Source organism: Lates calcarifer, linkage group LG19 (genome assembly GCF_001640805.2).
Source record: "Lates calcarifer isolate ASB-BC8 linkage group LG19, TLL_Latcal_v3, whole genome shotgun sequence".
In the NCBI taxonomy this organism is placed as follows: domain Eukaryota; kingdom Metazoa; phylum Chordata; class Actinopteri; family Centropomidae; genus Lates; species Lates calcarifer.
In genome coordinates this window covers 12,486,815-12,597,961 of record NC_066851.1, presented here as the reverse complement: position 1 = coordinate 12,597,961, position 111,147 = coordinate 12,486,815, and the positions used below count along the sequence as shown (strand labels likewise).

The 111,147-nt window shown below is 41.5% G+C and overlaps 7 protein-coding genes across 11 annotated transcripts; 3 read left to right on the top strand and 4 right to left on the bottom strand.

Annotated features, from left to right (window-relative positions):
• Positions 1-11,266: 11,266 nt before the first annotated feature.
• asap2a (ArfGAP with SH3 domain, ankyrin repeat and PH domain 2a) lies at positions 11,267-67,278 on the top strand. The gene is given in 29 exon segments (XM_018683971.2): positions 11,267-11,861; positions 29,418-29,490; positions 36,956-37,101; positions 38,075-38,149; positions 45,144-45,193; positions 48,029-48,158; positions 48,607-48,692; positions 48,781-48,856; positions 48,989-49,075; positions 50,482-50,585; positions 51,361-51,430; positions 51,865-51,952; positions 52,892-52,940; positions 53,359-53,525; positions 55,153-55,286; positions 55,892-55,986; positions 56,835-57,024; positions 57,160-57,245; positions 57,836-57,951; positions 59,035-59,102; positions 59,200-59,280; positions 59,282-59,308; positions 59,404-59,626; positions 60,518-60,670; positions 61,733-61,835; positions 62,335-62,393; positions 62,570-62,649; positions 63,350-63,469; positions 65,185-67,278. Coding segments are annotated over 29 exon segments (2,937 nt in total). The 5' UTR covers positions 11,267-11,735; the 3' UTR covers positions 65,260-67,278.
• Positions 67,279-67,640: 362 nt separating this feature from the next.
• On the bottom strand, positions 67,641-71,850 carry itgb1bp1 (integrin beta 1 binding protein 1). 2 transcript variants are annotated; one of them, XM_018683973.2, is made up of 7 exons: positions 71,704-71,850; positions 70,091-70,206; positions 69,909-69,987; positions 69,695-69,825; positions 69,515-69,607; positions 68,989-69,138; positions 67,641-68,860 (listed from the first exon to the last, which is right to left on the bottom strand). In XM_018683973.2, exons 2-7 carry the CDS (start codon positions 70,160-70,162, stop codon positions 68,789-68,791), a joined length of 597 nt encoding a protein of 198 aa, XP_018539489.1. In that variant the 5' UTR covers positions 70,163-70,206; positions 71,704-71,850; the 3' UTR covers positions 67,641-68,788. The 2 variants fall into 2 exon arrangements, with proteins under 2 accessions (XP_018539489.1, XP_018539490.1); XM_018683974.2 differs by having other exon boundaries at positions 71,782-71,832.
• A 229-nt stretch (positions 71,851-72,079) lies between these two features.
• LOC108888139 (cleavage and polyadenylation specificity factor subunit 3) lies at positions 72,080-77,722 on the top strand. The gene is made up of 18 exons (XM_018683972.2): positions 72,080-72,269; positions 72,360-72,423; positions 72,909-73,006; positions 73,170-73,298; positions 73,385-73,562; positions 73,655-73,744; positions 73,858-74,008; positions 74,087-74,262; positions 74,351-74,509; positions 74,615-74,761; positions 74,861-75,013; positions 75,140-75,248; positions 75,478-75,576; positions 75,728-75,822; positions 76,138-76,225; positions 76,407-76,473; positions 76,623-76,719; positions 76,829-77,722. The coding sequence occupies exons 1-18, from the start codon at positions 72,199-72,201 to the stop codon at positions 76,928-76,930; spliced, it is 2,073 nt and encodes a 690-aa protein (XP_018539488.1). The 5' UTR covers positions 72,080-72,198; the 3' UTR covers positions 76,931-77,722.
• Positions 77,723-78,510: 788 nt separating this feature from the next.
• Positions 78,511-79,858, bottom strand: LOC127143571 (uncharacterized). Its single transcript, XM_051077943.1, has one exon. It carries the CDS (start codon positions 79,703-79,705, stop codon positions 78,674-78,676), a length of 1,032 nt encoding a protein of 343 aa, XP_050933900.1. The 5' UTR covers positions 79,706-79,858; the 3' UTR covers positions 78,511-78,673.
• Positions 79,859-80,132: 274 nt separating this feature from the next.
• iah1 (isoamyl acetate hydrolyzing esterase 1 (putative)) lies at positions 80,133-84,155 on the top strand. Of its 2 annotated transcripts, XR_001961769.2 has the most exons (7): positions 80,133-80,289; positions 80,428-80,480; positions 80,629-80,780; positions 81,653-81,814; positions 81,924-82,045; positions 82,137-82,437; positions 84,006-84,155. XR_001961769.2 is itself a non-coding variant. In XM_018683970.2 (6 exons), the coding sequence occupies exons 1-6, from the start codon at positions 80,227-80,229 to the stop codon at positions 82,311-82,313; spliced, it is 729 nt and encodes a 242-aa protein (XP_018539486.1). In that variant the 5' UTR covers positions 80,133-80,226; the 3' UTR covers positions 82,314-82,499. The 2 variants fall into 2 exon arrangements, 1 of the variants encoding a protein (XP_018539486.1); XM_018683970.2 differs by lacking the exon at positions 84,006-84,155 and having other exon boundaries at positions 82,137-82,499.
• On the bottom strand, positions 82,468-96,068 carry adam17a (ADAM metallopeptidase domain 17a). 2 transcript variants are annotated; one of them, XM_018683969.2, is made up of 19 exons: positions 95,840-96,068; positions 95,390-95,522; positions 94,714-94,847; positions 94,384-94,472; positions 93,609-93,795; positions 91,794-91,924; positions 91,551-91,637; positions 90,709-90,834; positions 90,065-90,209; positions 89,680-89,771; positions 89,012-89,164; positions 88,269-88,468; positions 88,023-88,126; positions 87,745-87,879; positions 87,468-87,598; positions 87,209-87,287; positions 86,926-87,014; positions 86,697-86,756; positions 82,468-84,400 (listed from the first exon to the last, which is right to left on the bottom strand). In XM_018683969.2, the coding sequence occupies exons 1-19, from the start codon at positions 95,943-95,945 to the stop codon at positions 83,975-83,977; spliced, it is 2,607 nt and encodes an 868-aa protein (XP_018539485.1). In that variant the 5' UTR covers positions 95,946-96,068; the 3' UTR covers positions 82,468-83,974. The 2 variants fall into 2 exon arrangements, with proteins under 2 accessions (XP_018539485.1, XP_050934289.1); XM_051078332.1 differs by lacking the exon at positions 82,468-84,400 and adding an exon at positions 84,407-85,480.
• A 1,043-nt stretch (positions 96,069-97,111) lies between these two features.
• LOC108888135 (14-3-3 protein beta/alpha-1) lies at positions 97,112-105,080 on the bottom strand. Of its 2 annotated transcripts, none has more exons than XM_018683965.2 (6): positions 104,925-105,080; positions 103,934-104,367; positions 100,688-100,811; positions 99,306-99,469; positions 99,120-99,215; positions 97,112-98,203 (listed from the first exon to the last, which is right to left on the bottom strand). In XM_018683965.2, the coding sequence occupies exons 2-6, from the start codon at positions 104,237-104,239 to the stop codon at positions 98,120-98,122; spliced, it is 774 nt and encodes a 257-aa protein (XP_018539481.1). In that variant the 5' UTR covers positions 104,240-104,367; positions 104,925-105,080; the 3' UTR covers positions 97,112-98,119. The 2 variants fall into 2 exon arrangements, with proteins under 2 accessions (XP_018539481.1, XP_018539482.1); XM_018683966.2 differs by lacking the exon at positions 104,925-105,080 and adding an exon at positions 104,584-104,740.
• Positions 105,081-111,147: the final 6,067 nt, after the last annotated feature.

Here is a 111,147-nt window from a genome sequence, read left to right as displayed (position 1 = left end):
CACTGCTTATCTTGAAGAGCATAAACTCAGTTTTGTGGATGCACAGTGAAAAAAGTATATATATTACATGACACATAACCTCCCACAAATGACTGCAGAGACAGGGAGCAGTGGACAAGCAAGAAAAAAAAGGGAGCATGACGAATTAAGATCTGAGGTGGTGGAGCAATAAACGGTAAAGACCTTCAGGTGCCCTAGTGGACAGGTATGTCAGAGCTCCTCTTACATCTGAGCAGGAGGAGGATGAGGAGGAGGGAAGAAGAGGAGGAAGTCAAACTCCACCATAATAAATGAGAGAAAATATTTGAATCATCAAAAGAGGTGCAGCAGGGCAGGACACTGAGCAGCTCGATAATTATTCATTAGTAATAAATGACATTAAATTACAATCTTTAATTATTTTGGTTACTATTTAAATGTTTAAATGAGCATGAGTGGACATGGATAGGTACTGACCATGTCTTTGATAAAATGTTTTATCCTCACACTAAAACTACAACTGTTAGTCCCAACATTTTGCTGTGCAGAGAAGCATCAGTAAATGTGTCATTAATGTGACGTTCGTTACAGAAATATGATAATAGCAGTTAATTGAGGAATAAGACTCCTAGTATATTTGAGTGTGTATAACTGGGTAGGTTTGAAAGCATCGCATTGAATCAGAGGTTTTTGCTGCAGAGAGGTGGAGTTACATTGGCCTTGTTTTGTGTTTGTGTTATTTTTGCTGCTGGTTGAGGCGTTGTGAAGTAAAGTTGTGTATAAAGTCTATGATGCATAGGAACAGTATATGGGTCTAATACAAAAGGTGTCCATTTTCAAGGAGAGAGAAAGCTTGTGTTGCTCTCAGGAATGCTCATTTGTGTAGCCTTTATGTTTTCTCTTTAACAGACTGTGCTTTTGCAACAGTAGCCCACCTTTTTTTGTTTTTACATTTTTTGTGCTTGCTGTCCCAGTGGTAACGAAACCTGTAATTGTGCATCACACCAACACTCTGCTTTTACTGCAGTTTTTTTTTCTGGGCTGCAAAACCTGCAGTAACCCCGGCTTTCCCACCTTTCATCCACCTGTCTCTTCCCCGCCCACCTGCTTACCTGTTCCCTAATCAGCTCTCAGTATTTATACTGGCTCACCTCCACTCATTCCCTGCCAGTTTGCCTATTGCACCATAGCTTTCCAGCCAGCCTGTTTTGGGGGTTTGCCTTCACCTGCTCCTTTTGCCTGGTTTATCTGCCTGTTACCGACCACTGTCCACACCCTGACCTCGCCTACTGTTTGCTCCTGCCTGCCTCTGCCTGCTGAAGCCTTAATAAAGGTGGACTGTTTTGAATGTTTACAGTTTGAGTCCTCCTAAACTTGAGCTGTGACACATTTTACTGAACCTGAATCCCAGTCATTTGACTGTATGCGGAAGAATGACTCAGCTCATATTGTGTGTGTGTGTGTGTATCTGCCTGTGAGGGTTTGGCATATTAAATTATTTAACAATAACTAGTGTATCACAAGGGTTTTTGAGGCTGCACATCATATTGAATGCAAAAGGATTTCATCAATTGTTAAAGAGAAGCTTTAACATTTGATGAAAACAGCAAAGAAACATCAAAAGCACATTGCCGGCCAAAGCAACTTACATAAGATTACGATTGAGAGCAGAGAACAAAAGTATAATGATGGATTATGTCTTAACAAATGAATTGTCAATGATCAGATAAAACATATCATTCAGTTGAAAGCGTGTCAGATGACATAAATGCTCCCATTATTATAAATTGTCACTCTCTTCCTCAGTGGGCTACACCACTACATGCACTTCACACACTACAACTCTTATATAATCACCATTAATCATTCATAACTACACAAAGAGGGGGGAGAGTATGACATTAAGATGGGCAGACAGCTAGACAGAGATTCATTGCACTCCTGCTCAGCTGCGTTTTTGTTCTTCCTCAATGATATCCAATTAAAGCCCGCAATAACGAAGAGAGAGACAGTTCGTTAAGTTGGCATCGTCATGGCAACCCCATCCCCTTCCACACCACCCCTCTCTCAACACAGACCGTTACTCCACCTATAGAGACAGTGAGAAAGAGCAGGGCAGAGAGACAAAGCCTTTTTAAATGCTGTAGCAGCATGTGAATGGTGGATGAGTTGCTGGAGGTTCCCACTCATTCATAATAAAGGCCAGGCAGCTCACAAGCGTGTGCGATAATCTTTGCTTTCAGCCTTCCCTTTCCTCTCCTAGTTTCTTTTTCCTCCTCCAAAAGTATTCCCCATCACGTTTGTTTACAAGCTCGGCTGTATGGCTGACCTGTTTTGTGGTGACAAAGTCCATAAGCTCCTTATATAGTCAGTAGTTCATGTTTTGCACTAAGGCCTGCTCCTGTGGGGGAATGCAGATCAGACAGGAAGTGTCTTTGTATTGTGGGTCAGTCTCCCCCCCCCCCACTGGACAAGGCTTCTTGAAATAGAACATCTCCTCAGAGATGGACATGTACTGTTTATTTATCACTGCAATCCTCATGACTCTTGTTGCACTGTACCACCCCCCACCCCACCCCACCCGTCTCTTCATGTGCCTGCAGACACAAAAAGCTCACTTGTGTTGGCCGTTTTAATGGTTCTGTGATCCCGGTGGGAATTTTCTGGGAGCATATTATCATCATAACTGGTCTAGCAGTACGACCTGCAGGGGAATCACTGAGATGTTGCTTAAGACCAGTGTGGCCATATTTTCCAGTCAATACACAGTGTTACCCAATCAATATGCTCTTCTTCCCAGCTTTGGGATACCATGAATATCAGTGTAAAGACTTCCTGGCTGTAAAAGAGAAAATATCCTGTGAACGAGTGTGGTGAAATATCCAAGATACCAAGAAAAATATTTGCATTACTCTACGTTAATAATAAATAGTGAAAAGAAGGCCGGTGTTCTCTGTGTGGTTTACAACACTGTACAGCAAAAGAGGACAGGAGAGGAGAAAGTGAGAGGCGCTTGTAACACCCAAAATCAGTTATATACCCCCCCCCCAGCTAGACTGCTGAGTGTAAAATCACACACCCATCCTTTCCCCACATCAACCAAGGTGTGGAGTCAAATCCACCATAACCACCATCTGTTTCAGTGGCAGAAACGTTTCACTCTCATGCCCACAGTGTGCTGTACATCCTAATGTCTGCTGCCTCCTCTCTTGTGTTTTTTTTTTTTTTGTTGTTGTTGTTGGTTTTTTTGCTGTGCTGGGGACACTGCCTTGGCATGGTCTTGTGATATGGAGTGATGTACCATTTGTAGCTCACGAGATGTTTGTACTACCTTATGGGCGTGTTTCCCTGTGAGAGTTAAAGACAAAAAAGAACCACAGGTAGCCTGTGTTCATTTACCTACCTTTTTCTGAGCAGCAGAGGTTTCTTTGAGGCTGTGAGGAGGATTTTTCTGCCTTTTTTGGCTAGTCACTTCTCATTAAACTAATTTCTTCTCTCTTCATTTGACTGGAGCATCCCAATGGATTGTCAATACAATGGGTATCCTAGTCCACATTTTATCCGACATAACGTTTTCTAAAAATCCTTTAACATGCACCTAAACCAGATGCAAGCTTTGTACCAAATTGGTATAGTCTATATGTATTCACTGATATTTTGTTTTAAGTGTGTATTGACATATTTTTTCCCCTGCTTTTTATGTAACAGGTCTGTGAAGAATGAGCATCTTAGAGACATTAATCTTGATAATGCTGAGCAGGTACCCATTAGAGTCAGAGATAGGCTGTATGGTGTAACTGAGTTCTAAATTACTATCTGAGTAATTGGCAGATGGAGGACTGTGATTTTAGCACCGTCTTAGACAACACACTTGCAGCACAGGGAGGGCAAGTGTAATTTCCAGTCAGCCATTCCTTGTAAACATTGTCTTTGAAATATGGAATTATACACAGCTTTGGAGAATCAGTTTCTTTGTTTTTCCCAGATCTCTATTAAGATGGTAGTCGCTCCACAGCCAGTGCACCAAAGTTTGGCAGCACTGCACAAACCAGTGCAGCCTGCAAAGTGGATACACAATAGATGCTGCAGAGGAGGGGAGGAAGGGAAGTGTAATCAGGAGGGGGTGCAGCAGAATTTAAGGAGGCCTGTTACATTTGACACATTTACACATGATTCTCAGATATTATTGTCAAAATTGATTTCCATTGTTAGATATACAGAACTGGACCTAGTGCCATGAGAAACATTGACTCTGTACTATGAACATTACAAACTGATTGGTTCTAAATTAAAGCAATAGTTCAACATTTTGGGAAATATGTTTATTCACTTTCTTGCATCGAGCAAGGTAAAAAGATTGACACACATCTCATGTCTGTACAGTAAATATGAAACTATACCACCAGCTTATCTTAGCACAGAAAAAATGGAAGAATGTAAATGGGGGAAAACAGCTATTTTGGTTCTGTCTGAGGATAACAATATCTGCCTATCAGCAGCTCTAAAGCTCACTAATTAACATATTATATCTTGTTTGTTTAATCTTAGGAGAAAAAAAGGAAGTGATGAAATGACATGTTGTTGTGTGCATAAGCATATTTCCCAAGAGTATTTGCACTGTTGCTTCTTCCCAAGTTAACAGACTAAGATTAATGATAGATGATAGATATCAGTTTTTCTTCAAGGTGACTTTTAGCAATAAAATCAATAGGCCAATAAGGCAGTGACTTATCATAGAGACTCACCTGATGTCAGTCACGTAGCTTAATCTTCCGGCTAAACTGATAAAAGAAATTAAGTGATCCATCATGGCTATTTCTTAATAACTAAATTGTGGTAGACACAAAATGTCCCTATTGGCTGGAGTATTGATCTGACACAGAAAAAAGGGTTTCTCATTTCCTCTTTACATTCATGCAGTACTCTCTGTGTTTTCACTGACTTCTATACAACATACTATAGGACAGATTTTCCATGAGGAGCCTTCCCATGTTCTCATAACTCTGTCTTGTCAGGCAGACAGATGAACATGATGGATGTGAAGCCTCCACTCTACATACTGTCTGCCTGAACCACTCACTCTGGGTGGGACAGATGCAATCACTGAGTTACATGGACTGAACTCACTGCCCCCTCCATTAGCATTCCCAGGAGGATACCAGCACATTCACTGCAAGCTCGCTTCATGTTATTCCCTCCCGCAGTACACACCATATTGTGGCCTTGACTCCTCATATCACACAATTTGGACACAAGATTGTGAAGTTAATGGCGTAACTAAGGCAATACAGAGCAATAAAAAGCACCCCATCACTCTGGATCTTTAATACCACTACTTCAAATGCCTGAGAGGCTTTCAACTCATCTGTTGTGGTGTCAGAAGAGATGTGGCACAGCCTGGGAATTTGCACCGTGACAGTACTCGCTCGGGGAGTGTGCGGGACTCGTCAATGAGGCTGATTTGGATTCACGGTGCCGCAGAAATGCTGATTCAGTCAGAGCACACAGTCTGGTTTAATGTTTACTCCGGGTTAAATTAAATTAGTGTGGATGAACCGGAGAGATACGGCTCAAGAGCCTGACAGTTTTCCCCCGAGCGGTGATCTCACTTGTGTCAACTGGTCTCCTCTCTGAGCTTCTGAGTACACGATGAAGGTTTTATCCCTCTGGAGTAAATGGAGTACTGCTGAATCAAGTGTTCTTATGTAGAGGGGGGAAGAAAATCCAGTGCACTGTAGGTGTATTTCACTGTTTGTCATGATGGTCGTTACCCAAAGCTTAACACACTTTGCCCTCCATCAATCTGTAAATAAACAGATTCACAAGGACCACTGAACCAACTGTACTGTGAAATTAATGTGAGGAATGAATATTTAATTGTGGACATAAAAAAAGATGACTCCCTGATAAAGGAGATGTTTTGAATGGTCAGCATACATCCAAATGTCTGCACTGACCTTGTGACATTTGAACAGTATATCCTGTAAAGTATCCTATGCAGTGCCTTTCATACTTTTGTTGATTTGGCACTCCCATTTTTTGATGGCATCTGCTCCTATTGAGTTGCAGTACATGTTGTTTTGGACAGAAGCATCTGCCAAATGAATGTAATGTAACATCATTTTTAATCTGTAACCTGCAGTGTTGTGTCCAGTTGTATATTGCCAACACTGCAAATGAACCATTAAAATTTCTGAGATCATAATCATGTTTGTGTTTTTGTCCCGTGGTTTAACAATTAATATCCTGTGGTCTATATTGCTTGGGGACCAGAGGAGATGATCAGCAGTATACACACAGAGGGAGAATTCACAGCCACTGACTTTTTATTAGTTCAGGAGACGGTGAGCGCGCACACCAGAGGCGTCCTCATACTTACACTGTATCAGGAGACCCTGAATAAAATGGGACTGGAAGTGTTTTTTTCTGCAATGTAGAGAAATGGGGGGGGGGGGGGGTATGGAAGCGGAAATGCTCGATTAAGCATCTCAAGTTATGGTAACTAGGGAAACCAAGAAAGGATGAGGGCAGGTTGACAAGCTGCCTGTCAGGATATAATGGAGTACGGCGACACCTGATATGCTCAGGCTCATGGGGCCAAATCCAAAGAGGGGCAATAATTACTGTAAAAGCCACTTGCCCCTAATGATGATAGTGAAGCAGCTGCAAACCCCAGGCTCTCAGTGATCATCACTCTTATGGGTGTGTGTCTGTATGTGTGTGTGTGGTGGTGGGGACTGGCTAAAAATGTCACACAATTATTTTACAGAACGTTATTTCTTGGGTGTCCTTCAAGGGTGGCAAGGTTAGGTGAAAAACCATGAGGCAGAGCATTCCTCTGGTTAATGTGTGCTCAGATATTAATGGAAAACTCTGATGCTTTAGGCTGGTGGTATAAATAGCTAATGGTTTTGTTAGATTCAACAATGAAAATCTTACATTACTCTTATGATTTTAATATAAAAATGACCTTATTTGTGTGTCATTCAGCAAAGAAAAATGAACACAATCAATTATACACTGCAGTGTACAGGTCATATATTATTATCAGGAGAATTTTTAATCTCCTCCACTTAATTGAATTTCCTTTGTTAATTGATCAATGTATAATTGCCTCCAGGGCTGACCTTTGACCCTATTGACATTTCCCCCTGAGCTGAAGATAATGTATGAGTCTGCGTGACTGATGAAAAAAATAGCACCACTGTTAAAATACTACAGTATAGTACTACATCATGAGGACTTTTTTATGAATAGGCACATCTCTGTGCAGAGCTTCCATTCATATAGAAGCTCTTGGCCCAAAATCAGCATTGAGCTCCATCTCTGGGGCTTTGTGAGAAAAAAAAAACTTGGTTCGTTACAGTTCGCTGCCCTCCCTTCAGTGCTCCTTTCCCTCCCCTTTGCTCCTTTGCCCCTTCCCCTCTCCTCCTCTCCTCATCCCTCTCCCATTAGGAGTCCCAGCGTGTGCAAGCTGCCGCTCAGGTTCACCGGGCACCGCTTGTTCAGTTCATGCCAACGCGCACCTCATTTGTGTAACAAGCTCTTCTTTAACGTACTCCTCAATCAGTAATGTGGTCTGCGGTCTGTGCAGAAGTTGAGAAAAGTTCCCCACATCACAGTGTTTCGGCAGCGGACCTGAGCTCGGCCCATTTCATCCACTTACACGTTGGAAAATTTCAGCTGCAGGATGGTTAGAATTAGTTGCTAATTATTCTAAACAAAGAAGTCATTCATTCCACTTATTTGAAAGCTAAGGAGCTGGATTGTGAGGTTATCCCACCTGTTACACAATCATGATGTCATGGTGGAGTAATTAGGAAAAAGTGACTCCTACTCAAACCCCAGTTTGCTTTATTGCTATGACATGTTGTCTGTTCCTGCTTACATTCAAATGCCAGATCAGTAAAACTATATTGGATGTTTGTGGCTCATTTTGACCAGAGAATGGGTGGACTGACACACCCTGTGCTTTCCTCTTCTAGTGAAATTCACAATTACGAATTACAAACAGCTTTTCTATGAGGGTCTCAGTATGACATCTACTTTGGCTATTGTTCTGCCTGCAGCTGTCCAGTTGCATTTGGTTTCAGGTTGTCGTTACCAGATCAGCTTTGCTTTTACAAGAAAGTGAAACCAACACATCCTGCATCTAAGCAATATGGACATTTACAGTTTTGTGGCTCTGTAAATCACTCAAAGATGCTCAAATACAGCCACCAAACCGAAGCAGATCCAGCAACTGCCGCTCTGACTCGTTACTCCAAGTTGTTTGCATGCAAACAAGGTCTATATTGAGGATGAGGCTCTGCTGCTGAATGAGGCCTCTGTTCAGTTTAATAAAGCAGCTGACAGCTTCTGCTTTGGCACCTTTTTTTCAGAGGGTGAAGCGAATACATCTTGCTTGTAAAATAAAATAAAATAAAAACTTTGATGATTATATGATACAATAAAAATGGATTATAGATTATTTATTCAACGGCTGCATTCATGACACAATATAATGTACAGTAAGAGTGTTTCCTTGGCCCGCATTTTTATGACCCTCATTGATATGCCTGGTTGTGCTTTTCCAAGTCCTATAAACTATAAAACAATGTGCTTTTCATATTATGTTCTCAGTCTGTATCTGCTGGATGACCCTGTTCACCTTGGTTTCCAGTGCAGCTCTTTCAACAAGGGGAAGAAAACTGATGCAGCACTCACACTTTAGGTATTTTTAGTTTGGTTTGGACTTGATTTAAAGTTTAAAACCTGCATTTAGAAAGGCAGATGGTAGTGAAAATATAAAGCCGTGTCAGTGGTGAAGAGGAGGGCTGGTGTTGTTTGGTTCTGCTGACCTCACTGACTGAGATGCTGTGTCTCTGGATGGCAGATGTTCGCTGGGAGTGTGTGGATTCATTTCATAAGGGAGTTGAAGGCCTGAGTAGCCAGTCAGGGTCAGCCTGGGTCCCAGGCTCTTCATTTAGCAGCTTGCCAGGAGACGCTGCAGAGCTGAAAGAATGTGTGAACACTGCCCAGATTGTGATTTAAAGGCTGCCCAGGGTTTTTGCCTCGGCCGCTGCGATACTATTTATACCGGTAGCTGTCCTGCCGGGGCTGAATGAGCTGGGAAACATCGGCAGATTTTTCATCCCAGAGCCCAGGAAATAACACAAGAGCTCTGGGAGCAGAGAGCTGTTGTTCTTTAAACTCCTGTTGACAAAAATTCAGGCATGGGAGAGAGTCTTCACAAGTTTCAGACAGTGTCCAATGATAGACTGTTTTCTTTCTCCTCCGCCTTTTTTCCCAACAAGATTTTGGGAGATAAAGTCTTTTTTTTTTTCATTTTTATTCTTGGCTGTGGCCTATAAAAAACAGCTGAACATATTCTCATGTAGCTACTTTGATGTGAAGTCTGGTGCACACAAATTGATAGTTCTCTGTTCATTACTGGTCAAATTAGGCTTTTTATCCAGTACGTTGTGATAGCACACTACTGGGTCTCATTACCAACATCAGTGCTGATCTTTCTTATCGCAAAAGTCTGGACCTGTGCACCTGTTTTTGCATCTTGATGAGGCAGTAGGTTTCTACTGTTGAAGTCTCTTAATTGATAGATGTAATTTCTGTCAAATGAATCCAGGAAATGCAGATAATGAGCTCCCTGAACATCTGACAATGTCAGAGGACCAGAAGAATAAATAATAGAGTATTTTCCATCGCACAGCTACCAGCTGCCCTTCTGAAGATAAAGTATCTTGAAAACTCATATTCAAAGGTTTGTTTGATATTACAGTCAAAGGAAGGCTGCCTTTAAAAAAAAAAAAAGTCTGACAATATTTTATTCTTACCCCCTCTTCCACATTGAGGTGTGCTGTTACCAATCCTCAACTGAATGATTAGACTTCACAGTTACATGGTATTTTGAACTCTATTGTCACAATCAACATCTGATTAAACTGAGAACTGAGAAACCTAGTGTTACAAAAACTGAAACATTAATGCGCTCCTATTGATAATTAGTCATACAATTACACTGGATTTACAACTTGTCTTCACAGCTAGTCACCTAAGTGTGCAAATAAATAAAATTGTATCACAGCCATATCCACCTTAAGAAGGAAACTACTAGTGTTGCTGTAATCAAGATGCTGCTTTTAAGTGCTGTGGGAAATATTTGTATTACACACAGCCTGCACTGCACTGGATCAATCAAGTGCCCAACTGAGTGGAAAATATATTTGGTAAATCTGTATGGTGTCTGAGTCACCAAATTGCAATTCTTAGAGTACAGAGGGTGTGGGAATTGTGCCATAAATTGATGAAGTTTTATTTAAATTGCTGACCGGCAGGATTTGGAAAATAAGTAGATTAAACCTAAGATGAATTTCACTGATTGTGTTCTTCTCAATACTATATCAGAAAGTCAGTGTGCTTGTTGATGTATATTGTAACAACAACAATCCACAAGTTACCATTACTATTGGATCTATTTGGTTCTTATTTCCTACCATGCTTTAAATGCACATATTCATTTATGCCAATTAACACTATCTATGGACAAAGGACTTTACTTTTAGAATATGCAATCTACCGCCACAAACAAGTTAGCAGTAGCCAGTCATTTAAATCTCAACAAACCTCAGTTGCTGACACTTTCACAGATATCCATAACTCCACCAAAGGTCTATTTATACTAAACACAGATGTTTCCCCATCTGTCTCTGTATATTTTCATGGGCACAAAAGCCACTGAGAAAGGAGAATTCTACATGAAGGTGGTTAATCCTGTAGGCCACAAACATAAGCACTAAACTGTACATAATGTTGACTTACCTTATGCCTAACCACAGGGGTTACATTAATAATGCCAACACATATTGCCATACCTGTTTTTATACTACTTGAAACATCCTGCTAACTAGCATTCAAGCTAATCATATGAACCACCCATATGGTCCCACCTTAATGGCAGCGTTTGTTTGGGTAACTGGGAAACAAAAGAGTATTAGCCAGTGTCAGTCCTATTTTCCAATTTAATAGAAATTAAGTAATTTAGTGTATTTTGCTAATTCATTTAACTGGTGAAAAACATTTTACTGTTACTGTTAAAACGGTGTTGATAGTCTAAATGCCTCATTAAATACTGCTACTACTACGATGATATGGTTGTTTACGGGGAGCAATTGAAGGCAACATGAGTTCACGCCTTCCATGAATTCTGATTGGCTCCCAATTACCAGCCGGCGTTTCCCATTGGCTAGTCCGCGTCCATTGAATCCCCTCCTCTACCTTTGTCAATTTCTTGCGCTCCCGTTGAAACGTCTGGGTTGTTATTTCCCCGGGCTCGGAGGAAGAAGTTGACCGCACCACTCTGTCGGATGTTAGGGAAAACCGAGAGTGGCTAAAGAGGAAGTTTCACTTTCTTCTGCGACCAGAGGACGACCCTGTGGAACTGAATGGACAGGGATTAGCGGGACTACAAGGCAGGAGGGATATAACCTATCCATCACCTTGTAAAAGCACAGCGCGGTGTGAGCGGCAACGCTACAACTCCTCGAGCCAGCGTGCAACACTGGACTGCGCTGGGAGCAAACAAGGGAATGACATAAACATACCTAGAGATGGTTTACTACCCGCGGGGACCTTCAGAGGCACTACTACTACTACTACCACGGCAGCTGTGAACTTTCCTGTCCTCAAACCGTACAGACGAGAGGGAGAGGATTAAAAAAAAAAGTGCTTCTTCTTCTTATCAGCAAAAGGGATTAATTATGCCGGACCAAATCACAGTTTCAGAGTTTGTGGCAGAGACGAATGAAGACTATAAATCGCCGACTGCCTCTAACTTCACCACCAGGATGTCCCACTGCAGGAATACAGTGGCTGCTCTGGAGGAGGTGAGTGGCTCTGCTGGGACTGGGATTGTAGACCCCCTTTCCCATAAACACGTTTTAATAAGGCACCAAGGACACTTATATTCTCTCCCATAACATGATATTGACATAGAATATTTTTGGTCTGAAAGTAAAACCCGTTCAAAATAAAATAAACTTAGTCCAAAATAGGCTGTAAGGTAAGAAAATGCATCTTAAACCCAATTTTAGAAGAGCTGTTATAAATCTACTCAGTAGTAGTAGGTCACCTCTAGTCAAATTGAAAATAAATTGCCCTCCACTACAATGTTACCCATCCCTCATGCTCCATACTCCCATCAGCTCAGCCATTGTTCACCAAGGCCTTTATTACTGTGTGCCATTATACAGTAGTTCTGAATATGGTCTGTCCTCTCAAGGATGGAGCCAGCAGGAGCACTTATAGTCAAGTTAGTTATACTTACAGCATATGGCTCAAAATCATGGATCCAAATTTGGCTCAAAGGGCTTCAACCCCTGACTTGAATCAGGGATGGGGGGAAAAAAAGGAAGGATCCTTCTTCTTCTATGGTGTTAGGTGTGCCATAGATGTCATTTGTACAGTGGGCAGAAACAGGAGAAACATTGAGAAACAAGAGTTTAATGTAAATAGAATGCAAACATACTTCTGCAGTGGGCAGTCATCTACATGTACACCACTTTCTAGTAGCAGCCATTGCAAGTGTTTTGGCTTAATGATTATTCCCACAGTTAAAGGGGGAGAGATAATGTGCATTTGCCCCAGTTTACAGCTGCATTGCACTGTATGTGCACAGAGGGCACTTTGTGTTCCTCCTTTAACTCGCAGGTCATCAGGAGGAAGGACACTTCCGCTTTGTTCCCTGACTGCCCCTCCGCCGCCTCCCTCCCTCCGTTGTTATAGTTTCCCTACTTTGTGTGCTGTATGGCAGAGCCTCGCCCTGCCTGATGGTAAAAATAGAATTTCCCACATGAGCCGCTCGGTGTGTAATGTGTGTTAGTGTGTCTCTGCTCTCTAACGCTTGTAGATATTGACGTGTGAGGAAGGGGGTGTGGTGGTGGTGGTGGTGTGTGTGTGTGGGGGGTGATAATTTTTTCCTGGTTTCATTGAAGAGAAGTTTTTAGTCATCATCCTAATGGAATCACGACAGACAATTTTGTGCCTTACACCTTTCCTTTATTGTGAAAACAGATGTGTGAATGCATGACACATGCAGAGACGAGATAAGTCGTCCGCCGTCTGATGTCAGTTTGACTCAGCTAATCCACATCTGGGCTCAGTGTCAACTTCACCTCTAAGCCCCCTGATCCTCCACACCTTGGCGAGGGTTGTGGCTTTATTTTTAACCTGTGTTTGTGGAGGACTGAGCCAGGCAGTCAGACATACACCTGCTCTGGCAGACAGGTGCTTCACTTGGGGCGTCAGACACCTCGCCACGCACTGTTTCATACCGACCTCTGCTGCTGCTGCTGCTGCTTGTTTTAAAATAGCAATTAATCTGCTGTTGGGAATGAGTTCAGTGCACCACTTAAGAGTGGAATGTGCTTTTCTGTAGAAGTAAGCAGATAAGTGTGTGGATTTTACTCCTTTTTAAATAGTAGCTCGGCAGTAATAAATTGCTGGCTTGTGGGGGTCGAATTGTTGGGTTGAGGATCCAATTCAGCAGCTTTGTTTTTAGTGTTGAACTGTTGGCTGCAGGGACGTGGAGTAGTGTGTTGTTGTTACACATTGACCTCCCTGCGCTCAGGCTCAGGGAACACAAGCCCTTATTGTTTCAATAACAAGACCTCGCTCACTTTAGTCTGTTTGACCAATTAAATGCTGCAGTGGACGGGGGAACACTTCCACTTATTGTCTGCCGGCCTGCCTGAAATCTCAAACACACTCACGCAAAGAGAAATGCATTCACATATGTACATCCATGGGCATCCACAGGAAGCCTGCGTCTTTTTAAAGCTTAAAAAATCAGCTCTTTTTTCATATTCTGTCTGCTTTTCTTTAAACGATTCTGACTAACCGCCAAGGGGATGACTCTTTCACCCTTGACTATTATGATAATACATCTCCCTGCTGTACATTCAGACTACATGAAAAATAAAAATATGAGACTTTGCTGTTTTCAGCATTGTGCTGAGTTTCCAACTTTGTGCTGATTGTGTTCTTCTGTAGAAGAGCAGTGTGTTAAATAAGCGCTCACCTTTTAGTTTTTACCCTTCAGCTGACAGTGGAGGACAGGCTGATTGGAGCAGCATAGTGTTCTGTGATGCTACACTGGGCTGGTATATCATCTCAGAGGACGCCTTGTCTTTTGTGAATTGGCACCTCTGAGCTCTGATAATGGGCTGTCTGTTGACTTGAAGATTTCTGCACACGGTCTCCTGTTGTTTCCTGTACATATATATTTTAGGAGTATTACGGTACATCCTGTTCTTTAAGGGAGGCTTTATATTTGGTCACTCTCTAAATCACTTATACATCTGTTCTGACAGGACACAAGTTTACTTTGTGTTATCCTGTTGATAAGGGTTCTCCCTTAACAACAAGATCTTCTCACATTCATGTGACATTTCTACACCTGTCTACCGAGTGTGCATACAGACCACAAGTCTCATAAAACTCACCATCTTTGCAATGAAAACAGACACACACAAATACTGCAGTCTGTGGAACAGTTTAAATCTTGCAAAACAGTTATTTGTTGTGTTGTTTATTGTGCAAAAAACTTTAATTTCCTGTCACATTTTTGCCTGGTGTTAAGATGACTTCAGATCTTTGGCTCCCGCTGTTCTAGGGTGCAGCTTCTGTCAATAATTAATGACTTAATTAATAGTCTTGACCTATCCAGCAGAACCCGAATGTATGAAATAAACTGCATCTAATTATCTGTATTTCCAGTAGGAGCTCTTTTAAATAGCTGATGCGCTTACAGCCTCACCTACTAAACTAGACCTTTAAAACTGACCTCTGGGTCTGGTTGTTTATAGGGAGCCTTTAAACACATTAACAGGAGAGGGGACTCAAGCACTCAGGGGTTTTACGTAAAGGGTGCACAATGTTGTGTAATTATTTCTCTTTAAACTTAATTGCATCTGACATAATCTCACTTAGACTAGTAGTTTTAAACTGTTGCCTATTAAGAGGCCATCAGAGAACATCTCTGCATGTGGGCGCATGTATGTGTGTGTGTGTGCTGGTAAAACCACAGCAATAAAAACCTGTTTATCCAGTAAGAGGATGTTGGGCTTTGTGTCATCATGACCCCCCTCCTCTCTCTTCCCCCTATGTGCTCCTGTAAAACACAGCTTTTCTTCCTCCACACTTGTGTTGACTTTCCTTTGGCAAAAGAAGAGTCCACACTTTTTGGAAACAAGAGCTGTAGGTATCTGGTTTCTCTTCAAAGTTTCATTCAAAATCATCTGAATGGCAAATAGTGAACACGGTAGTTCACTGGGAATGCATTGGTGTGGTATTCAGAACTTTTTAAATTGAGATTTTCTGATTGCTCATACTTTAGGAGTTTATGACACATGTTGTTTTTGAAATTGCAGCAGCTTGTAAAAGCTATTGGCTTTTGTGTTTCTCTTTTCTAGTTTATAAGCTTAACATTGACATGGTGAAAAATTCAGTGCAGGATTCTCCATATTTGAAGAGGAACCATCCATTTTTCTTGTCAGTTGCTCAACAGACGTGTTTTCGTGAAGTAAACCACTTAAACACAAAGCCAACTGTGTGCTCAACTTTCTGTGTTGAACAGCTCACCTCAGTGACCCCATGAGTTCCAGTTAAAATGGGGCATTAGCCCTGAGGGCATGGCTGACCTCTGTGTTAAGTATCAGTTTTGGTGCTTTTGTCTCACCCAAAAAAAACTCAGAAGGATGTCTGTCTGAGGCTAGAAACTGGCACACGTTGTAGCCGTCTCAGGTCTATTTTTGCGTCTTTGACTGTTTTTTTGCCCCAGTTACTGAATCCTTCCAGACGGACAGAAACTCCTAAAATGATGCAATCAATAACGTTGTCTCCTTGAACAAAATCTCAAGTGCATCCACTTCTAGCTCAGGTATGAGGACAGACACATTTGTGTAATATCACGGTGTTGCACTTAGAGCTCACTGAGCGGTTGTGGCAGACGTTTAAAGCTTTAATGGTATATTAATTCTCTGCCAGAGTGGGTAAGTTATTGGGATCACGGTGTATCACATCAAAAGCCCTCTCAAAGTGTCAGCTAACTGAACACAATGGGTATGAAAACGGATCTGACTCATACAGTCGACTGCAGAAGATTGCTGAGTATTAGGGCTTGTGGCTGCAAAACAACCATCAGTGCTTGACATTCAAGACAAGCTTTTGTGTTGTCAGCAGTGTAGCCCTTTGATCAGTCTGTCAGCTCCATATTGTTGCACAGACAGAGACACAATAAGTTTCATGACATTACAGCTGCTTTGTAATTTAGTGTTGTTTGACAGGTAGAGGTCTTGCTTGTAATGCGATCTTGAACATTTCTTCTTGTTTGAAGTATCCCAAAGTTCTTCCGGACCCTAATGGCCCATATTTCTTATCAGCGTGTCTGTCCCTTTAGCCCTGTATATTTACTTAATGTTTATTTTTACAAGGACAAGTACATAGCATCAACCAGTGCCATACAGCACAGCATTTATAACCTTCGCTAGTTTGCAACATCCATCCCCAGATGGGCCTTTGTACAAATACACACAGCTGAATTAAAAGCATACAGAACAGCACAAAACAAAATAGTAACACAATGCAAAATACCATAAAATCTTCACAACAGACAACAGATCATCCATGTTTCAGCTTGAGTTTCATGTGGTCCTGTTCAGAGTTCCCCTAACCTCTTGAGGTCAAACAGAGAAAGACATCTCTCCCAAGGGTGTTTCACAGTGGCCTGTAGATGCACCCCATGTTATTGAGTTAGAAACTCTAATTCAGGCCTGAATCCCTGAAGAGAAAAAAAACAGACCAGCTGCTGGTCTATATCCTCCCTTACATAGTGCTAGAAACCCATGCGCCCGCTATGCCGCTCCCTCTGTCCCATATCCCCTTGTCCAGTTTATTCATTTTTCTGCTGATGAATAATGGTTATTTATAGCCAAGTCAGCTTTTCATGGGTCATTACTGGTGTGTGTGGGGGGGGTGCCTCAGTCCTGAAGGCTAGCGTCATTAGTCTCCCATCTGGCTATTATTTAATCCAACAGAGGTCCACCACACCGGTATGCCAGCTATGCACTGCTCGATTTTGTTGAGAGGTTATGGGGGAAATACCTCTGGGAATGGCAGCGGTATCCACATCACACACAGGTAACTGGCGCTCACAGGCTGTTTCTAGCTTTCCTGATGTAGGTAACACAGCCTGTGGAACATTAAGTAGATTCTTAGAGAACTCATGAGTGGTTAAAAAGCGGCTGATGGCTGCCTGCTGTGAGCAGCTTTAGCCTCTCATCTCTTTATAGCACCTCCAACCTTAATCTCAGGGTACACGCTTAAACTTGACACAAACCCTTATCTTCTGTTAACATAAGATGATATCTTGTTTAATTTCCAACTGCCCCGGTGGCTACGCTACTCTGACTTTGCATAACTGGTTGTTGCAGAACAAAACACTGCTACAGCTTTCAGTTGAAATGTCTCATTTAAAGTGCAGCGATTTATGGTGGATGCGTTGCGAACATCTGAGGGCAAGCGCTGCTCTCGTAATTCTTCTCCAAGTGTCAGTCTGTCGGCTTGTGTGTTGACGCTGGAGTTGTTCCCGGGCCAAGGGAAGGCCTGGCCTTTTTCTGCCCTGACCCCCCACCCCACCCTTCTCCCCTCCCATTCCATGCACGGTTGGCAGGAACGGCTGTGGGCCTGGCTGGGAACAACAGCTGCCCCTCGTAGAACAGGTGGCCTGGAGGAAAGTTTTAACAAGGCTTCAGACAGTGGGATTATCGATGCAGGGACAATCCACAACTAATAGCTTTAGAGGCACACAGATAGATCTACGAGCTCCCATGCACACACATGGCCTAAATGTGCAGTCTGGCCCAAGTGAGCAGCCCAAACCCCCACTGGCCACTCTGGCCAGTCTTCAGTATACCACCTAAGAAGCTTAATACTTCCTATAATTAAAATGGGGATTTCTGGCAGCATGACGGAGGGCCTGTCTCCCTCCTTCACCCTCACTCTGCATCTGCTGTCCCCACTGTCCCTTGACTTTGCCTTACTGTAGTTAATGCACCAGAGTAGGCCAAGTACACTGAAGCAAAGCCAACTACATTCATTCTTCCAAATCCTGAATGAGATCACTTTGGTTTTATGTGAGGACTCTTGATGAGTTTCCTTATTTGACTGTTCCAAATGCATTTGTGTTTGAAAATGATAATCGAGTTCTTCATAGTGTGTGTCGTTACTTTTTTTTTTCTTGGGTGCATGTTCAGCAAAAGCACTTTCAGCTTATGTTTGAATGTGCTCTTGGCAAGAGTGTATTTTGGGTAACTGTAATGATCCCAAACAAATGATATGGGCTCTCAAGCACTTTCTTCTCATTTGCACTAATGATGCTCGTTGTATTAGCTAAGCCAGTGTGAGATTCAGGGGCGTGTCATTGCTAACTTTGGTGAAAGAAAATATCCTTTTCTTCCTTTTTGTGCAACTGCTGCCTCAAGTGTTCCCACGGGATCTTTGTTTTGAAATGAGAGGTGTCTCTCCAGGCCTTTAGGGCCCGGTAATGCTGTGTTTGTGTTATCATTCGGGGCCAGGCTCTGACCAGGCTCTCATTATGATGCAGCAGCCCTCCCAATGGATCTGCCATGGGGCGAAGGTCACGGTCCAGTCCCGATCGATTCCAAGCCATGATCTCTCTTATCCCCCGATGGGCTTTGACTGCCACGATGTGATATGGTTTCACTCAGTTTTGTTCTCTGTTTATCCTCGCGTGTGTGCACATATTGGGACATGGTAGTGAATTTATTACCGTTGGGCAGAGCCTGTTGGCCCTTGTCAGGTCTGGTGAGTCTGATGAAGGGATGTCAGGGTGAAAATCATGAAAACTCAGTCCAGCATGGTGAAGGAGATTGAGGTGAAAGGTGAGACTGGCTGCTCTCAGTCCTACACAGAGGTTAGGGGGTTGGTTACCAGGGGCACTAGGGGTAAATGGGGAACTTAAAGCTCATCTCATCCATCAGAGTGTCCTAGGCCCAGATTGCCTCAGATGGCTCCTGTTGACGGCTATTGTTCCCCGACAGACCCTGCCTCTTCATTAATGAACTCCACCATTGAGTTGTAGCCCTGTCCACTCGGCTCTGCTTGGGGCCGGGGTGGGGTGGAAGGGGTGAATCCTCACAGTTGTGTTGTCCTGCTGTCACTTTCAGTCAGAGAGCGGAGCCAGACTTCTTCTCTGCTGGGTAAATGTTTGAACGTGAGCTCCCTGGAGGCTCTGAAGGCAGTTTTAGTATGATTGCTTCTAACTCTGCTGAGACCAAAAACGATCTGTTGGAATTAAACACGGAATTTTGCTCATTAACATTTGAATTTAGTGTGCTTTTTGCTACATGTGGAGACCTATTTAGCGTTCCCAAATTTCCTGATAATCCCCAAAACTCCCTCTTCATATTGCACAACAGGACAGACGAAGATATCCGCTCTTATTTTCCCCATGCAGCAAGTTTTATCTGCAGAGACTGTTGGTGTCTGAGACCCTGCAGATTGTCTTGGTTTCTTGGAGGGGCTGGGTTTATGTCAAGCGAACTCCTTTTCATGTCCTAAGTACCCAGCCGAGTTCAAAAGGACTTCTTTTTTTGAAATGAAGGCCTTTTTATGCAACTGAAGAGTGCTCTCAAGCTCACAATAGTACACACACACACACACACACACACACACACAGTCATGCTCTCTGTAGTGTTTTACTGCAGTGTTTTCCAGGAGAAAGCAGGTCATTTTTTTCTCTGTCTTTCTCAGGCATCATCAGACTCCTTTTTAGAAATCTGTGGTAACTGTTGGGCGCTTTGCCTCCGGCACTGCTGCTTTGACACCCGGAGGTTGACGCATATGTCTGTGTGAAAAGAGCCAAAGAGAAACTCCAAGGTGAAGTCAGAGGCGATTTTTTTTTTTTCCCCTTCAAAGCACATTTGGTCCTCATTTCCCAGCCCCTCCTTCAAACTCAGTTTTTATCAGCCTCCTGCTAGTTTATAAACTTCATTAAATACTCCCCTCATAGTCAGGGCGACCAATTTAACAGGTTTTTAAACTTGGTGCCGTTAGGTCTCTTTCTGAAATTTCTATCCAGCGTGTCTCAGGGTTTGACATGTGTTAGATGGACATCTGCTCATGTGCGTTTTCCTCATTTATCGCTCCTTTTTTTTTTCAAGTTTTTATTTCAAGGGTGGGTGAAGAAATGCACACAGTGAAAAAATGCTAATCCTCAGCTGAGCACAATGACAAACAATGCATTAACTTTTAAAGTCATGTTGGGATTCTTCAGGCAAGACACCAAAAAACCTAATGTTACTTAAGTATGCAAGTAAGTGCAAGCGGTCTGGGAAAACAAAACGGAAACAAAAGTTCTACCCGGGTCTCTCACCTTGTAAAACGTACTGGAAAAAATGCCTCTGCAGTTAACATGAAAGTTTGTTTTCTCTAACACTTAAATTACTGCCGTTGATGTTGTCATCCCAGTGTGATTTCTGGCATCTGGCTGGTGGTTAAGGCTCTGATCCAGCAGTGGTCTTTGTAGTGCTCACTGAGGAGCTGTAAAGCACCAAGTGTCCCGGTGCTAAAATACCAGAAGGCTTGTAGGTAGATGAGATGTCTGAATAACTGGCAGTCAGGCAGAAAAACATGCACAGAAACTGAATTCAAAGGTCTAATCCTGCTGGTTGTTAGCAGCCATAATTAGAGTTCAAAGGTCCAAGAGGAGAAGTTTTTAGCTTCCCTTGAGTTTATGAAATGTCTCTGATTGATATTAACTCACAGTGTAAGTTTTCATTACTTGTAGAGCTTTTTCAGCTCTGTGGTGCAGTGTACATCAGCTTTGTCTCCAAAGTGCACTAATGAGCTCGTGTCAAACAGTCTCATGACACAGTAGAAAAGCACACTCCCTCTCTCTCTCTCTCTCTCTCTCTCTCTCTCTCTCTCTCTCTCTCTTTCTCTCTTTCTTTCTCTTTCTCTCTGTGTCTCACACTTCCACTGAACTTGCAGGCTGGAGTTTTCCATGCTGCCCCCGGGGCAGACTGACTATACACATCTCAGCTGTCTGAGAGCACAGAGAAACCCTGCAACCGTGGCCTGTTAGCGGTCGCCTGGATGGAACCCACTTCTGTCTAAATATTGACTTTACTCACTCAGCAGGGAGGGAAGTTGTGAATGAAACACTTGAAAAGACGATTTTAAATTGATTCTTTCTTATAGTGGATTTGTAGTTTTGGTTCCATTGAGTGGATTCGAAATAGAGACTGTAGTTAAGAGTCGGTCTTACACGGGCGTTACCATAAGCAGACGTCTCTAAATTGCAACTGTTTTAACAGTTTTTTGTGAACAGCTTGACTTGAGCACAGCTTCCTCAGGGATCGTCCTTCTCTTTAACGTCTGCAGGGCTGAACCGTACTGTATATTTGACATATGTTTTGAATGAGTCACAGCTTTTTCCTCTGTGGATGCTGAGGTAGGGAGAGTGCCCCTCCTGTGTTTACCGTGAGTGAGCCGCATGTAGAGTTGTAGACAGCAGCTCTGTGTCTGGCTGAGAGCTGGCCAGCAGAAAAATACACAGGACCAGGCGGCTGCTTTTGCGCCACACCTGCAGAAAAGCTGACGTGTCTCGTTCTGTCATATAGCGGACAAGACTACCTACTAATGATGTGATGTTTTATTTATTTTTCTACAGGGAAACTCCACAGATTGCTTTCAGGTGACCTAACATAGCTGTTGGCAGCTTTTTAGGAGAACAGAATTGCACCGCATTGCATCAACATTTCACACCAGTATGTCATTACACCATTTAATGATGGTGTATTATGTGTCCTCCCCGTTAACACCTTAGAATGATGCCACGTGCTGCGGAGTTGGAAAAGGGCAGGAGGCAGCAGGCGTAGGAGGGAACGGGACTGTGCAGTGAAAAGAAACTGGTCTCTGACGTTAGAAAGATGTTTGTGGATGGGATTTCAGTTGCTGTTTGACGATCCCATAAACACATTGTTTGAAGTGTACTGACACCTTTACAGCCAAACCATTGTAGATAGAAACTGCCCCCATAATTCCTCATCATATCATGATATACTGCTGCTCAGTTTCTGATCTGTAAACTAATCAAAGAGGAAAATGGATTACATCTGTCTCACTTAGAGATCTAGTTCCCCATGTCGCTGCTTATCCAAACAGAGTGTGGGCTGACCGCAGCACAGTGGTGAAATGAATATGATTAACATGATGTCAAGTCTTACCAAGTCTTTCTTTTCTTTTATTTATCAGCTGTGTGAACTGTGCCCTTTTAACACATGCTCAGAAGTTTTAGTAGTTTTCTCTGAGGAGTAGACTTTGTTTGTTTTCGGCATGTAACATCTGGTACCTCAATGAAACATGGATTACAGCGTGCTGCCGCCATCACAGATACTGCTCCCGCACATGCACCAAATAAATTGGATAATTACATCCCAGACTAGTGGCTTCTTATTGCTTCATTTCCATCGTATGTGGCAGACAGTTTCCTCGCATGACTGTCGCAGTGGGACGGCTTAAAGGGTTAGGCAGGGTTAGTAGACAAGTTATAAAGAGACACCAGACAGAACCCAGATGTGTGTGAGCTTTAAAGAAGTGTGTGATGATGACAATAGTAATGTTGCAGACAGGGAAGATTTCTTGGATTGTCTTCTTAAATTTTTTTGTTGTGTGTGTGTGTGTGTGTGTGTGTGTGTGTGTGTGTGTGTGTGTGTGTTGTATGGCGAGGGGGCCTCTGAGAAAAGCGGGAAAGCATCTTGCTAAGCAGACATGCTGTCATCAGCAGAGTTCATTCGTTGGCAGGAACAATGGGGCTGGGTCTCTGTCTTGTCTGTCAGTCACTCCGGCATGCAATCATCCAGGAATGTCTTTCTTCTTCAGACAGCGGAGAAACGGAGGGGAGAGAGCGCTACGATAAAACAGGCTTGTTAGCTGGACTCACTTCTGTTGTTGTCGGCGGCGTCTTGCCCTCCTCCCTGTCCCACTGGCTTCATGTGAAGTCTGCTCTTTGTGTTCACACAAGTTTAAATATTACTGCTTAAAACAGCCTGTTTAGGCTGATTAGGAATTTAAAATATAGATACATATTTTTGACTATAGCTTAATAATTTTTTGCATTTTTTTAAGGACAAATATTTGCTGGTTCTTTCTTCTCCTCTTTACCTTGTGTTATAGTATGTTGACATACTTCTACATCTTCTCCTTCATAGTGGCAGCCTTATCCATCTCCCCTGCATTTTGGTAGCCTTGTTCTCAACAGGTAACAAAGAAGTGCTACATTCAGTGACTATGGGATTGTTAGGCCAGAGTATCACAATCCAAAAATAGTCCACTTTTCTGTTTTTAGAAAAGCAATCCAAAACAAATTTGCCCCTACCTTGTTTGGTATCCAGAATTAGCTTCGCATTTTTCTTTGGTTGCAGCTGTATAAAGTAGTGTTTGACTCCGAGAGTGGACAGTGGCTGTGTTGTTGTTGTGAACCTCCTTTGCTGATTTCCCCTCCCTTGTTTTGGTTTTGGATTTATTAGTTCTGGTTTAGATCCTTGTAGTTGAACTTTGTGTGCTTGAGGTTTGCCTCATGACAGCAGTCAAAAATGCCAGTTTAGTTTCCTGTTTTATGCTGGCCTTTTTTTTTCCCACCTCCAAAGTTAGTTGTGGTAACTACCAGGCCAACAGGAAGTGGTTGTGAAGGGAAACGTCTTCAGGATTGACTCACATTTTACTTCTAAACTTCTAATTCTACTTCTAAATTCCTCTTTTTGTCGACATTGTATTAATCTCTGATCCACTCAGTTGTATATTCTTTTTCAGAAAGACCAAACCGGATGAGACCATTACCCACTTGCCTCTGAACTTAAATTCTCACTGTAATCTATCTGAACATCCTCAACATTAGTCAGGCTTTAAAGTATCTTCTTTCCCTCTCTGTCTGTCTCTGCACACACATTAGATATTATCTATGTGCACTGTGCTCACAGAGATCAGTAACCTGACACACGTTACTCTACAATTCAGAACCATAAGTGCATGGATCACCGTAGCAACGACCTCCATGACCCAGCAGTGTTGTGAAAGTCTCTGTAGACTGGCTGCAGCAGATGGTGCCCGATTGTAATCACAATGATGATGATGATGATGATGGCGGTGATGATGTCATGTATTAAAGGGAGGATTAATTCGCTTCAGTTTGGGTTTTTCCTCCTGTTCAGGCCGCCATGGTCAGCAGGAGAGGGAGAAAAGAGCCACTGTGGTTAGTTTACTGTGAGCCGCTGTCAGGAGGAGAAAAATGCTGACATCGCAGTAATGTGTCATATGAAGTGTGCTTGTGAAGCAGCTCCAGGCTCAGACGCTCGGCCTATTGTGTTGAGGATTCAGCTCTGATCCTGCGCTGTAGAAACGCTACAAGCCAGTGGAATTCCCCTCTCGCTGGGAAATAGTTTTTTGGGTTAAAAGTGTCTAATTTTAGAGCGGCCTGTGCTGCTCAACCATGGAGAGCACATCAGAGTGGAAATGCGTGAAAGTGATTGAAGAGTCCTCTTGTGTTTGTGTGTTGTGTGCATGTGAGAGTGATTTAGTGTTTGTTGTGTTCAGCTGGTTTATTACCCCTCCTGGCTGTCGTCCCCCCCCCCCATCTCCCCTGTCTACCCCCTTGTCTTCCCTCTTTTCCTCGTCAGACCAATCTATGCATATTGAAAGGGTCTGCTGGAGCGTGATACTCCCTGATTGTGTGTGTGTGCGTGTGTGTGTGAGAGACCTTGGGTCGATGGGAGCTGTAATGTCCATGTCAATGCGCGTGTAAGGCTTCAAGGCTTAGATCTACCAGCGTGCAAGCACAATGTTACAGTCACTATATCAAAGTGTTGATAGTTTTACCATTTTATACTCGCTGGAAATGAGGCAGTGGGTGTGACAACAGACATCAGGCAAACTGCACCTTTGAACATCTACTAGCGTATGAAGTAGTTGCAGATATATGTGGTATTTGTCAACTGATAAATTATAGCAAATTAAAGTGCCGAAATGCTAAAGATGCTACTGCTACATAGCCAATGTTAGCATTAACAGCTGCTTACTTACCAGTCTAGAAGAAATGTTTTGAGTTCAGCATCAAACTTCATTCCTTTCCTCATTAAGAGCGGTCTCCAGTGATAGAAAGCAACACCACTGTTTTTCTTCTATTTCTATCACTTCTTTTATTATGCTAAAGCTAGCATGCTAACTAGCTAGCCCTGGCCCGTCCCATGTCCTAATACCACTTTGTGATAGTGAGTCACTGTCGTGTCCAGTCTGTCCTCAGTCCAGTGCTTCCGGTCTTTTGAACAGTGTTAAAATTTGTCCACCACAGAGTAGTGACAAGTTTATTTTTCAATTTAAGATGTCCTGTTCACTACATAGTCTTAGTTATTAAAGACAATTTAAGGAAACCTTATCAGTTTATTTGTTTATGTCTTTGTTCGAACACATATCTGCTCCATGTTAACATCCTTCGACGCACTTTGAGTCACGAGGCTGCCTCTGATTATGATATTATGAGGTTAACTTAACACTGAGCTTATCTGCATATAAACAGTTGAAGTGTCATAGCGTTTGCTGCAGGGTCTGAACACAGAGCTCCTGATATCAAAGTTGTTACTTGATACTGGAGCAGAACACGTAGCTGCCATCTGACTGTGTTTATGCAGCATATGCACAAAAAGCTTTAGTCACAAAGTGAACAGATTGCTATGAATCTCTTGTCCACTTGGCTTGTCTTCCTCTACAGAAAAATCCATGCTACTGCCAGGGAGCCCAGCTGACTTGTTCAGAGCTCTGCTTTTCCACTTTTGTCATGTTATTGTCATTTTGTGTGCATAGTGATAAAGTTACTGAACTCAGCAGCGATAGTTTACCGATTTACAGAAAGGCACGTTACATTACAGTTGATTTATTGTGTCAAACGTGTTGACAAGATTTTGCGTTTCGCTTTGAGAATTAAACACACAAACAGTCTGGTGTCTAATTGATTCTGTGCACCAATGAGCTGTTAAACACTGTTACATATTTTTTTTTATGTCTGTAGCTCACCCTTGTTTGACCTCACATCATCTGTGTCCAAACAGAGTCACACCACCAAATAATCAATAAATAAATGAATGGCAGCAGTTTCAAGTGCATTTTATCGGCTCGTTTCGAAATTCCTCCCTTCAGTCCTTCAGAAAAAATTGTATTTATTTTTTTTGTTACTTCAAATTGGATATCAAGACTTTCGAAACCACCTGGGGTTGTGAAAATTATCAGGGGCCCCACTATCTCCTGACATTTTATGGAGCAAGCGATAAATGAATTAATTGACAAAGTAATCGGCAGATTAATCAATTATTACAGTCATAATCATTAGTTGCCCTAGCCCAGCCTTGGACTGTACAGTCATACACCAAAGCTCTTGTTGAACAGGAAATGAATGCAGCGCTCCTTTCAGACCTTGTACGCTCTCAGAGGCTCAGATACCAGCAGAAATGCTTTCCGTGCTCTCAAGTCTTTCGCTCTCAGTTCTGAGAGTAGATTTAATGTACAAAGCGAAGGTGATATCAGCTTTGCTAAGAAAACACTCTCAGTGGTCGTCTCTAGTTACCTGTAAAAGTCTGTGTGGTTGGATTGGTTTGGTGGTGTAGACAGAGATATACTGAATATGAGTGCTGCTTTGCAGAGCAGCTGCACTTTTCTCAGTCTTTGTCTCTTGTTTTGAAAATACCTGGTTAAAAGTATGCATACTCTATGTGTGTGGCTGTGTGATGTCTGTCTGAGCCAGACAGAGCTAATGTATAAATATGTAGCAGATGAGTCATTTAACAAGAGCTGAAGGAACTAAAACCACAGCACTGAAAGTCTTACTTTTACTCCGAGGAACAAGGAGCGTCTAGGCTGTTTCTTTGAATTTCCACAGTTTCCCTGGTAAATAACATCAGATTTTATTTTTAGCATGTTCTGCTGGAAGTTTATTTGTGTAAACACAATGTTGAGAAGAGGCTATAATTTTTTTTTTTTTTTAAAGCTGCCCTACACAAATTTTTAGTCATTTGAATTCACTTTTGTTTGTCCATTTGTTGTCAGGCATTATTAGTATACAAAGCACTTGTGCTATAGGAACTACATAAGATGAAAATGACCTCATACATCGCACCAAAAACATTGACAGTGGCCATGATGCTGCTTTTCTGCTGGCCTCTGACCTCTGAGAGATCAGAGGTCAGCCTGAGGTCAGACCAAGGTGGTCACAGCTCTGTTTGCATGACTACAGCTTACTTTGCTTTAAAACAATCCAGTAGTGTGTTACAGGCACTTAACTGTTTAAAAATTGATTTTAACTGCAGCATTTGTTGGCATCCAAGTTTGTTTTTGATCTTTCTTAGGGCAGGTCATGGAGTAACACAACTCTCTATGATAAACACTCATTGAAATGTAATTAATTTTCACTGCATGCGTCTGGTCAGTGTAACTGTATGTGTTATGTTCTATGTATTACAGTGCCTTGAGATAACTTCTGTTGTGATTTGGCGCTATATAATGCCCCAACAGGCTGAGTGCCGCCAACCCCCCCCCCCCTTACAGTTCATAGGTGGTCCCTGTGAGCCGCCACTGGTAGAGGAGTGAAAGAGCACATTGTGACTGTTCTTGTCCTTTCTCTGAGCTCTGCGTTCTGCTTTTAATTTATCTGTCATTCTTCCCTCAAAGTCACTTCTGTCCTCTCCCTCTTGTGTGTGTGTGTGTGTGTGTGCTGTGTCTGTGAAATATGACCCTGGGGAAAACTGAGTACTGAGCGCTTCTTCCATTTTGCAATAGCAAACCACTCCTAGCTTGGATATTAACACAGCACTAATTTATGGATTTAATAACTTTTGTCATCACATTTAGTAGTGTTGAAGAGAGAGTGTGTATATGTGTAGATGTGTGAGAGGGTGTGTGTGTGTGTATGTTGAGTATTGGTGTGTATATTGCAACTGAATGGGAGCCATTGTGTGTTTTTGTTTTCAGCGGGTACAGGGGATCAGATATGTGTCAGTCAGATGGAGAGCAGGGCAGGGAGAAGTGGCGCCGACTTTGGCCTGGTTGGGCGGACATACTTAATAAAGTCCCTAAAAACTCATTTCCCAAAATCCCCCTCATCCAAAGAGACTCCCTCACTCATCACTGTTAACAGTGGTGCATTGTCTCTGCCGGACACTCAGTGTTTGCTCTGGTTACTGTGTGAGTTTGAGCTTAACACAAGAGCGTGTATATGCGTATTGTTATTCACAGGTTTGTGTGTGAGTGTATATACAACTCAGGAAAATTGTCCTTCATGTAAGGGACCTCACTGCTCTTGTCCTACAAGTTATTATACTGATAAATGCACACACACACGCACACGCATGCACACACACACTAAACACTAACACAATAACTGGTGAGGGAGCTCTGGTCTATTCTTAGCTTTGCCTTGAATAATGCATTACTTGCAGCCAGAGTGGAGATGGCATAGAGACACACACACAAACTGTACCCTTTACATGCAGGCACATATTCAGGATGTGGACAAAATAACAGGAACACCAAACAATATATATAACTTCAAATATTACAAAAGAGTGGAATCAACATCGTACTGACAGTCTATGGGCAGTTTACAAAGACATGGTATATGACTGCTGGCTGTCGTATCAGAATGCATTGTATTGTCAGGTGTTTTGCGTGCACCTTTTTTATAAAGAGCTCAGTCCGAATCTCCACGTATAAAGAATAATAGGACAAATACCACATAAACTGAGAATTAAATTGCATTAGCAACCCACTGATAACATGTTAAAATGAAAACACTTGCTTCCAACAAAGGCTAAATAGAAACTTGAACAACAGAAACTTAAAACCAAAAAATAAATCAGCTTTAACAGAATCAAAAATAAATGGACCTAAGTACAACAAAAACAAACTGACAATACAAATAGAATTTCATTAATAAAATGTCCCATCACTTCATAAAAGGCTTAATGACAGGCTGTTCCTCCGCACAACACCAGTGTAAAGTAAAGGAAGTTCTGTATTATTTACCTGAGGCACTTAACATGAACACACACTGGCTCTGGTGTTCTAGCCATGAATATGGGACCTCGCTGTATGAACACAATATTCAGGAGCATGCCCACTGATTATATTGTACATTATGATGCAGCTTTTATTGCTCTACCCTGAGCTGTGCCGGCAGCAGTCCTACACTTCTAAATTCATCACCGCCAATAAAATATATTTACATTTTACCAGCAGTAATTTGACTGAGTGGTACTTGAATGATTTCCCCCTTTTATCCAACTCTGCATCTCACTGTCTCCCTCTTCTCGTCTGTCCAGGCTCTGGATGTGGACCGCAGTGTCCTGTACAAGATGAAGAAGTCAGTCAAGGCCATCTACACGTCTGGTCTGGGTGAGTCGTCCCTTCTGTCAGGATTTTCATTTCCTTATCTGAACGCCCTCAGAAACCTTCAAAGATGTTTTCAGGCTCAATTTAATGACGAGCAGCCAGCCCATTTGGCGTTTTGAATCAGCCAGTTAATCAATTATTACATATCTTATATAATTTCTTTTATTTTAATAATGAATCTTCGATGTTAAAAAATTAAAGAATTTGGGGTTTTGTGGCTGCTGGACAGACTTGGCAAGCAATTTCAAGGCATCCCATTGAGATGTGGTATCTCTGATGAATGTTGAATGAGGATTTTTTGTTCAATCCACAATTAATACACAATAGATTGAAAATGAAAATAAATTATTAATTGCATCCCTAATCCCTTTGTTTCACAGTTTTTGAGGCAGGGGTAGGGACGGTAGTTTTTTTTTTTTTTTTCATCTCTGTGTGTGTTATTACCATTCTCATTGTGGCTGGCTGTGCCAGTGTTGGGTGTTTCCAGTGTCTTTTGTTTGGCCTGCCTGACAGAACCCTGCTGAGAGAGAGAAAGAGAAAGAGAGAGGGAGAGGAGAGAGAGACCTCCAAACAATGTGCTGAGCATGTCTTTTTCAGAACAGTGTGAGCTCTGTTCAGACCAGAGGGACAGCTGTCTGATCCAGACCCCCAGAGGAACAGCTGGGGAGGGGCACGCACTGTGTTTGTGTGTGGGTGCTGAGGCATGGATACACACTCATGTTCTCACTTCACCTCACTGTTAAAAACATGCATTTACACACATACTGTACATGTTGCCTCTGGCCAGACCAGACTCCCAGGACACGAACAGTCTGATATCGTCTGTATGCAGGTGTACGTGTAGAAGATTAACCCGCCTGGTTTTCTCACACGGTTCAGAGCCAAAGTGAATGCCCTCATTGTCGATAAATTAGCTTCATGTGAATCCTGCCGCTTAGTGCAGCAGGTTACACATGTTCATGCAGTTGAAATTTGTTTTCATTTTGAACAAGATAAGCTGCTGTAGGGAAAACCAGGGGGAAGAAAAACAACCTTTTTGCCTTGAAGCTTGAAGCTCGTCCAGATTTCTGTCAGTGTTTACAGTATAAACACAGTTTTGTCTGTGGAAATGCTGCTGGGAATGTTGTTATTTACAAGTCTACCAAGAGAAACTTTAACCTCGGCCACCTTTTGTTATCAACAGTTATTATGTAAAAGCTGCTGAGTCTGTTGTCTGTTTTGTATACGACCTACATGACTCCACGAAGCCCTTGGTTTATAAGTTCTCTAGAGTAAAAGACAAAGAAATAATGATGATGGTATATATTCTAAGTATAGAGTCTGCTGTTTAACCTCATTTACTACAAATGCTGCGTACACTATTTTTATATTAACAATGGCTCAAATAACTTTTTTTTTTACTCTTTTACTGTTTCAAATACACTCTTTAAAGTTGCTTGGGGTGTGTAACTCATTACTTACTGTGTCTGCTGTTTGGATGAAACTAACACAATCGTCACAAGGTAATACAGTTAAAAACATAAGTTAAGCTACATGTAAAATGTAAATATCGCTTTTTAAAATGGTTTTTAAAATGTAAGGCATATTGTACATGTACATAAAGAGCTAAAACTTGCAGACATACTGTTACAGTTCTTTAAGTAAATATGAGCTCCGTTATATAGACTGCAGCTTGATTAGATCGGCCCGAAACGCTTTCAGAAATACTTCTAATAACATAATGTAATCAATGGAAATTTCCCCAGATCTTAAAAACACTTATACATGCAGGTGAGATTCAATAATCTGAAGAGCAGAATTACATACAAAATTAACAAAACAGTAATTAAAAAATATAAATACAGTTTAAATTGGTTTTCAAAAAGTAAATAACAGCATTCATTAACTGTATTTACTGACACGTATGGAAGCAGTCATGTTGCTGTATCCAAAGCAAATCTCTGCCATCTGTATGTTTAGAGAGAGAGCGTGAAAGCACAGAGTTTCCTTAACGTTTCCCAGAGAGGATGCTGTGATAAAGCCTGAATAACGAGGCACACAACAGGGAGCCTCAACGCTGACTGCTTCAATACACTCCTGGTATCATTGGCTGTCAAGCTCCAAACCCTGCAACGATATTTTCAGCTCTGACACTAGGAAAAGTAATGATGAGGGGGAAGTGGAGGAGAAGCAGAGGGTGATGTCGGAGGTTTGGGTACAATAGTGAGGAAAAATAAACAAGATTAAAACACCAGTGAGAACATGAGAGGCTGAGCGAGCAATGTAAGCTTGTACTTCTTTATATTCAGTCTGTGGCTTGTACCAGGGAGAAAGAGGTGAGAAAGGGAGATACAGGGGGAGCTTATAGACGAGCGAGAGAGCCCGGTGTTGCTGCAGGGACCTGTCAGGTTGTCAGCTTGTGGGTTTTGATGAATAAACCAGCAGCAGCATCTCAAACCCCCCGAAGAAGCTGGAGCTGATCGAGCAGAGCTGCTAGGACAGGCCTGCCAAAGCTGCTGAGCAGATAACAACTCGGGGCAGACGAGCTGTTGCACCTAAAGGTGGGCAGGAGAGCTGGATGGAGTTGCTGAATAATGCAGCACTCAGCCCACGTTGCATCAGGAAAACACTGAATTTGACTGGCCATGTCTTCTAGGCTGCACACACACATACACACTCTCTTAGCTGCCAGGTAACCAAGAAAATGAGACTCGCACAAGCGCTAATGTAATTAACTGGATGGATGTCTGAAGAGAAGAACCTGAGGAGACAGTGAAATAAAGGAGGAAGAACACACAAAAAGAAGGTGTAATGAAATGAAAGACAGAGCCACCAAGGTAGTAATTTAAAGGAATAGTTCAGCATTTTGGAAAATAAACTTATTTGCTTACGTTCAGAGTTAGATGAGCAGATTGATACCATTCATGCCTTTATGGTAAATATGAAGCTGCTGCCTGGAGGCTGATAGCCTAGCTTAGCATAAACTCCTGAAAATGGAAAATGAAATTAACACGTTATATCCTGTTGCTTTAACGAGCAAGTGCAAAAACAAAAAGTTTGGGGTTATGTGGATCAGTCTGTTTCTTGGCAGGAGCAGTGACTTGTGTTTCGAGTGCTGTATGTTTTTAGCTATGGAGTTGTGCAGCTAGATGCTTGACTTTGTGTATACAGATGTGACAGTTTATCAATCTTCTCATCTGCTGTAATTCTTCGCAAATACTCCCTTCTCTGTGTGCCGGCGGCCACACTGTGTTAAGTGGACATGGAGTCCAGCTTTGTTTTCACAGAGTCCGCAGAGAGATATGGAATTGGATCCGAGGTCGTTCGCACATTGTGTTAGTGAGCGACAGTCGACCGGGCCTGATGGAGCCGTGTGTGAGGGAATGAGTGTGGGAGAGACAGAGAGAGGAAGCAGAGTCCAGCCTGCTACCTGGTGATTAAACCCAGTGTTAGTGTGTGTGTGTGTGTGTGTGTGTTGGGGGGGGTTATGGAAGAGGCTGCAAAACAGGCCTTTGGGATGTTAGATAATCCTCAGCAGCGGACGCCTGGAAGCTGTACATTATGTTTTTTTTCCTACGTGTGTGTATTTGAGAGGGAAGATACAGTAAAGACATCTGGGTATTAGCAGACAATTTGTATTGGCTGTAAAAGTGTGTGTTTGTGTGTTCAACAGTGTTGTGCCTCTGTCCTCCAGTAAACACAAGGTCATCGTTTCCTGAGGTCAAGCAACAGGAATCCTTTTCTGTCACACACACAAACAGAGATATTCCGCTGCTTACTGCCGCACTAGATTTTCCAGTTTCTTTTTTTTTTAAGATATGGAAAAAGCCAGTCTACACAATGAGCTGAAGTAGTCAATTGTTGTACTAATTGTTTCAAAGGGTCCAAACATTTTACAGTTATAGGGAGAAAAGGAAAAATATATATAGCCTGTTAAAAGTGTTCTTAATACCTGAGGTTTGAAACTACAATTAAGTAAATTGAGAAGTTTAAACTTTTATTTTGAAAACTGGCCAAGATCTAAATGAAAATGACCTAAATTGTGATAACTCTAAGTAGGTACATGTAGCAGCCAACGTGTCTGCATATTCATCTCACAAATAGCACTGACCACTTTAGACTTACTTAACATGCCGTAAGTCTGATAGTCCTTTTTCAGTCACTTCAGCTTCTTAGATATTTTGTGGCTTCTCTTCAGTTTCTCTGTAAGACAGTATTTCATACCTCAGTGTAAAGATGGCTTGATTTTCCTCTGTAGACTGGATGTCTACAGTGTTACTTTTATTTACTACTTTACTACTTTTATTTAAGCACCAATTAATTGGAAATTTCTTTGATTCTACTGAAACTCTTGTGATTTTGTAGAAGGCAAGGCACACTAAGAAAATGAATCAAATTAAAACACTGACTTTTGTAAAATGAGAAGTATGTTTTAGGCTACAGGAGAATAAATATGGAGGTTAACCAGGGAGGGAAACCATTACATTTCTGCTACACAAAGTTATGTTGTAATTTGAGCTTCTTTTTATTGTTCTTATGACAAGGGATAATTGAAAAGGTTTGAATCAATGTGAAGTTTGTGTTTCTTTAAGAAAGCTCCTGAACACGAGGTTAATGTATTGGAAATATTTAGGCAACATGTGCAGAACAAAACTGTATTGGCAGGTTTTGTTTACAGTGTAAACTATAGAACAGACCTCCACTGTCCTTGTGTCTCAGCGTTGCTTCCTTTCTCTGCCTTATTACTTATAAACCAGCTCAGTGTGTCGTGCAGCCCTTTGAGGTTCAAAGCTGCTCTGTACTGGAGGCTGCATGTGTGATGTGTTTAGGTCATGTTACAACAAATACGCGTGTTACTCACTAAGCAGCCCAGGGGGGTTTGTGCTGTTTGTCAGTGCTCTCATGTGCCACTTCAAAAACAGCAGCAAGCCACCGCCCTGTTGGCTCTGAGCCTGGCAGAGCCACAACTCTAAACAGCTGGAGCTGATGTGTAAACAGTAGACTGTGTGGTGGTGAGGGTCGGTGTCTGACACATGACAAAGATTGAAGCTTATTATGTCTCTTATGACACATTTCACCAGAGGCAGTTTTAACAGAGCTGCAACTAAGGCTTGTTTCATTGTTTTTACATAGTAATTGGGCAAGAAAAATGCCATAAAATAGTGAAATGTGCCACATTTATATCACATTTTTCCAGAGCCCAATTTGAGAAGATTCAAAAGAGATTTAATTGACATTAATTGATTAATTAATTAATTGTTTTCAATCTATATTTAATGTAGTACACAACAATGACGGGTTATGTTTGTCTTTTGTTATTTCAAAATGTACAAGGAACCGATGAATAAAAATATTAATGAAGTAAAAATTTTCATCAAGAATTTTTGTAACTGAGTAATCTATGAGAGAAAGTTTTTCAATATCTGCTGTTCAGCTCTCAAATGTGACAGTTTGGTGCTTCTCTCTGTTTAATATAATTGGGGGTTTCAAGTTTGGATTTGTTGCATCACTTAGACATTCTTTTAGTATTTATAAGATTTTATAGAAAGCATTAATAAATTTGTCAAAAATGGCTTGTTTAAAAAAAAAAAAAAAAAAATTCAAGTCATTCCAGTTGTAGTGAGAAATAACCCCTCAAAAATCCACTATCATAGGTACTAATACCCTCTCATTTTAGCCTCTTGTGCACCAGGTTTCATAGGACTCTTATCGTCGAGCTCACCTATTGCATCAGTTGATATGTCGAAGCTTAAATTAGATTTGTCTGATGTGAGTAGGTCTGCAGGTAGTGACTCAGAGGCTTTCAGCTTTCCCCTTTTAATAACATGATGGATATCTCTGCGGCTGAGACATGAGCTTATCCAGCTTCATTTATAAACCTGCCACATCTGTGAACCGGCGTCTGGCTGCTTTTTATCTATCTGTGTGTGTGTGTGGCAGATAAAAAGCTGACTCATGATGTGGCAGCAGGTGTCTTGTAGTGTACATCCTCACACATTTACACACCCCTTCCTCTCTCTTACCTTGCTTTGGTCCCTCCTTCACGCCCCCCCCCCATCAATTTGCATTTGAGAGCCCCCCCCCCCCCCAAATCTCTGTCACGTCTCTCAGTGAGTGTCGTCCATAGCAACAGTCCCCTGCGCTCCACCACCGTCCCAGTGGCATTAGCTGTTATCAGCTGCCTAGTCTGGCGTGAAGTGTATTAAGGGGAATCATCTAGGCCTAACCTCGTGGTAGATTAGGCCTGACTTTAGACACGCTGGGAGACTTTGGTCACGGTTAGTTTATGGGCTTCCCCCCAACTGGTAAGTAGACCAAGAGTATGTTTCATTTGGGGGCCAACTCAGTGTTTATTTCTCTTTTTCTTCCTGTTCATCTTTGACTTAGGAGTACAGTTATTAATAAAACAAGGATCAAAATATTCTTTTACCCCTGTTTTTGCTTTAGGTGACATGCAAAATTGAAAATCCAATAGATGAGGGTGTAGATGGGTGGAAAAAAAAGTGTGTCACAGCTAAAGAAGGTGGAGATGTCACAATCACAGCTATCAAAGGTTGGGATAAAAATAAAAGTTATTATCTCCACACTTCTTTTATACTAGAGTCTTGCCTGAAAACACCATTGATTTTACACTTCTGAGTCTTCTGAGTCTGTCTGTACCTTTGTATATGTGAAAAAAGTTGTGTAAAGCTGTTTGTGGCTTGAGAAGGAGCTGTTTGAGGTCTGACAAATCGCCGTAAGTGATGTAACTTGAGTCAGCTTCTGCCGGGTATGAAGCCTACAAGTTTGCACATAAAAAAAAATAAAAACAAAAACAAATCATGGGTGTGGAGTTAGAAAGACATGCGCTTACCAGGTCCTGTAAGGTGTGCCTCTCTCCTGCTTGAGGCTAGAGGCTTGAGGCTACATTAGCTGCTGCTGTCATGTCACACTTGAATCTTTGACTGACCTGTCAAAGTTCAAGTTGCATCGTGAGTAATGCAGGGGCAGAATGTATCGAAAACGATCACTGTTTCTGCTGCATTGTTGGAGTGTGGTATTGAACAGTGGTGCCACATCACACTGCACAGCGAGGCATTTGTTTAAATCATCATCGAGACAGTGCATTGATAACGAGACAATGAGATGATATTCCTGGTTCAGCTCAGCAGAGGATGGACTGATTGATCACTTCATCAAAAAATAAACACCTCTGAATTTTAACAAGTTGGGAAAGTAGAGACAAACAGCCCAGTCAGCGGTGGACAGTGCTAACCACCTCCACAAACTAGCTTCCTGGGGAAAACCCAGAAATGTAATGGAAAGATTGATTAGCCGGAAAAGAGGATCTTTGTTCACTTGAAAGGCTGCCATTTATTATTAATGCACAGCGAATTGATTTTTGACTTGTAATGATCAGAGAGTGAAAGACCTTGGTTTAATTCCCATTTGCTACCTGTCAAAGCTGACCTGTGTGTGTGTGTGTGTGTGTGTGTGTGTGTTTTTCTAGCCCATGTGGAGAACGAGGAGCAGTACACTCAGGCCCTGGAGAAGTTTGGAGAAAACTGCGTGTACAGAGATGATCCTGATCTGGGTTCAGCCTTCCTCAAGTTCTCTGTCTTCACCAAGGAGCTCACTGCGCTTTTCAAAAACCTGGTGAGTCTACACCACATATATTGTGTGTGTATGTGTGTGTAAATGTCTGCATGTATGGGTTGGAGGCGGAGTGGATAGAGTTGGGAGGGGTAAAATCCTCAGGGACAAAGAAAGATTTCCATCCTGTCCCTAATTGTCTCAATCCCCTTGAGTCACTGTGTGTGTTCTCTAACACACACATACACACACTGAACACATACCAGGTCCAGCTGGAACTTAAAGCCCTCAGGAGGTAGCTCTAGTTTTCCATTGAAAGAGCCAAAGAGTCACTGAAACACCAAATATCTGCTGGATCTAATTCAGCCTGTTCCTGCTCTGTTAGAGCCAGGTTTTGTATCGAGGCCAGAGCTTTATTAGAAAAATTTGACACCGTCATGTGAGGTCTGTCCCTTTCTGTATTGACTCACACTGAGACCAGGAGCTTGAGAGTTTGTATTAGTGTTATCTCAACACCTTATATTAAAGAAATATGAGCTGCTGCCTGACCTGGATGTGAAGATGTAATCTCTCAAAGCTTTAGTGAAGCAGGCAACATTTGCAGGCCTTAACAGCAACTTGCACAGGGGACTTACTCATTTCATAATGGATGAATGTTTTATATTTTTGTCCTTAATAATGTGAAAATTCTGTTTCTTAGTGATTAAATGGTGGTGCAAATGGTGCTGAGGGTGCAAACATTTAGGGTATAAACGAGACTCGGCAAAGTATAATAAACTCAATATCCCACATCGCTTTAGTAATGGTTATTTCCTGACGTCATTTCATTACTTGTACCTCATTTATTTTATTCAGCCTCTTACCACCATCATCTAACAACGATAAAAGAGCAGAAAACACACACACACCAACAACACCCAGGAAAGTGAAAGGATTATATCTCAGCGACGTCAGGCGGCAGTTTCCCGCAGGTTTAAATCCTCTGATGTAACCTCTCAACTCTTATCTGTCTCTCTCTCTCTTCACCCACCTCCAGTTCCAAAACATGAACAATATCATCACCTTTCCTCTGGACAGCCTGCTGAAAGGAGACCTGAAGGGAGTCAAAGGGGTAAGAAAACAGCATGGTCTTGTTTTTACTCCCTGCAACTGGACAGGAAGTGTTTTCTGAACGCATGAATAGAATCGAGCCTTGTGCTGAATCATCAGTGACCTTAAAGAAATACAGCATGTGTTAATTTAGCTGATGCAAGCGCTGAGTCATCCATGTGTCATTAGGAGATCATCTACTCCAGTTTTCCACTCATATGTCACGCTATGGTCCATGCAGTAGGAGAAGAGTTCAGAATTGAAAAGTGAAAGTAACTGGCAAATAATTAGAATAATTATCAGCTTTTTTCCTGATAATTGATCTTTAAGCTCTTACCTTGTGAGGGAAGTGAAAAATGAACGCAAAACAAACCAGCGGACTTACTCTAAAGGCTGATTTTTCTGGCAGTGGTTAAGCCAAGTCCCACACCGAAGACAGAATTCAATGTAAACATCAGTCGAAACATGCTCATGTAGACTGTGGCGTAATCCTGTCAAGAAAACCAGCAGTAAGAGTTGAAAACCCTCACCAGCTGTACCTAGATATCATGCTGCTCATACGGAGTGGTTTGAAGCAGCTACTTGACAATCATTGCCGTCCTTGAAGCACTGTGATCTAACAAGGGTGACAATGAGCTGCTTTGATCTACCTGAGGCCACTTCCACCTGTTTCCATAAAAAGTGAAAGGTGAGTTGAGTAGAGACGAGATAGATGGCTGATGAAATAGTTGCCGGAATCCATCCTGCTGGAGCCGAGTTAATTTACGAATCCACAAAATAAAACCTCAAACTTGACCAATGAGTGTTTGAGTATCAGTGTGATGCTTGTGATTACTCAACGTAATGGAAGTCAAGCTTGTTGGAGGTTACAATTGCTCAACATGATGTGTGCTCAAGTCTACAACTGCTCAACTTAATGTATGCTAAAGTGTTAGCACAGAGCCTGAGATCAGTCAAAGGAATGAATGAAAAGTGTTTGCATGGACCTGCAATCACTCAGCATGACATGTTCTAGAAAACAGCATCAAGTCGAACAATTACAACTTTTTCTAAATTGGGTACAGAGGCTTCAAAGTAAACAAATGAAAAACTAATTATTTGAAGTTGACTAACAGGCTAGTTTCCCAAAACATATAGATTTCTGTAACTATGTTCAAAATCAGATATGAAGATGTTCCCCTGTCAGGGCAGGATATTGTTTGACGTATTCTGACACTGGTGCTGACGCCATATAGAGTTTTAGTGCTGATTCCAAACCAGTATTTCATGTTACTTTGACAAATATAAACATGTTTGTCTCATTAAAAAAAAACAAAGCAACAAAAGAAGCCAAAGTCTAAATACAGGCATACAGGATTTCATCAAATTTGACTAAGAATAATTAAACAAGACACAATACTCATCGATTATCAGTGTTACAGACACAATTTGGTCTGTACCAGAAAGTATTGACACATTAGTTCCTCAGCCAGACGGTCATGTGGACTAAACCCAGATAGACACTCTCTGCAGCTCTTTAATACAATCAGGACTCGTTACTGTCCGTGGCGGTCTGTGACCTTTCACTCTCGAGGCACATGATTGGCCGCGGTTTTCACCGAGGTATGATGTGATTAAGCCAGCTCTCTAATGAGGCTGGTTGCCATAGGAACGCCCAGTCGTCCCCATGACCCTTGGCCAATTCACTTGGCCGCTGCTTCTCGACCTCTGAACTGTTCGTCCTCTCTCTTCTCTCTGCTTGTGCGTCTCTCATGTGTAGTGTTTTCTTTTCGGCCTCTTGTCTGTTTTTCTCCTCCATGATTTCCTCTCTTTGTCTTCTTGTCTTCTCTCTCGACTCCACCACTGTCTCTCACCCACTTTTCTTCCTCCCCCATCTGCTTCGCTCTGTACCCATCACCCACCACCCTCCCTCACTCTGCAGCCTGACTTTGGCAGCCAGTCACATCTGTAATACTTACCCACTTATTGCTCATTAGCCCTCGGATGATTCTCATTACCCCAATGACATGGGGCTAATGAGCTGCTGGTTATTTTATACCTCAGGACACACACACATTTGCACACTCTTAGAAATGTCACCACTGTTGTAATGTCAGTAAACCTCAGGCTCTCGGTGTCAGGAAAAGTAAAGTTTGGATGAAAGTAGAGAAAGAGTCATCCAGAAATGAAGTGATGGATTATTTCTTGTCTTGGTTAGCAGCTACACCCTCCTCCCTCCTCAACCTGTTGCTCACCTCCGCAGCCCAAGGCCTTTCTCTCGTTCCCTCCCTCGCCCTTCATCATCTTCCTCCTCCTCTGTCATTATCCCGCTCCTTCACTCCTGTCCTCTCCCGGGGGAAGTACCTGGAAAGAGAGGGGGAAGGAGGAAGAAGTCCAGACCTGCATGACAAGCTGTTTTAGACTGCAGGGAGTGGAGGAGGGAGACTATGGTGAAGTAATGGTTTGATATGGATATGGTCATAAAACATGTAGACGTGTATTTAAGAGAAGAAGGAGAAATTAGTCTCAGTACTGGTGACAAATGCATGTTTCGTGATGCACAAATATAAGTTCAACAAATATGTATGATGCTTTTTCAGTAATTGATGGTGTTGAAATACGACTCAACTTGAATCATTTCTAAGTATTCTACACACAAATCAGATTCATTAATCTAATAACATTAAATAAAGATGTTGAAAATATTTCTGTTTAATGTTATTAGATCTTTTGTATTTGTGTATGCCAAAATTAAAGCCATATGACACCAGAATGTTCCACATATAAAAACTTAATGAAATACTGTTTGATCAAAGGGTCACGAGTTATTTTATGTTTCAGGAAATGCGCCTCTCCCACTTTGAGTGTGCTGAAAAACCAGACGTCCGCACTTAAACACAACTGTAAAAAGAGTCAAAATTCCACACACACACACAAATGTGACCTAATGTTTACGTGTCAGGAGATCTATGCACATGCATTAAGTAATTTGTGAATACATGGAAACTTAGGGCTTAATTTCTCTCTGTAGAAGGCTGCAGCAGGGACACTGACGACACAGAGGGCAAGTTACAGGAAAATACTTTCATGGATGTGATAAAACGGCCGGGAAATGAGGAATATCTAATTGAAGATAAGATAAGATAAGATAATCCTTTATTAGTCCCACAATGGGGAAATTTACAAGAAAGAGAAGGATGTATGATATAACCCGCTAAATGTCATTTCTAATTTTCAGTGTGGATAAAAAGTGCAATCTGGTATCTTAAAAAAAAAGCTCTGCAGTTACTGCGTCTGTGTGGCAGCTAAAATAGTCACCAGTCCTTTCATTTGATTTAACCCGGGACTTAATGGCTTTCTGGCTGTGGTTGTTCCCTCCGAGCTCGTTAATATTCTGCCAGTGCTGTCCTTGGCAAAGAGTGCGATGAACTAACCCTGAGGGAGGCAGCCGCTAATGGCTCTGTGATTAGAGGGCTACCACCTAGCAACCCATCACCGCTGTTACTCAGCTAAAAACCCACCATTTTCCACCTCGTCTACCTCCATGTCCATCTCACCACAGGGAGTGATTGGGATTTCATGTGCGAAAAGAAAGTGACCGTGTCATTTTTAGGTTGCCGTCAGGTCTCACCTTTTAATTTCCATACATGGTGTGGTGTTGATGAAGTGATGGACACATGAAAGCAGGTAAAGCATTTGTGAAATTAGTATAAAATACTTTCTGTTTGAGAGAAATTAACTAACATAGTCTTTGTTCAGGATACAGCTCCATCACTGCAGTAGTACTAGTAGAAAATGGTGGGATGGGGTCCCTGGAGGACCCAGAAGCATTATTGCAGAAGATAAACACACTCACACTCACACACACACACACACACACACACACTTGCAGTCAGTGGAAAATGGAAAGTGCTGAGTCCATGAGACTGTTCTGCTAACAGCGGACTTTCAGAGTGGACGCCAGCATGATGTCATGCCTGCAGCGGACCCTCTCATCCTCTGCTTATTGACCAGTCTGTGTTCTCTAACCCACTATGAGTCATATCAGCTTATCACTATTCAGCCACAGTTGCTATAGAATCTACTGTGTTTGTGTAAGTAAGGAGTGTGAGGAGAGGTGGTGGTGGTGGTGGGGCTCTGTGAGTCCAGCTGCGTTCCACCTCATTGTGGTTCAGTGGGTCGTAAACTCCCGAAACCACTCAGGCATGCTCGCCGTTTGAGATCATCACTGATGGAAGTTTTCCTTTGTTTAGGTGCACACTACATACTCTGCTATCAACTGAAACATCAGCAACACCAGTAGTTATTGAACCAAGACTTAATAAAGTGAAGGTAACAGATTAAAGGGCCAGTTCACCCATTTTTACTTACTTACTTGTGTTGTCTAGCTGCATCATCTGCCTACTGTGTTTGCAGTGGAGACAGATTTTAACTTGTTTATCACATGGAAAAATTCAAAAAACTAAAGGTATGCAACATGACTTTGCAGAAATACTGTAGTGTCCTGGCAGCTAACTACTTTCTACTTTCTAAGTACTCCCAGTGTTCTGTGGATTATCCAGAGTAATGTTGGGATCAGAGCGGTTAATTGACAAAAAATTAATCTGCAACAATTTTTAGAATTTATTTATTGTTCTAGTCATTTTTTCCTTTGGTTCCCCCTTAAAAATAATCTTCAGAATAGTTTATAATGGAAATAGTTTTAGATGAGGCACAGGTTTTATTAATAAGATTAACGACGGCTCTGGCCCCTGACACTGAAGCAGCAAGATGGAATTGAGCCATTATTAATTTTCATACTGTGGTACGTTTGTGACATTATTTCAGTGAAAAAAGCCTCATTGTGCCAGAGTGGGAGAAAAGAGATATCTCTAGGTAAAAAACTACCAATCTCCAAACTAAACTCTTCCCTCATTGCTGCTGACCAGGTCACACATTCAGCACAAAAGTGGGAAAAGGTGTGAGGGATGTGTAACAGGAACTGCTATTCCTGGACTGACGTAAGTTTGCGAATGGAGGCCGTTGTCAAGGGCGCGACATTCCTACTCCGTCCTTTAGGCTCAGTTGGACAGGGTGCTGAGAGCTCTCTCCTCTCTCTCAGGGAGTGCTCTGCCCCGTGCTGCTCTGCCCTTCCCTGCCCAGCGATGCCTGTGTCTGGGTATTTTTAGCCATTGTCACCATTTTTCTCCTCTCTCTCTCTCTCTCTCTCTCTCTGGCTCTGATGTTTCCTTCCGTTCACCCTCTCTTTTCTCTCTGGCTCTCTTTTGACCTGCAGTTCATTCTTTTAGTGGCTTCCTCCTTTGCTGTGTTCTTTTTGTTTTTTTATTCACATGTTGGTTTTTTTTCCCCTGCGTTTTTATGGTCTTTTTTGCTCTCTTTCCTCTGGTGGTTTCTGCCCTTGAGCTGGCTGAGTGAATGGCTGAGTGCTCCTTGACTTGGCCCAGTCAACCAGACTGTGGTCCTGTGGGCTGACAGGTTGAGCCTGCCACTCCTCTGCTCTCCAAGTGGAGGTCAACAGCTGGATCACGGTCCTGTCTGCAGCTCTAACTGTGGCACTATAGCCATAAGCTGTCTCTCGGGCTGGACAGAAATATGTCTGCTTTTGACATTTATTGGTCAAAAATGCAGTTATCCAGAGAGGAGTGCTGCTTAACCTTTTAGTGCTTAAATGTAAGCATTCACAATCTCATTTCTCTGCCATGTTTCAGCAGGTGCTCAATGTAGTTTTGGGGATTTAATGACAAAGGGAGTAGTTAATATAAAAGCAACATAATTTTCTTGATTGTTTTCGTTGCATGCTGTTGAGCAGATTTCCCTGGCTCTGCTAGTAGGCAACAATTAATGTGGTTGAATTGTGTTTTTTAGGGAGTGACAGCCAATTGCACCCAGTAATGTCTGCTTTTGTTTGTCCTAATCGCTGTTTAATCAGCGCCGCAGCGGTAGGGATGTTGTTTAATCAAGCGTTTTGCTCAAGCAGCTGTTGGAAGCACACCCGTGACAATGAGAAATCCGCGTCGCCTGACGTCTGTGTGACCAGAGGAATCATGTCACGAATGTCCAAAAAAACACCCGCAACTTTCTCAAAAAAAAAAACAAAAAAAAACCAACCTCTCTACATAACCTCACCCGGTTTCCCCTGCTGAGACAGCTGTGGGCTGCTCGGCAACTCTGAGGAGGATGATTCAGCTTACTGATTCATATTGTGATGAAACACGCACCTGCATACACACACACACACACTCTGTAAGTTTGTTCATTAGTGAGTGAGTGAGCGAGGAAGGAATTTTTCTGAACATGTAACAGTAAGTGTCGACATGTGGTTGTCGTTACAGTGACATCTTTGTGATTGTGATCTCTGTGGTTGTGTGTTTGCATTCTTGTGTGTGTGTGTGTGTGTAACCTTTGACATAATTTATTGTTCAGTGTTAAACCGTTTGACTTGGTGTATTTGATCATGTTAATGCAGGTTGCAGCTCATGATTGTTTTTGTTAATGATTAATCTATCTAGTATTTTTTTCAGTCACAGGAATACTTGGTCATTTTGGCAAATGTGTCTGTTTGCTTTCTTGCTGGTAGTTAGAGAACACTGCTACCACCAGTTGCCTGTTAGCTTAGCTTAGCACAAAGGGGAGAAACAGCTAAACCGGGTAAAGTTTGCAGAGCCCACAGCGGCACCTTCAAGACCCAAAGACTTTACTATGAATTAAGATTTAGAAACACAAATTTTCACATTTGTGACACTGTTACCAGCAAATGCTGACTAAAATCAGTCATCCCATCATGAAAATTGTTGAGACTGGATGTTCATTTTTGACAATCCACGCATGTAGTTTCTGTTCTGGAGCTTAGATGACAAATCAATATTACTGCAGGTTCAGTTTGATGGCTACTCTAGAGCTTTCTGTCATATCAAACGCTGCTGTTGAGTACTTTTCTGTTGATAAAATAATAATTTATTAACTAATCACTTCAACACTGCATATATTCCTTACTGTTGTTTACAATTTAAACTTCTTCTCTGTGTTGTTTTTCACAGGATCTAAAAAAGCCGTTTGACAAAGCCTGGAAGGACTACGAAACAAAAGTGTAAGAAACTAGACGCACTGTATCTGATCAGCAGCTTTTTTTCTGTAAATGTACAACTAGACATTTGATGGTTTCATTTAATGCTTAAAACCATGTGATTACACAGTCATCATTAGTTGTGATTTATAAGTTCAGGGGTTCAAGCTAGTCCCATTTTGTTGAACTAAGCTCTATCTGTGAAGCAACATGTTAAATTGAAATGTGCAGTTTGTGTCATGTCTCTGTCTGACTTGTCTTGACTAACCGCTCTCCCCCTCTAACCTCCCCCCTGTGATTATCTGTCAGCACATCCCTGATAATAATGTGAATAACCAGCCCTCACTGTCACCTCTCCACCTCCACGCTGACACTCCATTGTGATTGTGCATGCAAAGAACACATGACTTTTTATAGCACTTTCATATATTTTTCAAGCTGCAAAGGACATTCTTTACTGAAAGGGTAATACATCTTCTCTGCAAACCGTTTTGATCAGACAGTACGGACGTTGTACTTGACATCGAGAGCTCAGCCAGATGCTATGTGACTGTTCCTCTCCGTCCCGACTTATGATTTGACTCTATTGATGGCGAACTGAGGCCATCAATAGAGTCCAGTTTTCTGCCTGATTGGAAAAACCACTCGAACATATCCTGCCGTTCAGTGATCCTCTGGTCGTCTCTGATCTCTCTGCTGTCTGCTGTCTCACAACAACAGTCTGTTTTCATGTCACAGCTACACAGAGAGATGAAATTACTTGTTTTGAACACAGTATTGATTTCTGGTTGCCCTAATTTGGTTTGTGAACTACTTGCATCCCACACCTGAGTTTGAGTTCTTCTGATTTTCAGTCTCCACGTTGGAGATGATCTCACTTTGAATGCTGTTAAGTCAGGAAGGAGTGCTTAATGTTTAATTTAACAACTAAAAACACAACATTTTTAACTAAATTTAAATGCAGAATGAATCTAGAGAAATCAAAAGTCCTGTATCTTTTTGGTGACGCTCTTCCTGAAGTGACAGAACTGAAAGTGAATGGACTCTCAGCCTCATCATCAGCCGAACAACTGTCAGTTTGGCTGGCAGCCAGACAGCCTGGCTAACATGTGTCTCTCTATTAGTTGCAGCCCTGATGATGCTGTAATGCTGTCAGGGCTGAAGATTCATGTGCTGACAAAGGCCAGCAGTGTCCTCTCAGTGAAATCAAACTTGGCACGTTCACACTGGCTAAATGGCAAGTTTACGTCCCAAACTTCTGCTGCTGCTGCTGAACTTTTTGTCCTTCAGGTTGTGCATTTCTGTTTTTAAACCATTTCTAAGATGATTACCTTGGTAAAAACACACAGCTTTTTTTCTGTTTGGTTTTTTTTTCTGGAATAGAAAAAAGAGCAAGGGAACTGGCATTAACTTTGTCTTTTCCTACCTGGACTCCAAAGATTTTCTGTTTTCAGCTGGCACCATTAAACAAACAAACCTCTGGTCAAAGGCAGCATTTGTTCACAGAGCAATGCTACAATACTTAACCTCTGAGGACATGCCAAATTTTGTTTTATTTCTTGCAGACTGCCAACATAATGATGAATATTAACAATACAGCTGCAGCTCAGTGTGGAGAGAGACAGACAAGGACAAGGTGTGCAGTCAAATATATATCAGTATAAACAGACTGCTTTGCATGAGGGATGCTAGATATTTATGATGCAGCAGGAAGAACACTGAAGAATTCATTTTTCTTTCCTTCCTTCCCTAAAGATGGCGTGACATCATGATCACAATATGTTAAAGGAATAATTGGACAGTTTTGGAAATATTTGAATTCTTGCAGGAAGTTAGACGAGAAAATCGACACCGCTCATATTTGTCTGCTTTGAATATGAAGCTATAGCCAGGAGACAGTTAGCTTAAGCTTAGCATAAAGCCTAGCGACAGGGGCAAACAGCTAGCTTGGTCCTGTCCAAAAGTAGCACTGAAAGAGTTCACTAACTAACTAACACATTATGTTTCTTTTAATTGATCCTTACACTTTTAGACTATTTTGTGGCCAAGATCAATAACTTCCTGGAGCTTTTTATCATCACTGTGAGGCAGCTGAGGCAGCCACTGGACAAATCTGGCTCTTGGCTAGAAAGTGAAAAAGTGTATTTTCCAAAATGTTGAACTATTCCTTTATGACTATTTAGTAATTTCATATCATAACAGAGTGTTTTAAAAGCTAGCTCATGCAGTCACACTGCTTTAATCCCCCCCTCTTAAATGTTTGTACTGAGCCTAGCTTCAGGTCACACAGCTGAACATCAGGGAGTGAAATCTGTCAAGATGCACATGAACCAGGCTGAACAGCTCTCCAACAGCCAGCAGTCATCGACACCGACACACCCCACCCACCCCTATCTCTTTTATAGAGGACGAACTGCTGCATCCTTTTTGTAGGGGATATGCTGTCAGAAAAAAATACAGCATATGAAAAAGAATGCCCTTTTGCATGGACTGGTGCCTCCCCTTGTTTGTGTGGCGTGTTTTCCTGATTGCCTGTGGGAGAAACTGTATGCAGAATTTATGGTCTTTGTGAAAAAAAAATCAGCCCTTTGTACTGACTGTAAGGCAACATAGCATGTGAAAGATTTCACTAGAACCAGACACAGCATCACTCATCCCCCCCCCCCCCCCCATGCTCTAATCCTGATCTTTACTACACTAAACCCATCATCTTATCCACAAATAACCATGAGACCCTTATTTTTATCTGTCAGACAACAATAGGGCTGATTTTTATACAACAGTTTTTGTGTGTTTGCGGTGCTGTCGGGAATGTGCAGTGTACTCCTCTTTGACTCCTGTGATGTCACTTCCTGCCAGCACCAAGATAGAGAAGGAGAAGAAGGAGCATGCGAGGCAGCATGGGATGATCAGGACGGAAATTAGCGGGGCAGAGATCGCTGAGGAGATGGAGAAGGAGAGGAGATTCTTCCAGCTGCAGATGTGTGAGGTCAGTCAGACAGATGAGTGTGTATTATTTGTTTTGTTTGTTTGTTTGTTTTTATAAAAAAAAAAAAAGTAATGAAAAATGAAATATCTTCACCATAGAACATGAAAACTACTACTCCTGCTCTGAGAATATTGTGCATCTAACAGGTTGTTTGGTTCAAAAAAAAAAAAAAAAAAACATTTTTGCGTTAGGACCTGAATTCGTCCATCTTTGGTAAAGGTTGAATATTTCAGAATGACTCTTCCATTACATTTTAGTATTTAGTTTGTGTTGTCCGTGCCTTTACTTTAATGGTGCTTTGCTTGAAAGATGAGGATTTCTACTTTGAAGTGTCGAGATAGGAGATGAAAGGGATGTGCATGTTTAACATGGAGCCCGAGTCGCCTTTCTCTCTGGCTGAACGTGGCCTGACGCTGTGTGACTGGATCTGTATTCAATCTGTTTACAGTATCTTCTCAAAGTCAACGAGATCAAAATCAAGAAGGGAGTGGACCTGCTCCAGAACCTCATCAAGTACTTCCATGCACAGTGCAAGTAAGACATACAAATGTTATTCCCCCTTTTAGAATAAACCTGAAAAACTGAAATCAGGGAGATAAAACATGACGTGCTTCCTGTTCAGTTTCTTTCAGGATGGTCTGAAAGCTGTAGACAACCTGAAGCCTTCCATAGAGAAACTGGCCACAGATCTGCACACAGTGAGAACTATCAGCAGCTCTGTTTTCTTTACTTCTTCACCCTCATATTTTTATTTCCCTCTCTGACTCACACATTACGCACGTTCCGTCTCTGTTCTTTCTCTCCTGATTTTTCTTCCTCCTTTACGACAGATAAAGCAGGTGCAGGACGAGGAGAGGAAGCAGCTGACTCAGTTACGAGACGTCCTCAAGTCGGCGCTACAGGTGGAGCAGAAAGAGGTAACACGCACACAAATATACGCACACGCAGAGCTGAAGGTCCTTTCAATGTCAAACAGCATGCCAGTCAAATATCATAATTTAATCCTCTTTGTTTCCATAAATCTGCTTTTAAATCAGATTATATATGATACAGACAATCCTGAAGCTCACTGTTAATGCTCAGCTTCTTTCAGTGAGGGCGTTGACTGGGAGCATACATACAAAAAGTCACATTCTGTTGTAAGTTTACCACTGTTGTTACTAATGTAGGACTCACTCAGGGTTGGGGTTCACGCTATATTTCAACCAGTTCGAGAGGCAGATAAAAACGTCTTCAATCTATCTTGAAAAGTCTGAGAATTCCAATTTTTCCAGGTATTTCCTCTTGTATTGCTGTTTCTCCATTTGAACGAACTGATGAGATTTTTAACTGAGCCCAGCCCTGTGCTTAGCGAACTGTTAAATATGCTGCAAACTCCAGCTGCAGCTCCTCGTCTCACCTGAAGATTGTTTTCTTCTCTCCTCTGCTGCCTCCGTCTTTTGCGAAACAAGTCTAGGAGAGTAAGTGGATTCCTTGAAAAAACACCTTTTCTGTGGCTGTTTGCATCCTGTGCTCATTTTGGTGTCGTTTCAGTTGTAGAAGTGATTTGTTTTCTTTTTCTCTTTTTTTTCTTTCACAGTAGCAGATTTTTGTGTTTGTTCAAATGCGACATCGCCTTTTCAGTGAGAAATGCTTGAGCTGGAGCAGCAGTCCTGGAGCAGTGTGTGTGTGTGTGTGTGTGTGCTGATAACGGCGCACTCCATTAAAATCATTAAAGCCCTGTGAACGCCGGCCTTTAGAAGTCCTCTCCTCTGTTTCCTGTAGTGTTTCCAGACAGGAAATGACATCATACAAAGATCCTGTTTGGTCCTTTTTTTAAAAGTAGCTGTTGTTACATTGCAGTCAAACCTGAAAATCCAAATCCATTTAAATTAAGTTCAGTTAAGGTGATATCTCTTCAAACTGCATCCAGGCTTCTAATAAAAATGCTTGAAGTCTTTGGATCCTTTCTGAATTACAAATGAGACTAAAATGCAAATGGCAGCTTGTGGCCTCCTGCTGTTCCAGACCCTTATTTCAAAGGTGTTAAAGCTCTTCTTATTTTCCCCCCTCCCTCATGTGTACAAAATCATCCAACCTCACAGCTGCAATCTTCCCATTGTTGTTCCTACTTGCCTTCAAATTCTCAGAGGAGCAGGAGACTCAGAGAAGAGAATCAGAGCCATTTAACACCTCACTGGCTCCCGCCTGCTCGCAGAGTGGATGTGCAAATCCTACATGCAGCAACTGCTCTCTGTGTTGTGTGATTATTTGTGTAGCAGCTCTGATTTGTGTTCCCTATTTGTTTATGTGTCCGTGCGTGCGTGCGTGCCTGTTTTCCCAGGATTCACAGGTGCGGCAGAGCACCACCTACAGCCTGCACCAGCCACAGGGCAACAAGGAGCACGGCACGGAGCGCAGCGGGTACCTCTACAAGAAAAGTGATGGGTGAGTTTTTTACAAATAGCTTTAAAAAGATCACATGACTTCTAGTGTGTAGCTGAAAAAAGTCAAAATGACTGTACATAATGTGTGTTTAAATTAGTCTTTCTTTAGTAACAAGCTTTAAATCAATATGAATACATTAAGAAGTTTTTAAAGAAAGACAAAATTAGGCTGCAGCTAATGATTATTTTCATTATTAAATAAGTCATTTAGTCTATAAATGTCACAAAAATAGTGGAAAATGTCCATTATATTTTCCTAGAACCCAAGATGACATATGCAAGAAGCTCTTTATATACAAAGACATGTAGTTTACGCTTATGTATGACTATGAAAACTAGAAAATGTTCACATTTGACAAGTTAGAACCAAATCTAACTTCATTTTTTGACAGTTTTACTTGAAAATGACTTATGTGATTCATCAAGATTGTCAGTTTAAAATGATAAAGATCAGAGAAAAGACACAAATCTTTACATTGGAGAAGATTGAACCAGAGAATGTTTGTGATTTCTGCTTGAAAAACGACTGAAAACATTGCTGATTGTCATAATTTATCACTCGACTAATCAATTCAGCTCTGGAACCAGAACCAGTGCTGCAGCGTTTTTATTACATACATATGAATACACTGCTCAGCCTGTGTATCATAACTAATGCATGGGAATCCCACTTGTAACGTGATCATTATAAATATTTCATCAAACGTCTCTGCTCTGTGAATGTACTGTGCCACTGTGTATGTGACATACTAATCACTGTTGTCTCTGTGCTGCAGTTTGAGGAAAGTTTGGCAGAAGAGGAAGTGCACAGCGAAGAACGGATACCTCACCATCTCACACGGCACAGTAAGAAAACAACACCACCTCTAAACTCACACTGGGACACACACACACGTGAACAGCCTCATTTACTTGCCCACGTTAGTTTCAGTGTCCTGGCTGCACGCCCTCTCCCTCACTGGTCATTATATTCCCCCATTAGCCATGAATACATTAACAACGAGCGGCGGAGATCACAGGCCCGAGTTCCCAAGTTAACATTCTTCTCACACCGCTGCCTCACTTAACTCCGCTTGTTCCCATATAAAGATTTGACTCCGGCCCAGTCGACTCCTCTTGCCAAACGCAGTTCATCACACACGGAGCAGCTTTATCAAATGTTTCGTTTGGCTCCGGCAGCAGTCAGATACAGTTAAACACAACACTCTCGCTCATTTATGTTGTTGTTTCTCCTCCACCCCTCCCTTCCCCTCTGCGCTTCATCTCTTGCTCTCTGGCAGGCGAACCGGCCGCCCGCTAAACTCAACCTGCTCACCTGCCAGGTGAAACACAATCCTGAAGAGAAGAGGAGCTTTGACCTCATATCGCGTAAGTTCGTCCCACTATTTGCCACTTCTGCCAACATTTTTTTAGGTCCCCTTCTTCATCTTGTTGTTTTTACTCTTTTTTTCCCCAGTGTGTGGTTGTTGTACTCAAATGCCTCATTGTATTTAGCTCCGTTTTTCTAGGCAGCAGCAGCAAACCAAAGAGGAGCTAATTTTAAAAGAATATATATTTATAAATCCTGCACACTTCAATCTAGCATTGAGTTGCAAGTTCCAAGAGAGTGAAATAATAGCTAACAAAAACTTTGGTCAAATAATTGATTTAACGAGACAGAAAACTAATTTGCCACTAATGTGATAATCAATAGTTTCAGTCATTTTCCAGCCTTTGCAACATTGTGACCTAGCTGCAGATGAATTGATGATAGAAATAGTTGTTTGTTGTGGCCTAACAGTTCTTGTTTTGTTCCTTTATAATGTCGCTTTTGAAGCTGGACACTTTTCCACAAAATATACATGATGGTTTATTTGCAATCAATAGTCCATTTTAGGCTTTTGTCCTTTGTGTTTGGGCTGTGAGATGTAGCTAATGACCCATTTTAAGTGTTTTTGGAGCCAGAGATGACAGGAAATGACCACTGCTTCATGGTCATTTAAAGTTTTTCCACTGGTTTCAAGATAGAGAGAGACTGGACGTGAGATATAATTTAAGCTGCTTGGATACAGTGGTGTAAGAATACTTCTCTGCCTCCCTGGTTATTAATGAGTATTTCACATCTGAAGACAGAAACTGGAGATTGTTTTCTGTACAGCAGTTCAGCCTCAGTCTGACCCGACAGTGGGATACTTTAATGCCCTCTGGAGGGAGTCGCTCTGAGCTTTTACTTTATCTCCACTTCTCTGTGATTAACGCCCTCTCTCTCTTTCCTTCTCCCGCTTTCTCTCTCTCCTGTTCTGTCATTCATTTTCTTTTTTGTTTTAGACGACAGAACGTATCACTTTCAGGCAGAGGACGACCAGGACTGTCAGATGTAAGTGCCTGTTCCTTCCTACCCTTTGTGTGTGTGTGTGTGTGTGTGTGTGTGGTGTGTGTGTGGTGTGTGTGTGTGTGTGTGTGTGGTGTGTGTGTGTGTGTTCAGGCCTGTGCCTAAGTGCATCTTGCTTACCACCTCAACCACTTTCCACACACTACTTCACACCCAGTCGGACACTTGGCCTCACCTTTACCTCCCACCTCCTGCCCATTAGACTGATTTTTACTCCAGTCTCGCTTTTTTTAAACTCCTTCCGTTTTTTTTGCTCTCATTCCTTTCTGCCTTGGCCGCTCCCATCACCACCTCTCAGCCTACTTTGTCCTTCTCCTCCCTCTACTTTCCCTCCTTCCCTTTCATTATTGTCATTTTTATCTGACTCACATCTCCCCGTCTCATCTCGTCTCCTCTCCTCCAGCTGGATCTCGGTGCTGCAGAACAGTAAGGAGGAGGCTCTGAACCAGGCCTTTAAAGGGGACCAGCATGTCGGCGAGAACAATATTGTGCAGGAGCTGACCAAGGCGATCCTCGGAGAAGTCAAGAGGATGACAGGAAATGACGTGTGCTGCGACTGCGGGGCACCCAGTGAGTGGCAAAGATAAATGGGACAAACCCTCAAGTCAGGTCGACAGCAGACTTTCAACCTTCCAGGCAGCATTTAGTTACCATTTTATTCTACTATGTTTTGAAAATCAACTTGCACACACGTGATAATTGTTTGAGATAAATAATCCATCACAATGACTAATCTCATTATCTTTATTTTGTTCCAGTTACATGACGTTGCCAAACTCTCATAGTTTTCTCATGACAGCCATATTTACATGTTTATGTTTTTGAGTTTGATTTCATGAGAATATAGCAATGGTTTTGGACGCCAATTCGTTAATTTAAGATGCTAGACACTTCTTTAACACATCACAAAAATTGCTTTTTGAACTGGTCCGTGCCAGGATTGAATGTTGGGAAATGTGATCGCAGGATTTCCCCACAAAACCTGCTCCTGTTCCCAGGAGAAACACAGTGCCAGTGGGGAACCTGGGATTTTTGTGTGTGCTTGTGTTTTCATGTACTAATTTCGATGGACTGAAGCAAATACGTTTTGTCCAAACCCCATTAATGCTATTGTGTAACGGTTGTAATTGTATTCTGACCTTAATATGCTGCTATTATTGTACTGAACTAAAGTGTACATTGAGTTTTGCCTCTTCAGTGCCTTTTTAAATTTATTACAGGATGAAATATTCAGAAAAAACTTTGAATGTGACTCAGGCAACGTCTGCAGCCAATAGATCGATGACCGTTACCAACAATGTCCTTCACATTTCACTGAATATAATCTGAGGTTTAGCGAAGATGTCAGCTCACTGATTGTGCCTGTTTGTAGGATTGTAATTTATCAATTAAACACCTGCAACCATTACACAGCAGCTGTAACATTAATGGTAGACTCATTAATTATTTATATATGTCTTGACATGGGGACAGCATCAGTCCGTATCCCACAGCAAATATTTCTCATCCTAGCTCCTGACTTTGTAAAAACAATAAATAAATAAAAACTAAAATAAAGCCAATGAGAAGTGCACTACAGTGCACTTGCAGCAAATTTCAGGACTCTGACATAAATAAACAGAAATGATTTGCTGCAGGTAGGAAATCACTCTAAAAATGTGTGCTATGCTTTGAGAAATTGTTAGCAGTGATTTATATGCATAGCTACGAGCTAAAGTATGTAAAACCACTGGTATGGTCCACTAAGTCCCTGATTTAGGAAATGCTAAAACTCTAGCAGACCGGATCCGCTCTATTTACTGTTACGACTCAAATCAGTTTTTCTCAAATACATGAAGTCCCCCATGAATTTTTCTCCCAAGTCCCATAACATTTCCTCCTGCAGAAATGTATAGACTTTAATAAACTGCATGTGCCATAGACAGCGTATCTAGGCCAGACTTGTTCACAGTTCGGCTTGGTCACTTTCCTCTGACATTGTGTACCATGAGATAGTAAAAAGCCCCTCAGGCAGCTATTACATTTCCGGAGCCCACAGCTTTCCACGCAGACACATCAAAGTTGGCTCACGTGCTGCAGAAATTAGTTTTTGCTCTAGTGCTTTTTTTTTCGCCCAAGGACAGAGCGTCACCCATATTCATTCCTCCCCTCTTTTTCCTCATGTGTCATTTACCTTCTACTTTCTCCATTTCCTCAGACCCGACGTGGCTGTCCACCAACCTGGGCATCCTCACCTGTATAGAGTGTTCGGGGATCCACAGGGAGCTGGGAGTCCACTACTCCAGGATCCAGTCGCTCACTCTGGATGTACTCAGCACCTCAGAGCTCTTGGTAAATCACTCTCAGTGTGTTCTCCACTGAACCACCTCACATCCCATTTTTGTCGAAGCTTGTGTCATTCCATTGAATTGATTTTTCTGCACAGATCTTTCTGGAATTTTTTTTTAGGCTGGATGAAATTAGTAAAGAGGAGTAGAAAGGAATGGAGGGGTGCATTTAGAACAGGGGGAGGGAGTAATGAGGAGGAAAGAGGGAGAGTAAATCAAGACTGGGACGGGAAAGCGGTGAAGGTGAATAGCATCAACCCTTGACCTCGTCCTCCTCCTCTCTGAGACTTCTGGAAGTCTCCTCACTCAGAATAGCTGAGAGTTTCGTTTGGCTTTTCTAATCACCGTTTGGTGAAGAGATTTACCGCTTGTGGGACGATCGGGATTAAACGCTTCCAGTCGTGATTGCTTGGTGTTAAGACGCCAAGTCGTGTCAGCCAGACGGGTGTTGTGCAGTTTATGAGGCTGCACAGAAGTCTGTGCTCCATCCTGATAGAGGTGCGAGTTGAACTGATGACTTTTAAATTAATGGATGTGGTGCAGAAAATGGCGTATAACTAGTTTTAATTTGTGTGTGTGTGTGTGTGTGTGTGTGTGTGTGTGTCACAGCTGGCCAAGAATGTGGGGAACGCAGGCTTTAATGAAATCATGGAGGCCTGTTTAAGTGCTGAAAATGTGGTGAAACCCAACCCAGCCAGTGACATGTAAGTCACCCCTCTGACGCTCTCCTCCACACTCCATCTCTCCCCATCTCCTCCTCTCACACCCATACCCCTCCTCCCCCTCTTTTCCTGTCCTCTCACTTGACTCGCATTACATTCACTGATCAGGTTCTCTGCATCTGATAGATCACCAATTCTTTCTTTAAACTGTTTGGCAAATAAGAGGTCTGATCAGCACTTAATATAACATTTCACCCAATTTTCTATCAAGATGTCATGTTTATGATCAATTATATGATATGATTATGCTTAAAAATACATGCCATGTGTTCTGAAGCCTGTTCTGGGCTAAAACACAGTAATCACAAATCATCACATTTTCACACATTATATTTTAGGTATGATACTTTTTACAAATTTGCAGATGGATCACGTGATTCTGTGCGCAGCTGTTCAAGTCGTGTCCATGTGTCACATGTCTGACAAAGTGTTGGAGCAAGCTGCAGACATAACATAGAGGAACATTAAACTGTGGCTTAGTTTGCTTTTCTGCACCTGTTTGACACATGTTCCTTTTAACAGGACAGCTACTTATTTTTGTTTCTCAAAAAAAAGACACAAACATCAAACTCCAGTTAACAGAATCCAAATGGACTAGAGGCAACACAAGGTTATTGACACACAGCTACCACTCAAAGTGTAGGTGGTGGTTCCTTTGTCTAAATATCCACCACAGGAAGTAACAGATTCCAGGTGTATCTTAATGTAACACATTATTTAAGAACAATGTATTGTACCTTTTATGATATTCTTTGCATTTTAAGCTTATTATGACTCTCAGCTGATCACAGTAATCTAATTAACACCTTCCTCCTCATGTCCTCCACCAGGCAGGCGAGGAAAGACTTCATCACAGCCAAATACACAGAGAAGCGTTTCGCAAGGAAGAAGTGTCCCGATCCGACGTCGCGGCTTCACACGCTGTGCGACGCCGTGAAGGCTCGAGACATTTTCTCCCTCATCCAGGTCTACGCCGAGGGAGTCGACCTCATGGAGCCCATACCTCTGGCCAACGGACACGTCAGTACACATAATACTGAAACTGTATCCCAGTAGTTTGTCTCCACCGGGGCGGGGGGGTTCACTTTTATTGCTCCTTCACCATCCGCCGTGACGGGTTTCATGCAAATGTTTTTGTTTTTTTTTTTACTTCAGGAACAAGGGGAGACAGCCCTTCATCTCGCAGTCAGACTGGTGGATAGAACCTCTCTTCACATCGTCGACTTCCTCACTCAGAACAGGTAAACAAAACAACAGAGGGCAACCAGGCATTCGCGCTTCACGTCAGATATTTTTTACTGACAGAATGTAAAACGCTGGAGTGGGTTTTAGCTGTCCACCTGAGCGTGCCGAAAACACTGAAAAGACCACACCATAAAAAAGACAGTTTTGTCCCATTTAAACATTAACTAGAGGAATAATGCCTTTTAACACTTGTAATTGAAAGTCAAACATAAGACCAGTTTGCGTATTGACAGGGGTTATTGACATTTTTTCTCCTTTTTTCTTCCTTTCCCTCTTTAAATTGATGATATTTGCTTAATTGTGTATTTATTTATTCATCTTTCATTCTAATGAAAGATTCCCTCTTTTATAAATTTGTTATCTGATTTATACTTAATAGAAAATGTCATAAAGAACTAAGTACAAATATTTTACTTACTACACAACTGCAAAAATGACAAAGCTTATATGAAATGTTGGTGTTTTGTTGAAGGATATTATGTATCCAGGGCATCACAGGGGCTGGACAGAAGAAAAGAAGGTTTTATTTTATGCCTCCAGTGTTGGGATTTAAACTTTTCCTCTCTCGGTCTGTGTCCCCTGACAGCTTGAATTTAGATAAGCAGACAGCCAAAGGCAGCACAGCGCTGCACTACTGCTGTCTGACCGACAACAGCGAGTGTCTGAAACTGCTGCTGCGGGGGAAGGCCTCCATAGAGATAGGTAAGGAAAACACACCAGGAGTGAACACTGCAGTCATGGCGCATTCACTGTCCACCTCTTTCCTCCTGTTTCTTTCTATTTCTCGCACTTGGCTTCAGTTGCACCATCTGTTCACAAACACATCCATCTTTCCCAAGATACTGTAGCTGCTAGCTAGTTTCAAAGTAGTGATTTAATGACTGACTAAACCTGGCTGCTCCATTAAAACTTAGCTAAATGTCTTAGCTAATAAAAATGTCAATATTGATTAAATAGGTTAATAAAAACTCAGCTTTAGTTATGAAGAATGGAGAAATATGTGTTTCATTTAGTATTATTTATTATGAGTGGTGGGAGAGAATGAGATTGAGCTAACCTAACTACATCTGCAAAAAGGCACCACCTGCTTTATTTTGTCTTGTTTCAAGATACAGATACTTGTTTCTATTATATGAAAAACAGGTTGAAATATTCAGATTGCACAGTGAAATAAGGATTTTAGATGTCAGTTAGTCAGGTTTTTGCAAATGAAACACTTAAAGTAATTAAAATCACCTCGACCAACCACAACAAAAATGCTGTTTATTTGTTATTAATCCCAGATTATCTAGATTATCTCTATTATTTCTAATACTTTGAATATATCTAGTTTCATACTTAAAATGCAGGACTTTTTACATTGTTGTAGTTTTACTTTAACTGGAGTAGAAAGTCTGTGTACTTCCTCCACCGCTGTCTCTCACAGATTTTTTTCTCTCACTGCCTCTCATCCTCTCTCACTCTCATGCACACAAACACCCTTCAGTCCAAGTCCTTCAGGTTTAGTTCCCAGAGGTTCGAGCTTTGCCAAAAGACCATGGCAACACTTTCTCACAACACTAATCTTTCTGCTCCGCTCTGACATCAACAACACAACCAGATAATGGATGCACAGAGGAGGCGGACAGAGAGAAAGCAGAGAGTTGTTCAGTGTGGGAAACGGTCTAATTACACATTTCTCATGTCGCAGTGAAAAGGGAGGAAAGAGAATGGGCTGTGTCTTTGTGTTCATGTGGCATGTGGATACAACAGTGATTATACGTTTCTGTTGTTTTCCCCTTCCAGCTAATGAGGCCGGGGAGACACCGCTGGATATCGCCCGGAGGCTCAAACACCTACAGTGCGAGGAACTGGTGAGCCTACTATGTTTAGACTCGGCTTATGTCTGCAAACATATCACTTCCTGAAACCATGTCAGTCATCTGTGTTTGTACATGTGTGGATTTATAGCTGAACCAAGCACTGGCGGGGAAATTCAACGCCCACGTCCACGTAGAGTATGAATGGTGTCTGCAGCATGAAGACTTGGATCGAGAGTGACGAAGATCTGGATGAGAAGGTGAGAGGCGCCTGACCGGTTACATTCGTCACACTATGCTATCGCACGCCTCCGGTCCTTACAGGCTTACGTTACCTTTTGCCTGCCCCCTCCAGCCCAGCCCCCATCGCAGAGATGAGCGCCCCGTCAGCTGCTACACCCCGAGCAGCAACTCCAACCTGGGCCCCGGAGGCCGCGACGCCGTCAGCCTCGCCAAGGACAAGCAGCGCGCCTACATGCCCAACCTGGTTAACAACGAGACCTATGGCACCATCCTCAACACCAACCCGCCTCAGCCCTCCACCACCTCCGCTCCGCCCCTGCCCCCGAGGAACCTGGGTAATCTCTCAGACACAGAAAAGTGGAAGGCAAATGTAGATAGTCGCAAAATACATTCACTGGTTAAAGTTCATATGGATGAATAGATGAAAAAGATGTTCAGACAGTCAAGCTACATCTGCTAACCTGGGTCTGACCTCTTTGTCTGTCTTGTGGAAATTCTATTTGTCAGATATTCCCCAAAGGAACAAACTCATTAAGCTCTACAGTCTCTGTGAAGGTGAAGTCTCATTTGGCCCTGTGTCGCTGGTTGCCAAGGCCTTTATGTTAATTACTCTGTGATTCTGGGTGACATTTTGACCTGTTTTAACACAGATGTCTCTGGGTACCGAAGCAGAGAAAAGTCACATTGCAGACAGATGGATGTGCTGCTTGTCCAGAAAGCTGTTGACCTCTTCACCAGGGGAAGCCTCTTAAATCCGAATGATCTCAAATCTAAAGGGCAGGATTTCTTTTCATGTTGAAACAAAGTGGTTCGTGATATCAAATTTAACCTCATGTAAAAGACAGCTGCTTAAAAAGGTGTGATTTTTGTTTGATGGGAAAAACAATCTGCAACCTTTTTTGCTTAAAAAAAAAAAAATCTCATCGTAGTTCTTTAGGCTAAACCGGTTTGTGATGGCCCACCACAGTCAGTCTTTAATAACATTAGCGGCCGTCTGGAGTGTGGCCAAGAGAGCGGAGGAGAAACAACCAGCTGTGTCGCCCCACCTCGCCTCACCGCAGCCCCCAGCCTCGACATTCTGCACATTCCCTCTCCCCATTAAACGTCGCTCTCAATTACGCTCAGATGGAAGTGGCTTTTAGAGTGGATGCTGGTTCTGGCAAAGTGCAGTGCATTCCTCTCATCTCTCTTCCCTCTTAATAATCTCCCCTCTCTCTCTTTCTCAGTCCAGTTATCCGGTCTGGGAGGAATCAGTCAGTCCTCAGCCTCCAGCAGCTGGAAGCCCGGCTCTTTAGACCTAATGGGGCGACAGAGGTCGTCCTCAGACCCCCCCAATATGCACCCTCCGGTCCCCCCCATGAGACTCACCTCAACTGGAGGTATGCTTAGACCTCTGTCCAGTCTTCCCTCTCAGACTAGACAATTTCCAAAGTGAAAAAACTCACACATTCAAATGTTGTTCTAGTTCAGTGTGCAGTAAGTTAGTTGTTTGCCGTTCTTCTTTTTTTTTTTTTTTAATTCTACATATACATGGTCCCAAATCCCAACCAAAGTCTCTTAATAGCTCATCTTCAATTTTTCAATTTGTTTACATTTGTTGGTAACATAATCAACATTATAATGATTGATAAAGATATAATTACCTTGGACTGTTGACACAAGGCAGGTTGGGTCCATGCATTCATGCTGCTGATGCCAAGTACTGACCCTACCATCTGCCTGCCTCAATAGAAATCCAGATTCATCAGACCAGGTTATTTGAACTGTCCAGTTCTGGTGAGTCTGTGCCCACTGCAGCCTCAGATTTCTGTTCTTGGCCGACAGGAGCAGAACCTTCTGCTCTAGTCCATCCACCTCAGGGCTGGACGTGTTGTGCATTGGTTATGAGTTACTGCAGCCTTTCTCTCAGCTCCAAGCAGTCTGGCCAGTCTCCTCTGACCTCTCTCATCAACAAAGTGTTTCTGTCCTGTGGACTGACACTCACTGGTGTTTTTTTTTGTTTGTTTGTTTGTTTGTTTGTTTTTAGCTCCATTTTAAATTCCAAACTCTAGAGACTGGAAGGAAACCCAAGGAGATAAGTTTCACAAACACTCAATACAACAACCAGACCACAGTCAAAGTCATGACTTCAGGCACTGCACTGCTGCCAGATGATTGGCTGACTGGATAATTGTACAAATAAGCAGGTGCACAGGTGTTCCAAATAAAGTGATTGTGAGTGTAATCACTGTGACTAAACTGGACCATCATTGAGAAGACTCACAGCCTCTCACCAACCAATGATTTGTTTTTGTTTATCTGTTTATTTTATGAGTTAACTGATTCATTATTGGCCTGCAGAAATAACCACGTGATGCTACAGCCCACTGTGATGTCTTCAAACTGTTAAGAAACCTCAATGGTATTTTAAAGTAAGCAAGGTGTGTTACTGTGTGTCCCAGGTCTGGGTCCTCCTGTGGCGAAGCTTGAAGCTATGAGCATACAGTCCAAGTCAGGCCAAGGACCGCTGGGGTCCAGAGCAGCGCCACCCAAATCTCCTGCAGGGTAAGAACACACAAACACAGTCTTTCAGATGTGAGATGTCTGCAGCTGTAAAATGACTTGTCACCATTGTACAAAAACATGACCAGAATGAGTTTAATGGTGTCTCCCCAGCTTCATTAACTTACACCTAGAGGACAATAGATTCATGTAATTCAATAAACATACACAGAAGCATCATGCATTACCTCAGGGTTGTGTATCATGCTGCTTGTCTTTGTAATGTGCTGTTTGTTTCCCCCAAGAGGAATGAACCTACGAGGCTGCGGTTTAGCCGCTTCATTAGCTTCCAGGCTAAGCTCCACGTCGAGCCAGACGAGCAATAACTCTCCTCCACAGTCGCCCTTTTGTCTTTTTATCCCCCGCAGGGCTGATGCTGCTGTAATAAATCTGCTGTGGAGAGTCTTAGAGAACTGGAGAGTTTTCTGTTAGATTTCTGTGTCTTTTTTTTTTCACTTTGTTAATGAGGGTGCATTTTTGACATTCTTTTCTTGTTTTCCAGCAATGATAAAAGCTTCAACAGAGGGCCTCTAAATCGAACACAATCTATCGAAAGACCAGGTGAGTAAATAGATAAGAGAGGCGTGATATCAGCTCCGTCTAATCTGTGTCTGACCAGTGTCCAGAGAAGTTAAAGCACAAGTTTGTTTTTGCTATCTGTCAGATCCTGTTTCTTCTGTGGAAAAACGAGGAAAGTTTAGTTGCTGTCGTGATATAATTTCCTCTTCCTGTTCCAGCTAAGGAAGTGCCAGGATCCCCCCAGAACTCCATAGGTCAGTCTCTGCCTCCAGCCCCCATGCCGAGGAAGGCCTACCCAGTGAGTCCCCTCATTCTTCCAGTCACTATCATCCAGATATCGCTGAGTATAAAGTGCTTATTCATTGATATTATTGTACTGAATCACTGGCTCCTGATTTAACAAGTCATGGTTTATTCCGTTACAAGTGTTGTGTAATTCCCTCCTGTGCGGGGTCGACCTATTGTCTCAGTGTTTCCAGCGTCTACTTAGGCAGTAAATTTCTTTCCTGTGCTCACACTCTGTTCTGGGCTCACGCAAGGAGACTCGTTCACAGCTCACAAATAACAATGACATTTCTTTTAGTTTGTCAGCCAGTGGAGAATCAGTCAGAATCGGATTATAGCAGCTTTTTCATTTTGTACCCTTGTGTCGGAGCCTGTGCTGCTGCATTCAGAAATGGATCACGGATGAATCGGGGGTTTTTTAAGGTCTTTTATCAAACCAGCTTAACTTGTAGAGCATTCAGCCTTTGAAAGTCACAAAATCACAAATTTACCTTAAAGGACTTTACAATCTGTACAACATACGGCACCCTCAGACACAGTACAGTGAGGGCGCTCACCGACTTGATCTTCTCCCTGTGTAACTTTTTGTTTCCAATAATGATTAGAAAAACATCCTAAAAGTATGAGAAACAAGAGACGAGACTGTGTTGCTGCATTTTGAATATTTTCTGCACACACTTGCAAAACCTGTTTTGTTTCGTGTCATCTCTCAGAAGCAGAGGCCGAAGCGAGTGAAAGCCATCTACAACTGCATAGCCGACAACCCGGACGAGCTGACCTTCTCTGAGGGCGAGGTGATCGTGGTGGACGGTGAGGAGGACCAGGAGTGGTGGGTGAGTATCTCCCACGCTGTAGGACTCAAAGTGTGGGGTTTTTTTTTTTTTTTTTTTGTTTGTTTGTTTACTTGCATATGATCTGAGATTAAAACACAAATCTCTTCCAGTTCAACTCACTCTGGTCCCATTTTCACCATGTGGATGCTCTCAGTAACCATGGCAGCTAAAAGCAAAAAAGCCATGACCTCATTCTGGCTGATACCCTCCTCCTCCTCCTCCTCCTCCTCCTCCTCCTCCTCCTCCTCCTCTTTTTCCGCCTGCTGTTGCTTCCTCTGTGGAGCCCCTTGTGTGAACGTCAACCAGCTGCAACTTGTTTTCATCTGAGCCGCCTCTGCAGATATGACCGTATTTAGTCACTATCTCCCTCTGTGTCCCTGCATGGACCCAGAGTTCCCTCACCCCACCCCGAGATCCTCCAAGATCCCCACTGCGCTTCCTCCCTGTCCTGCAACCAGAAGCGTTACCACTCTTTTTGCGTCTCAGATCTTGAAATGAAAGCACAGTAACGAGGCTGTACAAACAGGGGATGAAGTCGGCTATAGCGAGTGTCACTGTTGCTTTAGTTGGAAGTTAAATTGGGCTCTTAGCTGGAGAACAGGCCCAGTACATGACTCAAGTGGCGAAGTTTCATTTTGAGTTTCTTTCTCATGAAATACTCAAAAAGAAATTGAAGGATGTTTTGTTGTTTGTAGAAGCAGCATTTTCATCAGTTATACCCAGATCTGACTGGATAAAACACCTGATAACACAAATGATTATTATTCTGTTTGTTTTTTTTCTTCAGTGACTCGTCATGTTTCACTTTCAGCCTTGAAACATGTCCTAGCTTTGTTTTTTTTTCAGGTATAGAAGATGTTTAAAATGACTTAGCTGGACATAATAAGTACATTCCTCTTTTTTAAGGTAATATGATACAGGAAAGTCATTTTAAAAGTATTACTGAAATAGCTGTGGTGATTTAGCCTCTTCTAGTAAGTCTACTCCATGTGTTCCTTTTGTAGACGGTGCTTAGTAAGGATTGGTGTTGGCACTGATCTACAGTTATTCAATTTTGATTCTGGAAATCCTTGATTTAGAACAGGTAGATTTGTTTTGTCATCAAAAATACAAAAGCACCTGCCCTAAATTATCCTGAAAAACGTCTGTTGATTTAAATTATTAATTTGAAATGAAATAATGAATGAAAATGATTTTTTATGTTTATCCCACAAAATATCCTTTTTCAGTCTGTTGTAAAACATCAGTTTCCACTATGTAGACATTTTATATCAAACGTTTATTATTATATAAAAAAAAAAAAATATATATATATATATATATATATATATATATTATATATCCCAAACTCTACCATTTATTATCATTAGTAATCACACTCTGTACACAACATTTAGTGCAGATGTAAACATATAAACAAAGACAGAGTGCAGATGCAAAGATTGGTCAGAGTTTCAAGAATCAATATTGAATCTTTCAACCAAAAAGCACAGTTAACTGGAAAACTTTTCTTTAGCCAGTCTCAGCATTTACTTGTGTTTTAGTGATGTATATGTTCTGTAGTTGACTTACTTTGGAGAGACGTGTCAAAAGTTTGGTGTCTTAGTGAAATTACACCCGACTCAAGACTGACTACCACTCTGAAAATCCAGTATTTTGGGGCGTAGCTGCTCTTGAACGCCCTCTGACCTCTCCTCTGCCTCCTTCCTTCACAGCTGGGCCACATCGAAGGCGACCCGATGAGAAGAGGAGCCTTCCCGGTTACATTTGTACACTTCATCGCGGACTGAAAGCTGCACCTCCGGGTCTCAGGAAGTGTTACTCCCCAGTGGGCGCGGCGTCCCTCCCTCACCCGTCTGTGTCTCGTCGGCCCACGAAACACCCACTGTCGTCCCAGTGTTTGTCGTCATCATTGTCATCATCTTCACTGGCATCATCAGCAAAGTGTCGTTGCTGTATCATCACCTTGGTTGCAACTTTGTGCGGTCGTCGTCAGGGCAACCCCAGCAGACTCTGCGCCAGTAAGTCTGGGTGTCACTGCGGACTCATGGGGGACTATGTGATTTTAATGCTTGCTGTTAATGTTCTTGACACAGACTCTTTAAGATTAAAAAAAAAAAAAAAAAACACACACACAAAAACAATGATTGTAGTGAATGACCTCTCGCAATAAATGCACTTTCCTTGTCTTTATCCTTGTTACAACATTAAGACGACGTGTCATAATGAAGGTTGTATGTACAGTATTCATTTCTCCCTGTTCTCTGTTCAGCTGCAAAGTATAAACAGTCCTTAAAGTGACAACGCTGAGAGACAACAGCAATGTATTTTAACTTACTAACAATTGTACACGTGAACATACTCAATGTGCTTACATTCCACCTCTGTGCATGAGCGATTTTTAAAAGCCTTCCTGCTTCTAGATGCAACTTTCCAACTCTATAGCAGCCCTCCTGTGTGTGGAGGTGTTTCTAATGGTGCTAAGTCAACCCCCCTACCCCCAGAATGTGCTAGAAGCTGCACCTAAGGGCGCACCCTCCCCTGTCCCCCATTTTAAAGACAGACTGGCATTGAAAAAAGGGGGAATGCTGCATGTAAAAAGAAAAAAAAGAAAAATAACCTTCAACTCATCACACCTGGGAGAACCCACTGTCTCACATGTGTGTACAGAGTAACAGAGCTGCAAATGAATTCTACGTCACGCACCTTCCACCAAAGCTTTTCCACACACACTCTTTTCAGCTTGTTACCAACATAGGATAATATTCAACGACAACACTCCAAGCTCTTCCTCCGTTACTGTTTGAGGTCAAATGATGACACCGACCGAAGCCGTGGCAGCCGATAATTACCTTTATGTCGAGTCTGACGCCTTAGGCTGTCTTCACCTGTCATCTGCCTTATTAGAGGAATAGGAAGTGTGTGTTTGTGTTTGTGTGTTTCCTCTGCAGAGAATAAGCTGAGAATGACAGAATATGGAAGTAAGGGGAAATAAAAGAAAAAAGCTTAGGAATGTGATGAAAAGCAGGAGTTAGCTGTGACTTTTGTTGCTTCCTTTTGCCTTTTAGAGCAGTCACACTCTGACAGGCGGATTTTTTTTTTTTTTTTTCCACAAACGAGCTAAATTAAGTCCCTATCTCTGACACTCTCTCTACAACCAGACACAGAGAGAAGAGAATATCCTTCCTACAGCTTAAGCCTTTCCTATTTGTACATTTCTGGGGTTCCATTATGTAGAAAGACAAGTTTATCTATAGTGTTATGAAATAAATCTAAAACATACAATGTAATTAACTTCATTTTTGGTTGCAGAGCAACTTTCTCACTGTTCATAATGTTGATATTGAGGCATTTAACATGAAACCAGAGCCTTCCATGGATCTGTGAATGACAGGAAGAGAATCACAGCTGATACACTCTCTTCATCATGTTTAATATTAACTCACTGGAAAACAGGAAGATTTAATAATCTATTCATGTAAATAGATTTGGTTTTGTTTTGTTAATATTTAAATGTAAGAAGAAGAAAAAAACAAACAAAAGGGGAGCAGCGTTAACCCGGGCAGTAAACGTCTTTTAATGCACTGTGGTGATGAGCAGTTACAGATACAACCTCAGCTGGACCTGTGCGTATGTGTGTGTGTGTGTGTGTGTGTGTGTACTGAAAACACAAATACACACACTACTGGGAAAATAAACTCAAGTTCATTCTCATTAACTGTCTGTGGATCACTGCATCAAATCTTAATTCTATTGTGCAAGAAAATGGGAAAATGAAACTGGAATAATAAAATATGAAATAATACAAAGCTTTGGTCTGTTTCTTGTGCAAATAATTATTCCTATGTTTATTAAATTATTGCTGGCAGCACATCACAGATTAGGGTATTTCTGTCTTAAGATCTTCACGCACTAAACTACTGCTAAATGACCTGCATTTTAAAAATATAACTCTGTTTCACTGGTGTGATTCTTGCCAAAATAAAAGTCACATGATGTAACAAGAGCTCCCTCTAATGGCCGACGTGTCAGCCTGTCTGCATCCATGTTTCAGAATGCACTGGAGAGAAAACATGATGTTCTATGTCTGTATCTTCAAAAATAGCATTCATCACTGAGGCAAAAACGACAATAAATAATGATTAAAAGACAAGTAAAGACGACACCGAGATAAAAAGGAGGAAAGACATTTTAATCCGTAAAATACTTATCAAATAAACTCCTCCTCTCCTTTGTTGTACCAGATTATATTCTTTCGTTACCTCATTGTCACACTGTCAATCCGGTCTTAACTGGACAAAGGTCAACATGGAGGGGCCATGAGTTACTGATATATACAAGCTGAAGTCAAGTTAGTACCACAAATGTAAACAAAGTCTTTCTATTGCTACTCACAACTGATCAAGATTTCTCCGGTGTCAGCAAAGCTAATGAAGTAAATGCATTTTTAATCACTACGCAAAAACGAGGACTAAACAAATCTGAAAATACATCAAGCTTTTGGTATCAAAACTGCAGCGTAAAAGAAAAATAAAATAAAGTCATTAAAAAAGTACAATTCCTCACTTACAAGTGACAGAATATCGTGATGTGTGGGGAAAAGTTAAAGCCTCTTTGTAACGTACCTTCCAGTCAAACAGTGACTGCTGTTGTACCAATACTGAAAACACACAAAAAGACACACAAAAATATTTTTCAGTGGAACCAAACCGTGTGCATGTTGTCAAATGTTGTCTGTGTTTCTCCACTGATTAATGTCTCCCATATGCTGACGCAGCTGGCTGGAGATGCAGCATGATGCACTATTTTGTACCATAATTTATATTAAATAGGATTCAATTACATTATGCTGCTAAAAACTGTGCACTGTTTTTTTTTTTCCTGCAACCATTTCCCTCCTTTCTAAACTTTACTTTTTTCGCTTAACTTTATTTTGAAAGGTCAGAAACAAGTGAGGTATAGAAAATAATTCCAGGGGAAATGATTCAGACAAATTCACAGTGTTTCTGTCTTAAATGGAGAATGGCAGGGAGGTGACCGTACCGAACACGTACTGGGTTAAGATGAGACTTTGCATCAACACAAAGGCTTGAATCATGTTTTCCTGCCAAGCAACACAGAAGAGCAGAGCGGATTTTCCCTGCAGTTAACCTCTGTGAGAGATAGCAGAGAAAAGCTGGGAAAGCAGGGAAATGGTTACAGTTTTTTTGGCACGCACAATGCAGCTGTGGTGGTTTTCTAATCATCTGTTACTGGGTTTTGCAGTTGTTTTGCTTCTCTCCTGGACAGATCTCAGGTCCCGTCCATCTCACGCCGGCCTCAGGACTTGTCTGATGTCAGAGCGCAGTCAAAAGAAGCCGACAGCACTTTGCAGATGGACTGAGCCTGCTCCTGTTCAGACAGATAACAGGTAACACACGAGGTAAGGATATTGATTGATCTTTATTTTTTATTTTTAATACCCCACAAAAAAATCCTAACTGTAAAAAAATTATTTTTTTCTATTTTATCACACTTACCGAGCTGCTGCACTGGTACACCCAAATGCTGCACTCTTCTTGTTTTGGATCAGTGGTTTTGAGAGCCAGGAGGTTCTTCCCTGCCCCGAGGCCGTCATCATAACACAGCATGCGCACTATCAGGTACAGAGGGTGACGATGCAGCACGTCCTGGCCGAGGCAAACACTTTGATTACCGACTCATGAGATCAAGCATTCGTTTCTTGTAGTGTTCTATCTGTTCAGTAAAGTTAATCATCCTCTCTTAATGTGGTTTCAGATGTAAAGAGCAGCACAGTGCCAAAGAAAGAGAGGATTCAGCTCACACTGCATCAGTCCACATAAAGTGGAGGGAACATCGGGGCAATTGCTGAAATATACGAGTCAGCAGGATCGTGCGCAACCATGTCAAAAATATGAACTGATGCTGAAATTCATAAACCATGCTGTTTGGCTGTATTGATGACCCAGCAATACTGCAGAGTCTAATCAATGAGCATTCAGTCTCAAGCGCAGTTTATCACTTTTCTATTGCTCAGCTACTCACACACTGGTCCAGCGAGGCCACTTTGACTCCATACTTGGACACTCCCAGAATCATGTCCTCGTCTCCGGGCACAAAAGGCAGCTTTCCGTCTTGCTGTGGAAAAGGAGCAGAATGTTTATGGCGTCTTCTCGATCTCTGAAAGGTGATGTAGCTACTTGAAATGGTTCTCCAGCTTCTTACCTGAGCAGCATCAATATAGTTGATGAGGTCCAGAGGCTCCTGAAGGGTCTTGCTCATGTCAAACTGCAACTTCTCAATGGCTCCCACATACTTCACCCGGAACTCGACGCATGTGTCTGATGCGCTGTTACCTGAGTGATCATGTGTGGAACAGTCAGTTGGTTAAAGGAGAAAGGAGAACAAGAGAGGGAGGAAGAGGGCTTCGTTGACAGACCTGAACTCTTGGTGGAATCTGTATCGAGGCTGGCGACGGTGCTCGATCTGGAGAGCCCTCCCAAACTGGAGTCCACAGACTACACAGAGAGACCAGAGACCATGACGGGGTGTTAGCTGAAGTTCAAAAAGTAGACAGTGATTCTGTGTGTATAAATGTGTGTGTGTGTGTGTTTACTGTACCTTGCTTTTGGTGCTGATCTCACTGCTTTGCGAGCTGCTGCTGCTGTGGCGCTTCTTGACTTTCCGGAACATCCTTCACCATGACGACAGCATCCAGCCCCTCCAGCCCCGCCGATCTGCATCGTCACAGACCACAGTGTTAACACAAGACACGGCTGCCTTCTCAAGTCTCAACAGAGATGATGAATAATTCACTGTAGAACATAGCGTAGTCTAAATTTTTAATTATGGCTAAATGAGAGTGTACACCTTTAGTTTCATTATATGGTCTAATTGTTTCTGTGACAGCTGCACAGCCATTCACAATACATAAATTAAGACTGTTAAGTTCTACTTATGCAGGAACTGAGATCAACATTTGTGTTGCAGAATAGATCTAAGAGCAAACACAAGACAATTAAGTCACACAAAGCTCTCACCACACACACATGCAGCCAGAGAGACGGGGAGCGAGAGAGAGAGAGAGAGGAGAGGAGAGAGAGGAGAGAGAGAGAGAGAGAGAGAGAGAGAGATCCTAATTAAAATAAACAACAAATATAATTACAAATATCAGAGGTAGAACTTTAAAAAGAGAAATTAGTGTCTCTAACTTCAGTCTGTTTTGCAGTTCATTCCAGTTTCCAGCATTATTATGAGAAAGCTAATTTACCCTGTGGTCTGTTGCCATGGCGATTTGGTTTTAACTCAGCAAAGAGTGTTAAAAAACTTAGTTAGCAAGGCCATACCAATTTAAAGTGTGAATTAAACAGCTTTTTCTGATGAAAATTGATGTCAGACATTTCAACAACACTGCTGCCTGAGGCATAAATGGTTTGTGGACAGTGAGTACACGATGGGGATAAAAAATAAATCTAAATCCAAGACACGTTTCACTTTCAGTTTCAATTTACCATACTTTTATTTTGTAGGAGTCGCTCGACTTTTTAAAAATGTTTAAGTTTTTTTTTTTTTTTTTTTGTTATGACCATTTGCCGTAGCTCCACATTCAACAGCTGGGTTCTGTTAAAACCATTAGAGTGATAAAATATTACCTTAATAATACAATAGCACACTGTTATAACACTATAATAAATGGTATCTGTATGGTGTTTGTAATATTGAGTAAATTTTGAGGTTTTGTCAAAGCAGCTGGTTCAAATGCTGTTCATTTATAACCGTGTAGTTTAAGGACAGAGCAGGCATGATTAACTGCTAATGGAGTCAAACAGCCGCAGTTAAACTGTGGCACCTGCTGCGTTTCAACGTCTTCCACCTCCATAAAGCCCGGTAACAGTACAGTAGGGTTTAGTGATGGAGGCTGTGTCTATACTATGGATCCATGATCTGTGAACTGTTAGTGGCCCCCATAGAGCCCCCGTGACACATTAGATACACTAGAATCAACAGGTAACGTTTGATTAAGTATCTAGGCAGCTAACCACACATGCTCAGTGGAAAACGCTGCTTCTGTATATTTACTGTAACTTACAGCCCTAAAGAAAAAGCCACCCGTCCGTCTCCACCTTAAATGTATTCATTTTCACACTCAAGTTGAAAACCGACGATATTCACGGGGGGCGTTGGCGAACACAAACGCCATGTATTAAGTGTCATCTATATAAAGTATAACATACCTGTTTTGACTGTGACCAGTGTGTCCCAATGCCCCGTTAAAAGTTAATTTTCTTCAAACGCGCTTTCTGTTTACTTACAGTTTGACTCTGTGGCTTCGCTTTGAGTTTCACAGCCTACACCCAACACCACTTAAAGGCGACGCAACGAAATATTCAACCAAAAAAAGTAGCTCTAGTTAAATATTTAGCCAACTTGCATGTGGGAAATATATATTGCTAAGTGAGTGATAATAGAGAGTAATTTTTGTATACTTATAACGGTCATATCACCTTTCACATTTATTTTTTTTATTCGTGTGAATTCGTTACAGCAAGAACAGATCAACGGCTTAGTCGGAACTTTGTCAAAGCTCTTGATTCTCGTCGGCGGTGTTTTGGCACACCACCGGAAGTATGCCGTTTTCGATCTCATTCATTCAACAAACACAGTGCAGTTATGACTGAATCTATTTATTTTTACGTTTTCAAATTTACCTGCTAAATTATTCAGCAGACATGGCTACAAAACGCAAAGTAGAGGTGGTTGTCCCGGCCGAGGAGAGTGACCAGCTTCTTATTCGTCCGCTGTGAGTTGATTCTTATTATTTTATCAATTGATTAAGAATATTTTTGGGTTACAACAATGTACAATGTAAAACTACATTTTTCATGTACAGGGGTGCTGGTCAGGAGGTCGGAAGGTCATGTATCATCCTGGAGTTCAAAGGAAGGAAAATTATGGTAAATATTTTTCGTTTTAACTCTGAGATAAATATTAGGTTTTAAGCTAAAGCGATTAGCCGATTAATCAGTCGATAATTGGCAAACATTTAAATTATCGAGAAATCGTTTGCGTCTGTCAATTTTCTAGCCAAAAGAGAGGGAAATTTCTCTGATTTCAGCCTCTCAAATGAGAGGATTTCCTGCATCCTAAATGGAATATTTATGGGTTTTGGTTTCATCATACACTTAACCATTAATTGAAACAAAAATACTGTTAAAAAAAAAACATAAATAATTGTTAGTTAAAGCCCTATGCATACAGCATGTACATGACTCTAGATTTAATTTTTTTTAAATGTAAAAAATATATTTGCTGCTATTATTTATTGTGTCACGTGTTGATTTCATATACACAGGATAGTCTGAATGGTCTGGAAAGCTGTACTGATACTGAGTGGATTATCCTGGGCGAAGTAAATAAAGTAGTGTTTATGTTTTTATAGCTGGACTGTGGCATCCACCCTGGTTTAGAGGGAATGGACGCGCTCCCCTACATAGATTTGATCGACCCGGCTGAGATAGACTTGCTGCTCATCAGCCAGTGAGTCTTACCTCCTCTCTTTTATGTTCTGTACTGTCTATTTTGAATAAATTGTAGATGGTGTGTTGGGATTCTGCTTGTTCTGTGTTGGTCAAATAAAGTTATTTTGATTATATTCTTGAGCAGGGATGTATCATTTGACATTGATGTGCCCTCTTATTAGTTTCCACCTGGATCACTGTGGTGCTTTGCCCTGGTTCCTTCAAAAGACCAGCTTTAAAGGCAGAACGTTCATGACCCACGCCACCAAGGCTATCTACCGCTGGCTGCTGTCGGACTATGTCAAAGTCAGGTAGGAGCAGCAGTGCTTATCTCGTCAGGAAACACTCTGCTCTGCTGGATTATAATGAAACTTAATTCTTTTATGTGTTGTTGCAGCAACATTTCTGCTGATGACATGCTGTACACTGAGACAGACCTGGAGGAGAGCATGGATAAGATTGAGACCATAAACTTCCATGAGGTCAAAGAGGTCGCTGGAATCAAGTTCTGGTGTTACCATGCCGGTCATGTGCTGGGAGCTGCTATGTTCATGATTGAAATAGCTGGAGTCAAGGTGACAACCTCAACTATCACAAGATAGTGAACATGTCTATATTATCTGTCTATATTTCCTGTGCATAATAACTCTCATTTTTCCCTCTAAAGCTGCTGTACACAGGAGACTTCTCCCGACAAGAAGACAGGCATCTGATGGCAGCTGAGATCCCCAGTGTCAAACCTGACATCTTAATAATAGTATGCAATAAATGCATCTTGTTTAGATTTCAGAATTCATATTAAACAGTCTTTTTAACAAATCTTCAGAGGATCAGACACATGGTAGATGCTGTGTTTTTTCCTCTCTGCAGGAGTCAACTTATGGCACCCACATCCATGAAAAGAGGGAGGAACGTGAAGCTCGGTTCTGCAACACAGTCCACGACATTGTCAACAGAGAGGGTCGCTGTTTAATTCCTGTGTTCGCCTTGGGACGGGCCCAAGAACTGCTGCTCATCCTAGGTGAGAAATCCAACAACACTGTTAGCCTCGATGCAAATGTTTTTTACTTTTTTCCTAATTTTTTCTGTTTCCCTCTAGATGAGTACTGGCAGAACCACCCAGAACTCCACGACATCCCCATTTACTACGCTTCATCCTTGGCCAAGAAGTGCATGGCCGTGTACCAGACCTACGTCAACGCAATGAACGACAAGATCCGCAAAGCCATAAATATCAACAACCCTTTTGTCTTCAAGCACATCAGCAACCTCAAGGTAGAGAGTTCTACAGATACCCAGACTCTTACTGCGTATCTGTAGTCTGAAAGCTGCTGAAGAGCTGTAACTGTCTTCTTCTCTCCAGAGCATGGATCATTTTGATGACATCGGTCCAAGTGTAGTGATGGCGTCTCCAGGTATGATGCAGAGCGGGCTCTCCAGAGAGCTCTTTGAAAGCTGGTGCACTGATAAGAGGAACGGAGTCATCATCGCTGGATACTGTGTGGAGGGGACACTGGCCAAGGTCAGAGCACGCCACAGAGGAGTAGACTGTGTGTGTGTGTGAAGTGTTTTCATGGTTATATGTAACTACATCAGCTTATATTGTGTCATTGTGTTCTCTCTGCAGCACATCATGTCTGAGCCAGAGGAGATCACCACCATGTCGGGACAGAAGCTGCAGCTTAAGATGTCAGTGGACTACATCTCCTTCTCCGCCCACACAGACTACCAGCAGACCAGCGAGTTCATCAGGGCGCTCAAACCACCACACGTGGTAAGAGAAAAAGACAATAATCAGTTGTTTTTCGAGCCGTAAATAGAAATGCTTTAAGCTTTCTTGACTGCAAATTGATTCCTGTCTGTTTATTCTCAGATCCTGGTCCATGGGGAGCAGAATGAGATGGCCCGTCTGAAGGCTGCACTGATCAGGGAGTATGAGGATAACGACCAGGTTCACATCGAAGTCCACAACCCTCGCAACACAGAGGCTGTCACTCTCAACTTCAGAGGAGAGAAACTGGCCAAGGTCAACCAACTGCCTGTCTGTCTCTGTCTAGTCTTTCCTCTCTATTAAGGCTTTAAATGAACTTCTTATGGCTTGAAGCCACTATATTGTTTTTAGTGTCTAACTGAACTTTGCTCCCTCTCTCAGGTGATGGGCTCTCTGGCTGATAAGAAGTGTGCTCAGGGTCAGAGGGTGTCAGGAATACTGGTGAAGAAGAACTTCAACTACCACATCCTCAACCCCTCTGACCTGTCCAGTGAGTATCTCTCCCATATTCTTCACTGGTACTGCACTGGTAGTAGTGTTAATGCCTGTCAGTCAGGGCTCTGGGAATCAAAACCTAACTGATGTGGTTCCAGTTTTTTTCCAGTTCTTGAAATCAGCAACAGATCTGCTACAGATTTGTTGTCCTACACCAGGGAACTTCAAAGCGACAACAGTCTCTGTATGAATTTGTGCACAGTGCTGATGTGTGTGTTTTGCAGCGTACACAGAGCTGTCCATGAGCACAGTGAAACAGACCCAGGCCATCCCCTTCACTGGACCTTACTCACTGCTCGTCTGCCATCTGAGGAACCTCACCGGTAAGACCTGAAATGTTGAGTGACCAGTCATTTTACAGTTTGATAAATATTATATGTAAACTTTTGGAAATGTATGTTATTGTTCCATTTCTGCAAACTGTCACTAAATTTGAGTACTATCCCATCTTTACTGTTCTTTTTTCTGCCTCAGGTGATGTGGAGGAGCTGGATGGAACTGAGAAGAACACTCTGAAGCTCTTTAAGAATATTATTCTGACTCACGAGGTCGGCATGGTGCTGCTGGAGGTGGGTGGTCACAACACTTAGTCTGGTGCAGGATAGCTGCTGCTCTGCTCTGTTGAGGCTGACTCAGTCTCTGATAAGTAAAGTGTTTAAGTGCACCACATTAGATTTGTAATGTAATGTAATGAAATCATTACTAGACCTTGTAAGTTGGGTAGAATATATACTGGGAAGTACAGATGTGTGGTAGATATCTGGTTTAAAGAAGATTTATTTTTAAAAAATGTTACAAAAAATATTATGAATCCCAGAGGTAAGGAGGAGCATCTGTTGTCTATAAATGCCACAACAACTCAACTACCCTCTCGCTTGTTTTAGTGGATAGCCAACCCCCTAAATGACATGTACGCTGATGCTGTCACCACTGTGGTGCTGGAAGTCCAGTCGAATCCAAAGGCTCAGAAAGGTCAGTTTGTCCAACATGTATCCATACTTCTAGCTTTGAATGTTTTCTTTAACTGCAGGGAATTGTGTAAACCCCATTTCCTGTTATCCTATCACTTATAAAGTGTAATGCACTGTGTCTGGTTAATGCCACAGAGTTTGGTTTTATGATTTCACTGATTCACTTTGTTATTCATTAACAGTCATGGAGACCCAGAGCGCCATTATGGACATGGACGTCTTCCAAGCCCGACTAGAAGTCATGCTGCAGTGAGTGCTACAGTACACCTGTACTAACTTGTGTACATGGGAAACTGTGTTTGAGCACAATATAAAACCTGAAGAGAAATTACCTTCCTCAGATAAACACTTACTATGTTAACGCTGAGTTCTACTCTTTCTGTCCCCTCCGTCTTTAGGGACATGTTTGGAGGAGAATGTGTGGATTTCAGTGATGGTAAAAACATCTCAGTGACAGTAGACGGGAAGACGGTTCACATTTGCTTGGAAACGAGGGTGAGAAGTTTTCAGCCTGACTCACTAAGTCACAAAATAATGTATTTATTGCAGTATTGGTGTTGTTTTCTTTTTACTCTCTCTCACTGGCTTTCTCTTCCCTCCTCAGGCGGTGTGCTACGAGGACGAATGCACAGAGGACGACTCTCTGAGAGAAATGGTGGAGCTGGCGGTGCATCGGCTCTATGACGCCCTTAACCCAGTCATCTGAGAACGGAGACAGGACTGCAAGGTGCGCAGACATGTTCAAAGCCAGTTAGACAGCTTCTCAGACTCAGTTATCACAGATACAAAAATGTTTGTATGTTTCTACACTACCAGGACCTACTGAGTTTTAGCTCATTCTTGTATCACACGTACAATTGACAAATCGGTCACAGTGCAGCTGATTGATCTTTAGATCCAAATCATTAGGCACTGACTCAGTCTGGTTTTGCACTCTTTCATGTGAACTCAGTCTGAAAAGACTTTGACTAATTAAGGGAACATTATGGAGAGTTTCTGACCTGTGACCATAAAGCAGAGAAGGAGATAAATAAGCTACTGTATGGAGATACTAGGATTTATTTTCATAGATTTTAGTTGTTTTTTTAATCATGCAAGCACTTTTAATCATATTTAATAAGTTAACAGTATTTGGGTGTCGATACACTGTAGCTTTTGTTTGACAGTTTGTTACTAATGTGCACTGATAGGACTGTCTTGTGTTTACTTTTAACTGTGATGTGAACTGTGGATTTCTAAATGCACTAAATCTTTGTGTTCGTTGTTTAATGTTTAAACAAAAAATGTTTTACAAAACTGTTGAGTTAGTTATTGGCAGGTATTTTCACATTTAAATCAGTGTTAAGGACGGTGGATGGTGGTACATATCAACACAAATGAAAGACCTCAGCAACATGTATTTGACTGTGCTCTGACAGGCACTTATCAGAAGTCATTTATTTGTTAAATATCTAGACAATATAACCATCAGGGTTTACAATAAATATCATCCAAGGCACATTCTTTGACTATCTGAGCTTAAACTTACAGTTCTTGAATGCCACTGTTTAACAGAACTCTCAAAATATGTCTGATCCAACATCTCTTACATTGCTACAAATAAATAGCAAGAAACCATAATTAAAACTTAACGTCACCCTTAAAAATAAAGAAATCTACTAGACAGATGACTTTATAAAAGCCAAAGGAATTAAACTGCAGCACTAAGAGGTTGTAAATCAACCACTGAATCTTCATCTATATGCTTGGCACAGTGGGGAACTGCTGCTGGGTGTCACACACTGACTGTGTGAGCGTGAAAGTCTGGACCGCCAAGCAAAAAAGAAAAAACAGTACTGAATGCAACAGGTGACACAGTGATTTCTCCACATTAATGAATAATGAATTCACACAGAGTGAGTTGTTGAATGCTGTATTTGTCCTGTGGTACATGCTTGCTTGTTTAGGTCTGCAAGTATAGATTATTTTCATTACTGATTGATCATTTGGTCTAAAAAATGCTAGACACTGGTCAAAAATGCCCAAAGTAACATAATCTAATCCAATTTTCTTCAACCAGCAGTCCAAAATCCAATGATGTCCAGTTTAATATCACAAGACAGAAAGGCAGTGAATTGTCACATCTGTTTGGAATTGGTTCTTGAAAAATGACTTGTGACATGTCAGTTAATTATCAGTCTAAGTGGGAAATCATTTACTGGAGATTAACTGTTATAGATATATGCATGTACCACTTTAGTCTGTGTGTCACTGTCACCAGAAGATTACTGTTCACTGTTCTTCCACAGTGAGGTGATAGTGAGGAGTTAAGTTTAACAGAGGTCACATTAACAGTAATGTTGCTCTTGGCTAATAGTGTGAAAGGGTGATGATATGTCAAGGGTCCCACAGTGCATGTCTGTGTGCAGCCTTCCTAGTCGGGACAACATTCCTTCACATGTCAGCGCCACTACTTTAAGGTGAACAGTATGACCATGGCTATCCCCACCATCGCCCCGACGCACATCTCCATCATCTTCCCCAGTTTCACGTCGCCGATCGTCTCCTGTTTCTTCTTCAGCATCTCCTCTTTGCGGGCCTGGATGTCTCTTTGCCTCTGCAGCTGATCGCTGTAGTGGGATTTGTAAAACTTGTCGAAATCAAAGATACCTCCCCGGATGTCCGCGCCCACCGCGGACCGCCGGCTGTCGGTCTGCCGTTTGGCAGAGCTCCCGGTGCTGTCACTGGCGGACGGTTTGGCTTTCGCGATGAGGTCCGACGGGCTGAGCAGTCCACGGTCGTACTTCTTCCTTAGCGCCTTGTTTCCCAGCACCGTGTAGGCCTCGCTGATCTCAGAGAAGCGGGTGGTGGCCTCCTCGCTGCCGGCGTTTCTGTCCGGGTGGTAGACGAAGGACTGCTTGTAGTAGGCTGTTTTTATCTGGGCGTGAGTGGCGGTGGGTAACACGTCGAGGATTTCATAGTAGCCTGTTTTGGTTTTGTACAGGGGCTCAGATCGGCCCCCGTTGCCACTGTAATCCCTGATAAACACAAACTGTCCGTGTCCCCAGTTCAAACGCCGGCTACAGTAGGGGCTGGAGGTGCGGAAAGTCCTCTTAAACTTGGCGTTACTCCGGCACCGATGCTGATTTCTGTCTATAATTTGAACGTGGGTCTTGTTAGAAAGTGAATACTCTTTAGGTCCGCGATAAGAATAATATTCAGCGACATTTCCCTTTTCCAAAATATCGATAACAGCACCGTGTACCGGCGTTACCCTTGTGTAACTGTCCCGTGAAGCTCCAACGGTCACTCTGCCCGCAGCATTTTCGGCTCCATACAAGTTGCCATTTTTAAAATCACCTGACAGAAACCTGGCCGACAGAGACGAAGCCAGTATTGCACTTGTACCTTGCTTGGTCGGACCTTCCAGGAGGTGACGGTTGTATATTTTGTGTGCAACGCCGTACGCTCCCCTTCCAAAACACTGTCTGACCTCCGCCATGTTTACTGGGAGCGAAGAAGGAAGCTGATGTCCGTGTAGCTCAGGGAGGCTCTGCTACCTGCAGCGTCACCGGTGGTGAGTACAGAGAAGTACATTGGAATGTTACCATGCTACAAATGAAACAATACCTGGTTCAGGAGCCATGACAAAAGACAGGGAAAGACACTGTATTCAAACTGAAACGTGTACAAGTTTATTACTGAAACAATAACAAAAAATATACACTTAATGTTATTAGGTGTGTTAGTGTGAAGACCAAATGCAAACACTCAAAGGCTCGAAGAAATAGCCTTTAACATTGATAAATAGCTCACTAAAATCACTTCATACATCAAAAATCGAAGCAGTTTTTTTTTTTATACATTTTTTTAATCTGTCATTATCTTTCGCAGTATCTACCATCTACAAAAAAGTCACGATGTTAAGACTTTTATTTTGAAGTATAGTGATGTTGATGTTTCCCCCTCCCAGCCGGAAGTGCGGTTTAAACTCTGCAGGCACTTCCACCTTACAGTTTCACCATGTCTAAGTTCAAAACAGTAGTTTGGCCTAAAGTGATTTTATTTGGCGACTCCATCACACAGGTTAGCTCAAAAAATGAAAATCGACGTTACAGAGTGAGAATATTCAGCATTTTGTTTGCTCTCTCGGTTAGTTAACGTGAGCTGCTAGCCTGTTAGCTTCAGTTTGAGTTAATAACACACTGCTGTTGTCTCTTTCAGTTTTCATTTCAAGCTAATGGGTGGGGAGCAGAAATTGCCAACAAATTAGCAAGGTAAGTAGTTCCCGTATATTGGTTTCCGTTTTGTTGTTGTTATCGTAGCTCTTCTGTGATTTTGTATTTTGCATGCAAGTCAGGTAAGCAACCAAACTAATCTTCCTGTGTCGAATATCTGATTGTGACAGTGTGTATTTTCCTGCAGGAAGTGTGACGTTGTAAACAGAGGATTGTCCGGCTACAACTCCAGATGGGCTAAGATTGTTCTTCCTCGCCTCATCAGCAGCCAGAACTCATCAGGCAACAACATAGCTGCAGTCACTGTCTTCTTTGGAGCCAACGACTGTGCACTGGAAGGTACAGTCTCACTCACAGCGCAATATAACAAGTTTATTTATGTTAAATATTTTTGCTGCAAGATTTCTAGAAGCATAAATCTCTATACGTTTTTTTCTAAAGGGGCAGTCCACAGATTTTGCACATGAATATTAGTTTACTTCTCACTGGGAGTATGATAGAGAGTAAGTAAACAGTTAATTGGCACCAGAAAACATGTCCCCATTCTATACTACACTGTAATCTTACACGACATGCTAATCTGTAAAGTATACTTTTTCTGCAGTTAGTATATTTAGTATGATGTGCACTGTTGTCAGTTTAACTATGATGTTGTAACACCACTGATCATTGAGGAGCTGTCTCACCACCATCTGCAATTTTTTTTGAATTATTGTTTTCTGGTGTAAGTACTAGCTTTATTTCCTTTGTGTATCAAAAATGGATGTGCTTGAATAGCATGCCCCAAAAAATTGCCATTTTTTAGTATGCATGGTGAATTTTCCAAGTATTCCTGCCACTTTTTTCAGTCTGATCAAAATAATACCCAAAACCTGCTTAGCATTGAGTGGAGTATGGAACTGAGACACAGTTTTTGGATATGAAGTTCAGAAGGTGGTGGTTGTTTACTAGGTAGGGGGGTACTAATGCCATGATGATTGTGACCATTCTCTTGTACATGTTGCACTTCTAAGTCCCTCAGCTTGATGGAAGTGCAATATTAAGTTGCTGGAGTACCAATTTAATTGCATTTTAAAAGATGTAGTAAATTAGAAATTGTGCATCTTGAGGTTGCCAGAATGACTTATTATATCACATAATAATACAGTCAGTGATAATTTATCATTTCTGTCTATTGTGTCTGTATTATTTTGCGTCCTTCCATCATGGAGATAAAAACCCCCAGCAGCACGTCCCTCTGCAGGAGTATTCAGAGAACCTGAAGGAGATAACCAGGCTCCTGGCTTCAATTGGAGTGTCAGCAGACAAAGTTATCTTCATTGCGCCTCCGCCTATTCATGAGCCAGCCTGGGAGAAGGAGTGCATTTTGAAAGGTAGAACTTGTGGTCAATTTCTTCTTCTCTCTAGTTCTTACATTGTCACACAGAGTTTTCAGACTCCATGCCTACAAAGATCATGAACAGCTCTTTGCGTCTCTTCCAGGAACTACTCTCAATCGCCACTACTCTGTAGCGGGGCAGTATGCCCAGGCGTGTGTCCAGGCTGCAGGTCAGTGCGGTGCAGACGTCCTGGACCTCTGGACACTAATGCAGAAAGATGGACAGGTGAGTATAGTGCAGTATATAGTAAAGCATTTGTTGTTGCTGCTCCTCTATCCTCCAGATGCGAGATCTTCTTTGCCTTCTAATCCCACAGGACTACACAGCCTACCTGTCCGATGGACTGCATCTCTCAGAGAAGGGAAACCAGTTTGTGGCTGAACACCTGTGGAGGCTGCTAGAGAGCCGAGTGGCCGACCTGCCCTTCATCCTGCCCTACTGGGGAGACGTGGATGCCAAGAGCCCAGAGAGCAGCCTCCTCTGTGACCAGTGAAGAGATCGTTATTGGGCATTTTGTTAAGGAAAAATATTCTGCACTGGACATGTTGTAGAGAGCCCAACACTGGACTGCATTCCTGCTGTGAGACAAAGAAGCAGCTGCAATTTGTATTTGCCAGGTATGTCCAATACAAGATCACATATTAATGTTTAAAATGCACAATAAAGATTTTTATTTTGAGATGTGCATAGATTATGTAAGCAAGAAACTTTTAAAAAAGGGACTTAGAAGTGAATATTTATAAGTAACAACATTAAGAATATACACATCATGAGACTACACGACACAGAACATCTGCTCATTATGTAACAGTTCACATCCATCCAGTAGAGCCTATGTTAGCTAAACAGTATGCTTCTTTTTTCTGACCTATACTTAAATATATATTTTTACAATTTTAACATGTGACACATCAGGGAACAGTGGAATAATAACATTTAAGCACCTTTTTTGTAATTAAATTCAGGATTGTCCAAATTCATGTTCATCTACTGAAAAATTTCCTGTCTTTTTGCACAGAAATAGGTTGGAACGGTTAGGCACAAAATCTCAAAAGGCACCATGTTGTTTCATACAGGGATCAACCACACAGGAAAAATACATGACAAATAACCAACACTAACATTCTCTTTGAGTTTCAACAGCGGGACAAATAAAATAGGGGAATACTGAAGCTACTGCTCGATCCTTGCACAATATTAAAAAGTGAATTACAAAGGGGTCAAAATATTTAACAAGCCTGCAGTTTTTAAAAGAAACTATTTATGACACAGCACATTAAAGTACAGGTATAAAACTTAATTCAACTCTCCAGTGATGTGAAAAATACTTCAAGTGCAGTTATGACACTGGTTCATGATAGAACAGTCATCTTTTAAAGTTCAGTGCCCTCCTGCTTAATATATCACACTGAAATGCTTCACTTAATGGGAAAATAACCACTGCTACAACATCAATAATATTAATTGTGTTAGTACAGCAAACCTGTGAGGTGGCACCGTTTTAAAGACAGTACTTTTGTTCACAAGCATGTAGCAGATGAAAGGTGAGGTCGACACTGTTAATGATGCTTTTTCCTTAAGGTTCACAATCAAAGCTCACTTAACTTACACAGGGCACACTGGTAAAAGCAAGCAGAGCCATGGGAGTGTTGTAATCAATTTTCATCCCTTGTTTTTACATGATCAGAAACGTAAGCTGCTGGATTGACAAAATGATTACTGAACTCTATGATGTGTTTGAGGAACTGGTTCAAGGTGGATATATTTTCACAGGTATTGTCAGATTTCCAAGGATTCATCTGGCCAAAGATATCACCTACCCAACTGAAAAAAGGCACAGCATTATTTTACACAGGCACACAAAAACATGAAATCACTCAGTAACTCTTATCTGCAATCACAGGACTTTGAGACTACTCATACATTATTTGTGCAGTGATTCAATCCACAGCTGACTGAGAAATATCCACATCTAGTGTTGCCTGAAATGTTGTCCCTACAATCTGACCTCCAAAACATATATGCTGTTACACTGTGACTTGTGATAAGAAAAAAAGCCTACTATGCTGTATGTATTTGTATGTTCCCTAAAACACATATGAGGTTGTGTGTACATGTTGGTGCTTTCAATCAAAAAGTACTGGTTGTTTACTTTCAGCACTCGGTCTCTTTCGTGTCAATGCAGTCCTGCCTCTTGAGGCGCCGCCGGTCCCTGGCTGGCAGGTTCTGTTCTGTCAGATCCTCGTAGGAGGATTTCGTAGCCGACGAGCAGGCTCCTGCGGTTGTGAAATCGTCCGACAGGCCCTCCTCTCCCAGGTGAGAGTCGCTGCTGGTGTCCTCCTGGATGGTGGCCATCCGTGGCCCCCCTGCGCTGTCCGGGGTGGGGACGTAGCTCGGGCCGGGGGCCTGGGTACTGCTGCTGCTGCTGGCTGTGGGAGGGGCCCCGACCTGGCTCAGCTGATGAAGCTGCGGTGGGGGCAGGGAGGAGGGCACGGTCCGGCCGCCGGAGGAGGAGGGAGGCTGAGGAGGCTTGACGATGCGCACGGATGCTGACTCGAGGTTGCTTAGCATTTCTTGATTCTGTAGAGCAAAAACAACGTGTGAGACACAAGCACACTGACACTGTCTGTCTCTGACTGAGGTGAGATTCATTCCCTTTTTACTACATTCTGCAAAAATTAAGACATTTCTCATGGTCCTTACAGTTGTTACAGTTACAAGGTGACATTTTATAGAAATAACCCTCATGTTAAGAGAAATTCAAAAACTGCTACCATCTACATCCCTGTTAACATTCCCAAAACCCCCAGTAAAAGTGGGAATGAGTAAAACAATAAACCTCTCTCACAGTGGACATTTTGTATTGAGGTGTAACTACTAGTAATAGTGGCTGCAGTCCATTCATTGGTACCAGGACCCTGACACCGTGCTCACTTGCAGGATTTACTGGCATCCCTAAACTGAATTAAGACACCATTAATGTAATTAATTGTGCCTGTGCCTCTTCCTCCATTAAAAGTCAAAATGTCTGCCGTGAGAAAAGTCTACAGAGGAATGTACCCTCAGTCTCCACATGTTCCCAATCAAACCTAAAAAAAATGACTGAACACAGTGCAGACAGCCATTACAGAAGAAAAAAAAAAGGTTTAAAAAACAAAACAAAACAAAAAAAAACAATCACCTGAAGGACGTTACCCTTGTCTTGTTGTGGTTTGAACAGCAGCAGATGCAAACTTAAAAATGTCGACACACACTGCATCCGATTTCACAAAAGACAACAAGGTGCAACCTGTTCAGTCCTCTCTCTGTTTGAATACTCCTAAAATGCAATCTTGCTTTCTTGAGGTAATTTCTGATCAGACAGTGACTCTGCACTGATGGCGTCTGTGCAGAAGAAAAAACTTTAACAGCTACTCATTCACATGTACACTGTTTTGGTTTGAGCCTCTCTCACTTCCTTGGGGGGGTTGAAGATTGAGGGCTAGAAATGTGCGGCCAGATCAGTGATTACATCAAGGAGTAAGTGACTGCAGGAGTATCCCAAACGTGGGCCACTGACCATGCAGCATCATGGACTCAATGGCAAATGCATCGCAACACCAAGCCATGGCACACGCACTCACCTATGGCGGGAGCTCTACTACAAACTTCCACCATCTGCTGCAGTTCCAATGACAACGGAAAGGGCCAAGGCAAAGAGTGATGGACAGGTCATTTGCAGCTCGAACCCGGCAGAGACAGACGGATAACCTGACTGCTGGTTTGACCCGCTTCAAGTTAGAGCTTTCTCTGATTCTGCTCTCACCCCTGTTGTGTTCAAAGCTGTGAGCTAATTTAGCACCGGATTTGTGAAAACTATGTGAAAGCTTTAGAGAGAATGTTTTGCAGTGTATTATTAGACAATAAAATTAATCTTCTAACAAATTAACAAACTAAGGGCATATCTGATGCCAAAAATAACATTTCTTCTCTGCTCCTGAAAACTTGGTTTCAAACCCCAAAGTTCACCCCTCCACTCAGTAATTTACCTTACTTGGATGTTGATCTTCACTATGCAGAATGACGTATGTGCAGAATTTGACACTAGCAACTGTTTAACATTTACCTGATGTGAAAGAGTCATGTTTTTCTTTATCAGTTTAACGTGTGCACATACAAGCAGGAAGAGAGTTTAACACTCAAAAGTTAATCTCTTTATCAAGACTGTATAGATCAGATTTGACTGACAGCAACCTGGAAACAAGCAAACATACCAATATACCCCCCTGTTCTTATCAAATTTTGATGTAAGTGTAGCTAAATCCAGTAGGATGTGACATCCCTTTCCATCAGAGCTCTGCCACTTCAAACCAGTGAGAAGACAAGAGAAAAAAAACTATAACATTTTTACTTTCTGTTCTAACCCATGCAAGTTGAGAAACTGATTTAATCTTTAAACTGACCTTTAAAATTAAATGAATAAATCAATATCTGAGTCAGTTATTTAGCTTGTCTTGATGGCTCTCGATTTTCTACATTTTATATTTCATAACATTGCATTTCAACATTTCTAAACATTTCTTCACCTACTGCCGAACAGAGCAGAGATAATTTTGGTGTTAAAAATGATTCGTATTCCTCAGCAAATTTATAGCTGACATCTTGTAACAGCTAGTTTTTAATGGTAACAGATCATGTTGAGATCCATACATGGGCTCAGGGAAAAGACAAAAATCTCATCCTGGATAATTAACCTTCATGCTCTCACACTGCTTACATTTTAAAGATGTCAGTGTTTTCAAAAAGCATTGGGATTGTATTAGTTTGGTTAGTGTGGCAGCAAGGCTAGTGCACAGGATCATAAATGAGCATAAGAGGTGAGAGTAGAGAAACTTACACTTGGAGGGTAGTAGAAGGACTTTGTGTTCTCCTCATACTGCTGATCAAGGCGTTTGTCCTGCAAGACACAAAGACAGGACAGTACTGTCAACACTTATGTATTAAAACCATTATCGCAGCTGGTGAAGAAGCGATCTAAAACTCCAAAAAGGAGCAGTTTGTGACACTCTGACGACACTGCAATAAAAGATGTCTATGCATGTCTATGATGTCCAGCAGTTTCTTACCACACAGTGAACCAGGATACTGAGAGGAATCCAGAAGACGAGGGAAAACACCACGACTGAGCCCACTATGTTATCAGCCAGGAACTTCCCTGATGGAGAGGAATGGTTGATGATGTTTGTACAAACATAGAACAACTTGAGTTTGTACTCAGCAACAATTGTCATTCAACAATAAAAATTAAATATCAAGGATCATTTTTCAAATGCTTTTGGAAATGTTTAATGGTGTTTCACATTGCCATGTTTGTTAAAATTCAAAAGCAGCTTATTGTAACCAACTTACCAAACGTGTTAATGTCCAGCTTGTCGATAAAATCCCACAGCCTCTCTATCACGTCCTGCACCTGCTTCATGCACTTCCCCTGTTTTAACAGCCAAATAAAGAAAAAACAATAAACTCATTGCAACACTGACACGCTCTCACATCAGAGCTGCACTATTTTAGGATCTACAAAAAGTAGACTAAATATAATGGAAAAATGGTATGATCAGATGAGATCCTGCATGTAGAGCTGACAGATATAAAAGGTTTGTTGACTCACGCTCTCGTCACAGAAGCCCACAGTGCACGGTTTTCCTTTGCGAAGGAAAAGGAAACTGCCATTGGTCTGGATGAAGGGAGAGCAGGTGCCATCTTTTCCCCTGCAGCACACTTTACAGGAGTGTTCAGTTTCTGGAAGCAGGAGACAAGATTATTAAGTTTTATACTAATGCAAAAAACGTTCTGTGTATATGTAAGTTATTAGTTAAGTTAGTTGTATATGTAAGGGCTCTTGTGCATTTTTCCTTGGTCTCAAGACAAATGAATGTTTTTTTTACCATTACAGGCACAGGACTGAAGGTTCTGTGTGGCTTCGCAGAAAGGGTTGCACTCTCCTTTGCGACACAAGCCGTTGTCAACGCACACAGTGTTGTCAGCTGCCTTTGCAGGAGGTGGACATTCACTGCTGGTGCCTAGGATATGAAGGAACGGTTAAGAGATATCATTTTTCACAGGATTTTTAATTCTATCAATATTAAAACTTGCCGAACACCACAGCAAACAGTGTTCTGCTGAGTGCAACAGTTCTCATGTTAAACCAGCAGGTGGCGCTCACCCGTGCAGGAGGATGTGTTCTTGCAGGTAGCATTTATGGCTTCCTGGCACATTACTCCAGCCCGCTCAAACTTGCAATTTCTACAGCAAGGGCTGTTTCTGTCACTGTGGAGAGAACATGAAGAACATGTAGTCTATGTGTGACAAAGATTTCCTGATTCATTATGTTCAATCAATTAATCTGATGTTTGAGTTTGCATTTAAGACTTGATGGCTGTGTTTCCTACATTTGTCTTTAATCTCGTACCTGCACTGTGCATCACGCTTGAACTTGCAGTCGGCTGTGCAGCAGAGGTCATCATAGAGATGGAGGAGCCCAGGGTCGCACTCCTCCCCTTCCTCCACTCTGGAGTTTCCACATACTTTACTGTTCCTCTCCTTGAAGCAAAGTGGGGCCTTGGAACGTAATGTCTTTCCAATGGAGATCTTGCTACAGTTGGAGAAACGCTTTGGGTGGGAAGGACGGAAGTTGACAGGGGTTAGATATTAGCTATAGGTGGATGTTTTCTGCTCAGCTGTGAAAGGTAATGGTGATAAGGGACAGCCATGAAGTTAAAAATCGAATAAATCTCTCTCTTTTTTTTAAACAGCTAGTTAAGAGGAAATCTAGCTTTAACCCTTGCAGATTTCTCCAGCTTCAAATGAAGAACAAGTCACAGAAAGATTATCAAAGCACGTTTCACCTTAAAACTGCAACAAAGGTCAAATGCATTTTAGCTGTTAAGGCCAACGGCAGAGGAGGTACAGTACATTTACTGTCATTATATTTCACAGGAACAACTGTGACTCATATTTATCTAACACAAGCAACTCATTAAGCAATGGCTTTCACACTTCATATGACACTTTCCATCATTAACTCAATGTGTCCTCTTAACTGACTGACAGCATCGTTTGTTACATACCTAGCAGTTAAGAGATATTAATGTGTCAGTTGCATCGTACCGTACATTGAAGTTACATAAATACCATTAGTGGCCTTGTCTGTACCTTGTTGTTGACATGGTCTCCGCTCACAGCAATAGGGTACATGACGAACTTTCCCCCTTGGTCGTCACTGGGAGCACAATAAGGGATGTTGTCGGGGTCATGCTCTGCTCCAAAGTTATGGCCCAGCTCATGAGTGGTCACCAAATCGGCTTCCTGATGAGACACAAACACACCAGATTTATTCATGATAAACATGTTATTAATGGATGTATGGATATATGAATAACAAATAACACAACAATAAAATTCTATAATGTAAGACTGTCAATCACTACTACTTTTTACTCAATAGAAAGATGCTGGTGTTTATGAGTATTACACATTCGCCTATTCATGATTTCTCTGCATGCATATTATTACAGGTTACAGTATACTCTACACCCTTTCAGCCTCAAGTCCAAAAACATCCCCCCCAGCTCAAATGAATGTTCTGAAACTTATCTGTAAACCATGTTGTGGAGCATGCAGCACACTGATACAAGAGGTGTCAAAATGCAACAGGGGTAACAACATCATTACTCATAACACCCACACAAAAAGGTGTGTCTGCTCTTCTTGAAGTCTCAACTTGGCAGGGAGACATGTTGCATAACATCCTGGCTGAAACCCAGTGCACTCGATAATTAGTTTTGTCAAAGATGATAATTGAGAAATGAGGCTCAACAGACCTTTGTGAGGATGGTTTTGCCGTAGTTCATGGTGCTGGTCAAGCCTGTGTTGAGGTAACTGGGTTTCTTCACAGAGTGAGATGGGTAATAAGCTATAAAATGACACAACCAAAGAAAGATATCAGCATTTGTTTTGTTTCACAAAAGTCCCAGGTTTCAATATTTCTCTGTAAATGGCTTTCCTTGTCATTTCTGGCAAAACGTAAGTACTTTCACTTCCCATGAATTTAACAGATTAATTAATGTCACAGAAACAAAAATGGTTTCTAAAAAAAATGATACACAAGCAGGACAGCAGAGAAAGGGAACTTTGTGGGTGTAGGTGTTCCATGACGCAGTTGTATGTATGGCTATTTTATAACTGCAGTGTCTACAGTGTCCTTACGTCTGGGGCAGAGGCCGCCCAGGGCCTGAGCTTTGGATGGGGCCACATAGGCCAGACCCAGTGTGCCTTCATCAAAATCCTGGTAGGTGAATAGGTGGGCCAGACACACAATGGAGGCATTGTCAGCGATGTCGGAGCTGAATTGCTGCGGGACACAATGAAAACTATTATCTCTCAACATCTGTATCTGTCAAAACTAGTTTTACTGATACAGAAAACATAGAAGTCATAAAAACAAGGACATTAATATTCATTAATGCAAATATTTGTAATATCATCACTACTATTACACTACTACACTACTACTATTACATCTTTGGCATAGAGACAATGTACATTAACTCCATGAGAATAAGTCCAGTGTTGTATTTTACATTAACACATAACACATATTTTTGTGGGACATTTTACATTGACCTATTGCCTCAAACATATCTCTGATATTTTTAGTTGTCAGCCACTATTTACGCCTATATTTGTAATAAGCTTCAGCTTTCTTGTACAGAGCATTTCACCCATGTGTGAACTCATGTCTTATTTTGAACCAGATTAAATTTCTCCAAACCTGCCCTCCCTTCGATATTGGTTGATTTTCACTTTGTATATCTAGACATTCTCTCTGTCTCTTTGGCTCCTTTTCCTACCTCCAGAAGTCTCTTCACATCCCAGACCTTTTTTCCACTCACAGGGCTGTCCTCCATGTTATAGTGGATCCAGGTGGAGCCAGCATGGCCCGGGGGAGGATTCGTAGGCTCCTTGTTGATGATGATCTGACAATGGCAACCAAAGATGTAATTTACATTAATTAACAATGTTATTTAAGGGATTTCAACAATTTGAAGTTTAACAAATGGAACATTTCCTATCATTTGTCATATCTGTTGCAGTTGAAAATAGTCCAGATTATAAAATTCATAAGGCACATTACATTTATTTCTTAAATAACTGATGAATGATAAATAGTAAATTGAAACATAACAACAAGGTTGTTAAAAGTGAGCTAAACTCAGACCTACACCAACATGATCATGTGACTCTCCAATCATATTTTGGAAGTTTGCAATTGTTTCCCTAAAAATATTGGGGTTAAAAGCAGCATATTACAAGTTCTTCTTGACTTCAGGGTGAAGCAAATTTGAATTTAATTCTGAGCCGCTAAATGAATGCATATCTTTTCAGTGAGGAAACCCGCGACTCATCGTATGACAAACAGTGTCTCCATTCATTCCCAAAGCCTGTGGAACAAATTAAATTACCCCACGAGGCAAACACAAAAGCTTTCAGTTCCTCCTAAAAATGCTGTTCTCAGACCCACTGGGGGACTTTGTTATTCTCAGCTTCACTTCCGGGAGTGACTTGATGTAAAAACAAAGCTATTGTGCTGCTGGGAGCAGGGATGACTGATGTTTAAGTGCCACAAATTGGTCTACAGGTGACACATCAACCATACTACAGTGAAGTACAGCACACAGCCAGCCACACACACCTGATGGATTTGAACCCCATAGCCTTTGAATTCATCATCCCAGGTTGTGTTCCTATAAATGTCATCAACTCGATCAATCAGCTCAATCTGAAGTGAGAAAAGAAAAAAAAAAATCACACAGAATGAAAGATTACAGCACAGAAATATATAAACAATACTACAATTAATTTAGAGCTGTTGAATCTGTACACGTCTCTCTGTACTTCTGTATTATGTTTTGTACATAGGATCATAAAGACAGACCAGGTAGTTGAGAGTGACACTCTCTTGTCTGCGGCCCATGTGTCTAAAGAAGCGGTAATCTGCCACCAGCAGCAAGGGGCAGGTATTCTTCCTGTGGTCGTGGACCTGTCTTTTCTCTCTCTGGTGGTTTTCTATGAGGAAGAAGCAGCACAAACAGTTTTAGAGATAAAAGTATAGGATAGGGTGGATAAAGAAAAAAATGGTCACAGGCAGAAAATATGAGGGAAAAGAGAGGAAACGATCACGTCTTTTCAGTCAAGGGTAATCTTACATCAAGACAGATACATAAGGACATCAAGAAGTTAAACAATGAGGCCATGCTCTAGTATCCCATTGTTAATTGCCCTCATTTTCACATTTAGCAACATGTCTTCTTTTTTGTTTGCCTGTGAACTGATTACGTTCTGTTCTTAAAGGCAGAATTAAATAGACGTTTATCTTGACAACTAGATAAGGCGGTCACAGTAAAATGGACCATGCAGTGTTAGGTTCAGTTAACAAGCTAGAGCACCACACTCAATTGTCTTCATTTCTAGAAAAACAGTTCTATTGTTTTAGACAAGTTCTCCTGCTACAATGACTGTAAACCAAATCCAAGATACCTTTCATTTGTCTTTTGAATTTTCTCCCGGTTATCTGTTCCCACTGGTCTGAGACTCTGGTTTATAAAATGTTAGAAATAGTGAAACATCCTCATCAAAAATTTCCAAAGCCCCTTGTGATGTCGTGTTAAGTTACACATTTTGTTCAAGCAACAGCCCAAAACCCAAAAGGCTTTTGGTTTACAAATAAATTCAGCAGAAGTTCTTCACACTTTAGAAGCTGGAAGTTGAGATCTGTTTGATCTCATTGCCAGAGAAAAGCATAGGCTTTGTCCAAACTGCAGGCAAATTCAAATGAGGTCTTTAGGACAGACTGTCTGCACTGTTATTTGCAAGTGATCAGGTGGGATTTGTGTGTCAAGATATCATCAACCTATCTGCACCGGTTGCTGTTGTAATAGTAGAGTGTTAAATCTATATATTAATGCAATTTTACTATAAAATATACAAAATATGTTTGTAATACACTTTTGAGTCCACCAACAATTCTGGAGAGATGTCTCAAAACTACATTCTGAAGTCTTTGAACAGTCAGTATTTGCGGAATAACGGGACAACAGGAAGAAATCCCATTTGAGCATTACATCATACTGCACAACTGGCTCCACACTGTTCAGAAGTGTGGGTGTGCGCTGCTCTAGCTTCCACAACAAGCAGTGGGAGACCAGTGACGACTCAGAGTCATCTCATTGGGCAGCAGAGCCTCCATGAATTTTAATGCCTCCTCCATAAGAACCTTCACCTCGACTCATCTCCAACGAGTGCTTTCAACCAGAGGCCAGTGAGAGGTGTTTTAGATATCTCCTCTGGCACATTATCACTGTTATATGCTTTACATTTCCAACGCAGAACAAAAGAATCAAAAGGCATTTACATAATACCCACTTGTCAGTAGTGTGTATGTGCATAACATAGGCTAGGTTTTGCAGATAAAAAGGCTCTTATTAAAGTTCCTGTTACAGAATCTAACACCCACCTCCTTTGTCTCACTACTACATTCGCCTCCTTCCTTCTCTGCACCTTAAACATTTGTTACCCTCCCACTCTTTATCTACTCTGTGCCATCCACAAACAGACACACAGAGCTGCACCAGATTTGCAATCTTCAAATCCTTATATTCTTCATCTTCGCATTACCACTGCACAGGCACAAATGTGGACACATTTGCGAGGCTCTCCATCCCTAGTGAGGGAAACAGACAAGAGAACTCACCATTTTGCTGGTCCACCTCCTGCCTGTCCCAATCCCTCCTGGCAGTCTGTGGTAGTAGGTCCATGTCCTCCGCATGGACATAACCGCACACTTTTGGAGAGGCGATGCGGCTGAGATTCTTGATGTCCTCGGAGCGATAAACCAGCAACCTGCCATCAGTGGGGGAGTCAGTAAACCTCCACAGGGGCTGGATGGCCAGAAAAAAAAACACAGATGGTGTTAGAGAGAAAAACTAAGAAGTCGGAGATGGTCAAAGACAAGGTGACAAAAAGAGAGGAAAACAAATATATAGGTGAGGAATTATACCAGGAAAAAAAGAGTGTGAAAGGGAGTGTGTGGGGGACAGAAGAGAGATGACGAAATGTACTGTATATTCTGCTTTCACACACCTACAATTTAGATGTGGTAAATGAGAGTAAATATTTTCCCCATGCAAAATATGCTCATTATGAGATAAACTTGGCTATAAGGCATCCATTATGTAAAATCAGTTACTTGAGCTAGCCTCTGAGACAGCAAGACCAAATTATTACGCCAGCGAAGAGGTAAAAAAAAAAAAAAAACACAACAACAGAAAAACCACACCAGTATATTCAAGATGGCAGAGTGTGAGAGAAAAATTACACTCAACTACTGTGTGAAATGCAGAGAAGAAATATCAAGAAAAAGGCACCTGCAATGCCCATAAGTTTATCATGGTCTTAAACAGTGTACAGGATCAGCTCTGCCTCTATTTTGATTCTACATAAAAACAATTATTTTAGCTGCTCTTTACCTCTACATTGTACTCAGCTTCATCAGTTAGAATATGAGCAGAAAACTCATCTCCATCTATGTGTGCCTGCACACGTGAATTCTCCTCTCCTGCAAACAAAAAAACAGGTTACTTTTACTAAAAGACTGCACTAAGGTGCACCAATACATTAACATACTATCATATCAGTCGGTATCATCTTAACAAAATGAAATGAAAATTGTTATCAGTGAAACATTATATTTATTGCTGATATTGAGGAAATTGTTATTTGATCATAATGAATCAAATTAATTATTAATTAAATAAATCAAATTGGTGAATTCCTAATAATACCAGTCATCCACTCACCAACAACATGTCCAGTAAAATAGTTCTGAAGCTGAACATCATAGTTCTCCTCCTTTCCATGTTTATCAATGAACACAGCTTTGAAGTTGTCAGTGAAAAGGTCTGTGTTGGTGGTCAAGTAAAGTTTGAAATTCCTGACACCGAAAAAAGAAGATGAAAACACAACTAATTAACCCAAACGTGATAACTTAGTGACTTTATAATACTATAAGGAGTCACACTGGATTTAGTGCTGAGTCATGTTTAGTGCTGCAAACAACAGGAAGATGTTGAAGTGAGATATTTCACAGTTTTTCAAATTGTCTCAATTCAATACGAGCATTCCCATAACGTACAATACGATGACAGAGTTGTTGGTAATTGGCTGTGAAGTGTCATTTTAATGATGGTAACATGTGTAACAACATTTCATTCTAAATGATGCAGTGTGGTGTTACATCGATGTCCTAGCCTACAAATCATATTCTCCAGATGTAAGGGAACATGTGCAACCATAAACTTTTTCACCAAACATATGAGCATATAAGCAATTCTGCTTAAAGACAGATTTAATACATAATGTGTCTGTCATTTAAAATTAAATTAAATTAAAAGCCTACAATGCAACATTGCTACAAATATCATAAGAGTTGTGTTCTGAGGCCGGCTTATATCTAACATGTGAGTGCTGCTGTACCTGTGCAGGGCTCTGAAGCTCACGAGGCGCTCCAGGTGGGACTGGGTGTGGACGTCCCTCTTCCTTACAGAGTGCAACTGGAGGCCTGACAATGGCAGTACCTCATAGTCCGACAGGACGTTGTTTAGAGTTTCTGGAAGACACGATGACCAAGTAGAAAATACGTTTGTTCATTTAAAACACCGGAGTGCCACTGTCACAGACCACAACCTGGAGCTGACAACCCGCCTCCTCACATGATACGATGGTTTAATTTAGCAGCTAGCCACGACTGAATTACTTTAGTTTTTATAACACCTTAGACAAGCAGTGGTGTTATCACAGTAAATAAAATGTAACTTAAGTATTATTGATTTGTAGTGGTTGTCGTTTACACTCATTATTACAGAGACAGCTAGCATTCAACATTAAAGCTAACGTTAGCTTAGGTTAGCTTCCTAAGTTACTCACCGAACTCCGGGTTTTCTTCGTGGATCTCCTCAGTAGTAACTCTTGACTTAATGGCACCGTTGACCCAACAAGGAGCCAGAAATGCTATTAACAGTATGTTTCTCATTTTCAGGCAGGTCAGAAAACTATTATCGTGCTGTCATTGCCCCAAGTTTCCTCAGCTTGTCTGGACCGCTAGCGTTAGCTGAGCTAATCCGGAAGTGCCCCGAATGCAAAACATCCGCTTTTAGGATGATTGAAAGATGACAGTGATAAAGTCCTGCCCTCAAAGGTAAAAACTACAAGTCGTGCGGAGGGACCACTTTAAGAGTGTTAATATACGGTATAACTAATAAAATGTTATTATCTGTGGTGGAGGAAGTATTCAGATTCTTTACTTAAGTAAAAATTTCAATAACACACTTGAATAACACTTAACTATATATTAAAGTCCTGCATGCAAAATCATACTTAAAAGTAAGCAAATTTATTAGTGAAAAGGACTCATTATGCAGGAAAATGTTTTTTTGATATCTTAATCTGTAAAGTAACCAGAGCTGTTAAACAGAGTAAGAAGTATGATATTTCCCTCTATATTTTTACTCTACTAAAATTCATAGTATCTTAAAATAGAAACACTCAGGTAAAGAACTTAAAAATTCTAACTGTTATTAAATAAATGTACTCCTTTCCACCACTGCCATGGATAAATTAACCACAAGAAAAACAAAAACTCCTACATGGATAGTTGCACGCATATAGTTAACTGCTATGATGAATCTGTGGCTCTTTGATTTTACATTTCTGTGATTCAAATAGTCAATCTATTTAGTTATTTTCCACCACAGATTCATGACATTTGTGTATTCACCTGCAACACAAAGACAGTAACTCAATCAACGTGTTTTCAGATTTTTCCTCTCCCTCTTCTTCTATTTTGATTTTTTTTTTTTTCACCCTCTCAAATAACATTAGGACTGCTACTTGTAATTTCATCTGTTGGAAAAGGGAGGAGTAAATTTAGGAAATGTTTCTCACAGAAACGTGCCAGACTTAAAACTTGTGATACAAAAGATTAGGGGTATGATAATAACATTAAACTGAATTTCCTTTAAACATTTAGTTAAATTCCAAAATATATTAAATCTTATTCCTGTCTAAGGTTGTGAGAGCCATTTAATCAAGTCAAGAATTATGTATATATATATATATATATATATATATATATATATAAAACATTCACAAATATTCAACATATTCATTATACAAGTTAACAGAAGCACAAACACAAACTTGGTTTATAAAATGTTTTATTCATGTTAACATAGCTGATACATAGGGATTCAAACAGTTCCACAAGGCTTTTGGGGACTACAATTGAATGAATAGCAAAACAATAGTGGTCCAAATCTCTAATGACAATCACTGGACAGACTAACAAATCACCCTCTGGAAGGATGTGTACAAACCTGCATTGAAAATTACTAAACTTGACACTTGGACTTGTGTGTGTTACAGCAATTGTTCCCATTCCAGTGTAATATCTCAAGAGACATGCATGACAGAATTGTCTTCTTCCCATTAAAGAGGTCCCTGCATTTGGTCAGACAAACAAGCACCACCATTTCCCCCCACAAACAGACATGCTTCAGTGATAGAGTGGCATCATAGTAACCAGGGCAGAAAGTGAGGATTTCACCAATGGGCACTACTTGGCTGTATTATAGTATTTAGTTGCCAGCATGTAAAGTGCACTGGCTTTCCCTGCAGTATGAAAATTTGATTTGTTTGAAGTTGGACTTCAGCTGCTGTAACCGTACCACGTAACTGTAGAGACAGACACACTAGAAAAGAAAAAGGTATGGGGGAAACTAGTTTTATATCTAACATTTCTTATTGGGAGAGAAAAAAAAATCCAAACTTTCTCAATTGATGGAATTTAGGCTTCTTCAACGATGGGACTTAATTTTTTTCTGCCTCTAAAATTGAGCTAGGAGTCTGATACCATTGTCAAGCTACCAATCACTTTTCTACAGCTGAAACTGCACACATGGGAAGGCCAGGACAAACACAAACCAAAAGAATGGAGGGTTTTTCTTTTCACCAGTTGTCCAAATCTGCATTGTGAAAAGAATGATTGATTTTTTTTCTCTATTTCCTTACACAACTCTTTTTTTCAGCAATGGGTTTCATTGGTAGAATGTTTGAGTGGAGCAATAAGGAATGAAGGATGTGTAAAAAGTTTTTTTTTTTTTTTCTTTTTGTCATTTTTGGAGATGAGCCCAACATCGATGGTGTGTTTTAGTTCTCATTCTCGCCACCCTCTCCTGCCTCTCCTGCCTCTCCGCCCTCTCCCTCCTCAGGAGCATTGTCCGATGTCCATAACTAGGGAGAGAAAAAGAAAATATTTCAAATACAGTTAAATAACCATACTCATTTCTCACTGTGATGTGTTATGCATGTTATTTATTGGTGTATGCACAAACCTACAGTGATAGTAAAAATCAGCTATTTGTATAGATTCACAAAGATAAGACAATCTGAGCTCTCATTCATCCATGTATTCAAATGCTTTATGCACTAACTGGCAGTGATTACACATTTGAACCCGATTAGAAATGTCTCTGAACATCAGTACACGTCTCTGTCTTTCGGACAGTTTCTCAAAAAGATTTCAGGGCATGAAATTTCTTCTCACACATTTCTACATTTTTATCATTCCCTCCTGCCTACATCGTCCTACAAAGAATATGAACATTTCTTCTCAACTGCGTCATATCACATTTGAATTTCTGATGTAATTTACATTTATGTTCTTCTTTCATTTTATTTCACATGTTTTTTACTCATGTAGTGATTATTTTTTCTCAACTGGCTCATATCGGATTGAATTGATGTATATAAACGTCTTCATTTTTTCATGTTTTATCAACATTTGATCATATTTCAGGTGGATTATTTAGTTACCTCAAGTTTGTTTTAAAACTTCATTTAGGTCGGTTACTGAGTTATGTCTGTCAACGTAATGACTGACACATTTTGCTTGGTCTTTAATGCCACTGCATATAATGTAAGCTGCAAGTAAGATGTGGAGGAGGCATCCTGTTTAAAACATGTTTGAAAGTGAAAGCCTGTTTTGAAAGTGTGCACTTTAACCTCCATTTTACCACTTTAGAAATGCACTTCTGCTTTTCGACACGACTGAGCATCACATCGTGTTAATCTGGAGCATAGGGAGACAGATACTGAGATAAGCACAAACACTACTGTTCAATAGTAATGATCATTTTGGAACACTCACTGTCAGATTGTCTCTGAGGAGCTGCATGATGAGGGTGCTGTCTTTGTATGACTCCTCGCTTAGGTGGTCAAGCTCTGCGATGGCATCATCAAATGCCTGTATCCAAAAAAAGAAAAATATTACTTTGAACGGACAACAGATGACTAAGGGTAAGTGACAGAGTTTTATAATTCAAGGTCAACAGACCTTTTTGGCCAACTCGCAGGCTTTTTCTGGGGAGTTGAGGATCTCGTAGTAGAAGACGGAGAAGTTGAGTGCCAAGCCCAAGCGGATGGGATGTGTAGGGTCCATCTCAGTCTTGCTGATGTCAAACGCTTCCTGGTATGCTTGCTGTGAGTTTTCAATGGTCTCTGGAGAAACAGGAGGGAATCAAAGATTTTAACAAGCAATGTATGGTTTAGTCAAGGTTGGACATAACGTGTTAGTGAGCTTTAAACATGCTGGTAGACAGATTTTGTTACCTTCAGACAGAGCAGGCTAGCTGTTCTTTGTGCCAAGCTTAATTAATAAGGCTTTATTCTATATTTTTCTTTTTGTCAACAAAGCCTATGAAAAGCCAAAAGCAACAACTGACTAACAAGTTATCATTTGTGCAGCCAAACCCATTATATCTTTTTCCTTTGTGCCAAAAAGTTCCATTGCAACTAATAAAAATGTCAGTGAGCTATACCACTGCACTGAGTGACATTTCGTTTCATCACCATGAACACGGGCTCTGCGGCTTATTTTTAATCAGTCGCACAAACAATGGCCTGATGCCATTAATACTCACTAGCACACAAAATGAGTATTAACCAGCAGCTGAAAATAGCCCTTAGCAGTAGCACAAACTATAGAATCCAGATGTTTCAGAAAATGAGTAAGCCTTTTTGGAAACTACATGTTTCCCTCCATTGTTAAAAGATTTACAAAATAAGTAATTTTCATATCTACTGGTCTTGAGGTTAAATGCCAGAGACAGAAGTGAGGAGAACTGAGAAACTGATAACTGATGACAATAAGAAAAATACAGATTCACTCCACTAAATTTTTTCAGGAACTAGAGCATTGTGGACATTAAATGAAACTTCTTGAAAATTCTTGAATAACAGCTCCAAACTACACCAATATTAGAAGTACTGATCAGGCAGCAGCCAACTTTAGTATCAGCACACCAATAACCTTAGTTAAAGGGATCTGCTGGTGAAGGCTGGGGAGGAGGACATTCTGTAACTATATATTTTTCCCTGTGGAGAAAGCTGCCACCCACCCCTGTTTAGCTCTTGTACAAGATGGGACACTGTGGTCACACGACCGTGACACATCGACCCATTTGACGCAATTTCCATCTCTCAGCTCCAAGACAAAATCTGACACATTCCTATTTAGAGTGTGAAGGGGCCAAAATTTAAAGACAGAGGGAGGCTTATTTTAGCTTTTACATACAGATAAAAAGACAACTGGATGCCAGTACACAGTGCACACAAACAGAAGCAAAGCATTAAGAAACAAACAAAAGGAAAACAGGAATCAAAAAAAATTAATGTCTGTATCTTCATAAATGAAATTGAGTACCAATATGAACTCACTTGTTTTGTTGTCTCCAGAGGCAACTTCAGCAAGGTATCTATAGTAGTCTCCCTTCATCTTTAGATAGAAGACTTGGCTCTCTGCATTTTTGGAGTTTCCAATTAAATAATTATCCAGCAGTTTCTGTGAAGACAAAAATGTTAGATAAATTTAAGTGGATGCGCAGAGGAAATACTGAACAGTAAGACTTTTCAGAGCAAATATCTGAACCACAAGCACACCACAACATCTGACTGATAGATAAAGAGCCAAATTTGAAGGATGGCATCACTCAGCGAAACTGCAGTCACACTATATTTACTGAACAGTCACCAACTGGGCACAAATTAAGGTGCAGAACAAACACATCCACACTGCATGATGCACAAAGAGCAACAGATTCTTGCCCTTCAAAAGTGTTCCTTTAGCTTCCAGCCACCAGAGAGCACTACTATCTTTGCTCTTCACGGCTGTTAAGCTCAATGATTAATGAATACAGTTCTACTCCATCAGTAGTCGAGCACATGTGCTCACCCAGTGTCATTCAGAGGAAACATTTTTGCTCTTTGTCAGTTTTTACAAAAGTCGCTCCAAACTGTCCACAACCAGGCCAGGCCACTTGTGTGTCTCCAGCTGTCTTCTGCCCCAGATTCCACACTCGTTTTAGAAGCACTCCCACCCTGTCAGCACCGTGTGGCAAAACGTGATGTCTTATTGCTGACACCAGTCTTACTGTTGATTTTTAAAAGACTTGGCATCATCATTTGTATCAAAGATGACAGCTAGAGGAGATGTTCAATTGTGAGTTTACTACTGCAGTAGTACTGCAGTACTGCTCCTTTTCAATCTTTTCAATTAGTTAGCTCTGAAGTTTTAACATAATTCTAAAATATATGAATGATTAAACAATGCAGCAAAGTAGTAATAGTAGCAAAGTATTTGTTTTACTTTTGCCACATTACTACATCACGTGTAACAAACCACATCCTGTGATTACACTCTAGGCCAAGTCATTCGTCTTTAAATGGACATGAGAAGATTACCAGGGCTAATCTGTGTCAGTGAAACCATGGCTTATGCTCAAGTTAACCGATTTAGAGAGCAGATTAATCATTTCACTCAGAATGACAATGCTTGCCAACACCTCAACCCTAATGACAGTCGTGACTGAGAAGCAATACGGTGTTCAGAGAGGATATAAACATCCTCTTCTCTTCCTAACGTTCATAAATGTAATCCATTAACAAATAAAAAGAAAAAAAAAGAGGGAGAAATCATTTTCCCTCCCAAACCTGGGAGAAAGAAGCAGCTCTCACTTGAGCCAAATACACCCCAGCAGCCACTCCCCAGTCATTTACTGACACAAAGATTGGCTGAGCCGAAACACGTGCATGTCTCAAGTGCTAAGCATTCCTCTTTCACTGCATGCTCTGCACAATAGACAAGAAGAGGAGTAGCCTCGCTCCCAGTGCTTTCACACAATGCTCTGATTTCAATCACCAGTGTTCACAAGAAAGCACAAATACTGTTGCTGAATGAAAGCCTGACAACGACTTGTATGTGTGAGTGCCTTAACATGTCCAACAGGGATTGATAAATAGAAGCACGGACTAATCCTTTTTTATCAATTCAATTAGCAACACTTTAATTAGCTATGAGGCATTAGGTTTAAGGGGGTTCTAACCCCCCCCCCACATGATTCACATTTTTGTATTCTTTTATTTCATCTGAAGCTTCAGATGTCCAAGTGCAGCTATATTGTGAGGATGAGTGAAGAGCCTGAATCTATTCAGCGGACACCCTGTCTGGTTTACAAGCCCTACATTCAACATCCTGTGAGGAAACTGGAAACCAAACAACCCCGTGCCTCTGCTGCCTCCCTGCTTTCACCTGAGATGCAAGTCTGTCTGGTTTCACAGTCTACTATGCACAAAATCGAGAGAGAGGGGCACACAAGCAGCTCATTCGTCTAGTGCGGTCTGCGCTCTTCTGCCTTTGTGGGTACATGTTAAGGCATGAAGACTGACACACCCTCCTCCACTGACAAACCCTCAGTCAACACTCACTAGCACAGATACTGAAAGCTGAGTCACAGCCGTGCAAGCGCACAATCTCAGGAACACCCATGGGAAGCTGGTGGAAAATGACTGGCCTCGGTAGCTTTACAGTGCATTTTAAAGACAGCAGCTCAGAGAAATTATCTCAATCTTACAGCTAAGCTTCCACACAGATCTCCTCTAATCCATTATGAAGGCAGGCTAGGAATAATGTACAGCACCAATCTGTGCTGTTGCATTAGATTAAACAAGAGGTGAAAGCATTCACCCCCCCCCCAGTATTACAATAAAGCTTAGCCTTGAAATGCAGAGAATAATGTTTGAGAACAAATTTAGTTTAAGCACAGTTTCATCTGTTTCAATCTGGAGTCTCGGCAGGAGGTTGTCATTTTTGGTGATCTGTACAAACTAGGCTCTGGCGCAAGTACGAGTCCTTTATGCATGTAAATTCTTGCACTTGGCTAACCACATTAGGCTTCTATCTGCCAGATGGGGCTGCATGGATGAGGAACATAGTGCAGCTTTACAGAACACAGAGTATACAGCTTATCTTTCCTGTGTGTTCTCTCTCCACCCATTTAGACACACCTTGCTGGTGTAGTCACTTTGACCTTTTGTCAGTTCACGCCCTCACAAGGTTTCAAGCCCATTGTTCTAAATCCAGATTCCCAAAAGGCAGGAACAGTGGGAGGACTACATAATACTTCCTTGTCCTCTCTGGCATTAGAGGCCATATTTATACAACAGAGGAGCTCACAGGAAACAGGGAAGATGACATTTGACACAGATTATTGGACTCAAATAATCACCTGTGTCTCTACAAATTTTGTGTGTACATGTTACATGAAACTTGCAACTGTAAAAAAATAAATAAATCAACAATTATAGTTTCTTTCACCTTTTTTCCCCAATGCATCCCTTTACAGCTGACCCACACTAGACATTTCATTTAAAATAAAAAAGACTCCAACCCCTTTCTACTTGCCTCAAGACAAAGAGTGGGGGTGTATTTAAGAGACCACAATACCGTTTAAGTATTCACGTATTCAAGATGGTTATGGTAATTCATTATAATTTAATCAGTAGCTGACTAAGACAGCTCAGCTTTGAAAGCACTTTTCAGGAAGGTGGTTTCCTTTTTGCATACATGTATGGATCCGTGCAGCAGACTAGTTTTTTAAAAATCAGGGTAAAAATTGGACACTTTACCAAAACGTTGTTGCAGATGTCTTGCAGCTCCTTCTCCACCTTCTCCCGATACTCCTTGACAAGCTGCTGCTTCTTCTCCCCGTCGGTCTTCAGGCCGATGCTGGACAATACCCTCCATGCGGACCGCCTCGCCCCAACCACGTTTTTGTAGGCGACGGACAGCAGGTTCCTCTCCTCGTTTGACAGTTCGCCTCCCTTCTCTCCAGAGAAGTTCTCTGTAACCTCCTTCATGCAATCTGCCATGTCGTCGTAGCGCTCAGCCTGCTCCGCCAGCTTGGCCTTCTGAATAAGATCCGCTCTATCCATAGTTTATATAATTTACGGGGGACTGAGAAATCAGAAATCCGGGGGTATGTGACAGTCAAGGGCTGATGAGCTGAAGAATGGGCGCAGCAAGGGATCGACGATGGTAGTCCCCACAGCAACGTTACAAGCTGCGAAAAAAAGAGTAGATCAAATTAACAGATGTCGATAAAACAAAACAATCAAAATAATCTGCCGATCATCGTCAAGGCATAAAAGGGCATGCGTCCGCCCGGTATTAGCTTCAAAGTGGCACTATCAAAGAAACAACTACAGTCACTAAAATACTTAGAGCGAAAGAAAGCCCGTTTCCAGACACTTTTACTTCTAATAACAAAATTACCAACCCGCTTTGACTACCGCTAACGTACAGTACTTCGCACAACTTGCAGTGTAAGACAACGAATAAACGCTGTCTTTAAAAATGTTTTCTAAGCAGAGACTGGCTGTGAGCATCGGAAGCAGAGATCTGCTGGCAAACCCGCCACAAAGCTGTCTGCTGCAGCTAGTAGGTTAGCCAAAGCTAGCTGGCGTTAGCTACATCGGCCACTCCTTTCAATAAAAAAATGTCACGTTAGCGTTGCCTATACATAACTCTAAATGAACCATAATCTGTCAGTTTAGCAATCAGCCTGCGATTATACATTTACAGGAAAAAGAAACTAATAAAATACTCATCGTTTCTGACCTACTGAGGTCCAAATTTGCTCCACAAATTGATCCAATTTGACAGGTTGGTCAGAAAGGCAAAGAACGGCAGCAGCAGCAGCGAAAATCCAACTGTACGTGCTGAAACGGGGCGGCTCTTCTAGATTTCGACTCTCCAATAGTATATCGTAATATAACATGATTGACAGGAATGTCTAGCTATGTAAACCAATAGTCGTTTAGCGCGGGGGAAAGAGGCGGGCCTTCGGTTATAGTTTGACAGACCGGAACGCTGCAGCGGCTGGGGCCACGGGGTTTCCTCCAATTAGAGCAAGGGATGAAGACGTCATCGCATTGCCATGGTGATGCTCACCCAATCACTCCCTGCTTTCACACGCTGTAGGCTCTGTAGGCGGGTGTGGCTCTCTCTCCCTTAGTCAGACATCTATCTCTCTCAAGTTATCAAGTTTAATGATTGTCAAAAAAAAAAAAAAAAATCCCATGAAAACACCAAAACAACGGTGACTTGATCCCATTTTCAAATACCGTCTTTATCGCTGAAGCCTGATGCAGCTTATTTGTCTGTGTCATAGTCCACCATTGTTGTCCAGAAACTTTTTAGCAAAAATGAAAACTGGGCAACACACTCTCTCATTACCATGAGCCATGCTGTGGTTTATTTTGAGTCAGTCCCACATACACAATCTCTATCTTGTTTGAGTAACATTAAACACAGTGCCCAACTTTCTTATTCTTTTTTAACAAAGGGACATGTATTCATCATAATTTTTAAAGATTTAAATGACTCTTGAAGGCTTTGACAAATATTGAGAGACGGACTAACACACAGCTGACTTTTAATGAAATTTTTGTTAGGTAAGAGGGGGGACCTTTTACATGTCTGTGCCTAAGGGCCTTCTGCCTCATAATCTGTCCATGCTGTTAAGACATGCCTTCCCCTCCACTCTAACCAATGCAATGCCTGAAAGTGCAGGAATTTATAGGTGATCTCTGTTACGCATATCTAGTGTGTCAAGCCCCTTTCCCAGAGAGCCACCAGTCTGGCTTTAGACAGACACAGCCCTTGTGGACTGACTTCAGTGCATCACTGTGCAGCTGAAAGTTACATTTTCAGTCCTTATTGAGGTTTAGATTTGCCTTGAATCTGAGGGTCTTTTAAATGTTATATAACTGTTAAAATGTATACAACCATACCAACATCCATCATACTATGGGATTTATAGTCATGCAAGTTGTCCATGACTGTGTCATGGCTATACTGTCAATTTGTCAGTTTCACAATTGTCTTTGGTAAACATGACAAAACTACAAAGGTTAACTCCTGTATTCTGTCCTCATTAGAGATGTGTTTATTTCACTACATAGCTGAACATCTTTAATGCATACTGATGTCAGTAGAGATTAAATGATCATTTCTGAGTATTTTTAATTCAGGACACTGTAATTATCTAACATGGCCAGTTTAACCTGCTAGGTTGTCCAGGGGCAAAATTGAGCAAGTTGGCTCCCACTAACCCCTTGTTCCTACCACTCTCTGTTCAATGTGGACAGTTTTTTTATGCTGGAATACTAGCTGGACTCAAAACCGCTATGTGTTAATTTATAGTTACATCTAAAAAGAAAACAAAATAAAAACTTTACTCAAACAGGACTAAATAGTGCATTTGTTGAAAACTATTTTCAGTCATGGATTTGATGCTAGTGAGTATTTATGGCAATTCCATGACAACCAAGCAAACTCAGGAAGGATCATGGGATACGTTCAAAGGCTCTCTAACAGCCACGGGTCAAAAAATTAATTAACATGGACAAAACCCCTTAAGGTGCTTTGAAAAAAAAAAGGAAATTTTAGCATCAACTCACGTCAACTGAGCCAACTCTCTATCTGCTGATGAAGATTCATGTCACCCAGTGCAACAATGTGGCTCACTGATGTGTTTTTAAAATAGTTTTTAGACAACAATGAAACTCTATGGCACAGGTGGAAAACCTTTATCAAGCTTTGCCAGCACATACAATGCTTGTTAATAGTCTCAGTTCATTATTGGTTTTAGTTTTTGGGGTTTTTGGCAATAAGGAAACACATAATATCATCAGACATATCATTTAATTTGTATTTATTTGCTTTGTATATTAAACTAAAGCCTACAAATACATTATATATCAATGCCTCTGCACTGAAACAGCCCTAACTGACTCAGTCCATGCACAGCTTCCAGTGGCTCAAACATCAGATAGTGTGAGTTCCTGGGAAAACACTGGGGACTGTTTCTTTGCAAATCATGTTTGCCATCAGTCAGCCTCTTCATAGGTCTTTTGTAAGCCTGTTTCTTACACAACACAAGCCTTCTCACGCTGACCTTTGTCCCTGATAGATCCTCACTTTGCTTTACCTCTCAGTCACAGAGGAGGGCAGAGTGACAAGCTGCTGAGGTCATGAAAAGGCGTCGGCTTGTGTAAAGAGTAGAAACCCCTGGGTGTAGTTGGTCTCGAAACCTGCTGTCATTCAGTTTCTGTGACACTGGGTGATGATGATTGATACAGTGTTTTCATGTGACAAACCAGTAATGTGAGGAAAATGTAAAGCCTACTTCATTGACAGTAATGTATGTTACTGGGCTTGACCTGTAGCACATACAGTACAGAAAAATCCAACCTTAGGTTTCCTCCTATATGCTGCCTGTATCACAGTCATTTTGTTTGCTGCCATGGTAACCACAGATGCATTATTTACCTTTCATAACAGACACTCCACTGGAAGATACCAGGACAGACAGACAGACAGACAGGATTAAATCTTGATAAAACAGGTGAACACTTTCTTCTAGTTGCTTTTTTACTTCCTTCTTCTTTAATGGTCAACTTGTTTTTTCTACTATATCACAACACTCACTCCCAGACCACAGGTTAATAGGGAATGATTGCGAAGGAGAAAGTAATTGAAAAACTACTGTTCTAATTAGCTATTTACTTTCTGACTTGTTTCTTCTTCACAGTTGACCGCCGGCCTGCTCTTACACCGGCTCCCTGACGACGACGCCAGCTGTCTGATGCAATCTGGGAACTCAGTGGCAGTGAGGAGTCACAAGTGATTTAAAGGGAAAATTCAAGGTGAATCACAGTGCATTCTGGATCACTTTGACAATCCATGATTTCAAGCTAATGAAACAGGAGAGCAAAGCATTTTCCTTCTTAATAATTTTGACCAGATACTATTTATGTTATAAAAAGATACAGACATCCATCACATGGCATGCTGTGTTTCTGAATGTTTCTGTGCTTAACTGGATAATATTCTACTTGCACACTACTGAGGCATGTGTGCAAATAATGGATACACATAACAGATATGAGTTGCAATATTTCAAAGGACAGAGCCCCTTATTCATAGCAAATTTAAACGGTCTTGCCAGACTTGCTTTTGTTCTAACTACATTTAACCACAAATACTCAAACCAGAACTTGAATAAACTGTTCAAACCTGCCTGCTGGGTGTGACTGTGACCTAGGTGAAGAGTTGAGGCATTAATTCATTCGCCCTATGAAATTTTAATTGGTGGGCATGATTTATATAATCTTACATTTTGACTAAATGCTTTGCCACCATCAATTTATTACCAAATGGTGGGGGTACAAAAATAGTATTCAAGGCAAAACTGTGTTTAATCTTGACTCTTAATATTAATTGTGTAATAATTATCTAAAGATTAAGCAAATGTATGTATGTCTTATGACAGCAAGTATGAGCACATCTGTTGGAACAAGCCTTGGAAAGCTTAGATGCAGCACCTGACCATGTGCCGTATCAATGCTGGCAACATACAGACAGTGCATGAAGACCCCTTTTCACAGCCAGCAGTGCAGGTCAGGATATATTACAACAGTAACGACTTCTTTCAACAGGAAAGAACGTAAAGGGTGACATCCTGTTTATGGCCGAACCTAACCACACAACAAGCCTTCTCTCATTTTTACAGACTCAGAAGAATTTACACTAAAAGGCTAACTGGTGAAAAGTTTCCATTCATATCTTAATAGCACCTACATCAAGGAAGACAAATCTTAAATGGGTTAAGGTTTCATAAAATCTAAATGGATGTTTTTTTTTATTACAATGAACTGTCTCTTTTTTATGGTAGTGAGTTGATGGAATACATTTTAACTTTCCAACACAGTCCTCTCTCTCAAGTACATGTTTGATTTACCACTGTACACTCTATAGGCTAAGAACTAAGGCATCTATTTCTGTCATTAGACATGGCGTTCTCAGATGAACACTTTTGTGTCCACAGTAGGCCAAATTATTATAAATAGTAATGGTTAATAGGTTGGGAAATCCCATGGCTTCAGCTCCAGTTCTGAGCTGCTTGTGTAGATATTAGCCAGCAGTAGGGTGACTTCTATAGCTCAGGTTCACATTTCCTGTTGTTTCATCTGATATGTAGAGCAGCCAAAATATCAGGTTTGAAAAAACTACAGCACTCAAATGCTGCAGTTGAAGAGACACTGATGTTTTGTCTCAGCAGAGACCTGCACAGGCAACTCTTGAAAGTGAGACATCGACTTAATGTACACATTGAACATTCTTGTTTTGAGAATCAATCTGATTTTAACATTTTTAACTTACCATCTATTTTTTTTAACTTATCAATGTCATGTTACAACAGAGAAAAACATATCACAAACATCAAAACATAAGGTTTTTTTTTTTTATTAATTTTTTTGTGTTTTTTTGTTAGTTTTTTGTTTTGTTTTGTTTTTTTGTTTTTTGTTGTTGTTGTCTTTTTTTTTCTTTTGGGAAGAAACCGGAGCACCCGGAGAAAACCCTGCCAACATGTGGCTGTGGATGTCTCTCACAGTAGACATTTTAAATACAGTAGTGTGCCTGCATTCGATTTACAGGACTAACTGCCAGCTGAGTGTTAACGCGGCTTACTGAATGGAAAACTACTACTGTCATAAATGCAAACTGTGAGGAAGGTCTATTAATGGCATTCATCTCAAAGAAAACAAGTGTTTCTGAAAATGGGAATAATTATAAACGGGAGGATGGCATTTGGCTGCGCCTTCTGCACCAGGTAAAGGGCCTAGCTAGGCCTCTTCCCACTGCTGCAAAAAACCTGGCAGCTGCTGACTTCCTTGGGGGGGGGTCAGTGATGTTATCCAGATGCACTTTAAGATATTTCACAACAGCATCATCAAACGCTGTGTCATTTGATGCTATTGCAGCATTTAGCAGTCTATTTGAAGAGCCGAACTCCCTGTGGAGGTCTTTGATGACTGCCTTGTTGATTTTTTTAATGTTGTCCTTGGTGATACCAGAATCTTCAATGTTGACCTCTTTCTGCACTATGTCTGACAGCTTCTTGATTATGCTGTCAATGTCCAGTGACCCTAGGGATCCTCTCTCTCTCCATGAGACATTTATGATGAGCCTCATAAAAAGAGCAGTTATTAGGTCATTGGTCATCCCCTCTGAAGGAGACGACAAGCGACCCGTTGGCACTGCTACATGTCCCTTTTCTGGTTCATCAGGGGTAATCAATGGAGTGAACTGACGTTCTTCAGGAGTATGGTAAGAGGACACTATTTGCTGAGAGTATGTTTTAGAATTTTTATCTCCTGAAGCCAGCTTGTCTGAGATAAAATTGCGAGTATCAACATGCACCCTGACATTCAAGTCATCACAATCGTCATCACTGCAGAAGGATTGAGGTTGTGATGCCTGAGCAGCACAGGATGTTGTCCTCTGCCTGTTACTGGCTTCTTCTTTTTTTGAGTTCAGTATGTCTGTGAACAGGTCTTCTATGTCTGTTAGCACACCAGACACTTCCTCGCTGTGATTTGTTTTTGCTATTCGTTCGTTCTCCATCCAGAGAAGCACCTGCTGCAAGAACTTTTCCACTGCATCTTCTGTCATGGCATACAGAACTTCAGGAGAAAAGTGTGACTGAGCGTCACCCCCTTTACTCTGGAGTTCAGAGATGACAGAGTCAGACAGACACCTGTCGCTTGAAACCAGGGGCAGTTGATATGTGCAGCCAACCATCAGATGATCGTACATTTTGTTGACCAGTTCCCTTGAAAATGCCCTGATCTCACCACTGGACTTGAAGTTTTCCAGTGTTCTTCTGGCAAATGCTGCAGGTCTCTCTGGTTGGTAGAGTTTGTCATACAAGCTGTCAATGTCAGTTTTGATGCTGTCAAGAGTAACATAAGACTCCTTTTTTATCACATCAATG

Coding starts and splice junctions, on each gene's coding strand:
- itgb1bp1 (XM_018683973.2), bottom strand. CDS start 70,162: ATGTTCCGGAAAGTCAAGAAGCGCCACAGCAGCAGCAGCTCGCAAAGC. Junction 69,826..69,908: donor AGATTCCACCAAGAGTTCAG/GTCTGTCAACGA, acceptor ATGATCACTCAG/GTAACAGCGCATCAGACACA. Junction 69,139..69,514: donor TGGCCTCGCTGGACCAGTGT/GTGAGTAGCTGA, acceptor TGCCTCGGCCAG/GACGTGCTGCATCGTCACCC.
- adam17a (XM_018683969.2), bottom strand. CDS start 95,945: ATGAGAAACATACTGTTAATAGCATTTCTGGCTCCTTGTTGGGTCAAC. Junction 94,473..94,713: donor TTTTACTGGACATGTTGTTG/GTGAGTGGATGA, acceptor TTTTGTTTGCAG/GAGAGGAGAATTCACGTGTG. Junction 90,210..90,708: donor ATGTGAAGAGACTTCTGGAG/GTAGGAAAAGGA, acceptor TGTGTCCCGCAG/CAATTCAGCTCCGACATCGC.
- LOC127143571 (XM_051077943.1), bottom strand. CDS start 79,705: ATGGCGGAGGTCAGACAGTGTTTTGGAAGGGGAGCGTACGGCGTTGCA.
- LOC108888139 (XM_018683972.2), top strand. CDS start 72,199: ATGGCTACAAAACGCAAAGTAGAGGTGGTTGTCCCGGCCGAGGAGAGT. Junction 74,263..74,350: donor AGCACATCAGCAACCTCAAG/GTAGAGAGTTCT, acceptor TCTTCTCTCCAG/AGCATGGATCATTTTGATGA. Junction 75,249..75,477: donor CAACCCCTCTGACCTGTCCA/GTGAGTATCTCT, acceptor TGTGTTTTGCAG/CGTACACAGAGCTGTCCATG.
- iah1 (XM_018683970.2), top strand. CDS start 80,227: ATGTCTAAGTTCAAAACAGTAGTTTGGCCTAAAGTGATTTTATTTGGC. Junction 80,290..80,427: donor TTGGCGACTCCATCACACAG/GTTAGCTCAAAA, acceptor TGTCTCTTTCAG/TTTTCATTTCAAGCTAATGG. Junction 80,781..81,652: donor CAACGACTGTGCACTGGAAG/GTACAGTCTCAC, acceptor TCCATCATGGAG/ATAAAAACCCCCAGCAGCAC.
- LOC108888135 (XM_018683965.2), bottom strand. CDS start 104,239: ATGGATAGAGCGGATCTTATTCAGAAGGCCAAGCTGGCGGAGCAGGCT. Junction 99,216..99,305: donor CCTGCGAGTTGGCCAAAAAG/GTCTGTTGACCT, acceptor TTTTGGATACAG/GCATTTGATGATGCCATCGC. Junction 98,204..99,119: donor TCCTCAGAGACAATCTGACA/GTGAGTGTTCCA, acceptor TTCTCTCCCTAG/TTATGGACATCGGACAATGC.